Source organism: Juglans regia, chromosome 6 (assembly GCF_001411555.2).
Source record: "Juglans regia cultivar Chandler chromosome 6, Walnut 2.0, whole genome shotgun sequence".
NCBI classification, from domain to species: domain Eukaryota; kingdom Viridiplantae; phylum Streptophyta; class Magnoliopsida; order Fagales; family Juglandaceae; genus Juglans; species Juglans regia.
In genome coordinates, this window is record NC_049906.1 from 4,853,959 (window position 1) to 4,978,573 (window position 124,615).

The following is a 124,615-nucleotide window of genomic DNA, read 5'->3' on the forward strand; positions in this document are numbered from 1 at the left end:
TATTTCCGAGTTTCATATTTTCCATAAACATTATTATATATTGAGAAATATTTTAGTTACAAAGTTATAAACTTACAAACTGACGTGATTTGATGTAGTACTCCAAATTGTAAAGTTACTTTTACTGTAAGTTATATCTAACGTATCAAATGAAGTAATGTCAGTTTGTAAATTTACTCTTTGAGACTTTCTTCATGTGAATCTTTTTTTAATAAGTACCTTTTTGTGAATCTAGCACTTTTCATACATATTATGGACTTATGTCATGGTAGGAGTGACAATATGTGATACAATTCGTGAACCCAAAACGAATACGATACGAAATTAACGGATTTGGTTTGATATAAATGATTTAGTCAAAACAGGTTGACCCACTAAGACACGATTAATAAACGGTCAATAAAATGTCAACCCACTTAACACGAAATCAACCTGTAATAACCCGTTGAAACTTTATTTCAAATCACAATTTTATTATTGTTGGGTTGTAATATTAGAATTTTTTAATATACTTATATTTTTATTGTTGGAATTGTAATTTATGACTCATATTGATATTTTTTATTGCAGGATTTGTAATATTAATTTTATTATAGGTTAAAATTTAAAAGATAGCGATAATTTTTGTTTGTAAGTAGTCTTATTATTTTTTTAGATATTTTGGCGACTAATAAATATAGATTTTAACTTTTATGTGAAATTATGTTAATAAAATCAAATAGATTATAGGTACATTTACATGAAATGGTTTGAATGAGTTGTATCATGTTGATCTATTTTTAATTAATTATTAAATGGGTCAAAACGAGTGACACAACACGACCTGTTATTGAAATAGATTGAGTTAGGATTTAAATATCTGACCCATTTAACTTAACGGGTTGAGTTCAGGTTGACCCATATAGTTAAATGTTCAAGACTTAATACGACACGATCATGACCCGCACGCAAACATGATTGTTCTCAGACTACTTAATTATTATTTATAAATAATTCAGTATTATTTAAAAATTATTTCATTTCTATTTATAAATAATTTGAGATACTATTTACATCCAAACGGAACTAATTGCACCAATATTTGGAATTGGTAATTAATTTGAATATTAGTTTTTGGCAAATCATGCCAAACCTACTTTTTAAGTAATGAATAAGCTTCGCCATACAAACTTACAAAGACGACATGATCTCTAGCTTCTTATTGGATTGCTGATATTTATTTATTTATTGTTAAACAATATCTTTTTGCCAAATTTTTTCCTCTTACCATTGATTAACTGACGGACAAAATAATGATAATGCACATCGTATATAATAAAAGAAAATTTCTATTAATCATTTTTACACCACGCACAACATATAATTTTTTATTTATTTTTCATCTTAATAAATATGTGGTGTGTGGTGTGTAGTGTATTAGATGATAAGTAGCAAAACTCATAATAAAATTACTAATTTATTATTGCTAGTCACTATCGTACAGAAAAATTGTTAATTTTAATTCTACCCTATTTTTACTTCTATTAATAACATGGAAATGGAATTATTTAAACATATTAATTATAATAAATTAAGTGTAAGTGTTCCAAACTTTTAAATTAATTAATTATAGTTTTCTTATGGAGAGTATGTCTTGAAGCATTTCCTACTTATTTGAACCTCTTTAAGAAGAATGTAGTAGAAAATCCAAATTGTCCCATTTGTTTAGAGTAGGAAAAATACGTTGAACATGTTATTTGGGGATGTATTGTAGCAAAAGATGTTTGGGGTCAATGATTATAGAAAGTACGGGAATAGCATAATCATATAGAAGACTTTCATGGAAAATTTAGAAACCACGGGTGACTTGTTTGAGAATGAACATCTAAAAGAGATAGAAGTAGTTGCAAGAAGATTATGGTAGAGAATATATGAATGATTTTGTTTTCAAAACAGAACTTATATATCCATCCAAATATTGTGATACAGCAATCAAAACAAATTGTACCGAACTTAAAGGCAATGCATCTTGATAATTCTAGTAATACATAGACAACCACAAAATAGAAATAGAGTTGGGAAACTCATCCAAAGGATGTCATAAAGATAAATTGGGATGCAACAGTTGATAAAATACTCAGAAGGAAAGAGTACTGGCCACAATGAGAATGAGTCGAAATCTCTTTTCTGACTAGGCACCTGCTAGCATAAACTTTTGGTACTCTTCAAGCAACAATATTTGGTAATGAGCTTGGACTAAGGAACATCATGCTCGAGTGAGATGCTCTTCAAGTGATCTAAGCCATTTCAAAATTTGAAGCTTTTTAGAATGGCAAAAGAATGCTTATCAATGATGTGAAACAAAAACTTTTAAGTTTTGATCATTGGTTAGTTCATCAGGTTAAAAGAGAGGCTAATAATGTGGCTTATGTTTTAGCAAAAAATGCTTTAAATATCTCTAGTGAGACTTTATTTTTTTTTAATAAGACATTTATAGATAAACTAACGGTAACAAGATACAAGGTTAGGGTGAGAGTCCTTTACAGTCTTCCAAAAACTAACATATTACAAAAAAAAAAAGCGGGTTTTGGAGCCAAATAAATGGCTCCCACCCATTTCCCACAAGGAGAGACCGTTTGGTGACGGTTTTTAAATAGTCTATTGAACAGACTATAAAGCTGCAGCTATAAGCCGCAGTAAAAGGTTGTGTACTGCAATGTGTTGGTCTGAACTAGCTAGAAGGAACTTCATCCACTTTCACTCGATTCTTAGATAAGGAAAGCGATAACATAGGAAAGCAACCAGGAACTAAGACGAATCGTTGGCGAGGGGCCACCACTGGCTGTGGCGGCACGAGCACATACAACCACATCTGAAAAGGAGTGGAAGGTTGGAACAGAAACATCCGACGCCGCTGATTCTGACGGTGCCGCGCGTGGTGGCAAGAACCTTTCCCAGGCGCGGCGGTTCGTGAAACTCACGCATGGCATAGACCCCGCGTGAGGTTTACGCACCACTCAAATGGACAGATTTCTTCTGCCGTCTTGAAGATCGGCTCTTGGGGAGGCTGATGGAGGGGCTTGTGTCAGACTTTGTTTGCCAAAAAGCAACAGATCGACTAGTTTTGGTGCAAATGGGTAAAAGCTAACAAAAAATTAGGGGAAAAAAAAAAAAGAAAAACAGAAATTGAGGCTGGCGAGGGAGGGAGGTGGGTGAAGCCAAAGCTTGAAACCCCCTCCCAAGCAAACAGATTGAAGTCTTGGAAGAAGCAATTGGTTTACAGAGACGAGAGAAAACTTGTTTGTGGGGTTTTGGATTCCTTGTGGCCTAATCTCTAGTGAGATTGTTGATATCTTTACTCTTATATAAGTGGCTATGTAACGATCAGTAAACGGAAATTCTTGTTTTTCGTTAGATTTTCGTTAAATCAACGTTAAGTCACTGCAACTTTGAAAACAGTGGATAAATTCTTGTTTTACATCTTTATCCGTTGGGTATTAGAACGTTTTGGGTTTATTATTTTTTTCTTTTATGTTTTGTCGGTCGTAAGTCCACCACTTTTATGCTTTTTCACTGTCTACTTTTTCTATATGCAGTCTTTATATTTTATAGTTGTGTCAGTATACCATTTTAGTGCTTCTTATCTATCTGCTGTTAGTGCTTTTTATCTCTTCTGCAGCCTTTATATTTCGGTTGTCAGTATACCATTTTAGTGTTTTTTCTCTTTTACAGCTTTTTAGCATTCTGCAGCTGATGCTTTTGTGTCTTGTTTTTTCTCTTTTCGCTGGTCTTTGTATGTTTTTTGTCTTATATGCAGGTTGAATTAGTGCATGCATATAAGCAATTGTGCCTTTTGCATCTTTAAATTTTAAAAACAAAACTGAAAAAAAAATCCCTCACTATAGAAAAGAAATTTTGCCCGTTGCGCTGAAGCTAAAAAACATGTAACCTTTTGCATCTTTAAATTATTAATGTGTAAAAATTGCCCACCAGCTAAAAAACATGTAAAACATTAAAAAAAAATCATAATATAAAAAACAAATAAAAAATCACACAAACCATTTAAAAAAATATTCTTAATGTGGGTATAAAAAAAATTGCACGTTGCCTAGTCTGAAAAAAACACATTGCCTGGTCCTAGCGCAGTGATGGTATTGAACTCCTACAAAATAAAATAAAATAGATATCAAAGAGATTTTTATAAAGAATACATCTAAGTGGATAAAAAAAACTGTACAAAAAGAACTGTGCCCCTTACCGAACACAAAAAAACATATGCATGTATGGTTTGAGGAGTTTTTTTCCATATCTGGTTTGGGAGTTTTTTTTTTTCTCCTATCTGGTCTGCTGGTTTTGCAGTTTTTGATATGTGATAGGTGGCCGGGGAAGAGAGGGGACGTTGCACTTTAAAAAACAATGTGTTTTGAAAGGCGAAACCAAGCTACCTAACATCTATACAGCCTAATATTTTCATAGGTGAAACCAAACTATCTGATTCCTTTTGGCATTTTGTTTGAGGAGTTGGCAGTGTGTTTTTGACATTTATTATAGGTGTTCATATTTGGCAGTGTTCGGTGTTGATCTTTATTTCTTTCTGGATATTTTCCCCCATTACAGGTGGTTTTCCTGGAAAACTTTTTTGTGTTTTTGACTTCTCATCACTTCTCTTCTCTTCCACTTTTTTTTTACTGATTTTTAATGTTTACTGTTGATTTCTTTTCAGCTGCTTTCCTAATTGTCTAAGGTGTTCTTGGCCAGAGATATTCAAAGCTAGAACTTTCTGGTGTTTGATCATTATGAGTGTATGGTTATTTAGTGTAGTATTTTCTAATCGTTATTTACTATTTTTTAATGTTCCAAAAATTAGATTCATTACAACAAAATAATTTTATATTTGACAAATCTATAAGAATCTGAGATAAAAGGCAAGACAGTTGAAGGTAACATTCAGATCAGGTACAAAACAGAAAATGTACCTCAAACTAGATGCAATTATCACATTTTCTTAAAATTATAAACCCAATCATGAAACTCTAATAACACAAACCCAATCTTAAAGTAAAAGTTATTTTACTCTGATTCTATTCTTCTTTCTTTTTCCTTTTTTTTGTTTGCTGTCTTTTTATGTTTTCTTTTTCCTATTGATATAAACTCAATAGATGTTTATATCCTTTTACATTTTTTTTTCTCTGTCTCCAGATTTATTGTTTTTTTTTTTTTTTTGGTATTGTGAATCTGTCATTTCAAACCCAATTAGAAAACCCTAATACCACAATCACAGACACAATCACAAAAATCATAAATTTTGGATTCAAAAATCCTAATATAACAAATACGTTATATCATCTACCAGATTTGACATTTCAAAGTAATTTTAAAAACACAAAAATAACTTACCGTGGAGAATCGAAGACAAAGAGGGTGAGGTAAGGCAGAGGAAGGGAAAGGGGCAGATTGCAGTCCAAACAATAAGTTGAAGCCCAAAACTTTTGGCTCAAATAAAGTACATTAAAACAATCACCATGTCTGATATGGAAAATCAAACGAAAATCAAATCTGGAGCTTTTGATTTTTTATAAGAGAAAGCAAATTAAACTAAACATCCACAAAACATTTTTAGGGTTTTTCTAAACCTCATTATTGGCACACTTGATACGTTTTTTATTTATAACTATTCTACATTAACTAGAATATATACAAAACTATTGATGTTTTGATTTTCTTATAACTGAATAATTCCCACAAAAATAGTGTGATGACACACCAATTTATAAGATTTTTTTTAAATATATAGTTCTTAATATTAGCGTTCATAATTTAATTCCAAGTAAGAATCAGATATACATTTTTACCTTGAGTTCTTAATTCTAATCGAAATTAATACAAAAACAACTTATCGTGGGGAATCGAACACAGAGAGGGTGAGGTAAGGCCGAGGAAGGGAGCGGGGTAGATTGCAGTCCAAACAATAAGTTGAAGCCCAAAACTTTTGGCTCAAGTAAAGCACATAAAAACAATCATCATGTCTACATAAAATGCATTCTACATCAAAGCAGTCCAAACAAACCTTTGACTATGTCTATACCAAACTCCAGAATCACAAAAGTATAGTTCCAAAACCTTAAAACAAAGTACATGCATATATAAACAAAATCAAGCAACCTAAAGAGCCACGTGACTCATATGCACAAATCCATCTCGAATTTCCCACCAGAAAATGTATAAACAACATAAAAACAATCAGCATATCTGCATAAAATGCATTCTACATCAAAGCAGTTCAAACAAACCCTTGAACATGTCTATACCAAACCCCAGAATCATAGAAGTATAGTTCCAAAACCTTAAAACAAAGTACAAACATATATAAACAAAATAAGCAACCTAAAGAGCCACGTAACTCATATGCACAAATCCATCACGAATTTCCCACCAAAAAATGCATAAACAACAAAATTCATCAAACCCATGAGCGGATTTATCAATATATCGAGCCAAAGAACTGGATCAACGAAATATAATCTTAGATTTGTATGTATTAACAAAAAAAAAATTAAACAAGCACACAAAGATAATCAACACGTATTAGCTGAAAAGAAAATGCATATCGAATAACAAAAGTAAGGAAATATAAACATTTCCAGATGTGAATAACAGATCCGGATAAAAAAAACCCTAATAACGTTGAGATCTGAAGAGGATCTCTTCAAATATATGAAAAAATATATATATTTATATTTCTTTGGCACACGAGTTGGGCCCCTCACACACACACACACCCTCAGCCCAATAATAATAAAACTCACTCAAACATTACACACAACCTCTCAACATAGAAGGCCTAATTCGAAAACCCAAAATAATATATAAGATATCGATGTTTCACCGAACTAGACAAATGTGCTTTACACGTTGTTCCGACCTAGTATGTATATGTGTATATATATATATATATATATATATATATATATATATATATATATAAAACAAGGAGATTATCAATAAAACATATTTGTTTTCAAAAAAGATTTGACTTGACCTTTTAAATTATTTTATACATATAATCAATCACTTAACTTTTGGGTGGGAAATACTTCCATTAATATACTGCGTCTGTACGTAAGTGTGCACAAATTTGTCTATGCAAAATTATATCAACGGGTCTGTTTGGAAAAATTTTAAATAGTAAAATCTTTATCCCATCTTATCGTATTTTTAAATATTATTGAAATATAAATATTTTTAAATTAATTATTATAATTTTTTCAAACTAATTAGTATAACTTTCTCACACTTTCAAACAAAAAATAAAAATGAATTTAATTTTCTCAAATTTTTAAATAAAAATAATATTATAAAATTATATTCTAATAATATTTTAACTTTATAATATTTTTTATTTAATTTTTTCTATTTTATTTTTCAAAATTTTAAAAATACTCAACTCAAACTATCTTATTACTATTCATAAAATTCTTATATCATCTCACTCTCCAATTATCCCCTAATATATATCAAAAGAAACTAGATTAAGTAATCTAGGCCTAGTTTGTTTTTAGAATTCTTCTCAACTCATCATCTAATCCTTATAATTTTTTTTAATTCTCATACAAATCAAAATAAATAATTCAATCTTTTTAAATTTTAAAATAAAAATAATATTAAAAAAATATATTTTAATAATATTTTATTTAATTTTTAATTTTAATTCTAACTCATCCCATTCATAAAAATAAAATATAAGTTTGAATCGAACAAGAATGTTCTTTCGAATTAAGGAGAGCACCTGCATCCACTAATTAATGATTAAGTTTTTTTAATATTTCTATTTCTTTTCTAAATTAAAAAAAAAAAAGAGTTTTTTTAATATTTTTATTTTTTATACTGAAATACTTTAGATCTCAAATTTGGATCTTAAATTTATATTCTGAATGCTTTTTGTTTCTAGTTAATGATTAAAAATTATTTTTTTAATGGTGTTATAAATTTTTATTTTTTTAATATATTAAATATTTAAAAAAATAATAATAAAAAAAATGAAATTCATCATTAGAAACAATTTTTCGAGCCGCTTTTTCGGACGCAGTAGCAGAGCTATTTTTTATAATATACACTACTGCATGTGTACTGGCATGCATCTGTCACTTCCTGCTACACTTTCAAGAGAACATATATATATATATATATATAAATAATAAGTATAAGCTGCGTTTGGTTTGTAAATTATTATCAACTCATCTCAATTCATCATTATAATTTTTTTAAATCTCAACACAAAATATAATAAACAATTTAATTTTTTCAAATCTCAAAATAATAATAATATTAAAAAATAATATTTTATCAATATTTTATCATATCAACTCAACTCAATTCAATTCAACTCACTTCAACATCCAAACTCATCCTAAATCACTTTTTATAAATCACTTTTTATAATACATTATATTATATAATTATGTTTTAAAATAAATAATAATTTAAAAAAATATTTAAAAAAAATTACATCACTTTATTAAAATATTTTTATTTTAAAATATATTATAAAATGTGTTGTTTGGCCTCATGTATGTACAAACATAGAACGTACATTAACAGGAATGACATCAGTACTACTACGTGCATAAAAAATGGCGGTCTTTCTGCGGCAGGCGATTATTTCTTGGAATTAGATATTTTCTGATGTTCTAATGCATGTCCCATCTAGACTGCCTATCTCTTGACTCTTCTCTTCATATCTTGTTTGGAACGTGTGCTATATTGATCCACATTAATCCACGAGTTTATATATAGATGCAAATAAAAATAATCTACAGTCTTTTTATAAGATCATGGTCTATTTTCCTTATTAAACTACTATTTGTTAAAAAAAAATTAACATCATAAAAAGATATAGATTTAATTATTATATTATAGCTTTTACATTTATAATATTTTTCATAGTGCACCAGAAATTTCAAATCATTATAATGAGAGAAAAAAATAACTTATTAAGTCACAATACTTTAGCACATGTATAGTAATATATGACTTATTATCTACTATGCTTAATTTATTGTATAAATCATTCAGTATAGTTGATTTATTGTATTTTCATTTCTTTCTCTATTTCCATTCACCTATAAATATGTACAAATATTATATATTAAATAACAATTAAAAATAAGATAAAAATATAGTCATCAAAATCCATCTCTCTCGTTCTCTCTTCTTTATCTCATTTTTTATTATATTATATTTTATACAATAAGACAGAGAAGCTGTAGCTAGGTCAAGATCACAATGCGTCCCTGCGACTGTGAGACTGAAAGAGTATAACGAACATCTATCTTCCTGCATGCATATTCGTCAGTACTCGTCAGATCAAGTAATCATTGCTAGCTTGCTCATGTGAACCATATACTTTGAATGCAGCTAAATGTCCAAAGAGAAAAATAATAATAGTAATTATTTTCCAACCCTTGAGCTTATTAGGCCCGTTTGGATCGATACACAGAGAAAATACAAATAATTTCATTTGAGTCGTACGGTTTGTTTGATTTGTGTATCCAAATGCCTAAATATAAAGTTTTTAACTCATCTATATATCTCTACATTATACATTGATTTCAGATAAACTTTTAACCCTTCTGATAATTCACTGTTTCACGTCTCCCTTATCTAAATATTACAAATTTTTGAGAAAGTCAAAGTAATCCTACTGTCAATTTTATCAAATCCCCAATTTTATTTATTTTTAATATATTTTAAAAATATATTCATAGTATCTTATCTCATCTTTCAATTCAAACATATCATTTTTTATAAACTATCTCATTTTATTTTATTTTAAAAATCTTATTATTATTTAAAATATTTTATTTCATATCATCTGAATTACGTAACGAAACGAGGACTTACAATTATTAATTATAAGTTGTTCTTTATATCTGAAGCAAATTAAGCACATGATTAATTATGAAACATGTTAATTAATTATAGCGTATATTTATGCGCAGAGAGAGAATAATATTTCATGATTCTTGATATCTGTGCTTATTTTTTCCTGAGATCAGAAGTGCATGGGAGGAAATCAATATGACAGAAAATTAGCAGGGAGGGAGGGAAAAAGAGGCTGGGCCATGCATTTCGTCTTTAGCTAGCTCATGAGGCACCGATCTGTTACAAAACGAAAAGAGACGAAAATCATGAAAGCTGGATAGAATTAGGATCGAAGGCAAGAGTTGTACGTGGGGACAAGATCAGGTACTGCATGCGCTGTCGATCATCTCTGTCCCTAGCTAGCGGCCTGTAAGCATTGATGGTTTTTGGCAAACCTTAGGAGCTGGATCGGAAGTCGATCATCCAGCTTGCATATACCTTCTTATCTAGGTGAACAAATTTATCAGTCTAACTCATCTCATAAAATCGATTGTACAAAAAAAGATTATTTATTACTTATAAACATACCCAAGACCTTATCCACAGCCAATGTGAGATTATTCTTCAACACCCTCCCTCACGTGCATGTCAGTATTTTTTCTGGTCCTTGTCACGAGATAAGTAGTGTGGGCCCCCATTCGTCCTGTGGCAGGCTCTGATACCATGAAAAAATTTATGAGCCTAACTCATCTCATAAAACCGGTTGTACAAGAGAGGATTTCTCATTACTTATAAACATACCCAAGACCTTATCCACAGCCAATATGAGATTATTCCTCAACACTAGACAACCCTTCAAATTACTGCCCATTCATCATCATCCTTGCATGATATGACTCATTTCATCATTTCTCATCATCATGTATAAAAATTAAGGACTAAAAAAAGAAAAGGAAAAAAAAAAAAAAGAGAAGAAGATCGATCGAGAAGAAAGTGAGACTCATGCATGGGCTGGCCACCACAGAGGAGGCTGCTCCCTTAAGTGCATGCTTGCATGCTAGCCACCATTTGGGTGATTACTAACATGACTAGCTAGTATATGTATGTACTAGCTAGCTAGTCATGATAAGGGTAAAAATTAATGATGTTGGCCACATGTATATTAATCATATATATGACTACTTACTTCTTATATATGGATTAATATAATATTATAAATTAATTATTACCTGAAATGAATTTACATTTATTCATCCAAAAATAGATCATGCATGGGGCCAGCTTGATTGCCATTCAACTTGCACACCATGGAGCTAGGTCACACATGTGAATAGAATTATTCTTACGTACATGACACAAAAAAATCTCGACCCAAATCGTCTCTCTATGCAGATTTCTATCTAGTGGTCCCAGCTTCTTGATGCTGCACCATGCAGACAGTACCGATACATCCAGTAACTTTAAGAAACTCATCTTGAAGTCAAGCTGATGATCATAGCTCATGTATGCATACGGCGGCTGATGTACGTACGTATAATTCCTTTGATCATAGCTAGAAATTTTTTATCATCTAAGATTAAATATCATCTAAGATTCTGATATCATTTATCAGAAGCACTTCTGATAAATGATATCATTGTGAGGAGATTATAAAGGTATATATGTTATAGGGCATATATCAAGCTATATATGCATGTGATCATCGATCTCCAAGAAAATATATATTAATGACAAATTTTAGACATGATAAGCTCTGGACACCATTTAAAAATACGGGATTTTATTTTTTTATTCCCATATTTCATATTTTATAGTGATATACGAGAGTGTAGAACTTCTGTATAGCACGTCTCTATATTAATTTTGTATTTAATTACCGCTGCATATATATGATATATTGTATTGGAACTGTTTTGAGAGGCCAGTGAAATAATATTACTGCAATAGTACTGCAGATATAATTAAGGTGGTATTGTCGTAAGTATTAATTATGAGTTGTAGCATTCTACACCTCCTTTTGTTTTGTCTTTTCTGGAAAGTTGTTTTGTTTGGGTGACATGAGGCTATCACGTGAATAACTTTCAGACCTCTGATGATCTCTTCTTCCTGATCTTTTTCTCCTTAAATATTATCAAGTTATAAGATCGATCGTCACCATATATGCCATTTGATCCGTCCCTTTTAGTTCTGTTATTCTTTAGCCTATCCTATGTTGTCCATCTTTACTGGACAACAACAACAGCGGCCATAACAAATCCCTCTCTCTCTCTCTCTCTGATCTCGATCTCGGTCTCCATGACTCCAGCCTATCTGAACTTACCATCCTCTCTTTGCCCTCTTGCAGAGCAAAGAGAAGATGATCAACACCTGAAATTCTATATACCTTCTAATTATCAAGCTTCATCTTCTCTTTCATGCCATACCTTTTTTGACGGGAACAAAGATGAAAGGGGGATCAGTGTAGTTGAAGGGTCACAACAACATGATCATCATGAAAAGGCAAGCGTGTTAGCTTCGTTTGATTATAAAATTTCACCACTTTAATTTGAATTTAGTCACTAGCTATTTTCTTTTGATCTTATTCCTTGATCATCATTTATTTGCTCATATTTTATTAAGAAGTCAAAAGAATATCCTAGTACTTCTTCTCAAATACAAAAGGAAAAGGAATATATATCTTCGTTTATATATATACATATGTATATTTCTAGGGCTCCGAACATTAATTATTCCTGTAGTACTAGTACCTACTGATGGAAAGGAAGAAGATAATAGTGGCTTCCATGGATATGTTTTTCACAGTTAATTTTCTTGGATCTCTAATCATTATACCCTTAATCACAGTTTAGTACTCTCTGATTTGATTTCTTGTTAATATTTCTAGATAATAATTAAGTACTTGGTGATTACGTTTTTGTTGATGATCCGGTACTTGTTTTCTTGCATTCTCTCTTGATCTAATTCTTTGATCTCTTAATAATTTCTTGATCACACAGGCTCATCAGCTCATAGGATCATCATCATGTGATCATCCTCAGGCATTTCCGTTTCCTTCCTTTCAGTCGACTGTTCTGGATCAGGAAGATAGTAAAAATCCCGATAAATTATCCTTATCATGTCAAAGAGATCAGGAAGCTGGCCGAGATCATGGAAGTAAAAATGCCGCCATTAATGGACCTGTACAGTGGATGTCCTCAAAGATGAGGTTTATGCAAAAAATGGTGGACCCAAATTTTCCAGCTACAAATAGGCCTGTGAGAAGCACGAAGAAGTTGCAAAATAATCAGCAGCAGCAGCACGGCATTTTCGAAATGAGTTCATCACTTCACAACAGCAACAACGTCAACGCTGCTGCTGCTGCTGCTAGGGTTTGCGCCGACTGCAGCACGACCACCACCCCTCTTTGGAGGAGTGGCCCTCGAGGTCCTAAGGTTATTTTCCTAATTCCTATAAATATAATCTTCCCACAAATGAACTGTCTCAGCACTTGTGATCATGTATGTATAATTCATTGCAAAAGTAAGTACAGAAATGGATATATATTAGCATTAGTTGTGGAAGTTTCTTAAAGTCCAAACTGCTGTTGGTGCAGTCACTTTGCAATGCATGTGGAATTCGGCAGAGGAAGGCAAGAAGAGCCATTGCAGAAGCTTCAGCAGCTGCTGCAAATCATGGCTTAGTAGTTGCCACCGACAATAATATCTCATCTTCAGTGAAGAGTAGTAGTAGTAGTAGTACAAACAGTACTATAAAGGTGCAAAACAAGGAAAAGAAATTGCGTACAAGCTGCCATTTTGCACAATACAAGCATAAGTACTGCAAACTCATGAGTACTACCGACGACTCTAATATTTCTCATGATCATGATCACAATATCATGATCGAGAGGCCGACGTCGAAGCAGCTTTCTCTCAAGGATTTCGCTCTGAGTTTGAGAAACAATCCAGCTTTTGAACGAGTGTTCCCAAAGGACGAGACAGAAGCAGCAATCTTGCTAATGGAATTATCTTGTGGTCTTGTTCACAGTTAATTTAATTACTTAATAATTTCTTCTTCATCTTTTAATTAGGAATTTATAATTAGTTTAATTTCTGCCATTATGTGAGATCATAGAGATTATAATATCTTTTGAGTATGTTGTTAATTAATTACGTACCATAAATCATGTGGGTTTGCTTGCATGCATAATTACCACTAGTTATCTTAGTATCAATATATAGTTAAATTGGGTTTGTTTAGACAATGAGATGAGATAATGAGAGATGAGATGGTTTTATATGAGTTAAATAAAATATTGTTAAAATATTATTTTTTAATATTATTATTGTTTTGAAATTGGAAAATATTAAATTGTTTATTATATTTTGTATGAGAATTTGAAAAAATTATAATGATAAGATGAGATTAGTTGAGAGTATTTTTGTATCCAAGCGGGACCTTAAAATGAAATATTCAATATTTTTATAGTTTTTCAGCCCCATCACGATTCACTTATTCCATCTAAAATATCCAGTTTCATAATAATTAATTACTTTAAATTCCATGCATATTGATATTAGTTATATATATATATATATATATATATATATGGCCTCATGGATTGAGATCGAACATCATAAATTTATTAGATTTTTATGTGTAAAGTTGAGAATGTTTTTAATTCTAGCTAGCTATATATTCACGTGACGCGATCGAGAGTAGAAATCGATCTGTACGAGTGGTCCATGTGAAATTGAGGGCCAATTCTGATTGAATCGACTGGCCCGTAATGTACGTACGTACAGTAGTCTTAAACGATATAATTGTAGATCAATATTGAGAATTTTTTTTGGGTGGGGGGGGTGTTTGGGGTCTTGGAAAATAATGGATTCAAGAGCTAGCTAGCTAGCTAGCATGCGCAATCCATGTGATCAGGTTATGATCATGATCACGAGGCCGAACTAGAGCTATTAATTAATCTCCCATGCATGCAGCTCGATCAACCCATGGAAAAAACCACACCTTCCATATTATTCAAAGTTCGAGTGATCATATGCATTTATATATATATATATATATATATATATATATGCATGGCCGCGGCCAATAAAGAAGAAAAACATGAATTAATAACAAGATCAACAAATTAACACATGAAACCTCTTGATCTTTCTGATACCGTAGCTGATATATTGTGTATTTTTCAGCCAATTTTTTATTTCTTTCTTTTTGAAAAACATATGTATATATATATATATACATATATTATATAGATATATGTCCACTAAGCTATTGATTGACAGCAAACAAATAATTTCCGTTCATCCATGGCTCACGGCTTCACCTCAGCTGCACACAATGACAGCAACCAGCCTCAACTGCAAGTACCTTTCAGAAATATTACTTCATGAAATTCTATTGTAAATTTTCTCTAGAATATTCTTGTAATCCTGTTTGTACAAAAGGGAATATTTTTCTATTATCATAATCCGCACATTTAGCAATAGGCATCACGCACACCTCATGTTTGTTAAAAATGCCAAACTACTCTCGACACCCTCAACTCTATAAATAGAGCACTGTGTAAACACTTATAATCAAGGAAGATGAATATTTGAAATACAAAAGTCTTACATGGTACCAGAGCTATTCGAAGACTAGCGTCTCATATGGCTGAAGTTCCTCCTCCTCCCAAATCCTCACCTTCCAACCCACCCACGCCTTCCCTTCGTCCTCATCTTTCCCACATTGTCTCTGTTAAACTTACTAATGACAATTTTCTGTTATGGTGCACTCAAATGATACCTTATCTCAAAGGACAACGGTTTTTTCACTACGTGGATGGCTCTGTCCAGCCCCCTCCTCGTCTTCTTGCCGATAACATCACCACCAACCCAGAATATCTCACTTGGCTACAAATAGATCAGCTCATCCTAAGTGCCTTAATCTCCTCCCTCTCTGACAACCTCATCGCCCAAGTTGTTGGCACCAAACTGCCCGAGATGTTTGGGCTGCTCTTGAAAGACTTTTTGCCTCTCACTCTCATGCCCGCATCATTCAATTACGTTATCAGCTAGCCACAATTTCAAAAGGTTCCACCTCCATTTCAGATTACTTTTCCAAAGTAAAACATCTCTTAAACACAATGAGTGTTGCGGTTTCCCCTCTTTCCTCCCCTGAATTCATTTCCTATCTTCTCGCTAGCTTAAACAGTGATTACGATGCCTTTGTGACCTCTGTCACAACTCGTGTTGAACCACTCTCCTCAGAAGAATTATACAACCTACTACTCACGCATGAAAATCGGCTCTCTCACTCCAATCATCTTCCTACCCTAACAAATTTCTCGACAAATTTTACCTCAAATTCTTCCACTCATGGCTTAGGCTTCAATCACAGTTTCTCCTCTCGAGGTGGCTACCGTGGTCGGGGCCAAGGTCGCAAACCTTCTGGTTCTCCTTAATCATCCTACTCACCATCTCCTCTACCTCACAACAAACCAACCTGTCAAATATGTGGCAAAGTTGGCTACCTTGACATACGTTGCTACTCCAGGTTTGATCATTCCCTTCAAAGTAATCCCCCCAAAAACCTAGCCGCACACTACACTACCTCCAGTTCATCTCCTGACTTGTCTTGGTATCCCGACACCGCTGCTACAAATCATCTCACTTTCGATTTATCAAATCTCAACATTCAATCCTCCCCTTATGGTGGCAATGATCAGATCCGAGTTGGTGATAGAAATGCTCTACCAATTGCACACATTGGTGACTTTGTCTTTCCTACATCTTCTTTCTTTTTTTTTTTTCTTTTTTTCTTTTTCTAAAAAATCTGTTACATGTATCACACATCACCAAGAACTTAATTTCTGTTCGACAATTTTGCATTGACAATTTTGTTTTCTTTGAGTTTCATGGTTCTCATTTTCTTGTGAAGGATTCAAAAACCGGGAAACCTTCTCCTTCGTGGCCCCACCCATTATGGTCTCTACTATTTTCCAATTCCTGTTTCGTCTCCTTAGGCCCTTGTTGGCGAGCAGACCACCACCTCTCAGTGGCACTCACGACTGGGTCATCCCTATCTTCAGTTAGTCCACCGTATCCTCTCCACTCACTCTTTGCCAGTTTCTACTTGTGATGTTTTTTCCAAATGTTCAGCATGCTGCCAAGCCAAAAGCTCACAACAATCTTTTTAGGATTCTCATCAACATTCCACCAAACCATTGTAGCTCATCTATTTTGATGTATGGGGCCCTGCCCCCGTTATTTCTAGAGATGGATTTCGCTATTATGTAGCTTTTCTAGATGATTTTACTTGTTATACTTGGTGGTTTCCCTTAATACAAAAATCTGATGTTGTCAAAGTCTTTATTCAATTTCAAACACATGTTGAGTTACTCTTTAATTCTAAAATCATATCTTTGCAAAGTGATTGGGGTGGAGAATATCGATCTCTTTACTCACTGCTTCAAACAAAGGGAATTTTCCATTATTTATCATGTCTGCATATGCACCAACAAAATGGTATCGTAGAGCGAAAACATCGCCACATTGTCGAGACCAGACTAGCACTCATGGCTCATGCATCTCTCCCTCAAAAATTTTGGGCTGATGCCTTCCATACATCTGTCTTTCTAATAAATTGGCTTCCCACACCCATTCTACATCATAAATTACCTTTTGAAAAATTATTCTCCAAGCCACCTGATTACACCTTCCTCAAGGTCTTTGACACTACTTGCTAGCCTCATCTCCGACCATATAACCAGCACAAATTGGACCTTAGATCCACCAAATGCTTGTTTATTGGTTGTAGCGATTCTCACAAAGGATATTGCTGCTTGGATCTTTCTATTGGAAGAATCTATATTTCAAGAGACGTAGTCTTTGATGAATCTCAGTTTCCTCTTGCCCACTGCCCCACGTCCACACACACTAACCTACTGACCATCTTTACTCAACTTCCCTCAATTCTCGGCCCTCCTCCCACCTTAAAGTCTTCTCCTACTCATTCGATGCTCCCCTCACAAAGGCCTCATTCAGCCCATAGCCCAACTCCCACTCAATACATTCCTAATCCACCTCTTCAAAATTCCAATCTCTCATCTCGGCCTAATATCAACCCAAGCTAGACACTTCATCTTCTAACCCTCATCTTGGCCCGATATGAACCCAAGCCTAGACACTTCATCTTCCTCTCCCAATCTATCTAGGTCGTCTTCCATTCCTTCTGAGCTTTCCGAAAACTCCTCACACACTCCTACATTCTCACCCATCATAACTAGATCTCACGCAAACTCCACTCATCCTCTCAAGTTCACTGATGACACAGTCTTATGGCTACCCCCCCCCCCCTCAGCAGCTACCTAACCACAACCAGCCCTATTCCTGAATCTCCAACCTCTTACATAGAAGCCACGAAACATCAGTCATGGAGGATAGCTATGTCTGACGAATTTCAAGCTCTTTTGCAAACTAACACATGGACTCTAGTTCCCTCCACTGGCATCACCAATCTCATCGGTTGCAAACGCGTCTTCTGAACAAAAAGGCTCTCTTATGGCTCTATCGAACGGCCCAAGGCTCGATTAGTAGCAAATGGCTTCCATCAACAAGCAGGTATAGATTTCTCTGAAACTTTCAATCCAGTGGTTAAACCCACTACAATCCGCACTATCTTATCTGTTGTTGTTACTAAGAATTGGTTCCTTAGACAATTAGACATTAATAATACTTTTCTCTATGGGGACCTTCAAGAATAAGTGTATATGTCTCAGCCAATTGGTTTCATCAACCCAGACTACCCCAATCATGTGTGTCACTTGAATAAGGCCATCTATGGTCTTAAACAAGCACCTGAGCCTAGTTCTCCAAGTTGAGTACCTGACTCCTTGAGCTTGGTTTCACTGCTTCCATTGCCGATCTTTCATTGTTTGTTTACAATCATCATTATGTCACTATGTTTATCTTGGTTTACGTAGACGACATTATTCTCACCGGTTCATGTTCAGCTACTATCTCGTATGTTCTTCAATCACTTAGCACATCCTTTCCATTAAAAGATTTGGGTCCACTCAGATACTTTCTAGGTCTCGAGATTAATAAACTGCCCACTGGACTTTACTTATCTCAAACCAAATACATTTGTGATCTATTGAAAAGAACCAACATGGATCTGGCCAAACTCGTGAACTCTCCAATGGCCTCTTCCGCTCATCTTTCTCTAAATGACAGTCTCGAATTTTTTGACCCAACTCTATACAGAAGTACTGTTGGTAGTTTGTAATATCTGTCTCTTACACGTCTTGATGTTGCCTTTGTTATGAGCAAGGTTTGTCAATTCATGCATGCTCCTAAATTACCTCACTGGCAAGCTGTGAAAAGAATACTACGGTATCTCAAACACACTGCCCACTATGGCTTACATATTCGACCCTTCAATTCTTATCATCTCCATGCATTTTCTGATGCCGATTGGGCGGGATGTCCAGATGATCGTTGCTCAACCGGTGGCTATTGTGTCTTTTTTGGATAAAATCTTATTTCCTGGAACTCCAAAAAGCAACAAACAGTGGCGCGATCAAATACCGAAGCTGAATACAAGGCACTTGCTAATACTACTGTTGAACTGCTTTGGATACAATCATTGCTCAATGATCTTGGTGTATTTCTTTCTCATCCCACTTTATGGTGTGATAATTTGGGGGCAACTTATCTCTTAGCAAATCCAGTTCTTCACTCCCGCACTACACACATGGAAATAGATTTCCATTTTGTTAGAGATCGAGTTGCATAAAAAACACTGCATGTGCCATTTATCTTTTCTCGAGACCAGCTTGTTGTTGGGCTCACAAAGCCATTGCCTTCCTCTCGATTCCTTGCCTTAAGATCGAGTCTCACCATGGTTCCCCTACTTGACTCACGGGAGGGTGATAGCAAACCAATAATTTTTAGCTCATCCATGACTCACGACTCCACCTCAGCTACACACGATGACAACAACCAGCCTCAACTGCAAGAACCTTCCAGAAATATTACTTCATGAAATTATGTTGTAAATTCTCTCTAGAATATTCTTGTAATCCTGCTTATACAAAAGGGAATATTTTTCTGTTATCATAATCTGCACAACTAGCAATAGGCATCACGCACACCTCATGTTTGTTAAAAATGCCAGACTACTCTCGGCACCCTCAGCTCTATAAATAGAGCACTGGGTAAACACTTATAATCAAGGAGGATGAATATTTAAAATACAAAAGTCTTACATTGATCATCTAGCTCTAATTTATACCCCTAATTTATACTACTCAATTTATCTCTTGATGTGGTATCATAATTAAGGGTGTAAATTTAAATCGAAAAATCGGTCTGGTCCGGTTCGAGACCGGTTCTTGTAATGTAAAAACCGGCCGAAACCGGCCTGGTTTCGGTTTTAAGATTTCTCGGACCGGTTGGTAAAAAATAATATCTTATATATAAGTTTTATACAAAATTAATATTATACAAAATATTATATATATATATAAGTTTTTATATATAATGTATAATTATATGTGAATTTTTTTTATATAATATATATAATTATATATCATATATGAAATAATTTCATATTATAATTTATAAATTTTAAAATAAAATGTTAATCTTAAATGTAAACATTTGTAATTTGTTTGATCATATGCTATTAATATTATTATATATAAGATAATGTTATTATAAAATAAAAGTTTAATCTTAAAAATGAAAATTTAATTGATCATATATTATATAGCTATACTAATATATAGTTTATAACTAATACTAATATATAACTATAATAATAGTCTAATATTAATATATTATATAGTCTAATAATTTATATAACTATACTAATATATAAGTTTATAACTAATACTAATAGTCTAATATAGACTATAGTCATACTTATAATTAATATAGTTATACTAAATCACTAAAAGTTTATAACTAATATTAATATATAGTTTATAACTAATACTAATATATAACTATACTAATAGTTTAATATAGACTATAGTTATACTTATACTAATATAGTTATACTAAATCATTATAACTAATACTAATATATAACTATACTAATAGTCTAATATTAATAGTTAATACTATTATATAGTCTAATATATTAGACTATAGTATATTAAATCAATTTTCGAAACCAACAAAAAAAGTTTTAATTACCATTTAAAAAAAACACATTGAAAATATTAACTCAATAGGAAACGCCACCGTTTCCCCTATAACTAAATCCTAATTCGTAAAGTCTTATTCTCCCTCCCATCTCGTTCTGCGTCATTCACTGTCTCGTCCGCTCACAGCTCACTCTCTCATCTGCATCTCTGCCTTGCGGCCTCGCCCCTTCTCACTCTTGAGTCTCTCGTCTCTCAACTCTCTCGTCTCTCACTCTCTCTTCTCTCAACTCTCTCGTCCGCTCACTCTCTCGTCTGCGTTTCTGCCTCGCGGCCTCGCCCCTTCTCACTCTCTCGTTTCTCGTCTCTCAACTCTCTCATCCCTCACTCTCTCCTCTCAAGTCTCAACTCTCTCGGGCCTCACTCTGTCTCTCTGTCGAGTCTGCCCAGTGCCCCCTCAAAGGTAATTTCTTTTTTTTTTTTTTTAAATTACATACTAGGCTTTTTGTGATTGAATTTTGTGATATTAGGGTTTATGTGATTGAGTTTTGTGATATTGAGATTTTTGTGATATTAGGGTTTTTGAATCCGAAATTTAGGATTTTTTGTAATTGTGTTTATTATTTTGTTTGTAATATTAGGATTTTGTGATTGGGATTGTGAAATTACTTTAACATTATGATAGACGATATTTGTGATATTAGGATTTTTTTAATCTTAAATTTACTTTCACTGGGTTTTGTAATTGGGTTTGTGAAATTGTGTTTTGTGATTGGGTTTGTGAAATTGCATTGATAGGATTTTGTAATTTTACTATTTGAATAACATATGTCATGTTTAATGTTTATCAACTGGGGTTGAAGATTTGAATAAACTGTGAAGGCTCAATAATTAAACTAGTTTTTTTTTTTCTTATAAACGGATTTTTAATGATAAACTGTCTAAATTTTATTTTAAAAAACTTGAAAAATTGGACCGGACCGGAAACCGGTAAAACTGAAAGTATCGATTTAGAAGGGTAACTGATATGTAATCGATTTTGGAAAATGTAAAACCGGTACATACCGCTTTGGTTCTAAATTTTATCTAAAATCAGATCGAATCAGACCGGTTACACCCCTAATCATAATATGGTGACACATGACTTATTAAAAAAATTAAAAGAAAATTTAGAGATATAGTATATATAGCATTACTCGTACCAAAATGACGACAATGGGCGGATAGTACTATATAATATAAAAGAACATAAACATCATGACGTTAACCAACTATTTTTTTTTTCCTAAGCAATGACGTTAACCACTTATATGTTGCCTATACGGAGACATTGCAATTAATAATTAAATACATGGGTTCGATACACGAAGATAACATATTTTATATATATATATATATATATATATATATATATATATAAATATACTAGTAAAGGGCAAACACGTGCACTGCACGTGTTTCCTGTAGTAAAAATATGAAAAATATTTTTAAAAATAAGAATTTGCTGTAAAAATATGAAATAATAAAAAATAGATTAATATATATAATTATGAAATGTAATAGTTTTGTCTATATTTTAAAATTTTCTCATTTATCATAATAATATCACATATATTATTTATAGAATATCAATGATTATAATATAGGAATTCCTACAAATACATTTATATCTACACAATTTTCTATTACAGATCCAAAAGCAATTATTGGAGTTGATGCGCTATCGTCATACGTTTTTAAATAAACTTGATATCTAAAAATAGTAAATAAATTATTATTTATTGATATTGGCAATTAACATATTCTAATTATAATGTAAAAATTTTAACTCCAGAATATGAGAAAAAATATTTACTTTGATTGTGAAGTCTCTATTTTTTTCAACTATAACATAAAACGTTCTCATTTTTTTCATATTCAGTTATTTTGTTACAATTTTTACGACATGTAATAAAATGGTTAATGTAATAAAATTTAAGTATATGCACAGCCTAAAGTCTAAAACACAAACATGGAATTTATCAAAATATTGTTCAAAAGTAAAGATAAAATATCTTAAGTTTTGAGCTTCATTCTTTTCTCTAGATTCCAATTTTTATCTCGATTGTGACCATGCTTGAAATTCTCTATATTGTCGAGTATCTCTGTGATAGCTTGGTCAATTGTCTCAAGGCGTTCCAAGATGGAGGGCTTGGGCGAGCTTATAACCATTTTAGGCACAATCATTTTCGGAGGAATTGCTGTCATTTTGTAATTTTCTATCAAAATTTTCTAATTTTATTATAATTTTTACCATTCCGGATGGGGAATGGTAATGAAAATTACTACAGTGAGATTTCGAGAAATCTTAATAAATAAACAAATAATATACCACAGATATCATAGGGGCATATAAAAGTAAACACAAATAAATGTATGGACATATATGCATGACATAAAATTTTGTATATGCATCATGGACTTTTCTTATAAAAATAATATTTCTCATATTCTTTTTAAACCACATTTTTTTCTTTTTTGCAACTATAAATGGATAGATTTATATCTATATTTTTATAATTTTTTTATTGTTTATAATACATATTATATACATGATGTGTATAATATTTATAACTATAATACAACGACCTACAAGAACCAAATGACAACTTTTAGATGTATGTGACCGACTTTTATAATCTTTGAAAACAAATTAAAAAATTAATCAAAGAAAATCGTAGAACTTACAAGAAGTCTGTAAGAAGTGGAAAATGAAATAAGATTAAAATACGTTGTAGAATAGACACCACTTTGCGGGGTATTTCCGTAAAAAAAAAAAAATTGATTTTACACAAAAAACCTATTCGGTGCAGACGATTGTCAAAGGGGAGCCGAATTAAACAGTAGCAGCAGCGCCAATATTGGCAAATAGTAGGGGTGTAACCAGTCCGGTCCGGTCCGGTTTTGGACAAAATCTAGGACCGAACCGGTATGTACCGGTTTTGTATTTTTCAAAACCGATTACGCCCCGATTACCCTCCTAAACCGGTACTTCCGGTTTTACCGATTTCCGGTCCGGTCCGGTCCGATTTTTCGGTTTTTTTTAAATGTAAAAAACATATAATAAAGTGTTAATTCTTATTATAAAATGTTATTAAAAATTTAATATATATATTATGCTTAAAGCATATGATCAATTAAATTTTTATCTTTAAGATTAAACTTTTATTTTATAAATTATAACAACATTATCTTATATATAATTATATTAATAACATATGATCAAATAAATTACAAATGTTCATATTTAAGATTAACATTTTATGTTATTATTTATAAATTATAATATAAAATTTTTTCATATATGATATATAATTATATATATTATATATAAAAATTTAACATATAATTATATATTATATATATAAATATTTTGTATAATATATAAATTAATTTTTATATTTTTTTTTCCAACCGGTCCGGTTCGGTCCGGTCCGGTCCCAAAAACTACGGAACCGGAACCGGACCGGCACCGGCCGGTTTTCATAAAATAGGAACCGGTTCCGGACCGGACCGGTTCAAAACCGGACCAACCGGTCCGGTTCGGTCCGGTCCGGACCGGTTTTCCGGTTTAAATTTACACCCCTAGCAAATAGACTCACAAATTCAAGGGCCCAACTGTAAAATTCAAAAGTCAAAGAAGTCAAATGCCAAAGCAAGATAAAAATTAAAATAGATCACTGCAGAGTCCAATGACGGATGGGGAAAATAGATAGAAATCGAAGGACAAAAATGGAAGAAATAAAACCAACACAGGACGGCAGACATCACTAAAATGAACTAAATGCAGGGACAAAATTGGAAAAAACAATCGACGAAAAGCGGAGACGCAGGATGTGGGCGAAATGAACTGAAATGCAGGGGCAAATTTGGAATAAATAATGGACGACAGCTGCTTATTGACGCTTATTACATATAAGATAAGATATATTAGAGACTGACCACAACCACGTTATCTATTTATTTTATTTTATTTTTTTCACTTCTCAAGTACTTTGAATGTGGAAAAATTGAATGCAAGTCCCCCACGTGATCATGATGGTACCATATGCAATATCAAATTAACTGAACTTTTTGGTAATCAAACCCAAATTTTAGTTTCACACCTTTTATATATATACACACTAACAGTGAGATTACGTGCGAGAGACATTTGCCTTGTATTATTATAAAATAAATTACTCTAAAATATAAATATTTAATGTAAAAGAAGAAACTTTAATGATAAGGTCTACGAGAATAATATAACTCATTCTAGTTAAAAATTACTAATTTAAACAGCAATTAGTTTAACCAAACTGTGACTCAAACCCAGAACTTTCAATCTCATGAAGTATTGATTGAGCTGAATCATTGTATATTTTATATATCTAAAAGACTAAAACCAATGTATTTCAATTATTTCATGACATTATATTAGTTTTAGATAGAAAAAATAGTTAAAAGACATAAATTCGAGTTGTGAATTAAATTAGTTAATAGTATGATTTATGCTTAATTTTATAATTTGTGATTTAATTGAGTAATGTTTCTTCACGTGCACAATACATCTTTAATATTCTATTATATTTTTATTCTGGTTTCTACTTTTTTAGGCCAATAAATGCACAATATTAGCAGATCAAAAATGGAAAAGCAACATCTTTACAAACAAATGAATGACCCCTTCAATCTCATTGTGCACGTTTTACCCATTCGGCATTTCTAGATGTATACCAATAAAATATTTTGTAGTATAATTCAAGAGAGACTCAAATAGATGAAGCACATGGGTTGAAAAATATAAAAGTAAAAGGAAGAGTGGGCTGCCGAAAAAAAAAAAAAGCCAGCAGCTTTACTTGAAAAAAGCAGAGTTTTGTGCAGGGCATTGATGGAAAACAAAAATGTCAAATATAAAATATTGTTCATTATTGTTCATAGATCTATATCATCTTTTAACTATATGGAGATATGTATTCTGCTATTGGCATGAAAGCCTATCACTACAACAGAAGTGATTTTTTGGGATGAAACTGTGATTTCATTCCAAAATATTTTTTGAAAAAAAAAAATTGTTCCAAGGTCATTCCAATAATAGTGTCCCAAAAGATATTTTAGGACAAAAAAATCAATTTTGTCCCAAAAAAATATCTTTTGGGATGAACTTGAGCAAAATCTTTCGATTGTGTTTGAATAAAATATTTTTTTTGAGACGATTGAATTTCATCCTAGAATCACATTTGAAGGATACAAACTTGATGCTCGAGCTTGTCTTTCATGAGTGGTCGATCGATACTAGTCCGTTCGACCAAATAGGCAAAAGAAAATGTTCGAACAAACAATTTGATGGTTGAACAGTAAAGTATGTTTGAACGTATTGAGTAAGACGTTTGATCGGACCATGATAGGATATATCGAACGATTTTGTTATGAGATGATGTTTGAACGTTTATTTCATTCTTGATGATTTCGTTTGAATGGTTTTAAGTATTGTTTGAATGTTTAATATCGATTACATTCGAATATTCTGTATCAATGTTTGAATGATTTTACTTATTTTGTTCAAACGATTTTTGGTTGTTCTAACACTAACTATTATATTTTACTCAATAATGAAAAACTAAATAGACATACATAATATTTAAAAAAATATATATTACAATTTGTTCAATACCCATAAAAGTAGTCTAAGAAGTGCAAACTACATGAATAAAACAATAGTACTAGCATTTTTCGTATAGAAATAGATCTTAAAATCTACGTATAATGTAAATCAGTTGCTTGGAGGCCTAAACTGTTACGTAAGCATGTGCATTTTGAGTTGTATCTCTCTCCTGAACTCTTCTTGTTGTTGTTATTGTTGTTTTATGCACATTTCCATGTCTGCTTGTTTCGCCATTTAAGTCTCTAACTCATGCTGCATTGCAGTCAATTCTTCGATCCTGAAACTCATTTTTTCTAACACTTTAGAGGTGTTAGAGGCAAGTCCAGATGATGAGGAAAAGCTAGAAGGCTTTACACAGCGACTCAAACCTCTCAAATATCCTAAATGTTGACTCAGAACTTGTGTAAAAATTTCAAAATCACTTGTTGAAGAATTTTGATTTGATGCAAATTCAGTCTGCAGGGCAACCAATTTATCCTACACATGAAAAAAAATTAATATTGTCACAAATATTCAAATATGCTTAATTAAAACATATTATAATTCATACATAATTTTCATGGGTATCGGGATGAGTCCACTCTCCAGAGAACAATAAGGGATGACTCTACCAAAGTCATAATGTTGGACGCGAACAGATACAGTTGGATAGTTTGCGAGAATGATCTTACAATCTCAAACTATCCACTCTGGACAATTCAAGAATTATCAATCAATTGTTCAATGTAATTGATAACTCTCGAACAGGTTTAAGGTTTATTTCAATGCAACATACAATTACTCTCATGTAATACACAACAATAATTCAGGATACAAGAATATATCAAAAAGCAGATAATTATATAATTAAAGTATTATTTTTTTGTTATATGATTTAATTATATAATTTCTATTTGGTCATTCAGCGGCTTGATTTTTCTGATTTTAGTCTATTGTTTTCCAATTTAGTTGTTGGTTTAACCTTTGCCTTCTATTGGTTTGTTTTGTTTTAATGATTTGGACTATAATTTTTTGATTTCATGGTTTGAATTTGATTGGGATTGAAAAATAAGCAAAAAATAGGTTATTCTCAAGTATTTCCATCCCCTTATAATCAATGACTTATACGTAATTTGCTTGTTGGGTAGGGAGGGGCGATAATTCCCCATGCTAGAGGTTGGGGGGAAGAGGGTCCATACACATATAGGATGGTATCAACCAAGACAAAATAAGTGGTTTTTGAAGATTTTAATTGATTTTAATCTTAAGTATAAGTTACTAATAATCAATTAATGGCAAATAGGGTGGAGAAGATGAGAGAAGATAAATGAGAAGGTAGTTGGTAGGTTTGCCGTGTAAGGCAAGACACGCGAGAGTTACTCAAGCTCTGTTGTGGTGCATGTGTCTAACACGCCACGCCGGGGAATGTCAAGTGGTGTAGGATAGCGGGCAAAGGTTGGAGAAGAGGGAGGAGCACATGGAGGTTAGAGGTGGTCCAAAAGCTCTACATCTATAAAAAGCCATGGAGCATGTGAAGATGAACAGAGAAAAAAGAAAAATGGGAGAGATGAAGAACAAAATAGAAATTAAGAAAGGATCCAAGATGGAAGGTGGGAATTAGATCCAACTCCTGATCTCCCTTGCTAGCTAGAATATATATTAATGTTGAATATTGGGTATGAATTCCTAATATTCTCACTAGCTCGACAAATGAAAAACATGTTACATAATAATAAAATATAAATAACAAGTAATTAAGAGTGGTAGTTGACCATTGTGTTGGTATAAAATGCAATGTTGAGACCAATATATTGTCAAGTGGATCACGTTGAAGCATGATCGATGCTGATCATGATCATCATGTAACACCGACAAATATTCAAAGGGTAAGATTACCATATATATATATATATATATATATATATATATATATATATATAGAATCTCTCTTTAAATATAGATCGATTTGATCAAGCATTTTTATTCATGATGATCCTTAAGGTAATAATAAATGTATTTTTTTTCAATATTCTTTATATATAGAAATTCCTTATTGGTAAAATTGTCTAAATATTTGTACAAAATATGAATTATTTTTCATGTAAAAAAAAAAAAAAAAACTCCAATTATGATTAGATTTCCTTCATAACTAAAATGGATCCAAAAGCGTAAATTGAAACAATAATAATTATTCTTCTAAAATGGTTTTTTAGTTGAACCAAAAATGGATTATGGGAAAACAGGGATTTGGATTTAAAGATGAAATGGGACAAAGATAATTAGAATAAAATCTAAGAAATTTGGAGGCGTCAAGATCTTATTTTATTTTTTGAAAGAGAAGTTGTTATGATCCCGAAGATTAAAAATTTAATCTAACAACACCGTTCAAATTGTTAATTTTGGCTAGCGAAAATATGACCAATTGATTCAATGAAATGTACTTGGACAAACAAATAGTTGTTCAATGAAAATGACTCCTTCCTCTTCTATAACCTATTGAGATCTGAGATCCAAATGACATTAAGTGGGGAAATATATATATATATATATATATTATTGTATATAGTACTATAGACTATATGTGCTCTATCCTTTTCATATTTATTCCCACATGCATATTCCTCTCTTTTGACCAACTAAAAAAAAAAAAAAGTCCAAGATTCAAGACTATATTACTTAATCCATGATAGGTTAGGCACATATTCCCCAACAACCCCTTTAGGTTTTTATTTTTAAATATTTTTTGTTGGATCAAATAGAAGTTAGTAAATATTCTTTTAATACTTTTAAGACTCATTTTGTGTGCCTTTATTTTTTAAGTTAGATTTTCTACAATTATTTATCCCAAATGTTTTTGCAATTAAGAGATTCATAGACACAATATATAACTTTACCATATTTAATGTCAAGTCTCACACAATCCACAAATAATATTAAATATTGTAAACTCCATGTGTTTTGTATATTTTTCTTCTTAATATAAAAAATATTTATATACAGAGAAAGATAGACATATAAAGTAAATCTTAGAATATATGTATGTGGTATTAGATGATAGGTTCATAAGTGAAATATAATAAATAATCTCTAATCATCTAATGTCACATCATGAGATGATGAGAAAATGATGTGAATTGAGATAATGAGTATTATTATTCTATATATTATTATTCATATAAATACTTCAGATAGTATTAAATGAGTAATAAATGTCGTATGACATGATACTTTATACTATTTTTTGGACTTGAAGCCCTCAAATTTAGACAAAGAACTTTTTTTTTTGAACTCATTTAGACAAAGAACTTGAAGATATATTAATCTAAAATAAAATTCTTAATACACTTTTTAAAACTCAAATGCTAAAACTTTGGAAAAAAATCTCTAAAATGTTTTAGAAATGAACAAAAATAATGCAATTCAAAAGGTCCCACCAGTCCTAGGGCCGTAGAGGTGTGGTGTGTGTGGTGTATATCACTACATGCAGTAATCTCCAACTCTGGTGTTTCCTACGTCGGCCACGTTCCTCAACGATGATCCGACCCTTTTTTGCCAATTTTGCCCTCCACCAAATCCACAGGCCCCACCATTCCTACAAACGAGTGGAAATATTTCAATCAGATATCATGATCGGAAACTGATGGTTCTCCCAGATCTCTCCCCACGTGGCAAAAGCAATTCCATTTTTTTTTGTTTTTGTTTTTAAAGCTCTAAATTTAAATGAAAATAAAGAAAAAAAAACACAAATTATATGTATAGTATTATTTTTATTAGAAAAATTCTATTTACAATCTCTAAATTGAGGTTATATGTGCAAGTCTTTTATTAAATAAAAAAAAGTATTATTTTGATAAGAATATTATTATAATTTTAAAAAAATTTATAAATTAAATTAACTAAATTTATAATACAATCTTTATTTAAAAACTATATATAACATTACTCTTTTTATTAATATGAAATAATATTAAATACTCACTACATAATTACGAAAATAAAACTCAACGTAATGCATGTGTCTAGGTTGTATAACATTTATTGAGACATTTCATGATGTTAGAAAAACTAACTCGGGTCCGTTTGAAAAGTGAAAGTATTTCATCTTATTTTATTATTATAATTTTTTTAAAATTTTATATAAAATATAATAAATAATTTAATTTTATCAAATCTCAAAATAATAATAATATTAAAAAGTATTATTTTAAAAATATTTTATTCAATTTTTAATTTTTATCTAAAATTATTTCATCTCATCTTATTACCTAAATCGCATTTAAATGATATTAGATTTATTGTATATGTCTATCTTTATATAAAAAAAAAAAAAAAAATTATGACATCGAATTAAAAAACATACCTACGAATCCTTGTTTTTTTTTTTCTTACATAGTATTCGTTGCATGTGAGGTCCGACATAGAGATAAGCCGAGTGTGAAGGAGAATCTGCCACCAAATGAAAAAGAGAATCTCCAAAGGTTCCTGAAAGGAAAATTTCGAAAATTTCATGGACGTTTTCTTCTTAAATGCATTTTGATCCATTGAAACTCAATCTCATTTGCTTCATTTTCTTCCATTCATTTGCCTCAAGGGTTGGCTAAAGATTTACCCCCTGTTTTTTTTTTTTTTCTTTTTTTGTAGACCAGATTGTTTGCCCTTGAACCTGTCCTTTTCCCTCGTAGTTGCGCAGTCAGCCACCACCCACCCTCTCCACCAGATCCTGAACTATTTTTCCTTTCCTTTTATCTTTTTTTCCTGATTTTCCCAAATGTATTTGTTGTTATAAAATTTGTTTTATCTGCATTTTTCTTGGTACTGAGAATTTTCTATATTTATCAACAACCCACCACCCCATCCTCTCACTGCATTTTTCTTGGTACTGGGAATTTTCTATAGTTCTCACCAACCCCACTTCGATTCTATTTTGCTGTGTTTTGTTACTTTTGTTTCTGTTTCTCTTTGTTTTGCAAAACTCATAACAGAACGTTCGCGCACGTTCTCTCTCTCCTCCTCTCCGTTCATTCATGGAACGTGCTCGGCGCCTCGCGAACCGGGCGATTCTGAGGCGCCTGGTCTCAGAGGCCAAGCAGAACCGCCAGAATGGATCTCTGATGCAGAGTCCGTCGCCGGTGTCCTACACACCCTCGAGGTATGTTTCGTCCCTGACACCGTATGTTTTCGTACGTAGAAGCTCTAGATCGGATTTCGCGCGTAATGTTGCTCACGGTGTTGGGTCTCAAACTCGATCTATCTCGGTCGAGGCGTTGAAGCCCAGTGACACTTTCCCACACCGCCATAACTCGGCGACCCCAGGGGACCAAACTAAAATGGCTAGCTTATGTGGGTTCGATAATCTTGATTCGCTTATCGATGCCACCGTTCCTAAATCTATAAGAATTTCATCAATGAAGTTTTCTAAGTTTGATGAGGGGCTAACCGAGAGCCAAATGATTGAGCACATGCAATATCTGGCCTCAAAGAATAAGATTTTCAAGTCGTATATTGGTATGGGGTACTATAACACCTATGTTCCGCCGGTGATTTTGAGGAACATTATGGAGAACCCGGCATGGTACACGCAGTACACACCGTACCAGGCCGAAATATCTCAAGGGCGTCTTGAGTCTTTGCTTAATTTCCAGACTCTCATTACGGATCTTACCGGCCTCCCCATGTCGAATGCTTCATTGCTTGATGAAGGAACGGCCGCTGCTGAGGCAATGGCTATGTGTAATAATATTCAGAAGGGGAAGAAGAAGACTTTTATCATTGCCAGTAACTGTCACCCGCAAACTATTGATATCTGTAAGACTAGAGCTGACGGTTTCGATCTTAAAGTTGTAACTGCAGATCTTAATAATATTGATTACAAATCCGGGGATGTTTGTGGTGTTCTGGTTCAGTATCCGGGGACTGAGGGTGAGATTTTAGATTATGGGGAGTTTGTTAAGAATGCTCATGCTCATGGAGTTAAGGTTGTTATGGCAACAGACCTCTTGGCATTGACAATGTTGAAGCCGCCTGGTGAATTTGGGGCAGATATTGTTGTTGGTTCAGCTCAGAGGTTTGGGGTTCCTATGGGGTATGGAGGTCCACATGCAGCATTCCTCGCCACATCCCAAGAGTACAAGAGGATGATGCCGGGGAGAATCATTGGTGTGAGTGTTGATTCTTCAGGGAAACCTGCTCTGCGTATGGCAATGCAGACAAGGGAGCAACATATCCGTCGGGACAAGGCTACCAGCAACATTTGCACCGCTCAGGTACTAGACTATCATTTAATCTGATTTCCATTGTGATTTTCTGTAGAGGCTGCTTATAAGGATATATGAAAAGTCTTATTTTTGCTGGGATTAGTTACATAATTTGGGCCTCCCCGTTCAATGTGCTGGCTTTCTTGTTTTAATAGATGTCCTGTTTTATATAGGCATTGCTTGCAAACATGGCTGCTATGTATGCTGTTTATCATGGACCTGAAGGCCTTAAAGTCATTGCCCAACGGGTTCATGGTCTTGCTGGTGCATTTGCCCTTGGACTGAAGAAACTTGGTACAGCAGAAGTTCAGGGCCATCCCTTCTTTGACACTGTGGCCGTTAAGGTTGCTGATGCAAATGTAATTGCTGATGCTGCTTACAAGAGCGAGATGAATTTGCGGGTTGTAGACCCAAAAACTGTGAGTGGGAATTCCCTCAGCTGAATTAATTAATTACCTATAAGTCTACATGATGAGATTAATTGGGTGTACTTGCCTTTAGATCACTGTTTCTTTTGATGAGACTACCACCTTGGAGGATGTTGATAAGCTTCTCAAAGTTTTTGCCGGTGGCAAGCATGTGAGTATTGTTACTTCTTTTGCGTGGTGGTGTCTGCAATTGATGATTATGATTCCCCTATCTAAGACTAATGTTTATTTGTCAGGTTTCATTCACTGCTGAGTCTCTTGCACCAGAGGTTCAGACTGCAATTCCGTCTGGGCTGATTAGGGATAGTCCATATCTTACCCATCCAATCTTTAACACGTACTTCTCTTTTCTGAAAATTTGTATTTGCATGGTTGACAATTCAGGACAAATCCTGACTTTTGGTTTTTTTTTTTTTTTTATCAAATAGATATCACACTGAGCATGAGCTGCTTCGATACATTCATAAGTTACAATCCAAGGATCTTTCCCTGTGCCACAGTATGATTCCATTGGGATCTTGTACAATGAAATTGAATGCAACAACTGAAATGATGCCAGTGACATGGCCTAGCTTTGCTGATATTCACCCTTTTGCCCCGACTGAACAGGCTCAGGGTTATCAGGTAGTTACAATACTTACCATGAGAAAAAATTTCCAGTTGTTTTCTTCATCCAAACATTCTCGATTAGTTTGTTGTATGTTTCTATAAATAAACAAGCAAGTTGACAATTTGTCTTGATGAAAAATGGTTCCCAGGAAATGTTCAACAATTTGGGTGACCTATTGTGTACCATCACTGGGTTCGACTCTTTCTCCTTGCAACCCAATGCAGGTGCTGCTGGAGAGTATGCTGGCCTGATGGTTATCCGCGCATATCATCTGGTATGGTGACAACAACCAGGTTTAAATGCGGTTTTCTTCTGATTGTATTAAACAAAAGAGGCATTTGATGCTTTCTCTTTAAGGCTCACTTAACACAAAACTCAAAGTAATCACCTAAAAGGCTTAACCAAAAGCTCTTGAATCTCAATATTTTTTATTAAGTAAAAGCTCTTAACTCAATATTAATATATGTATGCCCCTAAAATGCCTACTGGGTGAGGCACACCTTAAATTTCGAGTTTTGCTCTCTTTCTCCCTCCTCTCTCTCTCTCTCTCTCTCTCTCTCTCTCTCTCTCTCTCTGTGTGGGAACTTTGATTTTAACAGAATATCTGACTTACTCATTAGGGCTTTTCATAGTAAATATTGAAGGTATCCAACCATTTTAGGAACTTTTTATCTCTTTTCTGTGACCAATTTTGACGATTGAAATCACTTATCAAAAAAACAATTTGATGATTGAAATCTAAAATATGTTTTTTTGTGTGCATAATAGTATAGCGTTATGTTCCTCGCATATGTAAATTAAGGGAAGTTTTAATCATAGTATATCTTGCAATAGCAAACTTGCATAATTTTTCTGCCGCACATTGAAAACTCCTCAGATCTCATCCTGCGTAATTCCTCTTGAAAATTGAACTCATTGGACATGTGGTAAGGATTATTCTAACAACTGATCATGCTGACCACTCTGCTGAATGAACACCGTAGGCAAGGGGAGACCATCACCGCAATGTGTGTATTATTCCTGTTTCAGCACATGGGACAAATCCTGCTAGTGCTGCTATGTGTGGAATGAAAATTGTCTCTGTTGGAACTGATGCTAAGGGAAACATTAACATTGAAGAGTTAAGGAAGGCTGCTGAAGCTAATAGAGACAACCTTTCAGCTCTTATGGTAAGTTCATTATTCATCCTATGTTGGAAACCAAATATATTATCCAATAAGATTAAAGAAGATGGAGAACTTTGTTCTACTCTACATTCATTAGCTTTGGTGGACGTTATAGGTCACATATCCTTCAACGCATGGAGTGTATGAAGAAGGTATTGATGAGATATGTAAGATAATTCATGACAATGGAGGTCAAGTATACATGGATGGGGCTAACATGAATGCACAGGTCTGCAATTCCCTTTATCTTCTTTGAGTCTCAATGTTAGTCATTGAGTACATAATCCAGTAAAAAATATTAACTATTGCTTGAATTGTCTAAATCCATCTTCTCTTTTCTTGCATTCAAATAGTCTAGCAAAACACAGCTTTAGTTCTAGTTTTTTATATTGGCTGATGTTTCAGTTCTTCAATTGAATCAATTGATATTCCCTGGGTTTTCACTAAACAATTGCTGTTTCATTTGAGTTTTGTTCTACAAGTACATTTGTGCTTATTGTGGTAGTGCAAATTTCAGTTTCTTTGTATGCATTTAATTTCTCTTGGGAGTATATTGGTTTACTTTCAAATTAAATCTAAAGAATCTTCTTATCTCCTAGGTGGGACTGACAAGCCCTGGTTGGATTGGAGCTGACGTTTGCCATCTCAATCTCCATAAAACATTTTGCATTCCTCATGGAGGAGGTGGTCCTGGCATGGGTCCGATTGGTGTGAAGAAGCACTTGGCACCATTTTTGCCATCACATCCTGTGGTAATTGATCTTTTCATTTCATAACTTCATACACTCATCCACTTGCACGTGCACTTACAAACTTGTGCATACTTGTTAGGCTTATATTTGCACATACAAATGTATGCGTGAGTGCACACTTGTATGAATGAATAGTCAGAGCATGAGCTCATCTCCATTAATCAAGTCACACTTCGGTGATTATTATCTACATACTCTGCTACTACGGATATCTCTTGTCAATCATTTATTTACTGGGCTGTGTTTTTTCTCGTTCAATCTCTAATCTTGTTCTGGTTTACTTCTAAGGTACCCACAACTGGAATACCTGCCCCAGACAAGCCTCAGCCACTCGGTACAATTTCTGCTGCGCCTTGGGGCTCTGCACTTATCTTGCCAATATCATACACATATATAGCCATGATGGGGTCTAAGGGACTCACCGACGCATCAAAGATAGCAATTCTGAATGCCAACTACATGGCAAAACGTTTGGAGGTTCCGAATTATTTCTTATTCATTCTATGCCTCACTTCTGGAAAATCACTTTGTGCTATAAAACCTGGTAGTTCTATGCTCTGGCCATGTCTGTCTGTGAAAAGAAGAACGACAGTCATTTGTTTTCCTAGCAAGTTCCATGATAATGTGGCAGATGATTGTATTACTTCTTAAATAAGATGTGTGTGACCAGTGCATGGAACCCACGCATGTTTGTGTTAGAAAACTCTTGAGGTTTTGAGTTATTACTCTTTTTTGCAATTAAAGTATCAATAATTTTTCCCAGTTTTCTCATGGTAGTATATTGCTTTGGCTTCTGCAGAACCATTATCCCGTTCTTTTCCGTGGTGTCAATGGAACAGTTGCCCATGAATTCATTGTTGATTTAAGAGGCTTCAAGGTAGTTTTATTTGTTGTTTTTTTAATAGTTGTCTACTGTTTCTGTTTTGAGAGCAATAATAAAAGCATTACTGCAGAATACCGCTGGGATAGAGCCTGAAGATGTTGCCAAACGTCTAATGGACTATGGATTTCATGGACCAACAATGTCATGGCCAGTTCCAGGCACACTCATGATTGAACCCACTGAAAGTGAAAGCAAGGTATGCCCATGTGGGAGCCCTTTCTCTTTCATACCACCCTTATCCTCTCTTTTGTTTTTCATGTTTAAGTAAATTTAAAATCTTTTGCAGGCTGAGTTAGACAGGTTTTGTGATGCTCTTATTTCCATAAGAGAAGAAATTGCTCTGATTGAGAATGGAAAAGCTGATGTCCACAACAATGTCCTGAAGGTGAAATAGCTAATTTTTTTTCCACTCCTGCAATTAGTTGTCTCTCAAATTTTAAATTAAGCAGACACCCAATTTAATTTTGATCTTTATCTTTGCATGATTCTGGATGCATCTTGATATGTATAGATATAATTTAATAAATGAACTTCAAGAGCAATTATCTAACAAGTGTGAGTGCAGGGAGCTCCTCATCCACCATCCCTACTCATGGGAGATGCTTGGACAAAACCATATTCTCGGGAATATGCTGCGTTCCCTGCTTCTTGGCTCCGTGGTGCGAAGTTCTGGCCTACTACAGGTATCAAATTCCATCTTTATTTAATATTATAATTCTGAAATATTTTTTGTTTAATGCCTTTCCCCATCTTTTATTCCCTTTCTTATGTATGAACTGGTATCCTTTCGGACTGACCTGCTATTAGAAAAAAGTACTTGAGTTTTCTTAAGCAACAACAAAAATACTTTATCAATTAATATGCATGATATTATTACTGATTCCATTCACTTTCAACATATATTTTAACTATTTTAAGACGATCTACTTAGTCGATGATTATCATCAAAAGTTGCAACTCCTAGAGATGATGACAAACCTTAAATGCTCAATTTTAATCTGTAGCACTGAAGTAAACATTTCTTTAGAATGCATGCATTCTGCTGTAGGTGCTCTTAATTTTACTTAATGCTGAATTCTTTTTGCGCTGTTATCTCAGGACGCGTAGACAATGTGTATGGTGACCGCAACCTCATCTGCACCCTTCTCCCAGCATCACAAGTTGTTGAAGAAGCAGCAGCAGCCACTGCTTAGTCTTCAGTGCCATGCTCCTTGCTCCAAGGTTTCTCGACGAAACCATATTCTTCTCCCCCATTTGTAAATAAATTTCCTTCTCTATACAAGTCCTTTGCAGCTGGTGACATTCATTTTCACAAGACAATATCGATGATCAGCTTTCCTAAATAACAATTGTTGCTAATTGCAACTCGAATGGAATGTCTGCAATTCATATTTGCTTTGTTCTTGCCCTCTAGGGACCTAGCCAATAGCAAACAGAATCCAAATGCTTAAACTTATTGAAAAAAATGCTAATTGTGGTTCTTAATTCATAAAGCCAAGATTGGATTAATGTTCATTCGCTTCGCTTGCGGAGCGGCGTGTCGAAAAAAAGAAAAGCGGATTAGAATTGTTATCAGTACTACAGAACAAACTAACTAATTTCAATAGTGGATAGGATAAGTTGCTATTCTATTATATTGAGACTGGAAAAAATGGGATCAGATGAAAAGTGCTTGACAAAGAAGTGGAGGGCTTGAGAGTCATAGAAGAAAGGGCACTTCCAGTGTATTTTCATTAGAAAGGATATGATGTATAGGAAAAAAAACAAAGAAAAAGGAGAACAGAAGAGAAGGTCTTAAGAAACTAGTAATGGTTAATGGTAGTGAGCAAGATAAGCTGTTCATCAGCATCTACCAAGCTTCCCCTGAATCTTACAAAATAGCCTCTTTAACTCGTCTCCTCAGCAAACTAATTGGAAATAGTATAATCCGAGAAGATTCTATTTTGACCCCCCTATCAACTCACCAAGTCACTAGCCAAATATTGAAGAACCTTCTCTCCCCCGGTTGGTTGTTGTTGGCGGCGGCAGTGGTGGTGATGAGTCAAAGCAAGGGAACATCAAACTCATCGAAGGTTGCTCCGGGTTAACTTAGAAGATCTCCGAGATCGGACCAAATCCGGCAATGGCATCGAACTCTCATTACAATTATCCGTCTTCAATTTTTCCAAAACTGGCCCTAATCACCTGACCAGGGGATAGATTGTTGCAATGGCTTTATAAAAAGCTCCACCATTTTTAAGTATTGAAGTGTAGTCAGTAGAAGGATTTAATATCTTGCAGGAACTATAGATTTTCAACTTAAGCTGGTACATTATTATCCAGAAAGTACAACAATGTACCTTGTTTGAATTTTCTTTTTTATTTTCTTGGAAAATGCTTGGCTTTCATTAGTACAAAGAAAATTGGTATAAGGGAATGGGATGAATCCCAATACAACATCAATCAAAATATAACCAATTTGGTTTAACCATCCTAATCTAAGGTTTTCAATGCGACAGTAAAAAGCACGAAATATAAGTCTCAGATGTTCAATTTTTATGCATGCTTTTTATGAAAAGGTAGACTCCACTATAAAAAAAAAAAGTATGAAAATTTTACTTTTGAAAAAAGTTAGTTTACTCACTCTACTTGAACGCTCTACTTAACTGTGCAGGAAAACAAAATTTACTTAATAATTAAAGAAGTGATTTTAAATATATTGGTGTATTTTTTTTATTTTTTTAAAATATTTAAATATATTAAAAAAATATGAGTAGAAAAATAAAATAAAAAGTTACAAAAAATAATTATCAGTCAATTAGAGTGAGTTACTTTGAGCGACAGAGTAGACCGACTCTTTACTTTTTCTTGATGGAACTCATTTTTTTACAAAAAAAACCTTGTGCATTCTAGACTCATCCTAACATTAATAATCAAGGACAATCTTGCCTCAAAACAATGCACAAACCAATGAGAGTGTGACCATCCTATTTACATATCAACTCTAGAAAGATAAATAAAAAATAAAAAATTTAGAAACATATATAGTACCTGCCATAAGTTTATTTGCAGGAATAAATGCATTGATCTAATCGATAAATGTTACAATAAAATTCGATAAAAACTAAGAACTATTGAATTTTAGGTAGAAAAGGTAAAATACTCCAAAACTGCGGTACTAAAAAAAGCTAATAAGATCTCAAATAAATAATATTATGACTAATATTGAGAAGCAAAAACTTGATAAGTCCCACTCAATATAAAACTTACATGTTTATCCAGGGAATATACTCCAATTCTCCTTTATATATGAACTCGAGTATTGCTATTTAAAGACTTTTACATCATACGCTATACATATATCATCATTTAATTTAAAAAATAAATTTAAAATTTATTCACGTGTTATGACACATGGATGGTGTGGTGTAAAAATTTTTAAATAGAATTATTCGTACGATCCATTTCTTACTTATTTTTCTTCCACTCAAAGGCTTGTATCAAGAAATTAAAAAAGAGTAATGATATCCTTTCAATCATTTTTACAATTCTTTAAACGACCATGTTTTAAAATGGAGAAATGATATTTGTAGTCATAAAATGTGTACGTTTCATATACTTTCTTTAAGAAAATGACTATTAGTGAAATTGTATATTTTTAAAATTTTTTTTAATGATTAAGGAAGTTAAGAAAATACTTAAAATAAAATAATAATAAAAAATAAAAATTTTAAATATACTAAAAAATAAAAAAAAAATAGAAATAATAAGGCTTATCATTATCTTAAAATAAAATGCTGAAAAAAGGACAAAGAAAAAGAATACCAATTGGCCGTGGTTGCGTGCCGAAAATGTTAAAAAAAAAAAAAAAAGGGAAAGGGGATAGAATTACAAAGTACAAGTCAATTGAACAGCTAGCAAGTCTCAGCACAAGTCTCTCTCTCTCTCTCTCTCTCTTCTGTCATTTATGTAGAGCCATAAATCTATCCAATTCCAGTCGTAACAGGCAACACAAAGAGGTACCATTTTCTGATTTTTTTTTCGACCTTTTCGATTTCAATTCTCATTTTAATTTGGTGTGCATCATCCATCTCTCAAAATTTTCTCTATTCTTTCATTTTTCTATTCTAAAATATCTATATTATATACTATTTTCGTAACATAATTTAATTTAAAACATAAATTGTAAAATTTAAATTTTATAAATTAATCTTATAATTTATTATTTAAGTGATATATATAATGTGTTTTATACACCAACTTTAAAAATAAAATAATTATATCAAGCTATTAAGATTAAATTTAACTGTATTTATGATATGGCGGTTAAAATATAAATATATATTTTGACTTGGTAGTATATATATTTATATATATATATTTATGGAAGTTTATTTTTTTAGGGATTGGTTTATATAATTATATGGGTTTTGTTTGGGGATACACAATATATAGAATGCATTGGAGGGAATTGGTGAGCCGTTAATTTTATAGTCTTTGGAGTTGTGTTAGCTTGACGACGAAGGGTGCGCAGGTTAAGCGAATCTGCTTTGTGCCTAGTGGGCGTAGGTTATGCCAGTAGAGACGCACAGAAAGAAAGAGAGAACCCTTTATGCTTCGAGAGAGAGAGAGAGAGAGAGACATACAGACAGAGTCTCTGTTCCTTGGAGGATCGATGTCCAAAATGAAGCATCTACTCAGAAAGCTACACATCGGTGGTGGACTCAATGAACACCAGAGATTGGCCGAGACCCGACCCACAACGAACCCGAGCCCCACTCAGAGTCCGAGCCCGAATACGCCCGCTTCGTCTTCTTCTTCTTCGGGGCCGTCTTCGACGGCCTCTGGGCCCGCCACAATGGGGAGAATCGGGGCCGATGAGTCAGTCGTCGATCGGACGGCTGGGGATGGCGGTGGCGGTGGTGGTGATGGCTGCGTGGATTTCAATTTCATGGAGGAGGAATTTCAGGTGCAGTTGGCCCTAGCGATTAGCGCGTCCGATCCCGATGCGCGCGAGGAATCCGAGACGGCTCAGATCGATGCCGCCAAGCAGATTAGCCTTGGGTGCTCCGCTCCCGTCTCTGACAGTCAAGCCATCGTCAAGTTTTCGTCGCTTCGTTATTGGGTAGGCCATGACTTCTGATTCCCAAAATTCTCCATTTCTTTCTTATTGCAGTTGTTTCTGAATTGGAGCAAATTAGGTCTGTTTGTAAATTTTGTGGATCTTGTCTTCTTGATGGGGTACCATATATTTGCGTTTATTCTTGGATCATTTCGTTAATTATGTTAAAACGTGTACGCTATACCGTGGGCATTTCTGAAACTTTCTTGTTAGGTATATGACTTTGGTGCATTAGTGTTGGAATGATGCTTTGTGAGTTTCGGATGAGGAGGGGTGGCTTGATTTTTTATTTGTGGTGCCTTGTTTATACTATGGCAATCATTTACTTTACTCGAAAAATTCAAATTCTTTTGCAAACTATGGTGAGTGAAGTTATAAATTAATTACTTGTTTCCTTGTATTTCGTATCCAACTTTGAAGCTGTTTTCTTGGTCTTTCTTATGCATATTTTTGTACAATTACCTATAGTTGATTGCTCTCGTGTTCTGGTTTTGCCTCATGGACCATGCTTTATCTTGATCTAGTTTTCAAGATTTTGATGAGATCATTGTTCACTTTTCTATACCCTCAACTTTGTTGATGAGAAATTGAGGAAAAGTAAAGAAACAATATTCTGGCGTTCTATATTGTTGTGGTAATGAGTTCCTTGTCTTAAGTAAGTGAAATAGCTTAATTTTTTATGACATGGAACCACAATAAGGTAGGAGGGCCCTTTGGACACACCCTTGAGGAGTAAACCCCGAATACAATATTTCACCTGCCAGAACTGTGTATCAGGTAATCCAGGGAACTCCTAGTGTGGAGTGAAATAGCTTAACTACACCATTTTAGTGGAGGGCTTATTTTCTAGGAACTTAGATCATGAAATTTTAGTATCGGAAGACAGATGTCTTGTGCTGAATTTCCTATGTTGTCAGCCGGATAATTTTTTTATATTCTATATATTAAATGTTTATAGCTAATTTCTTAGTTGTCTACGTGCAGATTCTTATTGGTTTTAACTGGGGAGAGAGATTTTTCTAATAAATTTCCATTTTCCTTTCATGCAGAACTATAATGTAGTAAGTTATCATGAAAAAGTGATGGATGGGTTTTATGATGTATATGGCATTACCTCAAAGCTGGACACACAAGGGAAGATGCCTTTGTTGGTGGATCTTCAAGCAATATCCATTTCAGATAATGTTGACTATGAAGTTATTTTCGTAAATCGCTTGGTTGATCGTGAACTTCAAAAGCTTGAGAAGATAGCTTGTACCATATCCAAAGAGTATCGAGTTTCTGAACAGGGCCAGATTTTAAGTGGTTTGATTCAGAAAATTGCCGATCTTGTTGTTGATAGAATGGGTGGTGTGGTACTTGATGCTGATGAAATGTTGAGAAGATGGAACACAAGGAGTTATGAGTTACGGAATTCTCTAAACACAATTATTCTTCCCCTTGGATGTCTTGATGTAGGACTTTCACGCCATAGGGCCTTGCTATTTAAGGTTAATCATCTTTTGACTTACCTTACCTAAACTAAATTATGAAGAAGAAAATTATGTATCCTTTAACTCACCTCAGACATCTTCATTGCTTAATTTCCACTGCCTTCTTTTATTTAGAAAATATTCCTTCTTTTTGTTACCTTTTGTTTTAGAAATTATTTACTTGATGCTTGCGGTGCTAGGTACTAGCGGATAGGATTAATCTTCCATGTACGTTGGTCAAAGGAAGCTACTATACAGGCACTGATGATGGAGCTGTGAACTTCATCAAAATGGATGATGGAAGGTAATAACCTGCAGCCATAGTTTTTCAATGCTACAAGTATAAAATTTTCTCTGAATTATGTTTAAGTCAATTTTGTGATATGGGCGCTTTAAATTGGCTTTTTGCATAGGTGATGCATGTTGGGTTTTTTTTTTTTTTTTGTTGAGTTAACTGTCAATATTTCTCACGTGGGACTGCAAACAGTGCTTGTAAAGTCCCTATTGGGCTGTACCAGGGGCTTGGTATGGAAACTCGAGTTCATTGAGGTGGGGATGACAGAGGGGTTATGGTTGTGTGATGCCTACTTCCTATTTTGTAGAAATTGGTGTCTTAGGATAAAAAAAGTAAAGGAAGGGGGTAAATGACACAGGTTGAGCATACCTATATGATGGTAACTTCTATATTTTGGATAGTGGCTGCAAACCTTTGCAGATGCACACTTCAAAATTAGTATTAGTTGCTAACGAACATGAATTCCTTGAGACATTTCACGTACTGTAGTTCTCTTAAATTTTGAAGCAGGAATAATTTATTTTTATGCCATATGAGAATTCATCTGTCAGTAGTATATATTTAATGCGGTAATCTGCTTTTAGATTCTTAACTCATCTTTAGTTTTTGGGTTTTAGTTTTCCTTTATAGTTAAGTAGACATGATGTGAAACTCCACACACTTTTTTTTTTTTTCTAATTTTTTTCCTTCCATTTCATGCATATGTGCTGTGTAACATAGGAAAAATCAACAAACATTAAGATTTTTAGGGAATGATTAATGATTGACATAATTATTTGTTGATTTGATGCAGTGAATATATAATTGATCTCATGGGTGCTCCTGGTACCCTAATTCCTGCTGAAGTGCCAAGCAGTCAGCTCCCAAATCCTGTCTATGATGTAAGGAGCTATGCAGATGTCATTGGAATACCCACCAATGTGTGTTTGATGGATAATGAAGGAAACAGAAAGCTGGTACCACCTGATCTTGATAGAGTTTTTGAAATTGTTGGTTCAAAGTCAGATGAAGCATCAGTTGTAGGCATGCAAACAAAAGAAAATCAAACTGAGATATTTGAAAATCAATGGGGCAAGCTTCTTCCATCGCTGCAGAAAACATGTGAAAGCTCATCAGGCACATGTGGAAAAGCATCATCAGCACAGAAAAAGAAAGTTAAGGATGTTTCAAAATATGTAATCAGTGCAGCCAAGAACCCAGAGTTTGCTCAGAAACTACATGCTGTTCTGTTAGAGAGTGGTGCATCACCTCCTCCAGATTTGTTTTCAGACATAAATCCACATGATCTGGGTCAACAGAAGGTGGTTGGACAAAATGATCTGGTGAATGCAAAAAATGTAGACAATGAGGTTCAATATGAACCTGATAAGTTTTTGTCAAATCTGGAGCAGTCCCTTGTAACCAATACTGAAATGGAGCCTTTGAACAAACAAAAACTATCTACGCAGAGGTTATCCAATCAATCGAAAGAATTGGAGACAACTTCCATTATGTCTGATGTTTCTTTGCCCTCTGAACCTACAACTCAGGGATTTGTGCTTGTTGGTAGTGGAAGTAATGACCCTGTCTGTGCTGATGCTACCGGTGTAAATGCAGTTACTCTTAACAATGCTGAAATGGTTGCTAGAGCTCTGCATGACACTGCAGCTGACTCTTGCCAAAGACAAGTTAATATTGCATTAGTCAATGATGATCAACAGTGCTTTCTGGATAAGATTAGAAGAGATTTTGCTGACATTGAGTTGGGCAAAGAATCTGTTATGAAATTAACGGAAGCAGCCAACACCGGTCTCTTCATTGCTTCCGATGCTCATGGTGAGGGTACTAACCCAGTGCTGGGGGAAGTTGCAGAATGGGAAATTCCTTGGGAGGATCTACGGATTGGTGAACGTATTGGTATCGGTAAGCTTTTCCATAAACAATGTTAATGTTTCATGTGTATGTGTTTAGATGTGTTCCTTTCCATTTTGGTTGGTACTGAAGTTTACTGGACATCTTGATTCTTTAGCTATTTTTTTCCTGAATAACTGAAAAACATTCTTTGTCAAAATTTTGTTCAAAGGCCCAATTTTAGGATAAAAGGGCAAACTTTTTACTCTTGTTATGAGACCCACCCCAAACACTTGAGAGTCAAATGTGATGTCAAATAGAAGGAGTTTTTTTGGGGGTTAAATCTTGTCTTTGATTAATGTTGGGACTCGTGACGATGACAGCGACGAAGCAAGCGCAACCTTCTCCTCGATCATATATGGAGGTGTTGCAGAAACCAAGGCAAGCCTGCGCTCGAGGTCTTGTAGCTAGCTCTGGCCTGCGAGGTGGTGTCACCACTTTTGCAGGGGCTCAGCGTAGTGGGGATGGTGGCAGGGGTGCTATTGGCCTTAATAAGGAAAGTATTCTGCAGGCTCTATCAGAGATGCAATCGCAGGTAGAGGAATTGCAATGTAAAATAATGGGTTTGAAACGGTGCGTAGAGGAGGATCAAGGGGTGGAGACAAAACGGTGCGTTGAGGATTTTGAGAAGTGATTGAAATGGTGTGTTGAGGGGGTGGGGATGGGTTTGGGTCAGGGGGATGGGCTCGTAGGAAGGAATCACAGGGGGATGGGCTTGCTGGAGGTTGGGCTGGACTTGGTGAAAGGCCCGAAACGGGTTTGGAAGGTAAAGGCCTGAATGGGCATCTCGGTGTATTGGGAGAGTTGGGGGAGGCCAGCGCATTGGCGCCACCCCTCGCACAAAAACTATCGCCGGTCCTCGACAAGTCATCTGGTGGTGCGTTGGAGCCGGCGATGTCACTGGAGGAGGAAGAGGGTGAAATTCTATTTTGCACTCTGCTGGTTGTGGTGGCTTTGCAGGCGCAGGAAGGAGAAAAGGGGGAAAATATGGAGGAAAATACAAAAGGTGATGGGCTGGAGTACGTTGGTGAAGAAGAACTTGTCAGCGAGACACAGATCAAGTCGGTGAGTCCTGGGATAAAACAGAACAGCTCGATGAGTTATGGGCTGCCACGGAACATGCCAATGGAGGGAGAAAAGGTGCTTGTAGCTGAGGATCTTGTAGTTCTAGAGAGTGGGACCGAGATGGAGAAAGGGGATGTTGAAGGGGAAGGATTGTTGATCCTGTTTAAGCCTGTTGGATCAGTGGGTGAGGAGCCTGAAGGGGAGGACCCTTCTCCGATAAGTATTATGCATCCTCTACCTACAGACTGGGTAGTGAAAAAGGTGGAGGAATTGCAGAGTTGTGTGGGGATTTCGTGTGAGGGCTATGCAGATCAATTTAGGGCACAATTAATAGCCATTGAGGTAGGCCATTACCAACAGGGAGCAGGGCCAAAAAGAAGTAGGGAGTTGAAGCGGCTAAATTGGTCTATCAACTATGATGGCAAGGAGGGGAGTGCAAGCCGTGGTAGGAACAAAGGGAGGGCTGGAATAGTTGATAAATGAAGCTCAAAATTTTGATCTGGAATGTTAGGGGGTTGAATAAGATCAACAAACGCTTCCGAATAAGATCTTTGTTAAAACAATGGAAGGTGGACATTATTTGTTTGCAGGAAACGAAGTTGAAGCTTATTTCAAGAAGAGCTATACGGAGTATTTGGAGTTGCCAGTACGTAGGATGGTTATACTTACCTTCGAATGGGGTTTCGGGTGGAGTTTTGGTTATGTGGGATAAGAGGGTGGTGGAGAACATTGATGAATTTGTGGGAGAATACTCGGTGGCGTACTCTTTTAAAAGTTATGAAGATGGTTTTGTATGGGCCTTTGCTGGGGTTTATGGCCCTAATTTGGATTGCGAACGATGGTTGCTTTGGGATGAGCTTGCAGGCTTATGTACTTGGTGGGAGGTTCCTTGGTGCATTGGTGGAGATTTTAATGTGACAAGATTTTCCAGCAAAATATTAGGGGAGGGGTGACAAAATCATGTCATGGTGGAATTCTCGGATTTAATATTCGAGCTAGAACTCATGGACCTACCTCTCATGAGAGGTGATTATACTTGGTCTAATAACCAAGCCTAGTCAAGGCTGGACAGGTTCCTCATATCTCCTTCATGGGAAATGCAATTTCCAGATTTATGTTAGAAAAGACTTCCTCGGGTATGCTCTGATCACTTTCCCATAATGTTAGACTGTGGAGGAATTCCAGGGGTAGAAGACCTTTCAAATTTGAGAATGTGGTTAAAAACGGAAGGGTTTGTGGATGATGCATTGTGTGTCAACGACTGGTTTCTCGGTTTTGGTAAATGGTGATCCTGTGGGTTTCTTTAATAGTTCACGGGGGCTATGACAAGGGGATCTACTATCACCACTCTTATTTGTCCCTGTGATGGAGGCTCTTAGTAGAATGGTGTCAGCTGACGTAGAGAGGGTTTTTTTTTTTTTCAAGATTTTCAGTGGGGGCTATCAACCACGGCTCCATCGCTATGTATACCTTTGGTGTGCTTGGGCTATGCCTATCTTTATATCAATCAAATTACTTCTTACTTATAAAAAAAAAATGTTGGGACTCGTACACAATTCAACTTCAGCCAATTGTTATGAACGGCCCTTATAGGGATTGAAATTATCCAAGTACCCCTGTAACGCAACGGAAATATCTACAAATTCACTCAACAAATTGGTTAGTCGTTAAGCATGCAATTAATTTATTAATTAAGCAATAATATAAAATAAACGAAGTACGTAACACCAAGACTAGTATCAAAGAGAAACCCTTTAAAGAATTCTTTAAAGGTAAAACCCTACGAGGCAGCCAAATCCAGAAAAGTCAATTTTATTATTTAAAAATCAATTACAAGTAAAGTTCAATTACAAAACTTTTGTCAATTGACACTCTTACTTGACTAGACAAATGACCCATTTGTCTTCTACCGTAGTAGCAGCCAGAACTTCTGACGATCTTCATACATTGGCTTTTCTTCTGGAACTCCAGTGGCTGAAATTTGACCAATCAATTCTCCAAGATGGAGTATGCATGCACTCAAAAAGAGAGATAAAACACGAAAAAATTCTCTTCACACTCAAGTACCACTCTCTGAGAGAAACTGTATAAAAATTCTCCAAGAAATTTTCTCACCAAAATATGCACTAGAAAGTGCTCTAGAAAATATGCAGATCTGAATCTCTACTGATCTTAACCAGTAGAATCCCTTAGATAAATGATCTGGAAAGAGTTTCAGTTTCAGTAGGATTCTGTTGATGGATAGAATTTGTTGTGAATACGTCTCCTGACGGATTGTTGTCATGTCGCGATAACTCTTCTCTGCAGTAACTGATTTCTCTTCAGTTTCTGTTCTGGATAAGTGCAGATCCTTATGGACTCGAATTTCACATTGATAACTTATCTAAACAACCTCTAAGACTTCTAGATAGACTCAATGTTGTTATAGATAAAGTCAATAATTATTTTACATTCATCCATAATTACAAACTTAATGATAGGATAAACTTTATCATTTTAGTCACCTAATCCTATACAAATTTATCAACTTAGTCACCTAGTCCTAGCCAAACTTTTACATCTACAGGGACATTGGATATGATTGGAACAACTTATCGAGAAGATGTTGCTCGGACTTCAGGATCTTTTTTCGTGCTGAATAGTGCTCTTTTTTCCTGAAAGATAATCCTTTTTTACCTCTATAAGAGAGTGACGATATCCTAGCTATTAAACATATGTAGATATGTTTTTGCTTTATACACCTTCGAATAAAATGGCGGAAGTGCTGTTTTAACCAATAAGTTTTAGATCTTATGGCTATTTACATTTGGACTGTATTTGAATCTGATTCTACTTGTACTTGACCTCTCATATCTAGTTTTTTTTAATGGTAAGTTACTTGCACACCTGGTGAGTCTTTAACCCACAACCAAACCTTCCACCCCCACTTTACTAGGGGGACGAGGCGTTATTCCACTCCGTTTTTTTTCATTTGAGCTAGAGCTGATTGGTGAACTAAACAACTGGTGATTATCATATTCTCAACCTTCTATAGTATATGTCTCATAGTTCTACAGTAACGACATTGTTGTCTTAATTACAGAAATTAAATGTTATTGATTTCTGTTTGGTTTATTCTGATGCTTCCTCCAAAAGACATGCAGTATTTTTTTTTTTTGGCAACCTTGCCCTGTGACTGTGAGCTCAATTTCAAATTCAGTCTAGCCAAGCTGAGCTCAATGAATGAGCGCAGCTTGAGCTTGCTTATTAAAGTTAAATTTGAGCTTGAGTCAAGCTTAATCTGTTTTTCCATTGTCCAAGATGCACAAGGACAATGTGAATAAAAGAATATAAAAGTAACCAGGGAAATCAATTAAAATATGAAAAGTAAGGCCTTTTCAAATGCCAAAATTTCTATTTTCCTTTTAGGAGCACCAACCTGGATTTATGTTTCATAATATGATTTGGTCGATTGATACTAGTATTGCATAATGTTTTTGGCAGGTTCGTATGGCGAGGTTTATCGTGCAGATTGGAATGGCACTGTGAGTAATATTTTGAACACAAGTGATTTATCTATCTTTTTTTGGTAGTTACTTTTGATTGGGGGCAGAGGGATTTTTTTTTTTTTTTTGGGGGGGGGGGGGGGGGGGGGGGGTGGGGGAATGATGGCGATGCTTGCATATATGCCTATGTCTATGTGTATTTGTTGTTTATACTTATAAGAAAATACATTATAGACATAATTTAATTTCATATTCCTTCAATTTATGAGAAATGTTTTTTGGATTGTATATTTTTTTAACTCATATTTTCAAGTTTTTAAATTTTCGGTGGTATTTTTTATGTATGTATACTCATTTTTTATATTTTGGATGCAAAAATTATGAACTTTAAGAAAATATAGAAACTATTTTTTTCATGCCTTTCAGAAGACACAGAGAACTTTTGATGGGATTAGAAGAAAATTTTCATATTCTTGAAAGATTTTAAGAAATTTTTAAATTTTTGAGATCTATGTTATTTTTTATCAATTTTTATTTGAATTTAAATAGTAATAATTAATTTTGTTTCTGGGAGGCTAGCCTCAACGTGGTTCCGCCACTCTGCATGGCCACCTCATCTTCTTGTGAACAGTTAATAGTCTTGGTTTTCTCCATTCTGCTTTCACAAATTATGATGGCTCCCCCTTGTTTCCCTGTTTTCCTGTGTATTACCTCCCTTATTTTGAATTGCTTTTGACAATTCAAAGATAATCTTTCTCCCTTTAACAATCCTATATTAAATTAATTTATGTGTCTCTGTGTGTGTGTGTGTATGTGTCTACATGCACGCATGTTCTCTTCAAACTATCAATGTTACTTTTATGTATTCCATTGTCATTTATATAATGTCATTCAGACGTCTTTTGGCTAAGGGTGGTTGTGAATAGAATTGGGGTCACGCCCTCTTCTTAAAACAAGTAAAAATTGAAAAAAATGTCGTGTCTTATCAATGCATTAAGGCCCCGTTTGGATTGAGAAGTGATCTCAACTCCACTTATCTTATCTCATCATTACAACTTTCCTAAATTTTCATATAAAATATAATAAACAATTTAATTTTTTCAAATCCCAAAACAATAATAATATTAAAAAATAATATTCTAACAATATTTTATTCAACGTATCTAAAACCATTTCATCTCATCTCATCTCACAATCCAAACAGGGCCTAAATTAAAACTATTATAGGTATTGACCAGTTGCTACTTATATCCATACCTAGTGCTCGGTTATTTCAAACTTACGGGAGATACATTAGAGTAGTTCAGGTTATGACATGTGTCACCTTATTATGAATAATCAGATAGCATATTTTTGTCCACATGTAGCCTTGCCTCTGGTCCATTTAAACCAATTTCTGGCTCTGCCATTACTTTTTAGTCTAGTAGAAATGCTTGTAATTTAGTTTTCTATGGAGCTTCTCAACGACGGCAAAGTGGCAACATATGCAACATATTTAGAAGCTCTGACAGCTTTATACCAGGCTTATTTCAATAGTGGAACTCAGGGCAACAAGTCTATCAAAATCTTTTCATTGCCTCAGAAGCTTTGTGAAATAAATGCTTCCTATAGCCTGTTTTAATTTAAATTATTGTTCTGTTGCCAATAAAAAAGAACTATTGTTCTGTCAAATGATCACGTTAAAGAAATTCTAAGATTTGGTTGATGCATTTTAAGAATGTGCCTGCTCTTGTTGATGTTACGTGAATGCTTTCCAGGAAGTTGCTGTCAAGAAGTTTCTGGACCAAGGTTTATCTGGTGATGCATTGGTTCAGGTTAAAAGTGAAGTAAGCAGGATCAACCTTTTATCATATGTTGTTTCCCTAGAACAAGCCAAATATCTAATAAAATTATTTTTTTCTATATTACTGAAGAAATTCCTGCTTGTTGCCTCATGCAGGTTGAAATCATGTTAAGGCTAAGACATCCTAATGTTGTCCTTTTCATGGGAGCAGTTACTCGGCCCCCACATTTCTCTATACTGACGGAGTTCCTTCCCAGGTTATTTTCATGCTGTGTTTGGTGTTAAATGGAACAATATTTTTATTGACCTAGATATATGATACAAATTCCCAGTTTACCATGTTCACTTGGATGCCCATAAATTCCTCAAGGATCTACATTTTGTTTCCTTAACTGAAAATGCATGGCTGTTTGTGTTTATGTGCATGCCAAATTGCTCCAACTTGAATTTATGCCACAAAGCCTTTTAAAGAAAACATGTTACTGTGCAAGTGAATTGCAGTTTGCTATATATGAAAATGGCAAAGCCTTAATGCAGATGTATCTTTTTTTTCCTGGAAAAGAAAAAATGATCGAAAATGTGTTGTCTGAGAGATTTCTGAGGTCATGTAGCTATTACTTTTTACCAAGAAATGATTTCACAGCAATTGGGTTGTCCCAAAACCAAAATTCACTCATAGTTCTGTCCACACTTTTGTCTTTTCCCTCAAACTCTGTTTGATATGTAGGGGAAGTTTGTATAGATTACTCCATCGTCCCAATTCTCCAATTGATGAAAAGAGGCGAATGCGGATGGCACGTGATGTGGTATAAGTGGATTAGCTCTTTTTCTTTTTCTTTTTGTATCCTCTTTTGGTTTAGTTCTGTTTTCTTGAGCACAGTTCCCTGATCATTTGCAGGCCAGAGGAATGAATTACTTGCATACAAGCCATCCTCCCATTGTGCATCGAGATTTAAAGTCTCCAAACCTCCTTGTTGATAAAAACTGGGTTGTTAAGGTCTGCTCTAGCCAAGTTCTGGAAATTAAGAGCTATTTCATGATTATGCTTGTTTTTTTTGGAGAGAGAAATCAATTGAATCTTCTCTAATACTTTTTCCTTTCTGCAGGTTTCTGATTTTGGTTTATCGCGCATGAAGCACCATACTTTTCTGTCTTCTAAATCCACTGCTGGAACAGTAATACTTCTTATCTATGAAAACTTTCTATGACCTCCCTTTTGTAGTCCTTTCTTTCCTTATTTTACCTCAATCGCACACCTTGTTGCTTAATAAAAATATATGATAATTAACGCTGCTGTCGTACTGCAGCCTGAATGGATGGCACCCGAAGTTCTAAGGAATGAACAAGCCAACGAGAAGTTAGTGTCTGAGTGCTTGTACCCTGCTTAATTGCTGGAACTGGCAGGTGTATATTGGAAAAGTTTCTCTGTCGTAGATTTTGAACATAATCAGGTTGTCTTGTTTGCAGGTGTGATGTGTATAGCTTTGGTGTGATATTATGGGAGTTATCTACTTTACGTATCCCTTGGAAAGGGTTGAACCCGATGCAGGTTGTTGGAGCTGTTGGATTCCAGAACAGGCGTCTTGAAATTCAGGACGAAGTTGATCCAGCAGTTGCAGAGATAATACATGATTGCTGGCAAACGTAAGTTTTAGACCTTGAAATCCATCCTGGATACTTTCTTACATTGGGGAGTATATTAATTCCCATCCTGATGAAATGGTGAAATGGAATAATGAGCCAACATTTTAATCAAAATCCTATATAAATTATGCAAGGTATGGGGCTCAGTCAGAATACTGAAACTCACAAAATGTATAGGAAATGTTGAAGTGTTGATATGGAAACACAAAATCTTTAGAAAAATCTCACTATGTTCATGAAGTAGTATCAATTATAAATACAAAATTTCATTCATTTGCTTTGTGATGAAATGCCTGGTTGCAATTAGTTAGTATCCTGCCTATCAACTATAATCCATTAAATAAGTATGTTTACTTGTTTGTAGGGATCCACAATTACGGCCTTCTTTCGCACAGCTCTACTCCCGGCTTTGCCATCTTCAACGCCTTGTTGTTTCAACAAATTAATAGACACGGTGACAGATCGCGACGTTGTAATAATAGTTGTTCTTCGGCTCAAAGAGCCAGAGGAGCTGAAGATTTCATATGAAAAAGAAACTTGCTGGATTGGAAAGTGCTGGTTCATTCAAAGTGGGAGTCAGCGCAAGCCATTCAGAAGAATTGGTGTTCCTCCTAACTGAATAGCTGCAAAAGTGCAGTGGAGGAGGAGGAGGAGGATACGATTGAATGTTAGTGGTGTAAGTAGGTAGTATCATTCTACAGGTAAGAATGTCCCGGGAGTAAAAAGAGGGAGTTTTAAATGAAAAGAAAGAAAAGAAAGAAAGAAAAAGGAAAATAATACGTTCACCTTCTGTATCTGTGGAGATCATGTTTGGCGAAGTGTAAACAATGGATCTCTGTAAAACAATTGTGAAAATGAAAGACCAAAATAGAAAGAAAAGGAAAAAAAAAAAAAAAAAAAAAGAGATTCATTTACTTTAGATTTGTTTTCATATTCTGTATTGGTGAAGCTTGGACCCTTGGTTTTAGTTAAAAGTCCGTGGTGTAGAAGAGCTCTGACGCGGGAAACCACCTTAGTTCAGACTTAAATTATTTTTTCATATCTAAGAGCATTGGCAATGGCCTAGCCATTGCCAAGTCCAAATTTTAGCTAGAATGTTAGATTTTAGCTATAATATGGATTTGTAGATACATTAGTCCACATTGGACTAGCTATCTTGAAGTTCAAATAATAATAAAATATTATATATATAATTTTTTTTTTTTTTTACAAATACAGTTGATATATTAATTAATAACTTTATTAATAAAAAAGATTATTATTTTTCAAATATTTTTTCTCTTAACCTAATTATTGAATAAATATATTTTGTCAACCATTCACCCAACAATCACATATATAAACATACCAACATTTCTTCTACTCAACATTTACATTTAGAATTGTAGTTGAATCTAACAAACATGCCAACAACTTATTATACCAACCAATCACCATCTATAATTCTTGAATGAACTAATTTGTAGCCAACCATTCTTCTTTTACCAATTTTTTTAGTTGTAACTACTAGTTGATGATCAAATCCTATAAATAGACTCATCCTCTAATTACACTCATCAAAAACCAAACTTCCTTCCTCCAATTCTAGTTTTCTTCCCTCAATTTACTATGGATCCCTCTTCAAATTTTGATGATGATTATTCTGATCATGAGTTGGATATGATGCAAGCAATTGCAATGATATCCGAGGGAACATCTTCTACACCTCGTCGTACTCCTCAACGTCGTAGATTCATCAGACGTGATTCATTCGAAGGTCATCAACGCCTTTGAAATGATTACTTTGCTGAAACACCAATATATCCGCCATATCTTTTTAGGAGGAGGTTTCGAATGAGTCGTGATCTTTTTTTACGCATACATGATACAATAGTCTCTCACGATGATTATTTTGTCCAAAAGAGAGATGCCAGTGGGAGGCTTGGATTGTCTTCCCTTCAAAAGATGACTGCGGCAATTAGGATGCTAGCATATGGGGTCACCGCAGATCTAATGGACGAGTACATAAGAATCGGAGAAAGCACCGCACGGCAAAGCATGAAAAAATTTGTTAAGGCAATTGTCTCAATTTTTGGGGGTGAGTATTTGAGATCTCCAAACAGCAGTGATATAGTGAGGTTACTAGATGCCGGACAAAGACGTGGATTTCCAGGTATGTTGGGTAGCATTGATTGTATGCATTGGAAATGGAAGAATTGTCCTACTGCATGGAAAGGTATGTATTCTGGTCACGTGAATGAGCCTACTATTATTTTAGAAGCTATTGCATCTTATGATCTTTGGATATGGCATGCTTTTTTTGGTTTGCCTGGGTCGCATAACGATATCAATGTACTTGATCGATCTTCTGTTTTTGCTGCGTTGGCCGAAGGTCGTGCTCCTCCGTGCAATTATACAATCAATGGTCATGAATATACAATGGGATATTATCTTGCAGATGGTATATATCCTTCGTGGGCAACATTAGTAAAAACAATTCCATCTCCTCAGGGAAATAAGAAAAAACACTTTGCCGCTTGCCAAGAGTCTACAAGGAAAGATGTCGAGCGTGCATTTGGAGTACTCCAAGGTAGATTTGCAATTGTGCGTGGACCTGCGAGGTTTTTTCGTCCTGAAGTACTAAAAGATATTATGTACGCATGCATTATCTTACATAATATGATCGTTGAAGAAGAGCGGCATCTATATCTTGGGGCTGAGCAATTTATTTATGAACAAACGGAAGAGACTCCAAATGAGCCAATTTCGCGTGATAATATACCTGAATTCATAGAGTTCATTGCACAACATCATCGAATTAGAGATAGAAGCACTCATAGTCAACTCCAGACCGACCTTATCGAGCATTTATGGAATATTCATGGTCGTACGTAATTTGCATTTATGTTTCAAATTTATAATTTAGAATTTGAAATTCATGTAATTTTTAATTCTGCATTCAACTTTAAGTAAAGCTATGATGTTAAATTTCTAATTTCTCATGTTGTAAATCTTCAACATTTACAAATATTCCTCAGTTTTTAGAAATATTCATTTACATCCATTGTTATGTTTTAGTGATAGCATTTCAATCGCATCCATTGTTATTATGTTTTAGTGATAGCATTTCAAGATGTGAATAAATGAGAAACGTCCCCTCTCCCAATGTCTAAAACAAAAGAAGAAAATTTAATAGCAACAATAAAATGTCCAATACATAAAGCAAATTATAGAAGAAAATATATATGAGCTAAAATAGAAGAAAATTATGAGCTAAAATAGAAGAAAATTATCCCAAAAACAGTTTACAAATAGAATACAATTATCCCAAAAATAGCTAAAATAGAAGAAAATTCATCCCAATGCCCAATACCCAATACAGTCCACAATTATCCAAAAAACAGTTCACAAATACCCAATACAGTCCACAATTCATGCCAATACAGTCCATAAATGAGCTAAAATAGTCCACAAATTATCCCAAAAACAGTTAATATATATAATAAAGCAGTCCACAAAGCAGTCCACAAAGCAGTCTATAAATTGAATTTAGCAGTCCACAAAACAGTCCACAAAGCAGTCCACAAATTTGTACAAAACAGTCCACAAAACAGAATATAAAGCAGTCCAGAAATTCCCAAAGCAGTCCAGAAATTCCCAAAGCAGTCCACAAATTTCCAAAGCAGTCCACAAAGCAGTCCACAAATTTGTACAAAACAGTCCACAAAACAGAATATAAAGCAGTCCAGAAATTCCCAAAGCAGTCCACAAACAGTCCACAAAGCAGTCCACAAATTTCCAAACCAATCCACTAAATACCTCAAAACAGTTCAACAATACCTCAAAATAGTCCAACAATTATCCAAAGCATCTCACAAATACCCAATACAGTCCACAATTCATCCCAATACATTGCATAAATGAGCTAAAACAGTCCAGAAATTTGTACAAAAACAGTTCAGTCCACAAAACAGTCCATTAATTTGTACAAATGAGCTAAAACAGTCCACATTAGATCACTAACAGTCCATATCAGATCACCAACTAACTATTTAGACATCTCCATAAGCAGTTGAAGGAGATGTAGATGTACCTCCGGAATGGGATCTCCATTCCTCAAAAATCTTGAGTTGAATACTGCCGAAATACTGCTGCTGCATGGCATTCATGCCACTTAGATCTAGCAGCATCATCTTTGCCTCAAACTTCCTCTTCTTTAGGTCAAATACCAAAGATTTTTCTATTTCTCCCTTCAACACAGAATTTCTACGCTCTTGCATGGATGTCGCTCTATCCTCGGTCATTTTAGCTAAAGCAATCTTGATCTCACCATTGTTGCCTTCCATCGACTTCCGCTTCTTCTCCTTTTCTTTCTCAGCTTTTTTGCCTGGAGGTCTCTCAGTTAGAATCTCCACGTCATCGTCGGCTATGTCCACAGCAACTTCACCAAACACTTTTTCTGGTGACCTTCTCTTTTTACCAACGGTGGAGATGTGCTGTTGCCATTTTGGTTGGTGTCTTAGAAGACACCAACAGTGCTCCATTGTGAAATTGGAGCCTACCATCTCTTTGTACAACATCTTTGCCTTCTCAATCTACAAAAAGTGAAGGAATATTTGTTAGTTCATAAGCAAGTCTATCACAAATTGCATAAATGATGGAAGATGGTACATACCTTATCTTGCTCCGTGATACAACATACCTTGTCTTGCTCCGTTGCACCACTCGGGTGCAATGACTCTACTTGTGCTAGAAATGCACAAAATTTATTTGTCCATTTTTGAATCGTAGACCATCGATTCATCAAAAAACCCTCAGAACGGTTGGCAATGTTGGATTTTTTATATTCATGGTAAAATGAGGTAATTCTTTCCCACAATTGACTAGACTTTTGATCAGTACCCCTTATCGCATCAATGCTAATGTTGAGCCAAACTGAAACGAGGAGGTTATCCTCTTCAACAGTGAACGATGCACCTCTTTGAACTTTTTTAGATGGATGCCTTTGTTCACCGTCGTTAGGGATTGCTTGGACAACAACATTACCATGTTGCGTTGGGGCGCTATTACAACCTCCTCCTCCACTTTGCAATAGTGTAGTGAAGAAGGGGTCATCATCAAAACGTGTGTCCATCCTTGAAAAGGGTTAAATTTTCAAGGAGTCAGAACATTGGACAATATTCAAGTCGAATATTAAATATTCAGCACCATATTGTTGTATTATATGGTATCTCATAATGGAATGTTGTAGTATCTTAGCATCATCAAGGCATCTCAACATCATATTGCATAAACAAAGGAAATTGAATAATGAAAACCAATGAGAATAAAAGGTACAAGGGTTATTTTGTGTTCTAAAAATATTAAAACAGCATACATCCATTCCATAATATATATGATATTATATTATGGAATGTACAGCAAACAACCATTTAAGGTACTTTATAATTACTAGGTGTGCTTAATTTACATATGATAGGCTTGAGAATAGAATTTTTCATTATATATATACTCCCCTTTGACAACTATATAATTATTCATCAAATAATTACACCACAGATTAATGGAAGATCCCCTCTCTCTGAAAACAAATAATAAAGCGCACGGGAGATACAGAAAATATATAGAACAAAAGCTAAGGAGCAACTCCCAAAGCTTGATTCCTGTACGACTTGTCCCTATCGATCAAATATATTTTCTTCCAAGGGAGAACCTGGCATTGCAGTCTGCTGGTAATGCAGAAGAAAGGAAAGTAATATGTTTTGAAGTGTTGAATTGGGTGGCCCCTTAGAGCTGATATCCGTGTCTCTAATCCCATCTTACATACTGATTGCTTTAAGCCTCTCCACCCTCTACTTGTCTAAATAAAGAGAGAGGCCTGACTTTGTTGAATTTGTTCTTCTGTTTCATTAAATCAAATTCAGCTGAACTGTATCAATGCTCTTTTTTTTTCCTTGTCAAATTCATATTTAATATGCTATTGTGTTGGATTGGCCCAAGCCTTCTTTATGGAAGAAACAAATACGTTTAAATATTTTAAAAGAGGAATGGAAAGGAATGAAGAGTAAATAACTTCGTTTGGGTGTGAATGAATGGCTATGAATACTTTTATAACAACAATACTATACTATTATGCCCCTGCTAAGTTATCTGTTTTCTATTCATAAATTATGTTTTATTGAGATAGACTGTCAAATATCAATTTCACTTGAGAATCATATCAAAATCACCCTAACTCCATAATTTATAAATTTATTTATAATAGATATATATATACTTTTAAGTGGTTTTGGTGAAATGAGGGAGAGGGAGGGAGATGTAGTTTTTTGAAACAATGTGTAGAGCAACATAGCTTATTTCATTGAGTCATGTGCTTATAATATAGAAATTAAATTCTTTTAGACATGCATGACCTGGAAGTTATTCCATTAAAAGCCATAGATATTAACATCTTTGCCTTCGGTTGGTTTTGGTGAAATGAGGGAGAGGGAGGGAGATGTAGTTTTTTGAAACAATGTGTAGAGCAACATAGCTTATTTCATTGAGTCATGTGCTTATAATATAGAAATTAAATTCTTTTAGACATGCATGACCTGGAAGTTATTCCATTAAAAGCATTAGATAATAAAATGTCTTGCAATTGTAGTTCTTATTTCATTGAATCACAAAGTACACACTAATGAGTAAAGGAGAGAAGAAGAAGAATCAAATGCTAGATTTTGAAATGTTTTGACATAAATTCTAGGCATGTATGATGTTCCTATTACAAAGTTCAATACTAGTTTGAGTTCATACGTACAGACCATTTGGCCTTAATATCTTCTAACTAATTTCAGCACACTAACAGTCCATTTTTCAGTTGATGATCAGCCCTTACATTTGATGGAACCCAAGTGTAGTCATCAATTAATATGGTAGTCAATTTATGTGTCTTGAAGTTATATGAACACAGTCAAAGATTTGCAATAACAGAGGCATAATCACAACAATTGCACTCAGAATACCAATAACCAACAACATTGCACAAGGTTTGAATCCAATAAATAAAACCCTCATAAATCTCCACAAATCACGTCTATATATACAGTCCACAAATTCTTATAAAAAAAAATATACATCCCCAAATAAATATTGTATAAATTGCAAACAATCCGCAAAACAGCATCATCCATACCTAAACCTGGACGTGGGGAACGATTGCAGTTCACGAGCGTGCCACACTGTCCAGTGATTGTGTTTGCCTCCAACTCTGTTTTTGTAAAACCCAAAAATTTAATCATGTGATTACAAAGATTTCTGAGTGTGTGCGTGTTTAAATAATCGGGGATGTGAGACCCCGTGAGTAAAACAGAGAGTGAGTGAGAAAACTTACCACCAGCCGACGCTTCCAGTGAGGAGAAGACGAAGAAGACCTGCTTTGTTTCGGGAGTTTCGGGAGAAGGCGTAAAATGGCGAGAAAGATAAGAGGAGAAGAGGGTTTCGGGAGAAATAAAGAAAAGGGTGAAGAAGAGACGAAGAGGAGAGAAAGAAAGGCCGGAAGAGAAGGAGAGAATGAGTTTTGGGAGAGAAGGTTCGGGAGAACGGGAAACAAGGGCGACGACGAAAGGATTTCGAATGGGTTTCGGGAGAAAGAAAGAAAATAAAGAAGAAATCGGCTTCGAAGGCTGAAGGTCGAAGACGAAAGGAAGATGAGTTCGGGGGAAAAAAAAAATAAAGAGGAAATGGGGGTTTCGGGATGAAGACAAACAAGGGGAAAGAAAGAAAGAAAGGAAGAGAATGATTTTCGGGAGAGAAAATAAAGAAAGAAGAAATGTGGTTTCGGGAAGAAGATAGGGAAAAACCGAGGGAAAAGTTTAAGCGGGAGCAAGAAATTATTAAAATAAACATTTCGCTTGTGTGCAGTAGCTCGCCAGACTTGGCGAGAGATGAAGAAATACTGTAGCTATAATGTTTAACTTTCAATATTTAGCTAGGCCGATGTGGGCATTTTTTTCTCTTTTTACCTTTAAGTTAGACTTGCATTGGCAAATGGCTAGTCCATTGCCAATGCTCTAAATACTCAACTTTCAAATCATTAAGACTAATCATTAGGCCTCATTTGTTTTCAAAAAATATCTTATCTCATCTCGATTCATCATTATAATTTTTTTAAATTTCAATACAAAATAAAATAAACAATTTAATTTTTTCAAATTCTAAAATAAAAATAATATTAAAAAATATATGTTAACAATTTTTTATTTAATTTTTTAACTTTAATCTCAATTCATCTCATTTCATCTGTAAAAACAAACGAGGTTATTATTTTTCAAAACTTCTTTACATGTGAGATTTATAATATTTTTTAACTTAACACTTATTTACACGTGAGATTAACAATATTTTTTAATTTTTTATAAATACATCTAAATTCATCTTAGGTGAATTTTATAAAATTTATTATATTATCTCAACTCATTAATATTCATAGAAAATTTAACTCAGATTAATATTCAAATGCAGCTTGTTCCGTGCAAAAAAAAATCAATGAGAAATGTTTAAGTTGCAAAAGAATTTTATAAAAATAAATTAAGAAAAGATTGTAAAATTAATTTTATTATAAAGTAAATTTAATAAATTATATAAAATTATATCAATTTATGAATTTATTTATGAAAATTCTCGCTTAAACACTTGTCAAAATCAATAGATAGAAAATCATATCATCACTGCCTAGTGCCTATTAGTTTCTCACCGTTATGCCAATGGGCTAGTTATGAATTTCGGGATAAATATATTTTGTACCCTTAAACTATCAAAATCTCTATACTTTATACTTCAAAAATATTGAAACTAATATATATTGCATCCACAAATTATTAAAAATTAATATTTTATAATTTCATCATGATCCGATGATCACGATTGTGCTGCGTTACTAAAATTGAACAATTGAGAGTTCCTGTTTGAGAGTAGTAATTTAAGATATGAAGTGTAGTTTGAGGAGGGTTGTACTCTACCCGTGCAATTTTCATCGCATGCAATAGGGAAGTATAAAAAATAAAGACGAATAATATTAGATATAGTTGTAAATTATATAAACATTATATATATATATTTTTTAAAAAAGAATGTAATTTATCATTAAAATAAATTAATTATTTTTATATAAATTTCATACATGACACTTTCTAAATATCATTTTTCTTTATGTATTAACTCTCCAAGAATAGTTAAGTTCTAAGCCACCATGTAAGTAAATCTTAATTAAGATTCTAAATTTGACACTCGAAGATGATTAGAGGATCAAACTGGGGACTGGGAAAAAAATAAAAAGGAAAAGAACCAGAAAAAAGAATCTTCCATCTTGGATATAGCGAGTGACCCAAGTGCAGACTGAAAAAATTTCCCTCAAGAGTCAGAAGTCATGGCCAGATTCTTGCACTCATCGCCGAAACCACCCCAGCTTTCCCTCTTCTTTCCCTCCCCATCCAACTTCCTCTCACCCATCTTCTCATTCCCGAACCTCAGTCTCCAATACCACCACCTCTACAACTTTAAAAGCTCAATTTCCAAAACCTTCGCATCATCCTTCAGAAATGGCAGACCAGAAACAGGGTGCCCTGTTCCACTTGAGCAACAGCCCATAAACGAGTACCAGACCCTCTCCACCTCCTTCCCATTCTCATGGGCCTCCAGCGACATTGTTGAGTATAGCTCCAAATTGTTCGTCACCGGCGCTTCTTTTGCGCTCTTTATCGGCCTCCCCGTTGCCTGGTTCGGCACCGTTGGGCCCGAAACAGAGCCATTTAAGCGGATTATCTGCTCTGTTTCAAGTGGGATATTGTTGGTTACTCTTGCCGTTGTGAGGATGTACCTGGGTTGGGCTTACGTGGGAAATCGATTGCTCAGTGCCACAGTTGAATGTAAATGCTCTGCTTTATTTCTTCTGCTATATTGATTGTCTTCGTTTAATTAGTTTCTACGAATTTTGAGGGGAATGGAAAACCTTGAAATTCTAAGTTTTGGGCTGTTCGGACTGAGGTGATAAGTTTACTTAGAACACTGAAACGTTTTTTTTTTTTCTGGGTAATTGATAGCGTAGTTTTCTTCCTCTCCTTTTGCAGATGAAGAGACAGGCTGGTACGATGGCCAGGTACGCATAATTCTTGTTTGTTTTTCAGTGGAATACGATAGAGTTTGTGCTTCTTTCTTTACATCAAATTTGATCGCCGAGAGAACTGAGGAGTGTTTAGGGGAGGAAATATGATTTTGATTTATATATTTTTCACCTTAAAATACTCGTCCACCTATAGTTCATAAAACCTCATTTCTAACGAGAAGAAGTAATTGGCAAATAGAGTTTTCAGCATGTTGCTTACTTTTATTTCGAACTGGCAAGATTGAAATGCTTATCTAGATTTGGTTGGATAATAGCATATGTAGTTGCTTTGCATAGATATCGATGAATTCTTGAGATGTCTAATTTATTTTCTTTTAAATTTGTTGGTTTCTTCTAAATATTTTCTAACAATCTTAAGAAATTCAATAAGAAAAAGAAAATAGAGAAGCCTAGTATGCCTTAATCAATAAGCATGCTCCCCCTCCATTTAAACAAAAGAAAAAAACGAGTGTGGTCTCAAATACGTAATCATAGAGGCAGTTTAGGGATGGCAGTTCTTGAACAATTGGATTAAAAAAATTTGGACTTTTTTTTGTGGGGCTGAAAGAGTTGTTGCAGCCATGTGTGGCAAATCCTTTGATTTACCAACCTAACCTGACGGTTCAACCAACACCAGCCTGAAACATATGCTGTTGGTCAGAAATAGCCTGAGGGATCAGCTTAGGTGTCTGAAAAACTATGCCCCTCGACCCCTACAGTACCGAGTTTGGTGGTAGTATGCAAGATCTTTCACCTCCGCTGCCAGATCTGGCTATGATCTAGTTGCAGGGTGCTCTAACTTGCACCCCAGCCACCACCTAGCCACTACAGATGAACTGAGTAATCATCAATTGATGATTGCCAGCTATGTAGTCTGGGATCCATTTGGTGAATGGTCGGTTCGGGGGATCATTCCTGAGGTCAGCACCCGTTGGTTTAAATCCAAGGCTTACTAATCATTGCTCTTTCATTCCCTTGATTTTGTTTTTCAAAAATTGGAGGATAGCTGCTATTGTCAATATTTTCAAGGGTTTAAATTATCAATAAATTTTGGTCACCCAGCTCTTTGTTATGGTTTATCTGATTTATGACTTCTTATACAAGTTCAAGAAGTTTGCCGGTCAGTGTTTCAGAACGATTACAGTTGTAATGCAATTCGAGTGCATCTTTACTGTGTCATTGGATATGATTCATTGCCCACTTTTATTTTTTTATGCACTTTTGAAGCTTAAATTGACTTTCCTCAACAGATATGGGTGAAAACTGCCGAAGTCTTGGCACGGGACAGGCTCCTCGGTTCATTTTCTGTAAGTTGCTCATTTACAGACTTGGTGTAGTTGTAATGAATTTTGCCTTTTGATGCTGGAGGCTCTTGTTTAATATGAATCAAGCAACATATGATGTATGAATGATTATTGTGGACCTGATACAATTTATTTTGAAAGTTTGTTTTGAGATGGTAAGATTATTTCTGGTGAGCACTTCATTTGTGTCTAATGGTTGAATTACAATGTATTGTGCAATAGAGGGAAGTGACCATTTAACCCTGCCAACTAACAACTAGCTGATGGTATTTATTTTCTTGGGGTTATAGAATTTTTGAACTAGAAGCCATCTATACCCATGCATGATGGAGATGGAGTCTATAATTATTGGGGTGAAAGTTTTTCGGTCCAGACTGGAAAACCGACTGGACCGGACTGAATTCACCCCTACTCGGTCTCGGTCCATGGTGTCTCCAAAATTCGGTTTTCGGTCCGGTCCCAGGGTGTGGTTCTTTTGGACCGGACCAGACCGAAACCGTCCGAATCACTTACATATAAATATTTTTATATACATAATATATTATTTATATAGTAGTTGTATAATTTAATTATGTAATTTTCTCTAATCTATCACCATTGACCATACAAAATGTAAAATAATATATGCTATCAATTAACTAATATATGATACAATAAATCATAGGATAATATGGAAGACTACAAGAACATTCTCATGGAAGAACATATGGAAGACTAAGGCCCCCCTAAAGCTTCTTTTTTTTTGTATGGACAGCTTGACTAGGGAAGGTTCTTACGTTAGATAATCTAAGAAAACGCCGATTGATGGTATTGGATTGGTGCTATATGTGTAAGAAAAGTGGGGAGTCTATGGATCACGTATTATTGCATTGTGATGTAGCCATGAGCTTATGGAATGATATCTTTGCTAGAGTGGGACTTGTTTGGGTAATGCCAAGAAGGGTTGCTGACTTTTTGGCCAACTGGCAAGACATTTGAGGTAATTCTCAAATTGCAGCAATGTGGAAGATGATACCGATTTGCTTATGGTGGCAAGGCATTTGGGGAATGGTTGGAGTTTTGTGGATCGTGAATGGACAATGGATGAGATTAGAACTGTTTTTCTTCATACTTTATTTTTTTTTGTAAGTATGATTCATACATTATTCCATTGGTTGATTGTAATAGACTTTAATAGCATGAACATACATGATTTTCTTGTATCTTTAGACAGTCATGCATAGGTGTGGTTCTTGTATATGTCCCATGTGCTTTAATAAAATTCCTATTTACTGATAAAAAAAAATGTAGATACATGCTCTACTAAAGTACTAAGTTAGTAACTATTAACATCATAATTATAATTGTAATTAATTATTTTTTTAATGAGTTGGTTACATACTCCATATTAAAGAGCTCACTTAATTTTGATTTTACTAATTTAATTAATTTTTTATATTAATTTATCTACCAAAAAAAGAAAAGAGGAAAAAAAAAGTTCCTAGCTAATATGGATCGGTCCGGTCTAGTCCAGTCCGGAAAAAGGACAGACCGAAATTTTCAGTCTGTGACCCCGGACCGATTACACCCCTGACTCAACTATAAAGATTCATCCATGCATCAGCATGACAGCATTTTTCTGAATCTTTTTATCTAGTATTGCTAATTAGGCAGTGCAAAATGGAAGAGCCTTTCATGTGCCATGACTATTTTTTAGTCTAAGGGTAATCCATCCTCCAATCTACTCTGGCATTACAAATGTCTATGAACACCAAACCACGCACTAATCTTACAAATGTTGGAAGTCATTTTTCCTTGAAGTTCCTTGTGCACCTCTCTGGATGAATTTATATTGGAAAACTACCATAGTAAGACCATATTATACTTTTTGGAGAAAAATGAAACAACAAATTTCATCTTGGGGTGAATTCTAGCTCACATGGGTTCCTTTTCTTCTCCAACAGGTCAAGCCGGTGTTGAGCAGATTAAAGTTTACTCTTGTCATTCTTGCTGCATCACTATTTGCGTGTGCTCTTTTCCTCACCGACATTGATGGGGACCAAAATGTATCCAATATAAGATCAGGAAATGCCAGTACTGGTAGGGTAATACCTGGAGTTTACAGTGATGAGTCTGCAAGAGCATTTGAGCCAGACGAATTCTGTGGTGAACCTGGTCTTCCCTAATTGTGAGTCATGAAGCTGATTTTAGTTTCCATATTATTACTGGATATTGTTCAGTATATAGGCAGAAGCATATCTTTAGATCCCATATTGCACAGTTCATATTGTTCCATGGTGCCCCATGTAATTACTGTAAAAATCAAACTGAATAGATTATATGTTAACGTATAATATTAAGAAGGTTATTGTATCCTTGAGCAAGTCTCCTGCCCATTTTAGTTCCCCTATTTTTCTCCTTGTTAGATCGCAACTAGCTTCCCTCGAATCCGTACCTCCAAGCTCCTCTCTCAACCTCCATTTTTCAAGGAAAAATGACAGTACCTAACTTATTGCAGAGGAATACCATGATTATATCACACCCCTTATGGTTACAAACATTAAATCCAAAACCAAGATGTAAATGCTAAAAGATTAAGTTACAGCCTTTCAACTAAAACCAATCTAGTGGGAAATAAATATTCAATATTAGCTGGAAAGCCATAAGCAGCACCCACACCTATTTCTTTATAGCAGACAGCTCCACTACAATCAAGAGCACTTGCAGCACAAGGAGTGTCTGGCTCCATCCACTCTACATGCACCATGTTTCAGTCACACAGCATTATTAGCTCAGATTTGGTAAACAATCAGCCACTTTATTAGTCTCCCTAAATACATGCAGCACTTGCTTGGAGAGATTATGTGACAAGAACATAACTCCTCAACACACCAAGGCACAACAAAGACTCAAGTTTAGCATCATACAACAAAGTCTCAACCCATCCAACAGAGCTTTAACTTCATTTATATTGCTATAACCAACCTTCCCATTACTACTTGTACTTATTTCCTGGAAAACCAACAAACCCTTTTTTACCTCCTCCACTACCTCTACTCCCAATAATCCATCCCCAGGCTATCCATTGATGGAGCCTCCACTTGAAATAGAGCTATTAATAGCTCAAACCAAAGCCCTCTCTTGGGATGATAATCAGTCGAGATTCCCTCTCTCGGCCTTGACTAGGGTGGGTTTTCTTTCCTTTACTGACTCGCCGAGAATTGATGAACTAGTAGATCAGGCACTCATTGACAAAGTACTTGGTGCCTTATTCGCATCGATTATTCATACCACAGAGAACTAAGTGTCTTAAACCGTTTTATTTTCCTTCCCAAGAAAAAAAAAAAAAAAATCTTAATCAATTTGGATCTTCTTTAAAAGAGATATTACTCTTCTGAATTTTATCATATTCAATCATGCTAATTAATATGGTGCATTTAAGTAGCTTCGTATGTCATCACTTAAATGAAAAATTAATTAAAATAGATGTTGTAACGCTCTAATAGAATGTCCAAATCACATGGTCTATATTCTAAAAGGACTAGTCAATGATATAATTGTAACTCTATTGGAACTTTATAAAAAGTAAGAACTTTTCCTTCTCAAGCAATGTGTGATCTCATTCACTACCTATCCTTATTCTTATCATATGTGGTATTACATGTGTAACTTGGAATAACAGAAACTGACAGATGAAAAATATAATTTCTTCAAAATATCAAATAAAGAAAATTGTTCTTCTTCATCCAAGACGTCATCTTTAGCATCCACTTGAAACAGAGCTGTTAATTAACTTAATTTCATCTGCTGGGCTATGTAAGCCCCAATCTTTGTACTGCTTCTACGCTTTATCTAGGGGTGTAACCGGTCCGGTTTTAGATAAAATCTAGGACCGAACCGGTATGTACCGGTTTTGTATTTTTCAAAACTGATTACGCACCGGTTACCCTCCTAAACCGGTACTTCCTGTTTTACCGGTTTCCGGTCCTGTCCGGTTTTTCAATTTTTTTAAAATGTAAATTTCACAATTTTTCATTAAAAATTTGTTTATAAAAAAAAAATTTGATTTAAAAAAAACTGTTTTATACTTTTATTAATATATTAGACTATATAATAGTATTAATATTAGACTATTGGTATAGTTATAAGTTATATATTAGTATTAGTTATAAACTTTTAGTGATTTAGTATTAACATTTTATGTAATAATTTATAAATTATAATAAGAAATTATTTCATATATGAATATATATGTTATATATAAAATTTCACATAAAAATTTATAATTATACATTATATATAAAACTTATATATATTAATATTTAATATATATATAATATTTTGTATAAAACTTATATATAAAAATATTATTTTTTATTTTTTTTAATCAACCGGTCCGGTTCGATTCAGTTCGGTCCAAAAATCTCGGAACCGGCCAGTTTTTACATTTTAAAAACCGATTCCGGACCGAACCGGTTCAAAACCGGTAAAACCGGTCCGGTTCTGTCCAGTCCGGTCCGATTTTTCGGTTTTTCGGTTTGAGTTTACACCCCTAACTTTATCAATGAAATCAAATCTTGCTAAAAAAATGGCAAGGGCAAATGGAGAGCATAAGAGTCTTGCTCAAGAAAAATAATCATAAGGAGTGGCTAAGCTGTTAATATTCTTAACTTAAAAAAACCAGATTAGATTAGCTGCCAAGGATAAAAAATTAAAAAACCATCAGAGGATTATGGTTAAGCTGTAATTTATTATTAAATCTGTTGGCCCACCAAAGGTTCATGGAAGATAAGGCTCTGTTTGGGTAGCGGCTATTTATTATTTTATAATTATTTTTTATATATTTTTTATTACTTAAAAAGAACAACCACGTGATATACTGTTGTGGTAAAAAATTACTTTATTTTATCTTTAAAATCAGATTCGATTAGATTGGCTGCGGAAGAAACACTTTACACTACTCCCACAGAAATATTCTACCGAATTATGTTTTTATTTTTTTAATTTTTTTCTTTTTATTTAATGGTTAAGAAAATATTTTATAATAATTTTATAATTTTTTTTATTTTTTTTAAAAAAGTTTAAAATGATTAAAAAATATGTGAAAATAAAATAAGAGAAAAATGAAAAAAACAGTATTCGGTACCGAAGTTTCGGTGGAGATAGCAGCGCTCTCGGTTGCGGAATATCGACCTCGTGATTAAATTAAAGTCTACGTTTTAATATGGTCGGCGCCTACCACAATTAATGGCTGTCATGGAAAAAGCCTTCCAACTGTTAGAAACATCACATAAGTATTAGTATTAGTAATGTCTTCTATATTAAAGACGGTAGACATAAAGATATTTTATCAAAATAAATTTATAAATTGTCGGTAGATTTATTTTATAATTTAATGTTTTATGTTCATTTATTAATTTATTCTTATATATTTTTTTATATAATTAAAAAAAATTTTAATAGAGAATATTTATGTTTACATTTAGATTCTATTTAAATATTGAGTTGAGTTAAAGTAAATTGAATTTTTTATGAATAATAGTGAGTTAAGATAGTAGAATGAGTTTTATAAGACCCTCCTAATATAAATTTAGATGTATTTAGATGTTAATATAAATTTAGATATATTTATAAGAAGTTGAAAAAGATTATAAATTCTACGTATAAATAGTATTGAGTTGAAAAAGTTTATGAGTCTCACGTGTAAAAAGTTTTAAATTGAGATAAATTTAATAATTTAAAAATTAAATGTCTGGGGGTTAGACTGAATTTAAAATTAGATTGAATTAAATTGATTTTAATTTAATTTTATTTCAATGGGGCCTTAATATTGATAAAATAAAATAAAAATCAGATTGGCTTAGGTGAATTGGTAATACACTGTAAAAACTCTCAAATTTCCACCGATGCTGGTCATTACGGAAGAAGGAAGGCACAGATAGCTTTTTCAAAAACCAAAAAACTGAATAAAGTTGGGGGTGATGTATATGAGGACCCACCAATGAAGCGAAATTCAGGAATGGTTCATGCATCTTGCCCTCCTTTCATCTGCTCCTTCGGTTCCAAGACAAAGAAAACTCTCAACTTTATAATATCATTAATTAAATGAAGAAAAAGCAAAGTTTTTCATCCATTTTTTGTCAGAATATATCATCTGGCTGCTGGACAATGAACAACGACATCACCACAGCTGCTGCTACTTCTTCTTTGCCAACCTCGAGATCTTGGTCTCTGTCTTCCCTATCTTTTTTTCCCACCGGACCCATTTTCAGACTCGGCCTCTGGATCATTGCCGCCTACAGGTTCGTATTGCAGTAACTTTTGTTGCCCTTTTTATCTTTCAAAAGACTTGAATGCGTTGTGTTTGGGTTTGGATCTTGTTCTTTTTCAACGTGTTCTGGGATTTCTTGAAAACCCATCCGTGTTTCGTGTGGTTTCATGGCAAAATCCCCAGGAAATTCCTGGTAAAATGGAATTTAAGCTTCCCACTTTCTATTTTTACCCTTGGTTTTATTTAAAGGTTTGACTTTGTCTTGCTTTCTCTCATCGTTGACAGATTTAATGAATATACTTTTTGGCCATTTTCGTGAAGAAGTAGAACCATGTCGAAAAGACAATCTTTTTTTCGAATGAAATGCAGACAGGTCATATAATTACTGTGCTATAAAACATTCATGCAGCTAAATGGAGCCATTTGTCTTATTACGGTTAGATTTTTTTTTAATCGTTAAACAAAAATATCAGGCAAAAGTCAAAGCAAACGGGACATATACAAAAAGCATCACCAGTGCGTGCTAATTACGATTTGAACTTATTGATGAAAACTTAGCGCTCTACTCTAGGATGCAGGCAACAGCTTCATGTTTTGTAAATGAGAGAGTTTAGACCAAGGAGCACTACATATGAGAATGTTGCTGACTTGCAATACCGATCTTTTTTGGTATCGATGCTCTTGACCAAATACCACTTCTTCTTTTTATCTGTTAACGAGGGGAGTATGCCATTGGTTTTGGAACATATTATGGTAGAGTTAGTACAAGAATAATGGCTTAAGTCATTAAATCCATCCCTTTCTATCAGTCAAATGATTAATCGGTTCAAGGACAAACAAGAAGCATAAAGATGTGAGTTGATGCTGTTTGACACAGTAGCTGGCATGTTATTTGCTGTTGTTAAATTTGATTGGGCTTCCTTTCGTGGATGTCTTTGAAGTTTTTATGAAATGGGTTACTCTAAGAATATGCTTGGTTTGTAATACCTCGAATTGAGTATATGAAGGTGATGATGTCTTATTAAAAAAGATAGTGACTGTAATCCCAAATTTTTCAGGAAGAAGTTTTTGTAATTAATAATGGTTCTAAAAGGCTTCCATTGTAACATTGACTAACTATTTTGGAGTATAAGCCCAAATGCAGTTGAGCTTTTCTTGGGCTATTAAGAATGGTATTGGAGTCAATCATAACCAAAAGTATGCAACTTAAGTCATGCCATGTCAAAAATGGTCTGACAAGGACATACGGATTTAAACGAGAGAGATTGTTACATCCCAGAATGAGTATAGGAAGAATGATGAATCCAATCTCATATTACCTCAGAGAGATAAGTTCTTGCAGGGCATAATGATTCCAAGGAGTTTCAACTATAACCTTCACTTGTCATTTTGGAGTAAAAAATTGAAGGTGGTTTTTCCTTCGGTCACTACACGGTTGGTGTTTCCACCATTGTTTTCATTTTTGTTAGGTGTGATTATTAAAAAAAAAAACAAAGATGTATGGCAATTGTCTTTGGAACTAGCAATGAGTGTCAAATCTAGTAGGTGGGATAGCATTTGTTGGTGTGAGAACATGTTGAAAAATCTAGTAGATTTTGATTTTCTATACATCTTTTTGGGATTTGTCGGGATTTTTTGCGGATGCAATGACTGCTTAAGCTGAATAGGGAGATGCTTTTCTATTTTTATTTGCTCTAATATTAATTTAGTTGTATGCTTTTCATTGTAGATGTAGGATTGGCAGTGTTGGAATTAGCGCAACATCTTGTTTAGATTATTTTCCCACATACCTTCCAATTTTTTTTGTTGTTTTATATTCTTCTCGAATCTCCACCACAAACCCCCCCCCCTCCCCTCCCCCTGGGTTTTTTGCCCTTAACATGGCTACAGTGTTGTTGTATATTGCAGAAATAGTTCAGCCATACTGGTGAAAGAATAACCGATTTGTCAGGTTTGCTTCTTTGGGACAAAGAGAATGCTCATGTTTGTCATCTGACATATAGATGTTTCTTCGAGGGAAGTTGAACAAAGCCATATGCCCTACGGAAGAAATCCTAATATGGAGTTAACAGCAGCTTATGATGTTGAACATCTGAGTTCTACCCAAAGGATTCAGCATGAGTTGTGGCCATTAGGAGAGATTGTTCCAGAGAAGGCTAAGTTTCCATGTTGTTTAGTTTGGACTCCACTCCCAGTTGTCTCGTGGTTGGCACCTTTCATTGGGCATGTTGGCATTTGCAGGGAGGATGGAACCGTCTTAGATTTTTCAGGATCCAATTTTATAGGTGTTGATGATTTTGCATTTGGTGCTGTAGCAAGATATCTTCAACTTGATAGAGAACAGGTACAGTCCCTTTTCCGCCCTTTTGAACCATTTTGGTGCTCTCTCTCTCTCTCTCTCTCATCATCAACTTTGAGAAGCACTCGTGGCAAATAGGAACATTTGAAAAGAAGAGGGGATGGGCTAATGTTTCCTCTTTAGCCCATCTCCTGATATTGTGATGTCACTTTCTTTGGATGAATTGGAATTACAAGTGTCGGTGATTTCCTTTATCATCTTATATAAAGTGTTAATCTTGCTTGTTTGTAGTTACCTTTTAGCTATTGTTGCACGAGGAACCTGAATGTGAATGTTAATGCAGTGTTGCTTTCCGCCAAATCTAGCTGGGCACAAGTGCAAGAATGGCTTCCGTCATGCAGAGTTTGGAGCATCAATCACATGGGATGATGCCCTACGGTCTAGCATCCGGTACTTCGAGCACAAATCCTACAACCTCTTCACCTGCAACTGCTATTCATTTGTTGCCAACTGTCTGAATCGGCTCTGTTACGGTGGATCAATGAGTTGGAATATGATAAATGTGGCAGCTCTTATACTATGCAAGGGGCGTTGGGTCTGAATCGGCTCTGTTACGGTGGATCAATGAGTTGGAATATGATAAATGTGGCAGCTCTTATACTTAAGATAGCATGTCAATCTTAAGATCTTTTCTCCCGTTCATACTGGTGTTATGCCTCGGCATTGGCATGGCTGGGTGGCAATTCTTGGTCGGGCTGCTATCCTTCTCAGTCCTCCTCCTTGGATGGTTTCTGATGGGTACTTACTGTGTTAAAAATGTGTTGGAATGCTAGGTCATTTGCCATTGATGTCAAAGAGTTTTTAATGGAGGAAACTCGATAATACAGTATGGGTGTCTCTTCTATAAGCTGTGTTTATGAAAACAGTTTGCAATTGAGATGCTGTAGGTTTTCTGGAAAGACCTCTTGACATGATGAAGTAATGGAAGAAAGTGTTCCTCTATTTACAATTAATAAACATAATTTTCACAAAGAAGCAATTGTTACATCTTGGTCATGAAGATTGAATGCTGCTTAGTAATCATTATAATAATGTGTAGCTTGAACATAGGAGCCAAGTTTAATTGGACTAAAACCCATAACTCAGGAATCGATAGAATTCACATGGAGTATTTTAGCCATTTTACATTATGTTGACAATTAAAATTATCAAAATACTCTATTCTACATTGAATGGAATATTATTCATTGAACTTAGTGTGCAGAGATTCCTGTCCTTGGATTAGAGGCTAACATTCTCACACCTTTTGCCGGTCAAAATGCAGGCACAACTGCAAAAACATCAGATCAGAATGGCTTTCTTGGCCTAAAGCTCACGTATGGAGTTATGGAAAAAGACAAGTTTGTCAAGCAATGCACTAGCATTAGTTGGAAACGATTAGGAAAATGAATGTAAAGATGTGTCTCAATATCAAGGTCACAAGCAAAATCGTCCTATTATAACCAGTGCCTGATTTTGACCAAAAGTAAACAACAGACTTGTTTAGCATAGAAAACCAAACCAGGAAGCTCCATCTCTCTGATCCATCTTTGATGCTTAAATTTTAAGCTTTTCCTACATATCTGGAATGTTGATAAATATATTTTCATGCTCCATAATTGGGGGCCTTCCAAAGCTTGAAGGCCACCTCGTGTATAAACCGATCTGCTGGTATGGCAAGATTTCCACCATGCTGCGGATGAACAGGAAAGAGAAAACAGTAAAGGAAAAATGTATCACATAGAGAGCAAGGCATTAAGGCACCATAGAACATATATCTTAAACAATCAAAACCCAGACCATTATAACTCGGGAGGAATTGTCAGTAAGAAAGTCTGAATATAAACAGGCTGAGATGTAAGGAACTTACAGAAACCACTAATATTTGTACATAAAAGACTACATACATAACCTCAAAGACTCCACCTTGTAGGGAAAAGGTATAAATCTAGCAAGAGCACTAGTGGACACACAGTAGCAGAAATACAATAAATTTCTAAACGCAGTCAGCTGTTTCATATAGACAAGGTTTACTATGTCCAAGAAGGCAATAACATTATTAGAAGTACATCTAATTCTATGCATTTGAAATAAATATTTACTAGAGTGGAAATTCTTATTAAGATAAAACCCTACATTTTGTTTAATGGCAATGAACTCTGGAAACTGTGGAAACACAACATGATTAGGCAAACCATAAAACTATAGGGACACTCATTTCTCTCCATAAAAGGCCTAACAGGAGGAGTGAGGTAACCAAGGTTTTGAATTTCGTTCCGTACCGGCTGGTACGGCCGAAATTTTTCGTACCGGTCATCCGGCCGGTATAGGAACTATATACATTTCGTATTGGCTTAAATTTCGGCCTGTACCGACCTCAATTTCAGCCGGTACCGGCTGATATTTCGGCCAGTGTTTTTTTTTTCTTTTTTTCTTTTTTTTTTCCGTTTTTTCAAACTATAAGTTTATTTTTTAACCCTCAATTCAGACTAAACTATTTATAATTTATATATATATGTATTTATATATAATTTATTTATATATGTATTTATATATAATTTATTTATATATAGACTATTATTTTGAAATATAATTTATTTATATATCGACCATTCCGAAATGTTATCCCGAAACGATACCGGTACTGAAATATTTCGTTTCAGTGCCTTGACCGGTACAACGTCCGGTACGGTATTCAAAACATTGGAGGTAACTCCTTATAAAGACCAGGATGAGTTTGTTCCTAAGCCACGTGAGACTTCTCAACACGCCCCCTCACGTGTGGGCCAGTATTTTCGGTACCATCATCGTGGGTAGGTCACAGGAGCCCATCATCGATCATAGGTTAATCTACTCTGATACTATATAGAGACACCAATTTCTCTCCATAAAATGCCTAATATGAAGAGTGAGGTAACTCCTTATAAAGACCAGGATAAGTTTATTCCTAAACTATGTGGGACTTCTCAACACATATTTTTTTTTTTATAGGTGCACATCATAAAACATCTACTCCTAGATAAGATGAGATTATATGTGTGATGGCTCTAGTCTGTACCTCCTTACAATCTTTAAATTGAAAACACCTTTGTCATATACTTGCGGGTTACACCATATTGCCATTGAGCAATCAACATAGGGAAATGATGCCTGTTCACAAATTAGCTGGAGCCTGGAGCTGTAAGAAATGGCCTGTGCATTGCTAGAAAGTAGAAACCATCAAATGTTTACTCACCTAACATCTTGCCGTTGATTTTCTCCTCTCATGGTGTAACTTTGACGAGGGAAGAGCATTAAAAGATCAGATTTTTTCTCATCTTTAGTAGTTAAAACTGATAAGTTGGGATCATCGTCCTCTGGGACATGGCCATAGCTCATCATGAGGGACAAATGCAGGCGGGAACCAATTTCGGATCCAGGTTGGGCTATCTTCATTATATCTCCAACCAAAGAATTGACATACTCCATGTCCTTCGCAACGGCCTTGTTTTTCTCACCACTTACCCTTCCACCATCCCCTACATGCACACAAACTAAATCATACTCGCTTGTCTCTAGAGTCTTCCCTTCTTTAAATCCAAGCAAGTTTAGCAACTCAGACGCCACAACATCCGCTGGTACTTCTGCAAGGGAATGCAGGTTTTTAACTAGGTCATTGGATTCCAACACAGTTAAGCCAAGTTTGGCACCAAAAACTTTCAAACTTGAATTTTTTGTGATTATAACAGCTTTCATTCCCATGAACCTGAAGTTAGAAAGCACATAGATTGACATTGTCTAACTACAGTTCAACTTATTTGACAAAAACAACAGAAAATCAAAGAGCAAATAATACCTCTCTGATATTGTTGGCATTTTAGTGTTACTGTGAAGCTGAAAACACGAAGAGATTATTTTTTATACTTTATCGTGTAACCAAGACCTCAGATGCTTCCAGTATGAGGATCTCACCTGATCGGTATAAGCTTCACAAGCATCCATCAATACTGCAAACTCTCTAACTACTCTGTCATCCTCACTTTCTGCAATCTAAATCAAGTCAATCTCAATTATCATAGATTTACCAACTTTTTAAAGTAAATTGAGGAGGAAACGGAAGCCGAACAACCATAAACAGAAGTAGCATGAGGTGAATTAAATTGGGTCGCATGCAAAGTAGATTATGCTGTTTTTAGACTGGTGACAATATTGCAGACTTCGTAAAACTTCCACCCTCAAGAGCTCTATTTCTAGATTTTGGGCACCAATTGAACTCCTGCATGCAATAGGTTGGATAAACCAACCGCCTCTAGGTAAAGCTGGCAAACCCACCGCACAACATAAGCTACCTACGATTGGGTTGTGCATATGGAACCTGCTTTTTTATTAACTTGTTTTCCCTTCCATGCATACGAAGAACTCGATTAGAAACAAATATTACAACTGAATTTTAAAAATAAATAAAAAAAGTGGAGATTTTTACCAACCATAAGGTTACAAATTAATCATAGTAAAATAGCAAAGTTTGTCTTTTGGACTATAGACTAGCACCTTTTAAAAAAACTTGAAAGTTGTAAATTGCAGATCGATGGTTATTCGTTTAGCTCTGAATGAGACTGATATATCAATTCAAACAAAATGAGAGAGAGAGAGAGAGAGAGAGAGAGAGAGAGAGAGAGAGAGAGAGAGAGAGAGAGAGAGAGAGCAAGCGAGCGAAAAAACCATAAGGAGGGGCGCTGGGGAGGGTTAAGAAGCCACATGAAGCTTTTGATGCGAGAGAATGGAGATGATAATGAGATGGGCCGATGAAACGGGCCAACCCATTACAGTACAACACCAATGCTCGGCTTGGCTTGCCCGCCATTTCTGATTTTCCTCTCTATCTTCTTCTGTGTTTAGAGGCTTAACCGAAACAGAGAGATGCTTGTCACTTTGGGAAGACTGAAGAGGTTTCATGCACACAATATTATCCACGTGGAATTTGATGGGAGGAGGTTATTTTTTTTGTTTTTTGTTTTTTTTTTCCTATCTCTCACAACAAGATAGATTCATTCATAAATAAAAAATAGTTCTTACAAGATTAAGAAAAAACTAAATTATGTTGTACATCATCAGCTAGTGTAAATTAAAAGGAGGATCTTTTTCGTTTTGAAAATCTAACATGCAAGGTGGAATAAAGGAAATAGGTATGCTTCATTCTTGTAAGCTATCCACTGCACAATGGAATGCACGCATCGATTCTAATCTCAATGTATCTTTCTGGTGTGTCAGCTATCGAATGAATTCATCAAAGATTTAATGTCGCTGACTATAGGTTGAATGGTCAAATCTACTACCTTGTCAGGATCATTGGCCCTAAGGGTGAAAACCGACCCCATTGGCGTGGTTTTGGGACAAAACCGACGCCAACCGATGCTTCCTTTTTGGGAGAGGAAACTGGCTGAAACCGGTCGATGGGGAGGAGAAACATCGGTCGTCTCGACACTGGCAATTCTCTGGCAGTTCACGGTCGATTCATCGGCGAGTTTCGTCTTGACGAGTAGAGAGAGAGAGTTGCAGAGGAAGAGAGAGAGAGAGAGAGGATGAGAAATGAGATCAGGGAACTGGGAAGAAGAAGCTTGAGGAAGAAGACGACCTAATTTCTTTTACTTCATTTTTTTTTAATACGTTATGAATAAAACGACGCCGTTTGGTTTAATACCAAACGACATCGTTTCAGTTGTGTTTAAAATACAACCACAAGCTTAAAACGACGTCGTTCTACTTAAACTTAAATATAACAACGTTGTTTTGAGTACAGAATATATAGAAAAAATATAATTTCTTTAATCGGCCGGTTCAGCGGTTTGAACCAGGTTCGAACCGATGCCGAACCGACTCATATTGGTTTTCTCTATTTTCTGCTGCATGCCAACCGGTTCTCCACCGGTTTCGGCTGGTTCTGAGCTCCAGCGGCCGGTCTGAGTCGGTCTAGGTCGGTTTCTCGATTTCTTGTACAGTCCTAATTTTCCCCTTGCAAAGCCACTAATGAATCGCCTGTAATGACTAGTTTTTTTTATATTGTTGTGTCTTGCCTCCTCTAATCCATTGTTCATCGCAGTGACTTCTCCTAGATTTGGGTTATAACTATCAATATGCTTTGTGATAACAAAGATTGGGTAGCCCTCTTTTGATCTGCATAGTGCTGCTGCTGTGCTACCTGTTTGTCTAACTGCTACATCAAAGAATAGAGTGTAATGCCCATTTGGTGTAGCTCTCCAGTCATGGCTTTCATTCACTTTTTTATGTCCCACGCATTACAGTGTTCCTTATAAGTTCTCAAAGTGCTAGAAATAAAATTTTTAAGATTTGGAATTAAAGACTCATGAACAATTTTATTTCTTAAAAACTAAATATTGTCCATAGCATTGATAGCAAAAATTTGAAAGTCTTGCTCCTCTCTAGCCAAAATGTTCAACTTTTCTGTGGGGAAATGATGCATTCAATCCAATCACAAATTTCATGGTTAGCAAAACATGTAATATCCAAGGGCCAAGGTGATTGCCTCTAAAGAATTCTGGTGAAAGGGCAAGTAAAGAACAAATGTGTTTTGAGTCTCTTCCTCATTGTTGCAAATGGGACACTGTGTTTCCTCCTCAGTTAGGGGTGCAAATATTTTCACCAAGGATTTTGTTGGAATTATGTTATTCAGAGTTTTCCAGCAAAACAATTTTAATTTGTCTTGAATTTTAATCTTCCAAAGATTTTTTCAAATGTTTGTTTGAACCTGCGGTGGATTGGAATTAATGGTGATGGCAGCATAGACAGATTTCACTGAGAATTTTTCAAAAGAATGGGGCATCTATATGAGTTTATCCTCCTGTTTGTGATAGTCAGTTTGAGCTAGAGGAATTTTTAGAATTTCAGTCACAGTATCAAGATGGAAAAGGGCTTGCAATAGTAGGATGTTTCATCTTCTAGGTTCTTCCATTGTAAGCTCAGAGATAACTAGGGTCCTATCTAAAGTGATGGAGCTGTTCTTTGGAATTGGCTTCAAATTCAGCTGAGTTGGGATCCATGGATCAGACCACACCTTTGTGCTTGTGCCATTATTTATTTGATAGCACACACTCTGTTTCAAGAAATCTCTTTACTTTAAAATGCATTTCCAGATTCAAGAATCTGAAGCTTTTGGAAGAGTATAAAATAAATTGGAATTTTCTAAGTATTTTCCAAACAAGACAGTTTTTTAAGTGGCATTGCTTTCATTTGAAATGTTTCAACCAATTTTACACATGAGGGCTTTATTGAAATCTGACATCAGTCTTAAGCCAAGGTCTCCTATGGATTTGGGTTTGCATATTGACTTCCAGGATTTGGGTGGGAAGTTTTTTTATTTTTCAATTAGAAATCCCCACCAAAACTTTGAGAAGGCTTTGTCAAATTTTTCTGTGACTGATTTTGGGATCAAGAGAGTGGACATGACATAAGATGGGATGGAGCTAGCAACAGACCGAATTAAAGTTGTTCCACTGGCTTGAGAGAGAACTTTGGCCTTCCATCCTGCCAATTTTTCAAAGATTCTTTCTTGTAAATCTTCAAAATGGATTTTTTTTTAAAACTTTAAAAGAGATAGGAAGTCTCAGGTATTTTATTTTTGAAGAGTTATTTTTATAACCAAAGAGATTCTTAACCTCTATTTTCTTTTGAGGAAGAGTATTCCTGCTGAATTGAATGGATGATTTGCTAGAATGGATTTTTTGACCCGACCAAGAAGAGTATTTTTCCAAATAGTTTTTGAACACTTTAGCATTTTGCTGAGTGGCTTTACTAAAAATAATGAGATCATCAGCAAAAAGTAAGTGAGAAATTGGTGGGCTATTTTTGCAAATTTTTACCCTTTTTAGAAGCCCCAAATTTTCTTCTCTTGTAACGAGTCTTGTTAAAACTTTTGAACCTAAGATAAACAAAAAATGAGAAAGAAGATCTCCTTGCCTAGGCCCTCGAGAAGGATGGAATTATCCACAAGGGTTCTCATTGATAATCACTGAGTAGGAAACAATGGTAGTGCATTCTTTTATCCAGTTAATCCACCTCCTACTGAAGCCTAACAATGTCATAATGTTCAAAATGAAACTCCACTCCATCATATCAAAGGCCTTCTCCATGTCTATCTTGACTGCCATGATACCCTGTCTTCCCCTCTTCTTTTTAAGATGATGAAAGATCTCTTGGGAAATGATGGTATTCTCTTGGATGACTCTACCTGAGACAAAAGCTGTTTGATGAGGAAAGATAATCCTTGGGAGAATCTTCTTTAGCCTGTTTGCGAGGATCTTTGCTATAATTTTGTAGCAAACATTTGAGAGGCTGATTGATCTGTATTGATGAACAGTGTTTAGACAGTTTGTTTTTGGGATGAGGGCAATATGGGTGTGATTCAATTCCTTTAGCAGTTTACCATGAATGAAGAAATTTTTTTGGCTGCTATGAAGTCAATTTTTATAATGTCCCAATACTGCTTGTAAAACAAACCAGCGAAACCATCAGGGCTAGGAGCTTTCATTGAATGTGTTTGTTTAATGGCACTAATGATTTCATCATCAGTAGGGATTTCATAAAGAAAGTTATTTTCCATGTTTGAGATCTTGTCAGGGAACAAACCTTCTAACTCCATGTTTGAATTGGGATTGGAAGAAGTGTATATGTATTTAAAGTGATCCAAAAAGATGTTTTGGATAACATTTTGACCAGTCGTCCAGTGGTTGGGATTCAACTTTAAATAACACTATTAAAAAATTAAAAATAAAATACTCTTTTACATATTATAATTAAAAAAAGAATAATTCATCTCATCAGCCACAATTCATTATCCCATATTTTATAAAAAAAATTATTAAATGTGAAGTGTGGGGATAAATAGTAACTGATGTATAACAAAACCTTTAAAAAAATTTAATTCACAGGCCGATGTGGAAGGCACACATTAATATGGTATGATCTAATTTGTAAAAAAATTATAAATTTAAATATTATAAATAAGATCATGACATATCAATTATGTGAATGACGTATAGAGTTTTAAATAGATAAGTCTCTTATAAATTTTTTATAAAAAAAATAGATCCTACTAATAATAACAGTTTTTTTTTTTTTTTTTTACATTTTGTTAAGGTGAAACCCACTTTTTTATAAGAATCGGTATGAAATTTGTCTATTTAGAAATTGTATAACTCATTTCTTTTTTTTATTGTATTTTTATTTGAATCTTTGTATTTTTTTTTAATTGTAAATACCATTGTTATTGTATTTTTTATTAGAAAAATAGTAAAGAAACTAAGATGGTAAGGGGGGAGGGATCGTATCCGGTCACCCAATCAAACCGATTCCATCAACCGTGTAATTAAAAAGGATAGGTTTGGGGGGTAAGATGAGAATTTTGTGTTTTGTTTTGAAGTTTAAAATATTAAATTTTAATATTATTATTATTTTGAGATTTGAAAAATATGTATTGAAATTTAAAAAAGTTAAATTGTTTATTATATTTTGTATGAGGATTTGAAAAATGTGTAATGATGAGATGATAATTTTGTGTTTTGTTTAAGCCCCCAAACCTGCCCTGAATCTCTGCAAATCAGCTATTTTCGGTTGTGTTTGGATGTTGAAGTGAGTTGAGTTGAGATGATAAAATATTGTTAGAATATTATTTTTTAATATTATTATCATTTTAAGATTTGAAAAAGTTGAATTGTTTATTATATTTTATATTAGAATTTAAAAAAATTGTAATGATGAGTTGAGATGAGTTGAGAGATGTTTAGTAACCAAAAAAATTGTTTATTATATTTTGAAAAAGTCTCCTTCGCATTACGCGACCATTGAATTATCAGTCTCTCTATCGCTGTGTTCTCCGCAACTCCACGAGTCGCGCTAGAGCAATGTCGTCCGCCTCTTCTTCTTCATCCGCGACCGAGGCCGAAACTCTTCGGCGCAGCCGAATTCTCAAAAGCAAGCTATACTTGGACGTTCCTCTCTCCAAGGTAAACCTATAAGGCTGTGTGTGTGTGTGTGTACGCGTCATATGGAATTTTTTTGTTTGTTTTTTAATTAAGTGTTTTGATCAATCAGGTTCCTGTTATTTACTCGGCGTCGTACGATATAGCGTTTCTTGGCATAGAGGAGCTGTAAGAACTTTGATTTTCATTTTTCTTATACTCTTTGCTGTATTCTGAGGGTTGTTAAGTATTTTATGCTTGCTTAATTAGGCTTCTTCAAGTCACCACTTCATATATTTGATTCCAAGTTTAAAAAGTGGGTTATTTTCTCAGTGGTGAAACGCGATTTGGTTCATTTTAGTTTCAATTCCTGTTTGTATGAATAGTACCGAACTTCAATCTATTGGACTTGTTTACAGATTACTATTTCTCGAGGCAAAAATGGCATTTGTGAACTCTTGGAATTGCTAAAGCCTGTAGTTAATTAAAAACATTTTGTAATTGAAAGTATCGATCTTTCAAGGATCGTGTTACCAAGTTGCTCACTCCTTTAATCTTGCGGAGATTAACTACCAGCCTTACGAAAAAGAACTAGCTGTTTTATATGTTAGGCTCTGTTAGGGATGGCAATAAATAATGTTGATTTGCCGTGCAATAGATGGGAAATCAAATCATGATATTTTATCCTAGGAAAAAGCCATGCTATTTTAAATATATGACTATTTTACGCAAAAACCTTTTCGTCCATGAACAGCAGGTTCTCTTGTTATGATCTATGTGTAATACCACGTGCTATCTTAATACTTTTATGAGTAAGAGTACATTGGTTCTTTATATATTATATTTTTAAATAGGTCTATTAGTTGTGGCCCTAAAAGTAGAAATAGTATGCCATGATTTTTTGCATGCCTTGCGTGATTAGAGTGATGACCTCTGTTGGCCCCTGAAAGAGTAAAAGTTTCTGTTGAGTGTTGGGCTGGATGTGAGTTGGTAGTTATAATCCTGGCCTTGATTAAATATGGAATTATGTAGGCACCCATTTGATTCATCTAAATGGGGTCGTGTATGTCGATTCCTCATCTCTGATGGTGCTCTGGGCAAATATTGTATCATTGAGCCTCTGGAAGCTTCAAACGAGGATCTCCTTGTGGTAATCTCCATCTTAGCATTGGCATTGGATTCGGACCTATCAAATAATCTAAAACTATGTGATTTTTTATTCTATTTCATATTCTTTTAGACTAATGTTACGTGTGTGCAAAATGCGTAAAGAGCAGTCATTGCGATAATGTATTAATGTAAGATGAGTGCATGCTTCGCTTTCTGTATCCATATACTAGTTGATAAGTGATTTGTTGAACAGGTACATTCAGAATCATACTTGAAAAGTCTAAAAAATAGTGCAAATGTCGCCAGTATAGTTGAGGTAATTTGTGGAACTCCATGCACCTCCAATTTATTAGCTGAAAATGCTTTCTTAGAATACTTTTTTAGAAAGTATTGAATATCATATGCTTTTCCTGAATTTACTGAAAAAAAATGTTTCTTTTGGAGGCAGCTCCATAAAGTCATGAACCTATTAAAACACTAATGCATAGGTATGGTGCTATGTGAAAGACTACAAAATAGTTTTGGTAGTGGGTGCTTTCTTATGGTTTATTGGTTTATGCTAGGTTTTGGTGGTTGCATACTGTGTTTATATGTGTTAAGATTGTAGACTAATCTGAAATCCTATTCTATAGGTCCCTCCTGTTGCTCTATTTCCCAACTCTCTAGTGCAGGAGAAAGTTCTTTACCCGTTTCGCAATCAGGTAAAGTCATCATCCGCTTTGGATATAATTGTCAGAATTTATTTCTTTATTTTGCCTGCAGCATAGGGTTATGTAGATCATGTTTACTGCAGGTGGGAGGGACTATTTTGGCAGCAAAGCTTGCAAAAGAGCGTGGGTGGGCTGTCAATGTAGGAGGAGGGTTTCATCACTGCTCTGGGGAAAAAGGAGGTGGATTTTGTGCTTATGCAGACATTTCTCTTTGCATCCACTATGCCTTTGTACGGTTAAATATATCAAGGTACCAGGAATTTCCATTCAGACTAAATAGATGCAGCCCTTGTGATTATAAGTTGGGGACTTTAAATTAGAGTCTGAGAATTGGATATATATTTCTTGTCTGCAAATTTTACAGGGTGATGATAATTGATCTTGACGCACACCAAGGAAATGGCCATGAACTGGATTTTGCTGATGACAGTATGCTACTTATTTTTCCAAGCTTGGTTTTATATTTCACTCGCTTATTTGATATCAATGATGGGATTTTTACTAACAGGACGAGTCTATACACTGGACATGTACAACCCTGGAATATATCCATTTGTAAGCTGCCTGCTCTAGTTCTTATTCTTATATCTTTTGCTTACTTGTAAGGTGCCAGCTATCCTGCTGGAATGGTTTTTTGGAATTGTTTGAGGGTAGAGAGAAATCATGAATTCTATCATTGAGTAGTGCATGGTTGTATTTTTTTTTTATTTAATATTCTTGTTTGTCAGGATTATGAAGCACGAAGATACATTGATCAGAAGGTTGAAGTAATGGTAAGCGGTTAATATCTCAATGTAGACTTAGATTGTAGTAGTTTTTGTCCTGAAACTACTATAATGGTTCATTTTTCCTGCTGACAACAGAGTGGAACCACAACCGATGAATACTTGAAGAAATTGGATGAGGCACTTAAGGTATATACTTGTTCCTTCTCCTGTCTCGAGCATGCCTATCGTTGATTTCCTCTTTTTCCTGCAAGATCCTCGATTGGATATAAAGCTCGGCCTATTCCATATTCCCCCCAAACACAAAACAGAGAAAAAGAAAAGAAAAAGTGAACAATTAATTTTCATGGCTTTGAGGTTTAATCTGTGAACAATTCTCATGGCATTGAAAAAGAAAGTGATGAAACCATGTGCATGAAAATTCAGCTTTAAGTTGCAATTAATTTATCCACTGTATTTCTTGCATCTTTGAGAACTCTTGTATGTGAATATTAGGTTGCTGCGAGTATGTTTGATCCTGAGTTAGTGGTTTACAATGCTGGAACTGATATTCTTGATGGAGATCCACTAGGCAGGTTGAAGGTAATTTTGGTTGGACATGTTTGGCTTGCGATAAAGTGATAGTTCTCTATTTGCCTTTCCTTTTCCCCTAGTATTTATTTATTTGTGTTAAAAACAGGAATAGTTATTCACCGTATAAAAAGCACAGAAGTTGTTTCCTCTCTGTTTTCCAATTTATGTTTTTATGTTTGCTTTATTTTGCAGATCAGTTCTGATGGGATTGCCAATAGAGATGAGAAAGTTTTTAGGTTCGCTCGTGAGCGGACCATACCTATTGTCATGCTCACATCAGGTTCTCTCTCTCTCTCTCCCTTTCTCTCTCATTGCATAGAAGGAAGAGCGACTCATTTCAGCAATGGCCATCTCTTTATTTTAGTCATACTGCCTATATGTTTCTCTGTCTGGGAGACCACATTTCAGACATCTTGATTATGCCCTTCGCCCACAAAGTATCTAAAACTTCTTTCACCAAAAAGCATCTCAAAGCTCCTGATCATTGTAACTCTGGTACGTTTATAACTATTAACAAATATAAATTGGAAAAAATGTATTGAAACTAATATGTTGAGAAAAAAAGAAATGATCATATAAGCGGATCCTGGATATTGCTTCCATGTTTCTTATGGAAAAAACATGTTAGCCTCGATCACGCGCACTTAAATATAAAAATGAAAGAGAATCTTAGGAGACCCTTGCAAAAGAGATTGTGTAAATCCCGAATGAGCAGCAATTCTTCCATTTACGGAGCCTTTAGAACCTCTCATTGCATAGGTATTGTCTTTGGCCTTTGGTTTTTCCATGTTGCATCACCCCATGGATTATTGACAAAGATTGCAGACGTACAGCATTCTGCTAACTCCTCTGTGTTGTGATTTAGAATAGGGAAAAAAGGTAAAATGGTTGGAAATGTTATGTATGTGACCTTGCATGTTGCAGGTGGTTACATGAAGTCAAGTGCCAGAGTTATAGCAGATTCCATGATCAACCTGTCAAAGAAATGCCTGATAGATATGGGTAAGAATGCCACGTAAAGTTGTTCATGATCGTTCTCTGCCAGAAGATAGGAGGTTGGATTTCCATCAACAGATCTATGGTATGGGTTTGAAACGAGTTTTTTAAGCTGATCACCAAACTTATGGTTGTAAATTATTATTATATGGTTCTTCCTCCCTCCCCCTTTCCCTCTTTTTCTTTTTTTAAAAAAAGAAAGAAACTATAGTCAAAAGAGAATGTGAACATGTATATTGAAATGGTAAATATGTGTGTTGTAAGCATTGCATTTCCTGCATCTGAATTCAGTTCTGAAAACACTCCTCTCGATGGTTTCATGTTGAAAAAACATATTTGGTTGTTGCTTCCATAGATTCAGTTCCGACTTCTGAGTGACTCTAAACTCTCAGCTCTCTTTAGCTTCTTTGGATTCTTTCTTGTTGATGGAGGCCTTGTTCCCGATTGCTTGGGGTACCAATATTTCGTTTCTTCTTAGATAGAGTAACAGCTGTCTGACAACGAGGGGTGTGTCGTTTTGCATGGGGACCCAGAAATGGTTCGGTTTTCAACACATTGATTAACTTAATTACATCTTAATGATTTTATTTTATTAAAATTACTTAGCCCCTATGATATTTTGCACCATTAAACTAAACTAGTAACGAGAGTTACAAGTTTCAAATGCACATATTTTGTATAAGCTTTTTGCAAAAGAGTAATGTTACGTAAAATCATGAAGTATGCAAACGCCGTGCAATCGTTTTGAAAAAGAGTGAGATTTATTATTATAAAATTAATTTTTTTTATGTGTGTCTCGTATTTACTCACTTCTTATAAAGGGTTGTGCAGCACTTACGCATTCCACAATTGTAAATATTATTTCTCTTTGTAAAAATATGGACTCTACTAAGAAAAAATAAGTTTTTCAAAATTTTCTATGATGAGGTCTATTTTTTTATAAAAGGTTTGCACGAGATTTGTATTTGTGTATTTGGAGTTTGTATATATATTTTTCTAAACTAATTAAGTGTTGATTCATATGATCTTTGTAGTCAATTTTAGTCGTTCATAATTTTTTTTGTATATAAAAAATGAGCTGTATTTTCAAAGCTAACATTTTATTTAAATATTGATGAGAATGGAAAACGAGGAAATTTCCAATTGCAACTTGCAAGGGGAGTCACATGCGGAGGGCCCTAAGGCTCATAAAAGCATACAGACAGGCATTACTGCCAGCTAGTGTTGTAATCAAAACCATAAAAAAATTTATAACAAGACTTCACTCTTCCTCCCTCTTACCACACGGTTTAAACCCTTGAATTCACTTCATCTCTTCTCAATCACTTTCTTAACTCATGATTGCTTGTAAATTCTTCCTCTAGATTATACAACATTCCCATAAGCAATGTATTTTAATGATTTTTTTTTTTTGACCTCACTAATATATATATATATATATATATATATTTTAATGAATTATGGGCACCCCTAAAGCTTTTGTTTTTTTAGTAGAAGTTACAATGTATATAATTATAAAATATAAAGCCAAAAGCCCATAAACAATAATTAAATAAAGAGTAATGTTAGGCTACCGCCCAGCAGTGACTTCTAGACATGCCACTTAGGCAGAACTCATCTTTTTTTATTTTTTTTCTTTTTTTTAACATCTTTAAATATTTTTAAAAAATAAAAAAATATTAATATACTAATAGCCACTTCCTTAATCAGTAAGGAAAAAAAAATTAAATATATAAATAGTTAAAATGAGTAAGCAAAATGAGAGGACAAAGTAATATTATTCCTACCAAATATTAAACAACCTAAAAAAAAGATGTTGTATCCGGTCACCCAATCAAACCGATTCCATCAACCGTGTAATTAACAAGGGTAGGTTTGGGGGGTAAGATGAGAATTTTGTGTTTTGTTTTGAAGTTTAAAATATTAAATTTTAATATTATTATTATTTTGAGATTTGAAAAATGTGTATTGGGATTTTAAAAAGTTAAATTGTTTATTATATTTTGTATGAGAATTTGAAAAATGTGTAATGATGAGATGAGATGAGATGAGAATTTTGTGTTTTGTTTAAGCCCCCAAACCTGTCCTGAATCTCTGCAAATCAGCTATTTTCGGTTGTGTTTGGATGTTGAAGTGAGTTGAGTTGAGATGATAAAATATTGTTAGAATATTATTTTTTAATATTATTATTATTTTAAGATTTGAAAAAGTTGAATTATTTATTATATTTTATATTAGAATTTAAAAAAATTGTAATGATGAGTTGAGATGAGTTGAGAGATGTTTAGTAACCAAAAAAATTGTTTATTATATTTTGAAAAAGTCTCCTACGCATTACGCGACCATTGAATTATCAGTCTCTCTATCGCTGTGTTCTCCGCAACTCCACGAGTCGCGCTAGAGCAATGTCGTCCGCCTCTTCTTCTTCATCCGCGACCGAGGCCGAAACTCTTCGGCGCAGCCGAATTCTCAAAAGCAAGCTATACTTGGACGTTCCTCTCTCCAAGGTAAACCTATAAGGCTGTGTGTGTGTGTGTGTACGCGTCATATGGAATTTTTTTGTTTGTTTTTTAATTAAGTGTTTTGATCAATCAGGTTCCTGTTATTTACTCGGCGTCGTACGATATAGCGTTTCTTGGCATAGAGAAGCTGTAAGAACTTTGATTTTCATTTTTCTTATACTCTTTGCTGTATTCTGAGGGTTGTTAAGTATTTTATGCTTGCTTAATTAGGCTTCTTCAAGTCACCACTTCATATATTTGATTCCAAGTTTAAAAAGTGGGTTATTTGCTCAGTGGTGAAACGCGATTTGGTTCATTTTAGTTTCAATTCCTGTTTGTATGAATAGTACCGAACTTCAATCTATTGGACTTGTTTACAGATTACTATTTCTCGAGGCAAAAATGGCATTTGTGAACTCTTGGAATTGCTAAAGCCTGTAGTTAATTAAAAACATTTTGTAATTGAAAGCATCGATCTTTCAAGGATCGTGTTACCAAGTTGCTCACTCCTTTAATCTTGCGGAGATTAACTACCAGCCTTACGAAAAAGAACTAGCTGTTTTATATGTTAGGCTCTGTTAGGGATGGCAATAAATAATGTTGATTTGCCGTGCAATAGATGGGAAATCAAATCATGATATTTTATCCTAGGAAAAAGCCATGCTATTTTAAATATATGACTATTTTACGCAAAAACCTTTTCGTCCATGAACAGCAGGTTCTCTTGTTATGATCTATGTGTAATACCACGTGCTATCTTAATACTTTTATGAGTAAGAGTACATTGGTTCTTTATATATTATATTTTTAAATAGGTCTATTAGTTGTGGCCCTAAAAGTAGAAATAGTATGCCATGATTTTTTGCATGCCTTGCGTGATTAGAGTGATGACCTCTGTTGGCCCCTGAAAGAGTAAAAGTTTCTGTTAAGTGTTGGGCTGGATGTGAGTTGGTAGTTATAATCCTGGCCTTGATTAAATATGGAATTATGTAGGCACCCATTTGATTCTTCTAAATGGGGTCGTGTATGTCGATTCCTCATCTCTGATGGTGCTCTGGGCAAATATTGTATCATTGAGCCTCTGGAAGCTTCAAACGAGGATCTCCTTGTGGTAATCTCCATCTTAGCATTGGCATTGGATTCGGACCTATCAAATAATCTAAAACTATGTGATTTTTTATTCTATTTCATATTCTTTTAGACTAATGTTACGTGTGTGCAAAATGCGTAAAGAGCAGTCATTGCGATAATGTATTAATGTAAGATGAGTGCATGCTTCGCTTTCTGTATCCATATACTAGTTGATAAGTGATTTGTTGAACAGGTACATTCAGAATCATACTTGAAAAGTCTAAAAAATAGTGCAAATGTTGCCAGTATAGTTGAGGTAATTTGTGGAACTCCATGCACCTCCAATTTATTAGCTGAAAATGCTTTCTTAGAATACTTTTTTAGAAAGTATTGAATATCACATGCTTTTCCTGAATTTACTGAAAAAAAATGTTTCTTTTGGAGGCAGCTCCATAAAGTCATGAACCTATTAAAACACTAATGCATAGGTATGGTGCTATGTGAAAGACTACAAAATAGTTTTGGTAGTGGGCGCTTTCTTATGGTTTATTGGTTTATGCTAGGTTTTGGTGGTTGCATACTGTGTTTATATGTGTTAAGATTGTAGACTAATCTGAAATCCTATACTATAGGTCCCTCCTGTTGCTCTATTTCCCAACTGTCTAGTGCAGCAGAAAGTTCTTTACCCGTTTCGCAATCAGGTAAAGTCATCATCCACTTTGGATATAATTGTCAGAATTTATTTCTTTATTTTGCCTGCAGCATAGGGTTATGTAGATCATGTTTACTGCAGGTGGGAGGGACTATTTTGGCAGCAAAGCTTGCAAAAGAGCGTGGGTGGGCTGTCAATGTAGGAGGAGGGTTTCATCACTGCTCTGGGGAAAAAGGAGGTGGATTTTGTGCTTATGCAGACATTTCTCTTTGCATCCACTATGCCTTTGTACGGTTAAATATATCAAGGTACCAGGAATTTCCATTCAGACGAAATAGATGCAGCCCTTGTGATTATAAGTTGGGGACTTTAAATTAGAGTCTGAGAATTGGATATATATTTCTTGTCTGCAAATTTTACAGGGTGATGATAATTGATCTTGACGCACACCAAGGAAATGGCCATGAACTGGATTTTGCTGATGACAGTATGCTACTTATTTTTCCAAGCTTGGTTTTATATTTCACTCGCTTATTTGATATCAATGATGGGATTTTTACTAACAGGACGAGTCTATACACTGGACATGTACAACCCTGGAATATATCCATTTGTAAGCTGCCTGCTCTAGTTCTTATTCTTATATCTTTTGCTTACTTGTAAGGTGCCAGCTATCCTGCTGGAATGGTTTTTTGGAATTGTTTGAGGGTAGAGAGAAATCATGAATTCTATCATTGAGTAGTGCATGGTTGTATTTTTTGTTTATTTAATATTCTTGTTTGTCAGGATTATGAAGCACGAAGATACATTGATCAGAAGGTTGAAGTAATGGTAAGCGGTTAATATCTCAATGTAGACTTAGATTGTAGTAGTTTTTGTCCTGAAACTACTATAATGGTTCATTTTTCCTGACTGACAACAGAGTGGAACCACAACCGATGAATACTTGAAGAAATTGGATGAGGCACTTAAGGTATATACTTGTTCCTTCTCCTGTCTCGAGCATGCTTATCGTTGATTTCCTCTTTTTCCTGCAAGATCCTCGATTGGATATAAAGCTCGGCCTATTCCATATCCCTCAAAACACAAAACAGAGAAAAAGAAAAGAAAAAGTGAACAATCAATTTTCATGGCTTTGAGGTTTAATCTGTGAACAATTCTCATGGCATTGAAAAAGAAAGTGAAGAAACCATGTGCATGGAAATTCAGCTTTAAGTTGCAATTAATTTATCCACTGTATTTCTTGCATCTTTGAGAACTCTTGTATGTGAATATTAGGTTGCTGCGAGTATGTTTGATCCTGAGTTGGTGGTTTACAATGCTGGAACTGATATTCTTGATGGAGATCCACTAGGCAGGTTGAAGGTAATTTTGGTTGGACATGTTTGGCTTGCGATAAAGTGATAGTTCTCTATTTGCCTTTCCTTTTCCCCTAGTATTTATTTATTTGTGTTAAAAACAGGAATAGTTATTCACCGTATAAAAAGCACAGAAGTTGTTTCCTCTCTGTTTTCCAATTTATGTTTTTATGTTTGCTTTATTTTGCAGATCAGTCCTGATGGGATTGCCAATAGAGATGAGAAAGTTTTTAGGTTTGCTCGTGAGAGGACCATACCTATTGTCATGCTCACATCAGGTTCCTCTCTCTCCCTTTCTCTCTTTCTCTCTCATTGCATAGAAGGAAGAGCGACTCATTTCAGCAATGGCCATCTCTTTATTTTAGTCATACTGCCTATATGTTTCTCTGTCTGGGAGACCACATTTCAGACATCTTGATTATGCCCTTCGCCCACAAAGTATCTAAAACTTCTTTCACCAAAAAGCATCTCAAAGCTCCTGATCATTGTAACTCTGGTACGTTTATAACTATTAACAAATATAAATTGGAAAAAATGTATTGAAACTAATATGTTGAGAAAAAAAGAAATGATCATATAAGCGGATCCTGGATATTGCTTCCATGTTTCTTATGGAAAAAACATGTTAGCCTCGATCACGCGCACTTAAATATAAAAATGAAAGAGAATCTTAGGAGACCCTTGCAAAAGAGATTGTGTAAATCCCGAATGAGCAGCAATTCTTCCATTTACGGAGCCTTTAGAACCTCTCATTGCATAGGTATTGTCTTTGGCCTTTGGTTTTTCCATGTTGCATCACCCCATGGATTATTTACAAAGATTGCAGACGTACAGCATTCTGCTAACTCCTCTGTGTTGTGATTTAGAATAGGGAAAAAAGGTGAAATGGTTGGAAATGTTATGTATGTGACCTTGCATGTTGCAGGTGGTTACATGAAGTCAAGTGCCAGAGTTATAGCAGATTCCATGATCAACCTGTCAAAGAAATGCCTGATAGATATGGGTAAGAATGCCACGTAAAGTTTTTCATGATCGTTCTCTGCCAGCAGATAGGAGGTTGGATTTCCATCAACAGATCTATGGTATGGGTTTGAAACGAGTTTTTTAAGCTGATCACCAAACTTATGGTTGTAAATTATTATTATATGGTTCTTCCTCCCTCCCCCTTTCCCTCTTTTTCTTTTTTTAAAAAAAGAAAGAAACTATATTCAAAAGAGAATGTGAACATGTATATTGAAATGGTAAATATGTGTGTTGTAAGCATTGCATTTCCTGCATCTGAATTCAGTTCTGAAAACACTCCTCTCGATGGTTTCATGTTGAAAAAACATATTTGGTTGTTGCTTCCATAGATTCAGTTCCGACTTCTGAGTGACTCTAAACTCTCAGCTCTCTTTAGCTTCTTTGGATTCTTTCTTGTTGATGGAGGCCTTGTTCCCGATTGCTTGGGGTACCAATATTTCGTTTCTTCTTAGATAGAGTAACAGCTGTCTGACAACGAGGGGTGTGTCGTTTTGCATGGGGACCCACAAATGGTTCGGTTTTCAACACATTGATTAACTTAATTACATCTTAATGATTTTATTTTATAAAAATTACTTAGCCCCTATGATATTTTGCACCATTAAACTAAACTAGTAACGAGAGTTACAAGTTTCAAATGCACATATTTTGTATAAGCTTTTTGCAAAAGAGTAATCTTACGTACAATTATGAAGTGTGCATACGCCGTGCAATCGTTTTGAAAAAGAATGAGATTTATTATTATAAAATTAATTTTTTGTATGTGTGTATCGTATTTATTTACTTTTTATAAAGAGTTGTGTGGTGCTTACGTACTCTACAATTATAAATATCATTTATTTTTGTAAAAATATGGACTCCACTAAAAAAAAATAAGTTTCTCAAATTTTTCTATGATGAGGTCCATTTTTTTTATAAAAGCTTGCACGAGACTTATGTATTTGAAGTTTGTATATATATTTTTCTAAACTAAGTAAGTATTGATTCATAGATCTTTGTAGTCAATTTTAGTCGTTCATAATTTTTTTTGTATATAAAAAATGAGCTGTATTTTCAAAGCTAACATTTTATTTAAATATTGATGAGTATGGAAAACGAGGAAATTTCCAATTGCAACTTGCAAGGGGAGTCACATGTGGAGGGCCCTAAGGCTCATAAAAGCATACAGACAGGCATTACTGCCAGTAGTGTTGTAATCAAAACCATAAAAAAATTTATAACAAGACTTCACTCTTCCTCCCTCTTACCACACAGTTTAAACCCTTGAATTCACTTCATCTCTTCTCAATCACTTTCTTAACTCATGATTGCTTGTAAATTCTTCCTCTAGATTATACAACATTCCCATAAGCAATGTATTTTAATGATTTTTTTTTTTTTTGACCTCACTAATATATATATTTTAATGAATTATGGGCACCCCTAAAGCTTTTGTTTTTTTAGTAGAAGTTACAATGGATATAATTATAAAATATAAAGCCAAAAGCCCATAAACAATAATTAAATAAAGAGTAATGTTAGGCTACCGCCCAGCAGTGACTTCTAGACATGCCACTTAGGCAGAACTCATCTTTTTTTTATTTTTTTTTATTTTTTTAACATCTTTAAATATTTTTAAAAAATAAAAAAATATTAATATACTAATAGTCACTTCTTTAATCAGTAAATAAAAAAAATTAAATATATAAACAGTTAAAATGAGTAAGCAAAATGAGAGGACAAAGTAATATTATTCCTACCAAATATTAAACAACCTAAAAAAAATAAAAAAAAGAAACAGACTTCCCATGGATATTTTAGATACAAAGGGTATTGTGACTAACACCTTTAATTAACACATTGCTAAATACCATCCACTTAGGTTGACTTTCCTAAAACATGAACACTTCAATAAATATATGTTTGGCAAGCTGAATTAATCATATGAAGATCTTTGGTTTCGTGAAATTCAGGCAAATAATTGAAGGTGATTGGATCCTTTCTTTATTAGGATGGATATCTCTTATTAATATTCCAAAACTTAACTTAAACTTTTGATACCATTATTTTTTTCTTAGAATTATATAAGTTATTGTAAAATGCAACTAATCCACAATCCTCCTTGAAAAAAATAACACAACTAATCCACAATCAAATTATGTTGTATTCATCAAAGATCTCATTATTTACAAGTAGAAAGACTAGAAATATTATATAATCGTGTTGGTAAAAATAAGATTGGATTCGCCTAGAATTCAATTATAAATATAGAGTGAGAGATTCCACAATATTTTGAATAAATTAATCAGATATTATTAAATATTTGAAATATATATATACATAGATATGATATATTTTATGCGTTTCTCTCTCACTTTTAAGTCTTAGGCTACTTTTGAAAACTGGATCTAACTAAGATCAATTCAGTTAAGTCTAATTTTAAATTAAGTTTAATATTTAAATATTAAAATTTTAAATTATTAAATTCATCTCAACTCAAAATATTTTTACATTTAAAGACTCGTAACATTTTTTAACTTAATATCTTTTGACACGTAAAATCTATAACTTTTTTTCATTTTTTATAAATATATTTAAATCCCGTCCAACGTTTAAGGAAAAATATTTGCATCAGTCCCACACCAGCACACACTCAACCTATTGAGTGTTAAAAAAAAAAAAAGTGATGTGAAGTGTATGCCGGTATGGGGCTGATGCATAGCATTTCCCAACGTTCAAACGATGCTTTGAATTTCAATTAACAAAAAAAAAAAAAAAAACTACCGGGGCTTTGTACCCGAATAAATTTATCGGGTAACCGTGTTGGTTTTCCGGATCGAAGACAATTTGCAGGTTTTTTGACGAGTTTCAGACTTACGGTTGACCCGAACCCGGTCCATGTTTACTCTTTTCCTCTCCATCTTCCTTCTTTACTTCATTCCCCTCTCTCTCTCTCTCAGTCTCTTTCTCTGAGTGGGTCTCTCTCTAATCTCTATCCATTTGCAGATTTGCTGTTTCATCTGCGCGTCTTTCTTATTCCTCTCGCTTTTTTCGTTCCTTCTCTGTGCTTCTCTCTGTCTCTCTTAGGGCGCACACAGACAGGCACGCTTAAACCTGCTCCGGGCTTGATTATCCTGCGTCACTCTCCGCAATGTCGAAGAAATCTCCGTCCTTGGAGTCCAGTCTCTTCCTCTTTGCAGTGGCAGCCCCTACGCTGCTCCTACTCTGCTTCTCCCCCCTGTTACTTACTTCGCCCTCACTCGCCGAATCAGATCGCCTCGACTCCACCAACTCCACCGAGTCTAATGTCTCTCTCTCTACTCCTAAAGAAGCCAGCTTCGCCCAAATGATTGATCAAGCTCTCGCCAACGAGTTCTCCGAGAACGATCAGCCCGAAGGTTCTCAGATCCGATCTTTCTGCTTTTTAGTTTGATTAGGCTTTATCTTTCTCTTTATTTGTTTGCCGAAGAACCAGTCTGATATGCGACAAGACATACTTGATTGTTGACCTAAGTATATCTACAGATTTAGACTTTCAATTTTCTTTACCTGCGTAATTATTTTGGCAGCGGCAGATGCTGGAGGCTTCAATAACAGTGTAGCAGAACAGCAGGTTGGTGGCTTCATTTTCTTTTAGAATTCAAATAAGAAAATCTTTGAAAAAGAACTAGTTTTTATAACCATTAAAAGAGCAAGCATTTTCACTTGTGCCCTTGACATGCATTTTTTCTACACCGAAAAAAGAAAAAAAAAACATATACTAAATTACAAGGAGGTAATTGATTTATGATTGGTTTAATAGTTACAATTCTAAATCTTGATTTCATTTACGACATGGTGTGATTTCAATCATCACAGATCTAATTTTATGCAAATTTTGATTGCGTACTTTTCTAATCATGTATTCTTTATTCTCAAATGCATTTTATTTTTGTTGCTGGCTCTTAATTTGTTGGATACGCTAGATCTTATCTTTCTGTCTTGGTTTGAATTTATTAGGTACCCATTATAGCACAAAGCACTTGCTGAATTGCATTTTTTTTTTCTGTGTTGTTGATCAGGCAGTTCTGGAGACTGTAGCCAGAGTTAAATCGAAGAAAAACGATACGAAAGAGGATAAGTATGTGTTTCTTTGTTAAACTGAGGATTAATGTCCATCTCGCTATAATTCATCGCTAATAAAATGACCTTTCCTTTCTTTATGTATGTCAACAGTTCGTGCTTTTCTCATCTCCACTGTTGATTTAACTTTTAGGTCATTCCAATTGCATAATGTCTTTAATCTGGATACTGATAATAGAGCTGAAGATACACCAACATTAATAGATCGAAAGGTAGATTTCTTCATTTAAAAATATGTCCTTTTGGTATGTAATTTAAAAAATTCCTTGGTCGTAGTTATCGATTTAGTTTAGATGAATAATCTCTGTGCTTTGTTTTCAGGACAATGTCTTTATTATATCTAATTTTAAATCAAAATATCCAGTTCTGCAGCTGGACTTAAGGTAAACTTGAGAGTTTGCTATAGTTTTGTAAACTTCTGTTTCTGCACGTACATTGTGAGTTTCTCTGAGCTTTTCTACTTATTTCTTTGTAGATTGATATCCGATTTGGTAGTTGTTATTGTCTCAGCAACTTGTGGTGGCATTGCCTTTGCTTGTGCTGGACAGCCGGTCTGATTATATTTGATCTATGTTTTTTACATGACAGAGTGCAATGTTAGAATCTGTTCAAGTCTTATATTGAACTGATTATCTGATATTATTGTTAATCATGCTTAATGTTCTCAGGTTATCACTGGATATCTGCTAGCTGGATCTTTTATTGGACCTGGAGGATTTAACTTTGTTAGTGAAATGGTCCAAGTATGTTGCTTTTTCCTTTGAAAACTTTAGTGCCTTTTATCTTTAATTACCTCTAAATTCTTGAATATGACTGTTTGTTTGCTTTAATGTCATACTTCACTGTTTTACTGAAGTAATCCCCTTATGTGCCATGATAGGTACTTATAAAAAAAAAAATGTGCCATGATAGGTAACGAATGATATCGAATGAGTGTAATGATTCAATTGACATATCTAACATTGTTCCTATGGGAGAACAATGGACGAGAGAACAATGGACGAGCTTAAAGTTTTCTTTTTTAAGACATTGTTCCTATGGGCGGGGGCTATAGTTTGTAACGGACGTAGTGTCCATGATCTTCTTCTTTCTATTGTAACCTCTAGCTAGGCATTTTTTCATGTATACTTCCTGTGTACCTGGGCTTTGCCTATTTCTATGAATATATTATCTTTGATTACCTATCAATAAAAAAAAGACATATCTAACACTTACTGATTATCATCATATTGATTCCTTTAGAATTTAGATAAAGCCAAGACCATTACTTGTTATAGGCTAGTTGTTTTTGATTCTTACGTTTCTACAATCTATTTCAATGTGCCTATTTTAGAAATATACTAGAGATCATGCATTTTGTTGGCTTAAATGGGTAATAGCACGAAAAATTTAACAAACTCATTAATAAAGTATTGATTAGTCGGCTTTCTTTTGTACATTGGCTACGTACGTTACCAAGTTTCTTTTTGACTGCTTGAGAAACTATACGGATGATTTGTACATGTGCAATTATTTACTAGGTTCATAGACTCATTCGCAGAGGATACTCTGGTGAAGATTTCATATCACATCATTACCCTCTCCATTTGTCAAATATTTTTACATGTCACTTACGTTTTGCACTACTGCATGCACATAGGTTGAAACAGTTGCTCAGTTTGGTGTAGTTTTTCTTCTTTTTGCACTGGGCCTGGAGTTCTCCACAACAAAGGTCTAATCTTTTTCCTTAGCCTGCTTCATTTTCTGTCTTTTAGTGAAATGGTGGTTGAAATTGTACTACTGTGTGATTGTAGCTTCGAGTTGTTCGAGCAGTTGCTGTTCTAGGGGGCCTGCTACAAATTTTCCTATTTATGTGCCTGTGTGGTATTATAGCCTCGGTATGGCTACAGTTCTCACAGAACTCTTTTGAAAGTTTGTGCTTTTCGACTTGTGAAAACTGCTTGCACATGAGGATCTCTGCCATATAGAAGTTCAATTGAATTCGGAATGTTGCAAATACTCAGAGAGTTACAATTTTCAAAGCAATACAAACAGTTAAATGTAGAAGACAAATTTACTGAGGATCTTGTTTGGTATCAACTTCATTTCCAACCACTGAAGAGTTATTTCACTCTAAAGTTAATTATCCCGTTACACTTCATAATTATTTTGTTGAGGGTTTCTGGCTCTCAAGATCCAATCTATAGGTTTTATTGTTTTCTATTAAGAATTTTGACTTTATGTCAGTGGTATGGTAATGCCATTGTAGGTTTGGTAATGTAAAAGACAACTTTGATATCGTTCACCATAATTAGGCATTCTAGTTCTTTGGTGAATTATATGGTAGTATCAGACCATATTTTTGGTCGAGCCGGTGGATTTTCCACTATAGCATCTTGAACCTGTTCCTCCTCCATCTGACCATAAACATTATTAATAACTTGTTTGCATGGAGTCCTTGGGGGCTTGGCTCAAGAGATAAAGCAGTAGGGTGCTGATGGGGTGGGTCTTTGGTTTTTATGTCAACTATTAAAAGCATAAAGGGGCACAACCCTAGTACACGAAGTACAATATGTATGTTGCTCACTCAATGCCGCCAATTTGTCTTTTTGCAGTTGTGTGGTGGTAAAGCTTCAGAGGGTGTATTCGTTGGTGCATTACTGTCTATGTCTTCAACAGCAGTGGTAAAGCTTCATGTGATTTTGGCATATGAATGAATGCATTTTTTCTTCTAGGTGTATATACTTGGTTGAATGATAAATAATCCCCGTAATGTTGAGGTTTTATCCTTTGGGACTCAGGTCTTGAAGTTTTTGATGGAAAAAAACTCCACTAATTCCCTTCATGGCCAAGTAACCATCGGCACCCTTATTCTGCAGGTACTTTAGTTGCCTTTTCTTTTCTTTTCTTTAACAGTCTTCCTTCCATGGATTCCAATTTATTGTTTAGTTTATTCTTTCTACTAAATAATTGATGCAAACTATCAATTTCTTCATTCGAATACTCTTTCAGTGTTATCGTCTTAATAACTTTTGGCCCTCCAGGACTGTGCCGTGGGTTTACTGTTTGCTTTGCTTCCTGTACTGGGTGGGACTTCTGGTGTCCTTCAAGGAGTGATGTCCATGACTAAAGTGTAAGTAAAGAACTTATGAAACTCTCCAAATTTTCAGCCTTCTTTCTCTGTCTGAGAAGTGTAGATGTGTCTGATGCGAAATGGCTCATTCAAAGATGTGTTTCTGCTACTTAGCAAATAGCTGAAAATTTTGTAAGTCTTATAACAGAAGGCAGGAGATTTTGAAGTGCCACCAGTGGCGCCTTAGGACTATAGAAGTACATAAAAGAAATGGCATGAAATGTATTTTTATTGGTGGGGGCAAGGGAAGCCATGGGGTACTGAATACCAAACAATGTGAAGCCTACATATTGAAAAGATTATCTGGAACTGAATTGAAACTTGCAATTTTTTGTGCTATCTCCATTAAACTGGATAAGACATTTTTATTCTTTACCAGTGAAGGGAGCTGAAAGGAAAAGTAAATTTCTACTTGATATGATGATACTACATGTAAATATGAAGATGAAATGGCCTAGGAAAATCTGGCTTTGATGAGGTGACCCTATGATGGGTTGGAGTCAGTACAGTTATGATTGATTGTTTGTTTCAGAACTTTTCCTCTTTCATTTTGCTCTTCTTTCTCCGATCTCATTAGTATATGTTATAACATCGTAGTTCTTCTCTTTTCCAGGTTGGTGGTGTTGATTACATTTTTGGCTGTTCTAACTATATTATCTCGTACTTGTGTTCCTTGGTTACTTAAACTCATGATAAGCCTATCATCACAGGTATGGGTATTTTTCTTTTGCATAATGTTAGAGATAGCAAACCTAGTTCACTTCAATCTGTTCTCTAATTTTATCTTTATTTGTGCAGACCAACGAACTATATCAGTTGGCATCGGTTGCATTCTGCTTGCTTGTAGCCTGGGTTCGTTTTGCTTCCTAATTCTTTATGTCTGAAATTATTGTTTTCGCTTAGAGATTACCCTATCTTCATTACATATAATGTGTCTGGATTAGGCACAAAAAGTAATGGAAAGGTTGACACCTGGAGTTATATTCCTTGATGACTCCAATAACTTGTTTTTCCCAAAAAAAAAGCCCCATCAGTACTTTTTGATGATTGTAAAAACATATAAGCCACTGGATTGTGATAGTCGAGTTATAAACATAGGAGCATCACTGTGATGGATGCTGTTGTATTGGCCAAGCCTAGGGGAAAAGGGTTTGTCTGAGTGGATTGAAAGATGCTGCATCAAGTTAGTCTATTTTAATATCACCTTAAGAAAAATCTTCTGATAAAAACTTGTGGTTGATAAAGAAAGTATTTATATATTCTTACATCAAGCCTCGTGCATGAGTTTGAATTTTGACATAATTTTGTTGAGAGTATCTCCAGAAAGGGAAATGTGAAAGGATTTGTGACATGGCACAGAAGGCTATAATTGCAGTATCCTTCTTAACTAGTGTTTGTTGCTTCAGAATATTATTTTATTGGTTGAATTCTTTGTTTTGAAAAGGCATTGTGAGTCATGACCATTTCTTGCACATACAATAGACCCTCAGCATGCAACTATTGTCTAATTTTTTGTGTGATTTCAGTGTAGTGACAAGCTGGGGCTAAGCCTAGAACTGGGCTCGTTTGCTGCTGGAGTAATGATATCAACAACTGATCTTGCTCAGCATACACTAGATCAAGTAAGGCTATTTAATTTAGGTTTGCTATTCTTTCCAACTTCCAAGAGCTGACATTTTTATCTTACCCAAGTGTAGCAGCGGCAATTTTAAACCCCTCTCTCTTTCTCCTTCTTCTTCTTTTCTGTTGTATAAACTGTACAACTGTCATGAGCAAATCATATGATGCAACATGTTGTGCTTCGTCCATGTAAGATAAATTGTTGGTCACATGCCGAAGTCTTCTGATTGATCTTAGTAATCTCACATTGAATTCTGTTACCTGTGCAGGTTGAACCCATTCGCAATCTTTTTGCAGCTCTTTTCCTTGCCAGCATTGGAATGTTGATCCATGTTCAATTTCTCTGGAACCATGTGGATATATTACTAGCATCTGTTCTTCTGGTGATCATTGTAAAAACAATTATAATCTCTGCTGTTGTCAAGGGATTTACCTACAACAACAAGACTTCACTTCTTGTAAGATATTGATATTCCACTAGTTATGTTTGTGTTTGTGCGTGCACTATTTTTTAGGGAATTCTGGTGTGTACAGGTTGGGATGTCTCTGGCACAGATAGGGGAATTTGCTTTTGTTCTTCTCAGCCGGGCTTCTAATCTTCATCTAGTTGAGGTTAGTGTTACAGTTTCGGTTATTCAGCCTGATGCTTAAACAGAAAGGTTTCTTTGCTAGGAAAGTTTTGGAGAGCAATTATGTCTGGTGCCCTTATTTTCCAACAATGGTCATGTTTTATAATCATGTTTATGGATCTTTGAAGTTTGGACCCATAACTTCTAGCAGGAAAATATGTGGAACATATGAGGTACTATAGAGCTAACACTGAATATTTTCAGGGAAAAGTGTACCTGTTGCTTCTTGGAACTACAGCTCTTAGTCTGGTATGAAGTCATTTTGTTTTATGCTTTAGCTGATGTAATATGTAGTTTATGTAGTCCATGCATGCTATCGATGTACCTTGTTTGGCTTGTTCCACAACATCTCAGTGTTCGCTGGTACATAACATAGTTACATCAGATGATAACTCTGAATGGGACTGTAAGAGTCTGCATTCTGAGTTTATCTTTTTTAAATAAATAAAAAAAAAAGGTTTGGTGAACTTTTCTCCTCCTTTTACTTCTGAAATTATAGATTCTTTTCTTTTTCCTGGAATCCAGTAATGATGGATTAACAATTTCCTGAAACCAGTCAGAAAAAAATTATATGATGATGAAAAGTAAACTCAAACTGGAAAAGTAGTTAATATTTAGTTTTTCCTCATCCTGCAGGAAATGAGGATTTGAAATGATAAGTGCATACTGATTTCTTCGAATATTTTTCCTTATAAAATGATAAGGGTGTACTGATTTGACAAAATCTTACATGAGCAAGAGGAGCATACCCTGCAAGGGCTTGGAAAATATTTTTGGAGAAGCTTAAATTGATTTTTTCATACAGTTTAGGCTGTTTCCTCCCTGTGTTGAAATGAAGCATCCATATTCCTTTGGTTTTTGTTGATATTGATGATAACTTTTGAGTTCACAGAAATGAGTACTTAAGGAGTCAATATTTTCTAGGGAAGCGATCTTATGTGTCAGGGATAAATGTGTTTGTGGCTGCAGTAATGATCTTCTCTATAATAATCATGTTTTTGTTCTGAGTGGATTATTCACGGAAACTTCCACAGGTGACAACTCCTCTGCTTTTCAAGCTAATTCCTGCCGTAGTGCACCTTGGCGTGCTGTTACGGTGGTTCTCCCCCGATGGTTCCTTGGAGGTAATGACCAGTCTACAGTAAGTGTATAGATGCTTGGGAATAATAGAAGTTCCAATTCTTTACATTCTATCAGTACTATCTTAGTTAGAAGGTCACTTCAATTGCAGTTTCATCTTTTTGAGTTTTATTGTTCCAAATGAATAAGAGTTTTCTGTTCGTTTCTCCTCTTTCAACTTCAGAGTGGATTCAAAGGAGAAAACCTTCGGTCCGAAAGTCTGAAGCAGCGCACTTTATTGATCGATCAAGGACCCCATGATTCATGACATACATATATACGAAGTGAAAGGGAATTTCAGTATCATACCAACTATATAATATCCCTCGCTTTCCCAACACTACTGCCGGTGAAGTCAATTGCGGCTATTCGCTATACAGCTTTTCCATCATTCATGCAACTACCGGATGGTGGTGAGACTAGATCGGGGAAAGAGGTAACCTAATTTCCGAAAGGACTGACAGCTGAAAACTTTTATCTGTGATTTAGTCGTCTCCACCACTTGACCGATTCGTGGAGATATATTCTTTTCATTTGTTACATAGTTTCAATTTTGTTAACTTTTGTGACAATTGTTGTTCATAGATGATTAATTTCAAGTACAGATGGAATTCTCAATGTATAAAAGTCGTGTCTTTATTGCCATGAGATTGTTTTTATGATTGCAATTTTGTAAACTTAAAAACTGAAAATTGTCATTCACGGATCAAGATTTGATTTGATGTAGTTATTATAATTCGATCTGAATCATGTATATATATTACTAACCAATGTATGCTGTTCCATTATTAAGTTAGTTTTTTTAATCAATGATTACTAGCTAGCTAGCTAGCTGGGTGTTAAGAACTTAAGAAACATGATTAAATCAGGAATTAATTAATTTTTGGGAATTAAAACGTGGATGATCCGACGTACGTAGATGCAAGATGAAAGATGGGGAATTTGTTAACAACACGAGTCACGAGTGGTAATCCTCATTCGTAGCTCTTTTGTACATAAATCGTACAATTGTGAGATGCATGAATGAATTTGTATTGAGATCGATCTTGGAATTCAGTCTGTATTGCATGTTGAATCAGAGAAATCAAACAGTGCGGGCAAAACTACCATGGACGGTATGTAAATGTTGTAGGGTCTTTCATATATATATTTGTCTATATCTTAAAAGTGTCTATAACATCAACAGTAATGAACAGTTTAACTCAATCCGGCGTCGTTCTTAGTTGAATGTTAAACATCTAACCCACCCAGTAGCGTCTTCTTCTTCTTCTTCTTCTCTCGCATGTTTCTTTTCTTTCTATGGCTCAATTACATGAATCGCAATGTGCGACGGAGAGGGAAATGGAGGATTGTGGTGGCTGGGTCTGGTAGAGATTGTCGCCGGTGTGAAGTGGTGGAGGTGCGGTGGCCTGGGTGGTCGCGTACGGCTGCGCTGGTTGAGAGAAATGGGAGAAACCCATTTCGGATGGGTTTCCGTGGGGGACAGATATGGCTGCGCGTGGGGGACATCGGTGGTGGCTGGGTTGGTCGTCGGCGTGAGGGGAGTCACCTGTGGTGGTCGTGACGGTAGGTAGCAGCGTATGGCGGCGTCGGTTGAGAGAAATGGGAGAAACCCATTTCGGATGGATTTTCGCGGGGGAGAGATAGGGCTGCGCGTGGTGGACATCGATGGTCCCTCGGTCGGTCGTCGGTGTGAGAGGGACTCCCCGATGGTGGCGGTGAGGCTGGCGGGCGCACGGCGGCGCTGGGCTGGGCTGAAGAAGAACGGCCCGTGCAGATGAATCGGCCAGAGAGAGAGAGACAACATGAAGAAAAAAAAAATTTAATAAAATCATTATAAATTCACTACAAAAAAATAATATATACAAAAAATCATAATTAAACAAATTATCAGCAGCTAGAAAAATTATTTATATCACAAAAAATTATATTTATTTACTCTATTATTATTTAATTAGTTGTGATGTGAAGTACTGGAAAGCAAAAGGGAAAGATAAGTATTTTTACCTTATTTATTAATGTATGATAATATGTCATTTTCTATATTTTGTTGACCGGTGGACATATACGGATATACCCACGTAATTTTCCGTTCAAAAATAAATGAAAAAGTTGCTTTTCTAGGGTAACCACAAACGTGAGTTAGGAGGGAATTGACAATCTATCTCTTCCCAAACAAAATTATTGAGTTCGAGGAAGAGATTAATAGATTTTTAGGTTTTTAGATACTTTTATATATTTTTTTAAAATATTATTTAAATATAAAATATTTTTTAATTTGTTAATCTAATCATTACAATTTTCTTAAATATAAATTTTTTAAATTTTAAAACAAAAACTACATTAAAAAATTATATTCCAATAATATTTTAACTTTTATAATATTTTTATTTTAAGTTTTTTTCTCTCATTTTCTAAAATCAAATAAAACATCTTAATCCAAATAATTTTATATATTACTATTCACAAACCATGTCACTACTATTAATACATCGATTCAAATCATATCTAAGGATATGATGTCTACGTGTGTTGTTTTGTGAAGGACGAGGCTGCTGCTGGTATATTAAAATTTTTAAGATTTAAATCCAACCCTTCATTTTACCACTTCTCATTTTTTTTTCTTCAGTTGAATTGCTTCGATTTATGCAGTGAAGTACTATCACTATCACAAAAATTCTCCACATCTCTTTTCACTTGTTAGGTGCAGAAATTGAATTCATAAAAAAATTCTCTATATACTACTTATTTTACTTATGATTACGGTTTTTTTTTAACCCAAAACATATTTATATTTTATAAAATAAGTTATTTTTCAACCGGACAAATGTGCCTCGCACATTGCCCAACCGCTAGTATATATATATATAATGGCTATCTAGTCCCATCACGATAATTTATGGTTATAGCTTCATAACAACATTACCACCAATAATATGTTAATTGGTCGCCAAAGAATACCTTTTATAAACTTTGAAGGTTAATTGTTTGGACATTTAGAGTATTTCTTAATTATGTGAATAATATTGAAATAGTTTGAGTTAAAACGTTTTATTGGATTTTAAAAAATGAGAGAAAATATTAAATAAAAATATTATAAAGTTAAATAACTGTTTGAATATAATTTTTTAATATAATATTTATTTTGAAGTTTGTAAAAGTTCATGGTTTTGTGTCTGGATAATGATCGCTAGGTAATGATTAGATGAAAAAGTTAAAAATTTAAAATTGAAAAGTGTTTTGTGTTTGAATGATTAGGCGTTTGGATAGTGAAATTGTTTCATCTCATCTCATTATTACAATTTTTTCAAATTTTTACACAAAATATAATAAACAATTCAACTTTTTCAATTCCCTAAACAATAATAATATTAAAAAATAATATTCTAACAATATTATTCAACTTTTAACTTTTATCTCAATTCATCTCATCTTAACTCACTATCCAAATAGCACCTTATCTTTGGTTACATGTGGGGGAAAAAATATAACGTTGATAGATCAGGTTCAGCCATTCTCGTGAAAAAAAGAAAAAAAAAAAAAAAAGACAACCCATTTGATACCTAAATGGGAAAAAGAAGTTTTTGAGACGCATACAATTAGTGAAAAGTAAGAAAAATATTTAAAAAGAAAAAAAATCAGAAGCAATTGAAATGATGATTTGTTCGAGTAATTCATTTCAAATGATAATTAAATCCATTATATTATAGACTCATTGCCACCAAGATTATATAGTTACACCACAATTAATATCCAATAATAATTACGAGAACTAATGATCATGATGATCACCACATATTATAGCAATTAGAATTAATTCAATCTCTCCAAATAAAAGAATGAATAATTTAATTAGTAGTCATTTTTATTACTTGAAGGGGGGAATAAAAGGGGGGGAAGGGAAGGAAAAACACATGACTATGCACCTTCAAATTACTAGAATTATTCACATTTTTTATCCTAATTAATTTAATTATGGTCGTTGAAATGAATGACCTCGTATTATTTTGACAGTAAAATCTTATTGGAAAGTGAGTATAAAGTCTATCTAAAAGGAAAAAAAAGGGGTCATTTACCAAGATATATGTATGTATGTATAGGTGTTACCAGTAGGTGATGGAACCTCAAAAATTTCATGCATATATGTGTCGAATAATAAATTTAATTTAGTAAATATAGTTGTCTTTTGGTAGATTCATGAATGAGAGTGAAGGTTCATCTTGAAAAAGTAATTCATGTATTTGAGGATTCATGTATTTGGAGTATTCATGTACTTAGGTGTTCGTATACTGGAAAAGTTCATGTATTAGAGTAAATGTTAGATGAATCTACAAGTCTATAAATACCCATGTATGCATTGGCACAAAGCAAGCCACTTGACATGTAATTCACTTAGAGAAATTTCAGAAATAGTCTCTCATCTCTTCCCTCTAGAATAGAATATCAGTTTCTCTCCTCCAGCAAACTGGTATCAGAGCTACAATTTTCTAGATCCTAAAGATGGCCAACTCGCCGTTTCCGTTTCAATTTCTGCATTTGACAAAGGAGAATTATGAATATTGGTGCATTCGAATGAGAGCTTTGCTTGGATCTCAAGATGTGTGAGAGATCGTAGAGAAAGGCTATGAGGAGTCTAGAGATGAAGTTTCGATCCTAATCAAAAGGAGGCTCTGCAAAGGTTGTGGAAGAAGGACCAACAAGCTCTCACGCTCATCCATCAATGTTTGGATGAAGCAATGTTCGAGAAAGTGGCCAATGCCACTACTTCCAAGCAAGCATGATAAATTTTACAAAACTCCTATCAAGGAGTTGATAAAATGAAGAAGGTGCGGCTCCAAACACTGTGAAATGAGTTCAAAGTCCTTTGTATGCAAGAATCTGAGACGATTGTAGATTATTTTTCAAAATTGTTGGCCATTGTGAATCAAATGAGGATATATGGAGAAAAGCTGGAGGATGTCCGGGTGGTTGAGAAGATTTTTCGATTGTTGCATTCAAAGTTTGATTATATTGTGGTGGCTATCGAAGAGTCGAAAGACTTGGAAACGATGAAGATAGACTCAAGAAGAAGAAAGAAGAACCTATTGAGCTAGTTCTCGCCACAAAGCTCTCTGTAAAAGAGAATGAAGGAAAGCATGATAAAAGTTAACAAGGAAGAGGACGTGGACATGTACAAGGAAGAGGAAGAAGAGGACGAGGCGGACAAAACAATCAAAACGACAACCATAAAGAGAGGTCAATCCTCAAGAGGTCGTGGAAGAGGAAATTACTCAAGGCAGTATGAGAGACAATATGACAAATCCAAAATCAAATGCTACAATTGTCAAAAGTATGGCAACTATACTTCAGAGTGCTGGAGTTCTCCTAGCAATGTTGAAGGGAAGGCTAATCATATTGAAAATGAGGAAGCGGAGCCCACTTTGCTACTAGCCTACAAATGAGAAGAAACTAGTAAATCGAATTTGTGGTATCTTGATAATGCTGCAAGCAATCATATGTGCGGAGACAAAAACAAGTTCATGGAGCTTGACGAATCGGTGAGCTGGAATGTCACTTTTGGAGATTTGTCAAAAGTTCCCATCAAAGAGAGAGGTACAATTTTAATTCGGTTAAAAAATGGGAGCCATCAATTTATGTCAAATGTTTATTATGTTCAAAGTATGAATAGCAACATTTTGAGTTTGGGGCAACTCTTGGAAAAAGATTATAAGATTGAAATGAAAAATCGTAGTCTTTTTCTAAGAGATGAGAAGAAGAATTTGATTGCTAAAGTGTCAATGACAAGAAACATGATGTTTTTGCTTGATATTCAAACTGATATGGCTAAGTGCCGCAAAGCTTGTGTGAAAGATACGTCTTGGCTTTGGCATTTGAGGCTTGGGCATGTGAATTTTGGTGAATTAAAGTTGTTGGCTCAAAAGGAGATGGTGAAAGGTTTGTCGTCTATTGATCAATATTCTGATCAACTTTGCGAAGGGTGTCTTGTTGGCAAACAATTTCGGAAGAGCTTTTCAAAAGAATCATTTACAAGAGCAAGTGAGCCGCTCCAACTTGTTCATACCGATGTTTGTGGACCAATCAAGCCTTCTTCATTTGGTAAAAAATCGATACTTCCTCCTTTTTATTGATGACTTTAGTAGAAAAACATGGGTATATTTTTTAAAAAGAAAAATTTGAAGTGTTTGGTGCTTTTAAAAAATTCAAAGCACTTGTTGAAAAATAAAATGGCTTTGAGATTAAGGTTTTGAGATCAGATAGAGGGGGTAAGTTTACATCTAATGAATTTAATGAGTTTTGTGAAGTACATGAGATTCATCGGATTTTGACGATTTGCAGATCACCCCAACAAAATGGGGTGGTTGAAAGAAAAAACGATTCTCAATATGGCTCGAAGCATGTTGAAGATGAAGATGATGCCTAAAGAGTTTTGGGCAGAAGCAGTTGATTATGCTGTTTACTTATCAAATCGTTGTCTTACAAGAAGTGTAGAGAACTCAACTCCCCAAGAAGCATAGATTGGAAGAAAGCCAAGTGTTTCCCAATTGAGAGTTTTCAGAACTATTGGCTATGTGCATGTGCCCGATCAAGAAAGATCCAAGCTTGATGATAAAAAGTAGGAATCACATTTTCATCGGCTATGATCAAAGATCCAAAAGTTACAAGCTTTATAATCCAAGCACCAAGAAGATGATCATTAGTAGATATGTGAAATTTGACGAAGAAAGTTCGTGGGATTGGCTTGATCAAGAAAATGAAAGATATGATTTCTTTTCATTCCCTAAAGATGAAGATCAAGGAAATGATGTACAAGAACTCATGACATCTCCTCAATCACCAATAATTCCTAGTACTCCATCATCATCTTCTTATGAAGGAAGTTCTAGTGAAAGGCAATCCTGAATGAAAAGTCTCCAAGATCTTTATGAGGTAACGGAGAATTTAAGTGATGATCTAAATCTTTTTTGTCACTTTGCCAATTGTGAACCAATAGGTTTTGTAGAAGTAGTACAAGAGAAAAGGTGGAGAATTGCCATGGATGCTGAGATCAAATCAATCGAGAAGAATGATACTTGGGAATTGGCAACTTTACCAGAGGGACAAAAGCCCATTGGTGTGAAGTGGGTTTTCAAAGTAAAGAAGAATGCCAAGGGAGAAGTAGAAAGATTCAAGGCGAGATTGGAGGCCAAGGGATATAGCCAACGTCCTGGTATTGATTATGGAGAAGTCTTTGCCCCCGTTGCGTGATTAGAGATCATCCGGATGATAATTTCTCTTGCATCTCAAAAGAAGTGGATGATTTATCAAATGGATGTCAAATCGGCTTTCTTGAATGGAATCCTTGAAGAAGAAGTTTATGTAGAGCAACCTATGGGTTATGTGGTCAAAGGGCAAGAAGATAAAGTGCTTAAATTAAAGAAAGCCTCGTACGGCTTAAAACTAAGTGCCAAGGGCATGGAATAGTCGAATTGAAGAGCAATATTCAGGAGAATGAATTCACCATGTGCTCGCATGAATATGTTCTCTATGCTAAGGTGCGAAAAAATGGAGACATTTTGCTTATTTGCATATATGTTGATGATTTAATTTTTACTGGAAGCAATTCAAGCATGTTTGGAGAATTTAAGAAAACTATAACGAGAGAATTTGAAATAATCGATATTGGTCTCATGTCTTATTATCTTGGCATTGAGATCAAACAAATGGAGAATGTAATTTTTATCTCTCAAGAAGGTTTGTAAGGAAAATTCTCAAAAGATTCAAGATGGAAGATTATCAATCCGTGAGTACTCCAGTTGAATGCGGAACGAAATTGTCCAAGCATGAAGACGGAGAGAAGGTAGACCCCACAATATTCAAGAGTCTTGTTGGAAGTTTGAGATACTTTCCTTGCACAAGACCAGATATACTTTTTGGAGTTGGACTTGTTAGCCGATATATGGAGTCACCAAGCACAATGCATTTCAAAGCGGCTAAGAGGATTCTATGTTATCTAAAAGATACTATTGATTATGGCCTTGTTTATTCATTTTCTAATGAATTTAAGCTTGTAGGGTATAATGATAGTGATTGGGCCGGAGACTTGGATGAGTGGAAAAGCACTACCGGTTTTGTGTTTTATTTGGGAAATACAACATCTACTTGGAGTTTTAAGAAGCAACCAATTGTGACGCTTTCCACATACAAAGCTGAATATGTTGTTGCGACATCTTGTGTTTGTCATGCAATTTGGTTGAGAAAGTTATTGAAGGAGCTACTCATGCCACAAGTGGAAGCCACAGAGATTTTTGTTGATAACAAGTCAACACTTGCATTGGCGAAAAATCCAGTCTTTCATGATAGAAGCAATCATACTGACACAAGATTTCATTTTCTTCGAGAATGCATTGTCAAGAATGAAGTACAAGTCAAATTTGTGAAGACCCATGGTCAAGTTGCAGATATTGCTCGGAGTTACTAAGAATTAAGTTTAACGATGGGTGTTGAATAATAAACTTAATTTAGTAAATAAAGTTGTCTTTTGGTAGATACATGAACTAGAGTAATTCACTAGTGAAGGTTCATCTTGAAAGAAGTAATTCATGCATTTGGGGATTCATGTATTTGGGGTATTCATGTACTTAGGTATTTGTGTACTAGGGAAGTTTATGTGTTAGAGTAAATGCTAGATGAATCTACAAGCCTATAAATACCCATATATGCATTGGCACAAAGCAAGCCACTTGAGAAGTAATTAACTTAGAGAAATTTCAGAAATAGTCTCTCATCTCTTCCCTCTAGAATAGAATATCAGTTTCTCTCCTTCAACAATATGGGCCATAGATTATTCCAATATATATAAACAGGTGTACCATATTGCAGCATGCATTTCATAGATCATTTATAAACATGTCTTAGTTTTCATATAGTCATCCCTATGCATGGCTCGGCCATTTACAGTACTAGCTACTTCCCCTGAGAACAGAATTTAATTACTTTCTTCCAGAGACATGATCAGAGTTCACATTAGTTGCAAGTATTAGTTCTTAACATGATCATGTTTTGCACTTTGATCAAGAGTACTAGTACATGAAGGGCTAGCTAGCTTTGTCAAACCTGAAGTGGGAAGGCTCAAATAATGCATTATGATCAGAATGGCCAATAATTTCTTCCATTAATTCTGTGTTTCAGTGCTCTGCAGTCAAGTACTGCAGAACTTGTTATCTTCGATGAAGACTCCATTAATGGATCAACAGAAGCTTCAGTACTTGAGGAGTGAATTTGAGGAGTGAATTTGGGCATCCTCACCTGCCAGAATAAGATGAAAACAAATGATTAGGTCAATTTAATTAATTAGAGTTTGCATTTATCACAAAAAAAAAAAAAAAAAAGAGTTAGATCAGCTTAATATAATTCATGCTTGTACATCGAAGAGGCTGGGTCGACTGCGCTTTCTTTTGTTGGGGCAGGTCTTGATCTGTCGAAGAAAATGTTTTTGTGCATGGCTGGCTACTTGTATTGGAGTTCTTGTTGTCACAAAGTTTGTAGAGATGCCCCTCCAATTTCCCTTTCCCAGCTTTTCAAGCCCAACCAGAAAGGCCAGGTGCTCCTCCTCGCTCCAATATTGCACACCTAATTAAAAGTGTTCGTACAATTTTTCACCATACAAAGGGGTTTTAATTATAATTATATGCACATACCTTGAAGAATATATTATTCAAATTAAACATCTTAGGGCATACTAACATGATATTCACAGGAGAGTTTTTAGAAGGTTCCGAAGAAAAATAATATAATGAACACATATTATATACACACACACACACACACATCAATATATATATATATATACAGAGAGAATGAAAATGAACATAGATATAGATCAAGTACTGAAGGAAGAATTACCATAAATCAGAAACAGTTCCAATTCATAGAAAATTAGTGTCTGTATAGTAAATGAGATTCAACACAAGGAAGACTCGTTAAGGGAATGAAAAACTATAAAAAAAATTAGAATCCAGAGAGAGAGAGAGAGAGAAATCTACAGACAGTACTGACAAACTGAAGCTCACCCTTCTTTCTTTTCCGATTTCTTGTGGTGACGACGCCATCAGAGATTAATTCAGTACATTGATCAGGAAATTTTCCGTCCGTAGTAAGGTCAGAAGATGATGATGAAGAGGGTGTAAACCAATTTGACAGGCCATCCATGCTAAAACTCTTCCTCATAACAAAAGACGACGATGCAGAAGAAGAAGAAGAAGAAAGGTCAAGTTGCACACCAAATAGCCTAAAGTACTTATTACCCGTAAGACTCATTTTATGAGTGATGCAAGTCCTTAAATTATGACCCATATCCCCACAGCATGAGCATTTTCTTGCCATTCTCGCTCTCAGAGAAACAAACACTCTTTAAAGCAAGAAAGTGATAAATTACAGACTGCTCTTCTGCTCTTGATCGAACTGACACTACAAGAAAAACAGTCTTTTTCGGTGCCAACAATCACAGGAAATGAGATATAATATCATTGGATTTAATCTTTTCCAGCAATTTTTACTGTGCCAAATGTTTGTTGTAATTTTTTACTCAATTATAAGTTAACCCAGCGAACTGCAAAAATAGAACACATGGCATGTGTGAGGGGGCCGTCCTCGTGAAATTATCTTACGCATGTATATACGTTTAAACATTGCACAGATATATATATGCGAGCCCTAGCCTATCAGTACCTGACATGAATGCATGTATCATATCCATGATACCATGATATGCAGGCATGCATTCATGGCCTACAGCAGATGATGATTATCATGTCGACCAAACCGTAGCGTGTCATGATCATCCACGATATATGCCCTTCACTGCTCATGCATACAAGAAAGATGTTCAGATAATTAATGTCATGTTTCTTTTTTTCCTGTTTTACCTAAATTAAAGAATTAATTTCAGTGAGAAGTAAAGTCAGTTACGTTGAGTTAAAGCATGCAGTAGTAGGTACCGCGCACGTTTTTTTAATGGGGGCGTAAAAACAAAGACATCCTACTCATCAGAGACAGATCGGGCCGGGGGGTTGCTGACGAGGGATCGAAGCAAGCTAGCTAGCTAGCAACATACCAGTACCTCTAGCTGCTGCTTTGAAAGTACGCACTGGGTCAAAGCGATCATGCATGTTATCAATTAATTAATTGTATTAAAATTCAAATTAAACACCATTTAAATGATTAGTTGGACTTCTTTTTGTAAGTATTTTATTAATTGGGATGTTTCCCCAAAATTAGATCATAAATAAATATATATTGGCATGGTAAGATTACAGCACATGCAATATTGAATAATATTGAGTATTTTCCCACGTTCCTGCTAGCTAGCTAGCTGCTTGATCAGCCGCTAATGCTTTGTTTCGCAAGCAAGCTGTCAATAATGCATGCAGGAGATGGAACAGTTCTGCATGGTCCACTAGTCCTATATATCGATTGGGATGTCGGACCACTTGTGTATATTATAGTAAAGCTGCCAGTTTTTGGACGGATATATTAAATTCATGCATGGTTTGAACAAAAGTAGTAGGGCATGCATCCATGTTTTTCTTTTCAATTCATAGCTAGGATTGTCGACCTCGCCTTCTATCTCACTCATGGAGCTAGGTTGACAATTACGAATGGAGGCCTGCAGCTACCTAGGCAATTAGTAGGTGTAGAAGGTCAGCTACAAATACAAAGGCACGCAAGTAGAAGGCGAGGTCGACAAATACAAATGCAAGTAGCAAGTAGGTATAGTTAACTGCTTGTCTTTGCATCTGTACGACGTTTTCGCAATTACGAATGGAGATGCTATTTGTTTTGGACGTGTTTCACCGTCATTATCTCACAGTTACCTGTAATTAAAGAGTATATTATTTAAGAGTTTGATGAAACGTCTCTGATGCCTAAATCGGTGATTGAAAAGTAAATATTTAATATAGATGTACATACCTGGATTCTCCTCTTATATAAATCTTTTGAACCGTTCTCGTTATTTGGGCGATAATGGTTACCCATTATTTGAATTTAAATTTGGATATGAAGGTTCATCTCTTAGAGCACTCTCATTGGATTAGCTAAAGTTAAAGTACATTTTTTATGAATGCAAGATGAATTTAACATTTAGCTATTACATTCACATAAGTTTCTACATTAGAATAGCCATTTTTTCATTATATGATAATAAAATAATATAAGATAAATTTAACTTTGACTATTCACATCAAATCTCTAAATTAGATTATCCATTTATTCATTATATAGTAATGAGTAATTAATAATTTTGAAAATTTTTTAATTTTTTTAATTATGAATTTATTTTATTTTATCATATTTTACTATTCATAATATTATATATTAATTAGTAATTGTATTCTAATTATATTTTTTCAATTGTCATTTAAAATGGAGAGAGAAATAATTGATATTAAAAGGAGAGAGAAATAAATAATATAAAAAGGATTTGATGAATGAATAGTGTGTTCCAAATTTAGAAATTAGTTTGAATATTACTGTAGCTATATTCCAAATATTTGGAATATAGCTAATTCAATGTGAGGAATTTACTGACCTAATAGCTAAATTCTCATTGAATTTAACTTTTAGCTAATCCAATGAGAATGCTCTTAGTAAATTCAAATTATAACCGTTCTTATTTTCTATGACCGCTAGGTGGTTGCCTAGTCGGTATTGACAATAGGCTAGGCCCTCTCGGTATTGATTAAGCTTTTCAGTAATTGGGCAAGTTTCAAGCTTTAAACAAAGGCCCATGCCCATGTGGGGCTAACCGATCAGGATGTCTGTTAGTAAAATACACAATAATATAATAAAAATTACAATGAAATTAATATTTAAACGAAACCAGTTTAGGTTAAGGCACGAAAATCTCGTTCTCTTTAAAGAAATTCAAGCCTTCTGCGGTGTACAAAGTCTTAAATTAACTGGTGCAACAAAACTCCTCTTGACTTGACTCATCTAGGTACAACAGCCCGACTAATCTTCGTATAGCCCAAACCAACTTTACACAAATAATTGAGCTCAAAGCTTCACACCAAAAAAAAAAAAAAAAAAAGCTCTCTTTTACTTGCAATCTCTCGAATACATAAAAACTATCAGATGAAATAGTATGGATTTTTTATACACCACGTCTGACTGAACCAAAGCACCTATTTATAGGCTAGTAAAACTTGCTGATAATTACACTGTGAAGCGACTCATGAAGTAACCGAAGAATTAGACTCTGCATAAGTTAACGCACGAAATAATGATTTGAAACGGCTAAGCCTTAAAACAAAACCGTAGAAAATCATAAATCAAACGTTGAAAATACTATAATGATGAGTTTCTAACTATTTTTCTGTCAGTCAAAAGAAGGCTAACATATATACATGAGTTAAATTCATAGCTGAAAAACTAGCATCTCAATAGCCATAAATGCAATGCATGCCTAGTTAATGAAAACGTACAACACTAAATCAATCAAATTTATTACAAACGGCTTTAGAGATAATTACAAAATATATTAATATAAGAAAATCTGTAACGACATGCAATTAAAAACCTATATTAATGCTTTAACCCAAATGTTGCAATTTAATCGTTACAAAATAAATTTTTATTAAAATGTAACAACAATGTCCTCTCCACTTTTCATGATCATCTTTTTAATCATTATTTTTTTATACATTAAGTATATATGTCAGTGACACAGTGTTATATATATGTAGGCGATGTTAAGTTCTTGTAGTATCCTGCAAGTAGCGCTTTTGAGCAATATATATGCATATTATATTATATATAGACAGATGCTTTTGAGAAATTAGACAGATGCTTTCTGCATGAGAAATTAGACAGATGCTTTCTGCAAGTATATGGCAAGATCGACTTCAGATCATGCCCCATTGTCTTTTGTTTTCAAGGCCTCGAAACTCGTTATGGTCCTTTCTCTTTTTAAGTTTCAGTAAATGTGGGTATCCCATATTAATTTTAGGGACGTGGTAAAAGATACTTGAAATTAATCGGTTGGTACTATGGAGATTTTCGACCTTGCTACTAAGTTGAAAAAATTGAAAATGGTATTGAAAGATTGGAACCGTCGAGTTTTTGGATGCACCGAAACAAATATCCAATCTTTAGAAAATCAAATTGAACAATTAGAAAGACAATTCAAGGATGGGTTTTCAGAAGATACCGAGATGGCTTTATTGGTGGCCAAGGAAGAACTTGCTATTTGGATGCAAAGAGAAGCAACTAGGCTTTCACAACATGTGAAGTTTAGTTGGATGGAAAAAGGACTTCAACTCAGTTCCTTAAAACTTTTGCTTCTTTAGCTAAGCCCATAGTGCACGAAATGAGGTTTCGAGATAGGACTTGTTTGGCTATTCCGGAAGCTATTCATTCAAGTGTTGTGGATTACTTCAGTTCTTTTCTTCGGGCTAGAGCTTGTAAAGATCTTCTAGATTTGTCAATGTTGGTGCAAAATTTAGTTCTTGAGGAGGAAAATGCTAATCTCCTTCAGCTCCATTTGATCTAAGAGGTTAGAGGCTATGTTTTCCATTCCTGTTGATAGTAGCCTAGGCCCATATAGTTTTGGTTCTGGTTTCTATAAATTATGCTGGGATATTGTTGAAGCTGATGTGGTGGCGGCTGTTCAGGAGTATTTTTTTGGAACTCCGATGCCTAGATTTTACTCAGCTTCTTATATTGTTTTCGTTCCGAAAATGCAAAAGCCTACTGGTTTTGATAAGTTTCGCCCTATAAGCCTATGCTCAGTGGTGTACAAGGTTTTTTTCTAAAATATTGGTTTGAAGATTGTCACCCATCTTCTACAAATTTATTTCTCCGAAACAAGGTACCTTTCTTCCTGGTCGTATGAGTGTAGGTGGTTTAATTAGAGATGATGATAAGGGGAATCTTACTTGGGCTTTTGCTAAAGAATTGGGGCATGGCTCTAATAATGAAGCTGAACTCATTACACTTTTCTCTTTTATTGAGTTATTATATTCTTAAGCCAGTGCGTAGAGTACATGATGACCATCCATATGATCACTTAAATGATAATATTTAATTGATTCATAAGATTAAGATTTTAATATTTCTGTTTTAAATTAAATTATGTCCATATTATAAGTACTTTATTAGATCTGTAATACATACCTACTTAAAAAAATCTTAACGAACGTCAGATCATCATGATAAGATCATTCACAAAAAGTGAATGAATGAATGACACCAAACTCTTCATGAATTTATTGGTCCTTTAAGTACTCTTCCATTTTTAACAAGTTCTTTCCTTCGATCTCCATTGGCGCGTAATTAGCATACTTCTAGCTAGGGAAGACAACTTTGTTGCAGATAGTACTCTTGCCAAGTCTAAAGCTGCTAGCTCGATCGTGATTCAACCATTGTTTGTTCTTAATTATAATTATATATATATACACTACAAGAAATTAGACTTTTTCCAGCAATTTTAAGATCGCCGCAACAAAAATCGCCGTAAAAGTCTTTTTTTGCGGCGATTTTTAAATCGCCGAAGAATTCCACCACAAAGTTGACGAATGTTGGAGGAGAATTTACTGTTTATTTTTTGCGGCAGACTTTTGTACCTTTTGCGGCGATTTATATCGTCGTAAAAGAATATTATAACTATAGCAGCTTTTTATTTGCGGCGATTATAAATTCGTCGCAATAGATATTTTTCCCAGCGCTGTACTATAAAATTTGTTTTCATTCGATCCCAACTTCGATCTGTTTTTGTTTTTGTTTAATTTTTACTAAATCATTTAAATGAGCACCTAAGTACTGTACTTAACAGGAATATATAGCTTGCCAATTTGGCCAGTTATACCGATACGTACTCACAAGTAAATAGCCTTCTTATTAACTACGTACGTATTCATGTAATGGTAATAGATGATCACTGCGTAGGTACTGATCAGTGGCATGCGAATTGAGCTAACAGCTAGTTTACTGCAATCGTTTACAATTCTCCAAGTAATTCCGATAGTCTTGATGAGTAGGAGAAAGATAACATTAAATGAGCCCTACAATATTTGTTGTTACTCATGATCATGTAGATGTTTTTAGCAACATTCAATGCTCACGATCTATTAATTATATTAATATATATAGGTCTATCTACTTGTTTTTAGAAACATTCAATGCTCTATTAATATTAATATAGGGTCTATCTACTTCACATGTCTATTTCTATTCTAAGGCCTTCGAATTCATATAAAAACTTAACTAGGGATCTTTTTTTCATTTACATGCTATATATGCTCACTACAAAAAAAAAAAAAGAAGTGATTTTACCCTTTTTCCATGATAAATGCCATAATTATATTTATTGGCGTCACTACAAGAAATAAAGTATTTTCTAGCGCTCAAAATCGTCGCAAATACCCTCAATAATCGTTACATTTGATCCATTTTGGCGATTTTTAATTTGCTGCATTTTCAACGAAATTAAGCCTTCACTTCTTATCAATTTCAACGATAGGCAAAAATCGTCGCAAAAAGATACTATTTTCGACGATTTTAGTCCATCGCAAATGTCCCAAAAAACAACATGAATGGTGTTTCCGTTTACCATTAAATCGTTGAAAAAAGTCAATTGCGGCGATATACATTGTCGCAAAAGGTTAATAAATTGCCGAAAATAAATAGATCTTTTTTTCAAGATTATGAATTATTGTCGTCATTATGTATTTACAGCGGGTAATTGTCGCCAAAATAGAGCTTTTTGTGGCGATATGTGATTGCCGCAAATAAGTTAATGGACGAAAAACAATTTCCAGCAAATTTTATTCACCGGAAAAGGTTTTTCACAAAATCAAAAAAAATGACAAATAAACAGAAATCATAAAGTACTTGAACTTCCCAACTCACACCCAAAAAGCAAATCGCTTACAATTTCTAACTCTACCATACCTAAGTGCTCAGTTATAACACTATCAATACAAAAAACAGATAGAAGTGAGAAATGTTCAAAATCAAACTATCAGTTTGAACTCATTTTTATTATCAAACGAAAGCAAATCAAAATACTGCCCTACATGAAATCTAATAATGACAGCTTTCTCCCAAAATGACTAGATTTCTCTAAAGTCACTACCAAAGTGAAAGGTGGGAGCCAAAATCTATAATATGGACTTCGTTATGTAATGCAATTATATTAGGACTATATATGGAGATATATAATGCAAAAAAGCTGAGATCCTGTGAATTGTCTCTTATTTGTAAAACTGCAGCAACATGGAAACATCAATCTATTTTTAACTGCAGCAACATGGAAACATCAATCTATTTTTAACTGCAGCAACATACCAATATATATTATTTTTTTAATCCCTAAACTGCAGCTAGCAGCGTACTTCAACAAACAAACATTACACAAAAAAAAAACATTAATTATATGAATAGTTTCCAAGTTTAAATATAACATCTATAAATTTGTAAACACTTTTCCTCTTCCCATAGCCATTAAGACTTGCTAACCACTCTCATTAAACACACTTTTTAATTTCTCTATCTGTTGATCAAAGTGCAATAAATTCTATCATCATTGTTATAATAGTTTAAGTCTCTACAAATAGGCCCTTCCGACAGTTCTTGTTATCATTCTGCAATATCCCCTGGCTACTTGAACTAGCCTCAGTGCACCAATGCAAACAAGAAGCCCAAACCAAAGTCAAGTTCACCAGTAAGAAAATATTGGTCAGACTCCTAGAGGAACACTTCTCTCTGTTTAAGGTACTTTACATTGGGCGCTTCAGATTCCTCCCCTTCTGATCCCCACAAATAACTCTTCCATTGGATTAATAAACCCCACAAAAAAAAAAAAAAAAAAAAATTTAAGCTTTACTATAAGGATTAATTATCAGCAACCCACTTCAAGTTCTACCACCTTGAGCAAAACCAAGCACTTAGAACCAGCAATTTCATTACAAAGAAAACCAAAATAAGCTAGAGGAGGACTTACAGGAGGTGATAGTACCGATAAGAAAACCCATAAAGTTTGGTAATGCATGCGGCGTTTCTCAGCACCCTAAAAAAAAGCTGAAAATATTAGTTTTGTAAAATATTCAATTAGAAGCTTTTTCTAAATGAGGAATAAGTCGTCATAATAGCCACATACTTGTGATTACAGCATGTAATCATCAGCCCACTGATCTTAAGTTAACTATCAAATTATATAATCTAAGAATGTGTAATATTCTGAGTCAAGAAAAGACATGGTGATCAGTCTGAGATCATCCAAAATGATTTTAATGTCAAGAGTGAATTAATGTTTGAGATAAGCAGTTTTGATGACCTCACCTTGTCTATGCAATTCTTGAACCCATTGTTTGGCTCGAGTCTATGTATCCTGAAGCCAAAACATCATTTTATATATACATATATATATATATATGTATATATATATATATAAGTAAAGCCAATACATGATAATATATATAAAGCATTAGGACTCAAAAAATATTGCAAAGTTTATGTAAACGCTACCAACCAATTTTTTATTCTAAGTATTTTGGGGACTGTGTTATCGACGCTTCCAAATGTCGGTAACGGACTGGTTTATCCCAATAAATTGATATTAATTATTTTTTACCGACGTCTACAAGCATCAATAATATTTTTGATTTCGACATTTTGGGGATTGTGTTACCGCAAAAAATCATCACAAATGAGACAATATTTAACTGATATATATATATATTATTATATATATATATATATATATATATATATTACTTTTACTTTTCTTTTTAATGCAATATCATGCATTCATGCTAATTATCCTTGAAAGTAGCTTATAAAGTCATGAAAGAAATAAAGTAAGAGTTGAACCTAAGAGCTAGAAAGCTGTAAGGAGCACGTACCACCAAAAAAATGTGTAGTTATGCTCCATTATAATTTTATTTATTTATTTCATCAATATATAATTAATTAAAAGACGTCCATTGTTGGCATTGCGATAACCATCAGATTATCAGATGGTAATTACGATCTACCAATCGGGTTGACTTCTAGATTAGAATGATCGTTTGGCCTGGAACAATATATATAAGTTCATAAAGTATGGTTATTGGGAAGGTTTGGATAGTGAGTTGAGATGATATCAGTACGTAGAATGAAAGTTGAAAGTTAAATAAAATATTATTTATTATTTATTATTATTATTATTGTTTTAAAATTTAAAAATTTAAAAAATTTGAATTGTTTATTATATTTTGTGTGAAATTTTAAAAAAATTATAATGATTATATGAGATAAAATAAAATGTTTTTTTATCCAAACCTAGCCTAAGAAAGATATCTATGTTCTCTACTGATACGTAGATATATTTGAACATTGGCCATCTTCAAGCTGCTAATTGCTGGACCATCACCACCATCTTCATCCTCACCTTTCTGCTATAAATAAATAAATAAATAAATATATATATATATACACTATATAAAATTAGAAAATTGATCAACCAAAATCTGAAAATGACGTAAGAGAAGGGGGAGGAGGAAAGACCGAAAGTCTAAGGGAAGAGTCCCTTTTCATTTGCAGTCAAGATTCTCCTCTGGTTCACATAAAACAAAGACATGTTCCATGTAAAAGCAAATTTAAATGACAATTCTTTTACCAGCTCTTTTATGTTCTCTATGTCCTTTCTTTCTCCCCCAGCAAACAAAAAACAAAAGCAAAAGTAATACCTAGAGGGGTACTCATCCTCCCTCCTTTTGGGCTTCTGAAGAAAAAGTAATACATAAACCATAAATAATTTGCTATCACATGGCCGGACATGAATGAAACTATCTTTCCTGGTGAGAAACTACTTGATCAGTTGTTTTCATGATGAGAAATATTACATACAGTCGAGAGTGCGCAAGCACCCC

The 124,615-nt window shown here is 34.6% G+C and overlaps 12 protein-coding genes across 18 annotated transcripts; 9 read left to right on the top strand and 3 right to left on the bottom strand.

Annotated features, from left to right (window-relative positions):
• The first annotated feature begins 11,982 nt into the window (after positions 1-11,982).
• Positions 11,983-14,025, top strand: LOC109009675 (putative GATA transcription factor 22). Its single transcript, XM_018990251.2, has 3 exons — positions 11,983-12,339; positions 12,837-13,271; positions 13,433-14,025. Exons 1-3 carry the CDS (start codon positions 12,001-12,003, stop codon positions 13,868-13,870), a joined length of 1,212 nt encoding a protein of 403 aa, XP_018845796.1. The 5' UTR covers positions 11,983-12,000; the 3' UTR covers positions 13,871-14,025.
• Positions 14,026-31,365: 17,340 nt separating this feature from the next.
• On the top strand, positions 31,366-38,120 carry LOC109009676 (glycine dehydrogenase (decarboxylating), mitochondrial). Its single transcript, XM_018990252.2, has 15 exons — positions 31,366-32,896; positions 33,061-33,306; positions 33,389-33,466; positions 33,552-33,652; positions 33,744-33,939; positions 34,074-34,199; positions 34,909-35,094; positions 35,207-35,320; positions 35,691-35,843; positions 36,132-36,320; positions 36,643-36,720; positions 36,797-36,922; positions 37,013-37,111; positions 37,292-37,409; positions 37,825-38,120. The coding sequence occupies exons 1-15, from the start codon at positions 31,658-31,660 to the stop codon at positions 37,917-37,919; spliced, it is 3,144 nt and encodes a 1,047-aa protein (XP_018845797.1). The 5' UTR covers positions 31,366-31,657; the 3' UTR covers positions 37,920-38,120.
• Positions 38,121-41,170: 3,050 nt separating this feature from the next.
• LOC109009678 (probable serine/threonine-protein kinase SIS8) lies at positions 41,171-54,341 on the top strand. Its single transcript, XM_035690830.1, has 13 exons — positions 41,171-41,830; positions 42,877-43,317; positions 43,500-43,603; positions 44,388-45,496; positions 50,033-50,073; positions 51,792-51,860; positions 51,974-52,074; positions 52,545-52,623; positions 52,716-52,814; positions 52,924-52,992; positions 53,125-53,174; positions 53,285-53,461; positions 53,826-54,341. The coding sequence occupies exons 1-13, from the start codon at positions 41,318-41,320 to the stop codon at positions 53,905-53,907; spliced, it is 2,934 nt and encodes a 977-aa protein (XP_035546723.1). The 5' UTR covers positions 41,171-41,317; the 3' UTR covers positions 53,908-54,341.
• Positions 54,342-55,035: 694 nt separating this feature from the next.
• On the top strand, positions 55,036-56,409 carry LOC109017023. Its single transcript, XM_018999352.2, has 2 exons — positions 55,036-55,676; positions 55,833-56,409. The coding sequence occupies exons 1-2, from the start codon at positions 55,295-55,297 to the stop codon at positions 56,333-56,335; spliced, it is 885 nt and encodes a 294-aa protein (XP_018854897.2). The 5' UTR covers positions 55,036-55,294; the 3' UTR covers positions 56,336-56,409.
• Positions 56,410-57,385: 976 nt separating this feature from the next.
• On the bottom strand, positions 57,386-58,574 carry LOC108982700 (glutathione S-transferase T3-like). The gene is made up of 2 exons (XM_018954138.2): positions 58,143-58,574; positions 57,386-58,035 (listed from the first exon to the last, which is right to left on the bottom strand). Exons 1-2 carry the CDS (start codon positions 58,572-58,574, stop codon positions 57,493-57,495), a joined length of 975 nt encoding a protein of 324 aa, XP_018809683.2. The 3' UTR covers positions 57,386-57,492.
• Positions 58,575-62,773: 4,199 nt separating this feature from the next.
• Positions 62,774-67,248, top strand: LOC109009679 (uncharacterized protein ycf36). 2 transcript variants are annotated; one of them, XM_018990256.2, is made up of 4 exons: positions 62,774-63,345; positions 63,547-63,575; positions 64,832-64,888; positions 65,797-66,023. In XM_018990256.2, the coding sequence occupies exons 1-4, from the start codon at positions 62,847-62,849 to the stop codon at positions 65,833-65,835; spliced, it is 624 nt and encodes a 207-aa protein (XP_018845801.1). In that variant the 5' UTR covers positions 62,774-62,846; the 3' UTR covers positions 65,836-66,023. The 2 variants fall into 2 exon arrangements, with proteins under 2 accessions (XP_018845801.1, XP_018845800.1); XM_018990255.2 differs by lacking the exon at positions 65,797-66,023 and adding an exon at positions 66,829-67,248 and having other exon boundaries at positions 62,775-63,345.
• Positions 67,249-70,913: 3,665 nt separating this feature from the next.
• LOC109009680 (protein REVERSION-TO-ETHYLENE SENSITIVITY1) lies at positions 70,914-74,436 on the top strand. 2 transcript variants are annotated; one of them, XM_035691344.1, is made up of 4 exons: positions 70,914-71,166; positions 73,026-73,479; positions 73,778-74,031; positions 74,099-74,436. In XM_035691344.1, the coding sequence occupies exons 2-4, from the start codon at positions 73,171-73,173 to the stop codon at positions 74,265-74,267; spliced, it is 732 nt and encodes a 243-aa protein (XP_035547237.1). In that variant the 5' UTR covers positions 70,914-71,166; positions 73,026-73,170; the 3' UTR covers positions 74,268-74,436. The 2 variants fall into 2 exon arrangements, with proteins under 2 accessions (XP_035547237.1, XP_035547236.1); XM_035691343.1 differs by having other exon boundaries at positions 73,044-73,479.
• A 643-nt stretch (positions 74,437-75,079) lies between these two features.
• LOC109009668 lies at positions 75,080-78,316 on the bottom strand. Its single transcript, XM_035690619.1, has 6 exons — positions 78,175-78,316; positions 77,425-77,495; positions 77,309-77,346; positions 76,709-77,218; positions 76,560-76,623; positions 75,080-75,166 (listed from the first exon to the last, which is right to left on the bottom strand). The coding sequence occupies exons 1-6, from the start codon at positions 78,314-78,316 to the stop codon at positions 75,080-75,082; spliced, it is 912 nt and encodes a 303-aa protein (XP_035546512.1).
• Positions 78,317-83,306: 4,990 nt separating this feature from the next.
• LOC109017114 (histone deacetylase 2) lies at positions 83,307-87,894 on the top strand. Its single transcript, XM_035691259.1, has 13 exons — positions 83,307-83,471; positions 83,560-83,615; positions 84,459-84,576; positions 84,790-84,852; positions 85,169-85,237; positions 85,330-85,496; positions 85,611-85,675; positions 85,755-85,801; positions 85,975-86,019; positions 86,110-86,160; positions 86,467-86,553; positions 86,737-86,824; positions 87,469-87,894. Exons 1-13 carry the CDS (start codon positions 83,370-83,372, stop codon positions 87,561-87,563), a joined length of 1,053 nt encoding a protein of 350 aa, XP_035547152.1. The 5' UTR covers positions 83,307-83,369; the 3' UTR covers positions 87,564-87,894.
• A 1,985-nt stretch (positions 87,895-89,879) lies between these two features.
• Positions 89,880-94,473, top strand: LOC118348779 (histone deacetylase 2-like). Its single transcript, XM_035691260.1, has 13 exons — positions 89,880-90,047; positions 90,136-90,191; positions 91,035-91,152; positions 91,366-91,428; positions 91,745-91,813; positions 91,906-92,072; positions 92,187-92,251; positions 92,331-92,377; positions 92,551-92,595; positions 92,687-92,737; positions 93,043-93,129; positions 93,313-93,400; positions 94,048-94,473. Exons 1-13 carry the CDS (start codon positions 89,946-89,948, stop codon positions 94,140-94,142), a joined length of 1,053 nt encoding a protein of 350 aa, XP_035547153.1. The 5' UTR covers positions 89,880-89,945; the 3' UTR covers positions 94,143-94,473.
• Positions 94,474-97,051: 2,578 nt separating this feature from the next.
• Positions 97,052-105,436, top strand: LOC109009681 (K(+) efflux antiporter 6). Of its 5 annotated transcripts, none has more exons than XM_018990261.2 (20): positions 97,052-97,522; positions 97,694-97,737; positions 98,186-98,244; positions 98,380-98,458; positions 98,568-98,629; positions 98,722-98,797; positions 98,915-98,989; positions 99,886-99,957; positions 100,040-100,123; positions 100,841-100,909; positions 101,027-101,104; positions 101,270-101,358; positions 101,972-102,068; positions 102,157-102,210; positions 102,885-102,980; positions 103,248-103,436; positions 103,513-103,590; positions 103,812-103,856; positions 104,642-104,748; positions 104,911-105,436. In XM_018990261.2, exons 1-20 carry the CDS (start codon positions 97,276-97,278, stop codon positions 104,948-104,950), a joined length of 1,740 nt encoding a protein of 579 aa, XP_018845806.1. In that variant the 5' UTR covers positions 97,052-97,275; the 3' UTR covers positions 104,951-105,436. The 5 variants fall into 5 exon arrangements, with proteins under 5 accessions (XP_018845806.1, XP_018845804.1, XP_018845805.1 ...); XM_018990259.2 differs by having other exon boundaries at positions 97,053-97,522; positions 104,642-104,731; XM_018990260.2 differs by having other exon boundaries at positions 97,053-97,522; positions 97,700-97,737; positions 104,642-104,731.
• An 8,124-nt stretch (positions 105,437-113,560) lies between these two features.
• On the bottom strand, positions 113,561-115,281 carry LOC109009674 (transcription factor KUA1-like). The gene is made up of 3 exons (XM_018990250.2): positions 114,776-115,281; positions 114,130-114,335; positions 113,561-114,011 (listed from the first exon to the last, which is right to left on the bottom strand). Exons 1-3 carry the CDS (start codon positions 115,086-115,088, stop codon positions 113,853-113,855), a joined length of 678 nt encoding a protein of 225 aa, XP_018845795.2. The 5' UTR covers positions 115,089-115,281; the 3' UTR covers positions 113,561-113,852.
• Between the last annotated feature and the right edge of the window lie 9,334 nt (positions 115,282-124,615).

Coding starts and splice junctions, on each gene's coding strand:
- LOC109009681 (XM_018990259.2), top strand. CDS start 97,276: ATGTCGAAGAAATCTCCGTCCTTGGAGTCCAGTCTCTTCCTCTTTGCA. Junction 101,105..101,269: donor TCGGCACCCTTATTCTGCAG/GTACTTTAGTTG, acceptor TTGGCCCTCCAG/GACTGTGCCGTGGGTTTACT. Junction 102,211..102,884: donor TCTGCTTGCTTGTAGCCTGG/GTTCGTTTTGCT, acceptor GTGTGATTTCAG/TGTAGTGACAAGCTGGGGCT.
- LOC109009679 (XM_018990255.2), top strand. CDS start 62,847: ATGGCCAGATTCTTGCACTCATCGCCGAAACCACCCCAGCTTTCCCTC. Junction 63,346..63,546: donor GCTCAGTGCCACAGTTGAAT/GTAAATGCTCTG, acceptor CTCCTTTTGCAG/ATGAAGAGACAGGCTGGTAC. Junction 63,576..64,831: donor CAGGCTGGTACGATGGCCAG/GTACGCATAATT, acceptor TTTCCTCAACAG/ATATGGGTGAAAACTGCCGA.
- LOC118348779 (XM_035691260.1), top strand. CDS start 89,946: ATGTCGTCCGCCTCTTCTTCTTCATCCGCGACCGAGGCCGAAACTCTT. Junction 90,192..91,034: donor TTTCTTGGCATAGAGAAGCT/GTAAGAACTTTG, acceptor GGAATTATGTAG/GCACCCATTTGATTCTTCTA. Junction 92,596..92,686: donor ATCAGAAGGTTGAAGTAATG/GTAAGCGGTTAA, acceptor GACTGACAACAG/AGTGGAACCACAACCGATGA.
- LOC109017023 (XM_018999352.2), top strand. CDS start 55,295: ATGAGTCGTGATCTTTTTTTACGCATACATGATACAATAGTCTCTCAC. Junction 55,677..55,832: donor TTGTCCTACTGCATGGAAAG/GTATGTATTCTG, acceptor CGTTGGCCGAAG/GTCGTGCTCCTCCGTGCAAT.
- LOC109009675 (XM_018990251.2), top strand. CDS start 12,001: ATGCCATTTGATCCGTCCCTTTTAGTTCTGTTATTCTTTAGCCTATCC. Junction 12,340..12,836: donor AACATGATCATCATGAAAAG/GCAAGCGTGTTA, acceptor TTGATCACACAG/GCTCATCAGCTCATAGGATC. Junction 13,272..13,432: donor GTGGCCCTCGAGGTCCTAAG/GTTATTTTCCTA, acceptor CTGTTGGTGCAG/TCACTTTGCAATGCATGTGG.
- LOC109009668 (XM_035690619.1), bottom strand. CDS start 78,316: ATGGCGGGCAAGCCAAGCCGAGCATTGGTGTTGTACTGTAATGGGTTG. Junction 77,347..77,424: donor GTGAAGCTTATACCGATCAG/GTGAGATCCTCA, acceptor TCGTGTTTTCAG/CTTCACAGTAACACTAAAAT. Junction 77,219..77,308: donor ATGCCAACAATATCAGAGAG/GTATTATTTGCT, acceptor TTCTAACTTCAG/GTTCATGGGAATGAAAGCTG.
- LOC108982700 (XM_018954138.2), bottom strand. CDS start 58,574: ATGGACACACGTTTTGATGATGACCCCTTCTTCACTACACTATTGCAA. Junction 58,036..58,142: donor GTGCAACGGAGCAAGACAAG/GTATGTTGTATC, acceptor CACTTTTTGTAG/ATTGAGAAGGCAAAGATGTT.
- LOC109009678 (XM_035690830.1), top strand. CDS start 41,318: ATGCTTCGAGAGAGAGAGAGAGAGAGAGACATACAGACAGAGTCTCTG. Junction 43,604..44,387: donor ATCAAAATGGATGATGGAAG/GTAATAACCTGC, acceptor GATTTGATGCAG/TGAATATATAATTGATCTCA. Junction 51,861..51,973: donor TGGTTCAGGTTAAAAGTGAA/GTAAGCAGGATC, acceptor TGCCTCATGCAG/GTTGAAATCATGTTAAGGCT.
- LOC109009674 (XM_018990250.2), bottom strand. CDS start 115,088: ATGGCAAGAAAATGCTCATGCTGTGGGGATATGGGTCATAATTTAAGG. Junction 114,336..114,775: donor AAATCGGAAAAGAAAGAAGG/GTGAGCTTCAGT, acceptor ACTTTTAATTAG/GTGTGCAATATTGGAGCGAG. Junction 114,012..114,129: donor GTCGACCCAGCCTCTTCGAT/GTACAAGCATGA, acceptor TTATTCTGGCAG/GTGAGGATGCCCAAATTCAC.
- LOC109017114 (XM_035691259.1), top strand. CDS start 83,370: ATGTCGTCCGCCTCTTCTTCTTCATCCGCGACCGAGGCCGAAACTCTT. Junction 84,853..85,168: donor ATGTCGCCAGTATAGTTGAG/GTAATTTGTGGA, acceptor CCTATTCTATAG/GTCCCTCCTGTTGCTCTATT. Junction 85,802..85,974: donor ACCCTGGAATATATCCATTT/GTAAGCTGCCTG, acceptor CTTGTTTGTCAG/GATTATGAAGCACGAAGATA.
- LOC109009680 (XM_035691344.1), top strand. CDS start 73,171: ATGCCCTACGGAAGAAATCCTAATATGGAGTTAACAGCAGCTTATGAT. Junction 73,480..73,777: donor TTCAACTTGATAGAGAACAG/GTACAGTCCCTT, acceptor ATGTTAATGCAG/TGTTGCTTTCCGCCAAATCT. Junction 74,032..74,098: donor CTATGCAAGGGGCGTTGGGT/CTGAATCGGCTC, acceptor CTCTTATACTTA/AGATAGCATGTCAATCTTAA.
- LOC109009676 (XM_018990252.2), top strand. CDS start 31,658: ATGGAACGTGCTCGGCGCCTCGCGAACCGGGCGATTCTGAGGCGCCTG. Junction 34,200..34,908: donor TTATCCGCGCATATCATCTG/GTATGGTGACAA, acceptor TGAACACCGTAG/GCAAGGGGAGACCATCACCG. Junction 36,923..37,012: donor CCACTGAAAGTGAAAGCAAG/GTATGCCCATGT, acceptor AATCTTTTGCAG/GCTGAGTTAGACAGGTTTTG.